Genomic DNA, 119,131 nt, shown 5'->3' with positions numbered 1-119,131 from the left:
GTGGAAAGAACTGAAAACTGCTGTTCACAAATGCTCCCCATCCAACCTCACTGAGCTCGAGCTGTTTTGCAAGGAGGAATGGGAAAAAATTTCAGTCTCTCGATGTGCAAAACTGATAGAGACATACCCCAAGCGACTTACAGCTGTAATCGCAGCAAAAGGTGGCGCTACAAAGTATTAACTTAAGGGGGCTGAATAATTTTGCACGCCCAATTTTTCCGTTTTTGATTTGTTAAAAAAGTTTGAAATATCCAATAAATGTCGTTCCACTTCATGATTGTGTCCCACTTGTTGTTGATTCTTCACAAAAAAATACAGTTTTATATCTTTATGTTTGAAGCATGAAATGTGGCAAAAGGTCGCAAAGTTCAAGGGGGCCGAATACTTTCGCAAGGCACTGTAATTGCCCACCTCTTCAAGGAGCCCCCACTGGTGGTCTATAAGTGTGGTCGCAATATTGGGGATAGCTTAGTGACCTGCCCCCTCAGACACTCTTGACACCCATTCCAAATGGGATCTACAAATGTGGCTCATGCGCACAGTGCAATAGCACTACAAAAACATCCTTCTTCAGACACCTACATACAGGTTTTAAAAAAAATCCCTGTTTTGGGTATCATTTCATGCAAGACCAAGGGAGTAATCTATCTCATCACCTGTTCATGTGGAAAAGCCTTCATCGGACAAACGAAAAGACAATTAAAACAACGCATAGCTGAACACCGCAGCTCAGTCAGGTGCAAGAACACAGACTATCCAATCGCAACTCACTTTCTTGAAGCTAACCATCCCCTCTCCTCCCTCAAATACACAGGCATTGAGCATGTTGCTCTACCAAGGAGAGGAGGTAACATCGAGATCCTACTACTACAAAGGGAGGCGTACTGGATATCCTATTTAAAAACATTGACCCCTAGTGGTCTGAATATTGACTTTGATCTCAGGCCGTTCTTAGGACCAATTCTATTATCTGTGATCAGGTCTTGTAAACGAAGATATTCTTTCTACAGCATATCAGAGTACACCCAATATGTTCCCCCATTATGGTTGAACCAAAAGATGTAACAAAAGTGTTTAATGAAATTGGAAATATTTAAATATATAGGTTCAAATTAAAAGAAAGAATAATGTATGTTGACGCTAACGTTATGCTAATGCTAATGATAACAATGGCATAATATGTTCAGTATGCTGTGGGCTATTGTCTTTTAACAGTTTCGCTCAATTCTTTCTGATCAACCTACGTAGCAATTACGACACACCCTCACTATTGTCATTGGTTGCACTAATTGCACTGTTTGTCTACATAACCTGGTTCAACATTCATGACATTACCCTGAAGAAGGCACAGTGATGCCGAAACATTTTAGTTTTTTTACCAAATAAGTTATTGGGAGGTTATATTATATGTAGTTAGTGACTCCCTTTGTTTTTATAGCTTACACTCAAATATAAACACATTTAGTTGAAATTTTTTCCAAAAATGCATTTTTCCAACAGCGCCATAATAATGGTCATTATGGCCAAACTGTTCTATTTTTTGTTTCATCAGACCAGTGGACATTTCTCCAAAAAGTGCGATCTTTGTCCCCATGTGCAGTTGCAAACCGTAGTCTGGCTTTTTTATGGCAGTTTTGGAGCAGTGGCTCCTTCCTTGCTGAGCGGAATTTCAGGTTATGTTGATTTAGGACTCGTTTTACTGTGGATATAGATATTTTTGTACCTGTTTCCTCCGGCATCTTCACAAGGTCCTTTGCTGTTGTTCTGGGATTGATTTGCACTTTTCGCACCAAAGTACGTTCATCTCTAGGAGACAGAACGCATCTCCTTCCTGAGCGGTATGACAGCTGCATGGTCCCATGGTGTTTATACTTGCGTAATATTGTTTGTACAGATGAACGTGGTACCTTCAGGCGTTTGGAAATTGCTCCCAAGGATGAACCAGGCTTGTGGAGGTCTACAATTATTACAATTATCTTAGCTGATTTCATTTGATTTTCCCATGATGTCAAGCAAAGAAGCACTGAGTTTCAAGGTGGCCTTGAAATATATCCACAGGTACACCTCCAATTCACTCAAATGATGTCAGTTAGCCTATCAGACGCTTCTAAAGCCATGACATCATTTTCTGGAAATTTCCAAACTGTTTAAAGGCACATTCAACTTACTGTATGTAAACTTCTGACCCACTGGAATTGTGATACAGTGAATTAGAAGTGAAATAATCTGTCTGTAAACAATTGTTGTAAAAATTACTTGTGTCATGCACAAAGTAGATGTCCTCACCGACTTGCCAAAACTATAGTTTGCTAATAATAATTTTGTGGAGTGGTTGAAAAACGAGTTTTAATGACTCCAACCTAAGTGTATGTAAACTTCCAACTTCAACTGTATATGCTGGAAGTAGAAGCCTAAGCGTTGTGGTTCACTAGTTTACTCCAATTAGGGAAGGGGTGGTAGGGTTAGAAAGTAATAAAGGGGAGAAAAAAAAATATATATATATATATATATATATATATGTATATGTATGTACACTACCAGTCAAAGGTTTTAGAACATCTACTCAATCAAGGATTTTTCTTTATTTTTACTATTTTCTACATTGTAGAATAATAGTGAAGACATCAAAACTATTAAATAACACATATCATGTAGTAACCAAAACATTTAGATTCTTTAATAGCCACCCTTTGCCTTGATGACGGCTTTGCACACTCTTGGCATTCTCTCAACCAGCTTCATGAGATAGTCACCTGGAATGCATTTCATTAACAGGTGTGCCTTCAAAAGTTAATTTGCGAAATTTCTTTCCTTAATGCGTTCGAGCCAATCACTTGTGATGTGAGGGGGAGGGGGTATACAGAAGGTAGCCATATTTGGTAAAAGACCAAGTCCATATTATGTCAAGAACAGCTCAATGAAGCAAAGGGAAACGACAGTCCATCATTACTTTAAGGCATGAAGGTCAGTCAATACGGAACATTTCAAGAACTTTTCAAATTTCTTAAAGTGCATTCGCTAAAACCATCAAGCGTTATGATGAAACTGGCTCTCGTGAGGACTGCCACAGGAATGGAAGTCCCAGAGTTACCTCTTCTGCAGAGAGTAAGTTCATTAGTTACCAGCCTCAGAAATTGCAGCCCAAATAAATGCTTCACATAGTTCAAGTAACAGACACATTTCATCATCAACCGTTTAGAAGAGAATGTTTGAATCAGGCCTTCATGGTTGAATTGCTGCAAAGAAACCACTACTAAAGGACACCAATAAGAAGAAGAGATTCGCTTGTGCCAAGAAACACGAGCAATGGACACTAGACCAGTGGAAATGTGTCCTTTGGTCTGGAGTCCAAATTGGAGATTTTTGGTTCCAACCTCTGTGTCTTTGTGAGACGCGGTGTGGGTGAACGGATGTTCTCTGCATGTGTATTTCCCACCGTAAGCATGTAGGAGGTGTTATGGTGTAGGGGTGCTTTGCTGGTGACACTGTCTGTGATTTATTTAGAATTCAAGGCACACTTAACCAGCATGGCTACCACAGCATTCTGCAGCGATACGCCATCCCATCTGGTTTGGGCTTAATGGAGCTATCATTTGTTTTTAAACAGGACAATGACCCAACACACCTTCAGGCTGTGAAGGGCTATTTGATGAAGGAGAGTGATGGAGTGCTGCATCAGATGACCAGCCACAATCCCTCGACCTCAATCAAATTGAGATGGTTTGGGATGAGTCGGACCGCAGAGTGAAGGAAAAGAGGCCAATAAGTGCTCCGCATATGTGGGAACTCATTGGAAAAGCATTCCAGGTGAAGCTGGTTGAGAAAATGCCAAGAGTGTGCAAAGCTGTCCTCAAGGCAAAGGGTGGCTATTTGAAGAATACAAAATATAAAATAAATTTGGATTTGTTTAAAACTTTTTTGGTTACTACATGATTCCATATGTGTTATTTAATAGTTTTGATGTCTTATTCTATAATGTAGAAAATAGTAAAAAATAAAGAAAAACCCTTGAAGGAGTAGGTGTTCTAAAACTGTTGACCAGTAGTGTATATATATGCATGCATTTATATGTCTATGTAAATGTGTGTATGAATGTATGTGTATATTTGAAATATAAATAAATATATATATATATATTTGCAAAAAAATATATGGGGGATTGGAAGTTATGCAGACAATTTAATTGATGGAAGCTACAATCTATCTACAATATTAAAGCTGATTTACCCCCTAAAAAATAACAAAATAAAAACATTGCTCAGTATTTGTATTATTCATTTTATACATAATTTTTTACTTATCTTTATCAAGGGCGCCAATAATGTTGGACCCGCTACGCTTCTTAGGTGTTGGACAACACAAGTGATTAAATATAAATGAGCGAATGTATAAACAGTAGAAAGACGATGATCATGTGCACTGAAACAAGCCGTGGATAAATAATTCATATTTCTATTAAACACCTTGTTTGATGAGGATTCCCTCAGTCACACCATTTATTATTGATGCCGCTACTGTTGGCAAAACCCCAAAAGCTTTTCTGTTCAGTCATTGTTCTACTGTGCAACTCTAGATCTGTAAAATGATGGATTTTTATAGAATTATTATGAACGTCATGGAAAATCTGTAGAAGTAGACTATGCGTAAACAGTGCTCCGGTGTTCCCTAAAAACTATAAACACGTTAGTGTTTAGACAGAATAAACACTGCTATGCATTCAATCAACTGGGTGGCCTCGATGTTCAAAAAGGGGTTTCGAAAGTTTAGCTGAAGATCATCAGCAAGCGAAGAGGCTGTAGGTCCTCTCAAACTGCCAGCTGTGCTCAAAGTTATGTCCGGATAAGGAGATACTTTAAAGCTGTGTCCGGAAAAGGAATTACTATGTAGAAGTGTTTATCTCAAAGCAAGAGTAGTAGAATATGGCAATAGTTCATTGTCTGTGATGAGTTTATGATAAAAGTGAAAACTAACTGGCACAGAGTTGGATGATCATCATGAGATCGATACACCCACAAACACTCTTACTCTAGAATTGAAATGGATTTCAAGATCAATATCGCATTGGCATAATAGAACAGACTTTTAAAGCAACATGCACTGATTGATGTGTGTGATATTGTGAGGAATGGGTGGTATACTGCATAGTACGCACTGTAAATGGGGGGGTGCTGAGAATGTTTTTACTTCCCGTGGCTATGCTTAAGGACGGTTTCCCGGGCACAGTTTCAGTCCATCGGGAATTATTTTGAGTCTATGAGGACTAGGCTTGATCTGTGTCTGTGAAACGGACTTGAAAAGGGGTATCTGTATAGCTCAGCAAAAATCTACATGGAGTGCAATCACGTTGTATCTATAAACGTAAGTAGGCTACAGTATTATTATTTTGAATGCTTCCATGGGTGAAATGCATTATTTTCAATATTCTACGCTAGTCAATTTCATTTTTTCTAATTTTGTGACACCTAAGACCAAGAAGTTACACACACTAAATCCCTTTGATATTTTGGTGGGAAACAATCCTCCCATCGCTGGCACCCAGCTGAGATGAGATATAATGGAATTGCCCCAAAGCCAGTCCAAAGGGATTTGTCACCCTCGCTTGAATCCCACAATTACTGATGTTGGTGAATCATTATGGAAGGAGGCAAGGAGACATTACCCAGTGCTTATTTTAAACTTAGGTTAGATTACTCGTTGGATATTACTGCATTGTCGGAACTAGAAGCACAAGCATTTCGCTACACTCGCATTAACATCTGCTAACCATGTGTATGTGACAAATAAAATTTGATTTCATTTGACTCACTACCTTGTCTCCGTGTGACAGGAGTCTCTGTGTGTTTCTTTCTTCGACTCAGACTCAGACTCATGATATGGCCTTTGGAAGTAGTGGGAGAAGGGGATCCAGTGCCAATTAGGTGGAAGGAGTGAACAGGGGAGATGATTGTGTCTGTCTTGCCGCAATTTGGAGCTGTCAGTGGCGATCGAGATCATTGACTACCTCCACCAATCATCAGAGCTCTGCACCAATCAGCAGGTCTATTGCAGGCTCAGACCTGAGGCATTTTTTTTGCCATAATCAACACCCTGGAGATGCCCTGTCCCTCAACACTAGTCATTGGCTGCGTCCCAAATGGCTCCCTATTCCCCTCAAATTTAACTCTGAACCTCGAAACCAGTGCCACTGTTTTTTTTCATTGTTCACCTCTCACCGGGGACTGGTTTAGACGTGGGACCCCAGTTGGGTGCAATTAATTATTGGGTAGAACAGAGATTACAGCTGGCTCCAGATATCGTAGGGTAAGAGTTGAATACCCCTGCCCTATACTGTATACTGTACAGGGCCCAGTATGTACAGTGGGGAATATGGTGCCATTTGGGAGACATACTGTACATCAGCAGCAGCTGCACATTAAGGCCTGGGAGGGGCACTTTGGTGATTTGATGTACAACACCATGGGCTATAAATAGCTCTCTGAAACCAGACTGGGGATTCACTGTTTCTGGGTGTAAAGGCGTCAGTCATTGATTCCTATTGCTGCAATTCTTCATGGCAATGTTTTTTTTGACAGACAGCCAGGCCGTGAAGCATGAATCCTTAATGTGCATGGATTCTACATTTTGCTCTGTGTATACCACCATACCATCAGATCCTCCATAAACCACTGTCTCAAAACAGAAAACTGTCAGAGATTCAGGATGAGATGGGATGCTCTCATGCCACGCTCCAGAGTGTTGCTGTACTCCAGAGTATAGCTGTAACAATTCAACATGTCATTTCATCAAATCATGATCTACAAGACAACCAATAATCAGTATGATTATCTGTAGCTACTATGCTCCTGTTAATGATGATCATCACCACCCTATAATTATGAATTATCACCAAACACATTACAATTATTAGTTGCATTTCTAGCACGAATCAGTCTTTGTGAATGAAACCATCAAACGTGTCGGCAAAAGCATCAGTATCAGTATAAGTCTGCATCACAGTGTGAGATCCCCCCACTAGCTCAGTGACATCATTACAGTGGTGCTTCAGCAGACTGAAAATTGTTCTCTGCTGGATATTAAACTGCTCCACAACATTCTCCTGCGAGCGATTCACAGCAACTCGTTCATGAAACAATCACACTGCGCTGAAGGGGAGGTTCAGTATTATATCCAGAAAAACATACGGCCTACTATTGTGATCTAAATTAGACATCTCAACAAAGTCGCTGCATGATTATGTTTTTTGTTGGAGGAATGAGGCTCCTCTAAAATGGTGTGTGTGTGTGCGCGTGCATGCATGTGTGTGTGTGGATGCATGCGTGTGTGCATGCGTGTGTGTGTGTGTGTGTGTGTGTGTGTGTGTGTGTGTGTGTGTGTGTGTGTGTGTGTGTGGATGTGTTTAACTATACTATTATAGTAAACAAACACATGTGATCAACTGGGGACATTTTGTTAGTCCCCACAAGGTCAAATGCTATTTTCTAGGGGGTTTAAGGTTAAGGTTAGAATTAGGTTTAGGGTTATGAGTTAGGGTTAGTTTTAGGGTTAGGAGCTAGGCTTAGGGTTAAGTTTAGGGTTAGGTTTAGGGTTAAGGGTTAGGGAAAATAGGATTTTGAATAGGACTGAATTGTGTGTCCCCACAAGGTTAGTTCTACAAGACTGTGTGTGTGTGTGTGTGTGTGTGTGTGCGTGTGAGAGAGAGAGAGTGTGCACGCATGTCTGTGTGAGATGCGGTTAATTCAAGGATTGGACTATAAAGCCACACTAAGACTTGTCAATAGGCAGAAATGGAACGTATTATCAAAAGCAATGGACTACCTTAATCAAGTAGGTAAACATCTAGGTGTGCTTTTAGTTTCTTTAGTGGAAAGTCAAGTATAGCAGGGGCACTATTCAATCGAAACCGGCACCCGGTAATTGCTGTTTTCCCATTAATTATATTTTTCTCATGACTCATGATCTACATTTTGAATGTGGCTCCTCACCAATTAGTTATTCAGTGGGAGCTTTACACACACACACACACACACACACACACACACACACACACACACACACACACACACACACACAAAGGCAGTTATAAATAGGTGTGGCGTAGCCAGCTGCCTTTTCTTTAATCAACCCTGTCTGTTGAGCCAGTACCTTACCTATTCTCAGCCCTACAAGTTACAGATACATACGCCCCAATTTATAAAGGAAATTACCAAGTATTGCAATCATTCAAATAAATGAAATAAATGTTTAATAATGCAATAAATGTTTAGAATACAATACAATTAAATACAGGAAGAGAGAAGATGCTTTGATGAAAGTAACAAAAATGATACAATCTTAAATCCGCTTTAATAACTGGATGATGCTAAACATTGTTTAGGTTAGGTCAGTTTTCACAACTCGTAGTCTACCACAAATGTATTCAGGGTAATCTAATCATCCATCTCTATATGACTACTGGCTGACCATTTCAACTAATGGGTAACACTTCATTGGGTTAACTCAACTTCATTGAGTTACTCAGAGTATAGTGTTGAATGTATACTCACGTTCAACCAAATTGACACTTATGTATGAGATACTGTTAACATTTTTGTGCTTAGAGGATTTTATCTAGGGAAAATGGCAATATCATGAATTTCTCTGTAATGGCTGTCCATAAAATGCCTAATGACATATTATTAGTTTTAAAGACCATTTAACAAACAAAATGTCCTATTTGTAATTAATATGTGAGTTAGTGGCTGGGGACTTTGGCCGGAGACGCATCCCGTAGGCTATGCTGCCGTCCATCAATCATAACACATCATAATGGGCCATGTCAAATGCAATTCAGTTAACTCTGATGGGTCGCCAGATTGATTTGTCCTCAACCACCAGGCAGGCAGGAAGCATGATTTTGGAGGAAGTAAAACGACTGTAGTCGCTTTTTAGTTTTAACTCTGTCCATAGAGCACAGGGACACAGGTGGCCTATCAGAATGCAGCAGATTGTGCTGTGGCTTCGTCCTCCTTGGTCTGGGTTGACAAGACAAATCATTTTGTGGAGGTGCTGTTTGGTTCCCCCTGGGGAGCTGGGGGTGGTGCTGATGCCCAGATGAGGTGAGCCAGGAGCAGAACAACAGATGCTTTCACTGAGGGGAGAGAAGCCGCACAATGGTCTATACAGGAACAACTTTATAATGCAGACAGAAAATGAGAAAATGTCAGTCACTGCAGTGCAATAAATAATAGCGTGCGTAAAAATTACATGTATTTTAAACCATCTACACCACACAAAAAAAATGTATGTTTATATAATGAATGTAAATAATGTGCATATATGCCTATGTCTAAGACAGTAAGACTGTAATAAAAAAACATCAGACCATCACTTCAGAGAGAATGAATTGACCAAAGCATGATAAATCCTAGCGGATTAACGCCATACATTTGTCAACTGATCATGTTTAAGGTCCCCAGACAAATGGTGGTCTAAATTCTCATTTTGGTCATAATGCATATCCTACACCCTACGAATAGTTGGGTTGCTTTTTAACCCAGCATTTAGAGTGTATATATTTCCTGAGCATCTGATATGGAACAAACACAGTCAGGCAGGTTTCCATTAAAACCCAGAATGATCAATGGGACCAGGACGTCACACATCAATTGTGGAAAAACCAACCCTTATCATCACATTGGTTTCAGTGGTCTACCATTAGGCTGCAAGACAACAAGGTGCATTCTCTTTCAATGTGCCCTGTCAAATGAATGCCATTTGCACACTTTGAATAGAATATATAAAAATGTTTAGTTTGCGATATGAGAATAATAAATAATATTATTATATAATAATATATATATTGGTGTTGAAGAATTGTTATATTTTGAAAGGCTTTGTAATAAGAATGACCTCAATACAATTTAGCAGATGCTTTTATCCAATTTAGCCATACATGCATACATTTTACGAATAGGTGGTCCCGGGAAACGAACCCACTACCTAAGCATTACAAGCGCCACGCTCTAACAACTAGTCCTACTGTAGCCATGATTTTCACAAATTAACCCTGAGAACAGATTGATGGAAATGCTGAATCAATCAAAAGGAAAAAATCTTTAACATAATTAGGGGATTCATTTATTCTAATAAACAAAGCCAGTGTTGTTGTTGTATTGTTATATCTCCAACGTTCATACATTTAACCACTCATTATCTACAATTGTTCAATAGGAAACGCGTTAGGCACACTGATCAAATCATTATACTGTCTTGCATGTATGCAAAAAAACATACAATATGCATTTTTCAAACATTCATTTATCCCCATTGCTTTAGCAATATGAGACAGTATTTGAAGTAAAAAAAAAAACGATTGTCACTTTGACAAAAGGGCTATAACAATTAGAGAGCGTCTAGATATTAAATTACGTGAGTGTTTGTCAAAAAAGTGAGAGCTAATTTCGGCTAATTATTGGAGATATGCGTGTCTACAGTGTCTAAGTATAGGCCTGTTCTGTCCTACATTTTCGCAAACTGTCGAGAACAGAACAATAGAAACTGGTTCTTATGTGGATACTTGACCATTCATGTATCTCTGTCTCTGTCTCTGCTGTTGGTGAAAAGTGGATTCATCATCTGGGCATCAGTGGTAGGACAAGTCATTTTGACAAAGTCTCCCAAAGTGCCCTTTAGGCTACTAATATGCCCCAATAATGCCTGCTTCTACCTCTTTGGATGGTCTTCTGTCCGTCACCAAAAAGTTGATCATTCCCTCCGACTTGATGAGAAGATTGCAGCCCAAAAAGAATATACCGAAAACCACCGTGAGCGATAACACGCACATAACTGCTATCTGGACAACTCTCATGAGAAAGAGACTTCTCTCATCCGGAGTCGCCGCCACGAAGCCATTATCAGTCACCACTGATGAAAAGTTACAGCAAAATATATCTTCAGTCTTATTGAAAAGTCCTGCACTGTCCGTTTGATTGAAAGCGGTAGAATTCATCTCCACTTTTCAATTTTCAGTTGGCACAACCAAAAAGAGCCAAAAGAGCAATTGATTAAAAAAAATCCAGAGAAATTCCCCACAACTGCAGAAAAAGATGGTTAGTGAGTAAACACCTTTAAATCAGGTAGGACTATATTTGTTCTGGTGTCTATCAGTCTGCTTTGGCGTCGCATTACTAGACGTTTCCAAGTTCCCTCTTCACAGCCTCAGTGCATTTATGATGTTACTTACAGCAACCCGTGGTTATTATACCTGGTTGGGTGAAACCATTTCAGAAAGCACAGGAGACTGCTGTTTTCCAAGAGCATACAGCAATAGCGCCGCCATGAGCATGAACCATGCGTAATTGTATGGCTGAAAAACATTTATATAAAAAAAAATGTAACTAGGCAAGTCAGTTAAGAACAAATTCTTATTTACAATGAGGGCCTATCCCGGACGACGCTGGGCCAATTGTGGGTCGCCCAATCACGGCTGGATGTGATACAGCCTGGATTCGAAAAGGGACTGTAGTGACACCACTGAGATGCAGTGCCTTAGACCGCTGCGGCACTCGGGAGCCCATGCGACTGCCCATTCCATCCATCCCATTAATGGGAAAAATACATGCAATTTGGTGAAAACTTGAAACTTTGGATTACATTTCCAATAGCACTATGATTTTTTATAATGTAGTTGAGCAAATATTTATTGTTGCCTACCATCACAGTCTTTACCACTGTCGAACCCGCATTCTTAAACTCTAATTTCAGATGTGGGTACAATGTGCTTGAACTAGCACGCACGACACGTCGGGTAGTCAGGGTTGTTGCTTTTATTTCGGAATCATTCCATTGGTCCTAATGGACGTGAAGGCCAAACTCTGTCGTCCCTGCACTTCTGGCACGCTAAATCAAGTCCACGTTATGTTCAATACTTTTATTGACATCTAGTGGATGTCATGTAGGATATCTAACATTAATGAATTAATTAAATGTATAAATGTAAATGATTTATAAATCATTTAAGGATTATATGCATGCATTTTCGTTTTCCAATTACATCCAAACGCATCAATTCAAATCAAATCAAATAAATCAAATGTTATTTGTCACATGCCCCGAATACAACAGGTGTAGAGGGGTATAGATAGACCTTACAGTGAAATTCTTACTTACAAGCCCTTAACCAACAATGCAGTTTTTAAGAAAAATAAGTGTTAAGAAAGTATTTACTAAAATAAACTGAGAAAGTTTTTTAAAAAGAAGAATAATAAAAAGAAGCAAATAGAAAAATAACAAATAATTAAAGAGCAACAATAAAATAACAGTAAAGAGGCCATATACAGGGGGAACTGGCATAGAGTCAATGTGTGGGGACCAGTCGAGGCAATTGAGGTAACATGTACATGTAGGTAAAGTTACTATGCATAGAAAATAAAAAGAGAGTAGAAGCAGTGTAAAAAGGGGGAGGGGGGGGGGCAGCCACCTGACCAGAGTCTTACGGGGGGCAGAAGCTGTTAAGAAGCCTTTTGGACCTAGACTTGGCGCTCCGGTACCACTTGCCATGCGGTAGCAGAGAGAACTGTCTATGACTAGGGTGGCTGGAGTCTGGCAATTTTTAGGGCCTTCCTCTGACATCGCCTGGTATAGAGGTCCTGAATGGCAGGAAACTTGGCCCCAGTGATGTACTGGGCTGTACGCACTACCATATGTAGTGCCTTGTGGCCGGAGGCCGAGCAGTTGCCATATCAGGCTGTGATGCAACAGGTCAGGATGTTCACGATGGTCCAGCTGTCAAACTTTTTGAGGATCTGGGGACTCATGCCAAATCTTTTCAGTCTCCTGAGGGGGAATAGGCTTTGTTGTGCCCTCTTCACAACTGTCTTGGTGTGTTTTGACCATGATAGTTTGCTGGTGATGTGGACACCAAGGAACTTGAAGCTCTCAACCTGCTGCACTACAGCTCGCTCTGCCCTCCTTTTCCTGTAGTCCATGATCATCTCATTTGTCTTGATCACATTGAGGGAGAGGTTGTTATCCTGGCACCACACTGCCACGTCTCTGACCTCCTCCCTGTAGGCTGTCTCATTGTTGTTAGTGATCAGGCCAACCACAGTTGTGTCGTCAGCAAACTTAATGATGGTGTTGGAGTCGTGCGTGGCCATGCAGTCATGTGTGAACAGGGAGTACAGGAGGGGACTGAGCATGCACCCCCGAGGGGCCTCCATTTTGAGGATCAGCGTTGCAGATGTGTTGTTACCTACCCTTACCACCTGGGGGGCGGTCTGTCAGGAAGTCCAGGATCCAGTTGCAGAGGGAGGTGTTTAGTCCCAGGGTCCATAGCTTAGTGATGAGCTTTGTGGGCACTATGGTGTTGAACGCTGAGCTGTAGTCAATGAATAGAATTCTAAAGTAGGTGTTCCTTTTGTCCAGGTGGTAAAGTGCAGTGTGGAGTGCAATAGAGATTGCGTCATCTGTGAATCTGTTGGGGCGGTATGCAAATTGGAGTGGGTCTAGGGTTTCTGGGATAATGGTGTTGATCAGCCTTTCAAAGCACTTCATGGCTACAGATGTGAGTGCTACGGGTTGACAGCCATTTAGGCAGGTTACCTTGGTGTTCTTGGGCAAAGGGACCATTCTGGTCTGAACTATTCATATCTTTTAAATTATTATTATGCCCTATGTTTGGACAGAACTATAGCTCAAAGACCTAGCCTACTGTACATTTGTTGTATTGATATGCATGCCTAACTTTTAAAATACTTCTAAATGTAATGCGTTTCGGAAGCTGAAAGATTACTAAATGTTCCATTATTGGGACAATAGACATGAACATTATTAGGCATATTTTAGGCTACACCTCTGGCCATCCCTGGCTCGCAACTACCGGTAAATCATCAGCAGATGGCAGTGTTTTATACTATTTGATGTAGAAAAGTGACACCACTGTTTGTGAACAGAGTTGTGCCAAGAAAGTCTAGGTTGCAAAGCTGGCATACTCAACACATTATCTGTGTATCAGTTCAGTTTTGTTGTGATCATAATCAATGCCAGAATGAGAAATTATTAATTATTCTGGGTAATATTGGTTTGTAATGTACAAAATGTGTTATATTTATCTAGGTTTAACTGGCATATAATAATTAATATTATTATTCATATAGGCTATATTGACCCATTACTCAGGAAGGACAAAACTACAGTCACACAATTTCAACCAACGGGTTATAACTATTTATTCATGATTTACACAGCCTACATTTTTACAAATAATGAACTGTGTAAAAACTACAGTACTTACATTCTCATATAGCCAACATATCATTCATATTAAACTCAAAATTAGGAAGGTGTATGTACAGTATTTGCGTATTGTGCGTAGGCTATTTCCCATGTGATGGACACGGAGAAAAATACATTTACCATACGCCCTTGGTGCCATGAGCATGGCTTTATGATCGACAAGACTTGCAGCCAACCACGGATGAGAAAATGTACATTTGCCTGTACTGCTTTCACGTTAGATTGTACCAGAACGTATCGCTTGTTCGTCTGCGGTTACCCGGCTATATATGATTATTTCGGAGAATAGGTGGATCCAAAGACATCATTTGCGCTGCATATCAAATAGAATGCAAGGGAACTCGTTTACAATGTATCGGTACGGGTCGGGTCGTGACTACTGCAATGCATTCTGAAGAGGGACCGGGAGAAACGTTAATAGGTATCACGCAATAACGGTTGCCAACCAGCAACATCATAGGGACGTGAAATTATGCTCTTCGTTCATATATAGGTTTCCTGTCTGCGGGACCTTTGGATTGATTCTTTGATGTAAATTGAATAATATCGAAGTAGCCTAATAGGCCGATCATTTCAAGCAATCAAACATTATTTGTGAATTAGGCTATTAGTGTTGTTAACCCAATGCAACATGTTGTTGGCAGTAGAGACTTCCATCATTGCATTTATTGATTCACAGAATACGTATTTTCTGTAAGTATTGAAGTTTTGTTATTTTTACTGTAGCCTACAAATTACATTTTATGAATGACGTGTTTTCATCTTTCAGCATTCGTTTGGGACAGTGTTCCATGTGTATATTAAGTCTAGACTGTCTATTAGATATTACAAGACATGTGGGTATTCTTGTTTGATTGAATACTAATACATATTTGCAATATTTGTTGTAATATTGTTACTAGCATTCCAATTAGAATATCTTAGTATTGGCAGAGAAAGCAGGCCAAAGTTGTAGCCTGGATATAGGCTACACCTTTACTTCTGCAGCGTTTTGAAGTCAGTAGCCTACTCATCCATCATAATGACTGGATTATCGTGGAGGTCAGATATCATGGATAAAATGTAGTCATACAATATGGTAGTATTTTACCTCTAGAGATATAGGTGTGACTTAGGGTTGGGGTCCATTCGAAGTCAGGCAATTCAAGAAGTGATTTGAATTTTAAAACCCGAAAATGGAAAAATCTTGAACATACAGCGCTTCTCTTTTTGAGCTTATTGAACAGTAATTGAAAGTAGATGGCCTTCAATTATTTAATTTGAATTTCAGTTTACTTCCTGAATAGATTGCCTTGTATTAACATTGAACCAACCCCTTCAGTGAGGCATTGGTAACAGTAAAGGAGTTGCAGGGCCGGCGCCAGAACGAATCAGTTGGATGGACATTTGATTTCTATGGGCAGGCATGTATTCTTCAAGTGACCTCTTATGTGTGGCACATTTTTTTTATGGGTGTTATAGTAAAGACTCAAAGCGGCTCTTGAGTTTCAAGTTTGGGGAAGCTTACAATTTATCCTACAATTTATACCTATCTGCATGCCAGTTATGATTATATTCATATGCGCATTTTTGTGGAAAAGTTTCATTTCATTAATAACATTTTCCGTTCTCAAAATCATTGTCACGTGGTGAATCATAAAAATCTGAATTAAAATGATATAAATCTGAAGGTTAAAATTCAACTAATGCAAGAGCACCAGCCTCTACCATATTGATATACCCTGATCCATTGGCGACAAAAGAAATGAGCGCCTGGAACTCAGAGATAGCCTATAGCCCAGGCCAATACAACAGTAGGCCTATAACTTAGTCAACTAAGTAAAATACACAGGCCTAAAGCAGACAAATAAAAACAGTAGAAAATATCCTGATGAAAATGAAGGTTCTTTCAATCGCATTAATCTCTCTACTCCGCCTGTCTGCCTCCCTTTCTGTCGGTTTTCTTGAACTAGCGCTATGTGAAGTCCTAAATTGTATCAACCAGCCTATTTTTGTTCCTCAGAGTTTCCCGCCCCAGTGAGCTCGGGACAGACAGCTGTTTTTTTTACGACGTTCCACTGAATATAAAGAGACTTCATTGACTTACTGTGTGAGTTGAAGAAAACAGCCATGAGAAGCAAAGCATATTAGTTATGGACGTGGTGAGTTAATTAAGACAATCAGGAACCAAATAAAAACTCGTAAATTATGGTTATGAATAAACCCTTCAAACAGCATTTCCACTCCGAGAATGAGAATGGTAACATTAAATGACTGTCATTAATACTTGTATTAACATAAATTAGTGGAACTAAATTATGGAGATTAATGGTACATTTAGTAAGCCTACTGGTGACATATGTAATGGGGAAAATAAACAATCAAGGGGCAAACATTCACACAATGAATGCTCAAGAATTGGTGGGAGACAGCTGAGCCAATTCTGGAGAGCTGAGTGCATGCAATCTGGAGAGAGACAGGCCATATCCTCTTCTTCTTGTCTCAACATTTAAAATTAAATTCAAAGACACATTGTCTTCACACATTAGAGATGCTTTTCACTGACAGCAGCAACTCAATAATCAGCTAGCCATATTGCCACGCACACTGCCCAAATTGCATGCTTCCCAAATAGGCATAGACCTATGCACTTGTGATTTGAAACAATACATAGCAAAAAAAAACAATTGTATTTAAAAAAAACGTCTCTCCAATTTTGATCTTGCCTCATCGTTGTAACTCTTGTAAGAGGTGAAGGTCAAGTCAAGCATTCTCTGAAACATAGCCCGGAAGCCAGCCGCACCAATCTGTCGGCGGAAATGATGTTCACCTGACGACTGAGGTCAGCCTGCAGGTGCCCAGCCCACCACAAGGAGTCGCTAGAGCGCAGTTAAGAACACATTTTTATTTTCAATGACGGCCTAGGAACAGTGGGTTAACTGCCTGTTCAGGGGCAGAACAATAGATTTGTACCTTGTTAGCTCAGGGATTTGAACTTTCAACCTTCCGGTTGCTGCTCCAACGCTCTAACCACTAGGCTACCCTGCCGCCCAAGGAGTGTGTTCTTGGCTTTCCACCATATCACACCCTGTGGGTTGTCTCTCACTTTATAATGGTCTTAATCAATAGTGATACTATATTTACGTTACACCAGGGCTGACCAACCCTCTTCCTAGAGATTTACTGTCCTGTAGGTTTTAAGTCCATCTCTAATAAAGCATAGCCTTGTATGATCATGCTGATCTCGCGAGATTACATACATGTCTTTGGCTACAATTTCAACTGTTTTACTGAGTTACAGTTCATATAAGGAAATCAGTAAATTGAAATAATAAATTAGGCCCTAATCTATGGATTTTACATGACTGGGCAGGGGGCGCAGCCAAGGGTGGTTCCCCTGGGGAACCAGGCCCAACAAATCAGAATGAGTTTTTCCCCACAAAAGGGCTTTATTGAAGACATAAATAATCCTCAGTTTCATCATTTGTCCAGGTGGCTGGTCTCAGATGATCCCGCAAGTGATGAAGCCGGATGTGAAGTCCTGGGCTGGCGTGGTTACACGTAACATGGTTACACGTGGCGTGGTTACACATGGGCTAAATGAAAAATTATCTGAAATGACGTTGGAGGCGGCTTATGGTAGAGAAATGATCAATAAATTATCTGGCAACAGCTCTGGTGGACATCCCTGCAGTCAGCATGCCAATTGCATGCTCCCTCAAAACTTGACACTTCTATGGTATTGTGTTATGTAACAAAACTGCATATTTCATTAACCCCAGCACCAGCTTTTATTGCATCTTTGTAATGATCATGATATTTAATTAGCTTCTTGATATGCACACCTGTCATGTGGGTGGATTATCTTGGCAAAGGAGAAATGCTCACTTAACACGGATGTAAACACATTTGTGCACAAAATTTGAGAGAAATAAGCTTTTTGTGAGTATTTAAAATTACTGGGATATTTTATTTCAGCTCATGAAACATGGGACCAACACTTCACATGTTGCATTTATATTTTTGTTCAGTGTATATATACGCTCACCAGATCAGGATGCAATAGAACAGCAAAATATACTGCAATTATTTTTTACCATGCTGCTCACCTCAGTTTAGTCAACAAAACAAAAACAATTACAAATTCACCTGGGGCGACCAGTGGCGCTGTTTCACCTTTCGCCGATCTCAGCTTTAACTAGCTGTTTCGGGTATGTTGGATTAGGGTTTGACTGAACCAACAGGACAGTAAAACTCCAGGATAGGGTTTTGGCAGCCCTGCATACACTAAAGAAGTGTTTCCAATAGATATGGCACTAGTGTTCCCTCATGTACTTTAGTAGCACAGCACACCTCTTCCCTTTGTTATTTAAGCTGTCACAGCAACCCATTGGATTGGAGCGATGGACAGATTTAAGAGTATCAGCCCTATAGTCTATCCTGATAATCATTTCCTGTGTCCTGAAGGCCCAATGCTGGATGATTTGTGCTGATTTCTCATATTCTGAAAATTGAGAAAGATTGGGCTTAAAGTGCTCTCTGTCATAATTGCTGGCATCAGGTCCCTGTACACGAGAGAAGTTCAGTCTGCTTCTGGATTGTACTCAAGTACTTCAGATAACTGTGTTTGTGATCTAAGAATAAACCAGACAGAAATGGTAGAGAGTATTAGACCTTAATTGACCCTTCGCTAAGCCCCACCCCCCTTGGTTACTGTTGCAACCTCAGACAACAACCTCAGAAAACAACAGGAAGCCCAATTCCCCTTTCTAACCACTGGCGAAATCCCCTCACAATGATCTCAAACTGTGTTTTTAATACACAATGAAATTAAACACAGACTACCCCTGGTATGTTGTGGTGGACTGTCATTACAGTTGCTACACAGGAACCTGGTAAAATGAAGGTTGTAGTGTGGCTAGCCACTGGATGGCTCTGAATGCACTGTCAGCATGCAGCCAAAGTTACTAACCACTTTTGGAGCTAAATAGTGCTCTTAAATCGTATCCCGATGTCGACAGCAGATTAATGTTGTTTTCATAACATTCTAACATATATTTAGAAAAAACAAGTTATATTAACTGGCTAGCTAGCGTTAGCAAGATTGGGTGGTTAATAAGACTGAGAACTAGCTAGCTAACTAGCTGAGCTAGCAAACAATTTAACAAAAGTATACTTTTGGATTCTAAAAATACTAAATCAACAGTCTCTGCATTTCAGAAATCACAGTAGCAAGTACCCCTGTTGCACTGTTCAATTATTTAGTCATTTAAACAACTTGTTTTTGGATGAAAACTCTTTGATTTTGTAATGCCTCAGTGGTTTTGATGTGATTCAAACGTAAACTTGCCAGAGGTTTTGGACTTGATGACAGTTGCTATCCATTCAAGATCTGTGATTGGTTGCCCAAACTTCTGGGGCAAAGCGAATTGTCAATTGCCATTGTTTGAGCAGCCTTGCTTGATGAGTAGAAGCCTATGGATACTGTAACTGTCACAGAGCCTGAGCTGTCAACCGATTTAACACTTTTGGCTCTGTGGGTAAAGCACCAAAGCTCTGGTGAAGTCAATAATGTTTGATGTTGTTTAGACAAGTGTTTCAGCTGAATTGTGTGCTGTAATGAAGGGCGAGTCTAGAGGCGAAAGAAACGCACGCCTATTTAGGCGAGGTGCTGGCTAGCGGAGTAGAACAGTTCAAAAAATGAAAGGAGAGCCGCACACTCTAGTAATGAAGGAGAGACCTTGTTGCAGTGCACTGCTCAACAGACAGGAAATATTAATCTGTGCAGATGGTTGGACTAATGACCCAGCCGCTTCAGAGGGGACTGCTATCGTCACCTCCAGCGTAGTTGGTGGCACCAGACCCAAACATAGCACTCGACAGTACCAAGCAGATGGTCGAGCAGGGACGCAGCAGACATGATCAGATTTTTTGTTAGCAGAAATTACCATCAAATTAAATATGGTAGGTAGTGTAAGATTCCATGCCCAGTGTTACTAGGTGTTGGTGTCTTGGATATCAAGCAGAGTCATGGAGTTTTTGAAATACATGATTAGATTTAGATCTGAATACCTTATCACCAAAATCGACACATGGGTATACATTTGTATGGTTTGGGAAAGTCCTTTGCGACTGATGACAACATTGCACACAAGGGAGTTTTTATTTTATTGGACTGTCATTCTCGAAGCCTTTTGGGGGTAGTGTCCAACCTTACATAGCCTACTCATCTGGTTAAGCTTTGTAGGCCTACTTATGACAGTTCAACCAAAAGTACTTTGACATTTTTGGTAACATACTGTACTTTTGTTTTTGTTTACGGTAACTTAAAGGTAACCTGCTGCCAGTAAGTTCCTGTAAAAACAACATTTTTTAAATTTTTATAATGTCGATATGGACACCCTGACTTGTTTTTGGAGGAGGCAACAGTTAGCCCAGGGCAGGCTAGTCATCTACTGTCATGGACATAGACAGAGAGCAGAGATGATGCTGGTAGTACAAAGACAACACTACACTGCCCTATGCTGCAGGAGAATGATACGGACATGAGATCAGTCAGATGTCGTGGGGAGGAGCCTAGAAGGGTGTTACAAGAATCACCCATTGGCACGGGGGCCTTGAGCATATTGGAGAATGCGGGTAAACAAAAACGCAATGACACGCACGCACGCACAAACACACATGCAAAAACACACAAACACGCGCATGCTCACACACACAGGGGGTTTCTGTTAACATGTATTATTTTTGCGTGGTTAGATGATCGAGTTTCTAGAAACTTCATGCACCACAGAACAGTCCAATACTAGATTTTGTGTGTAAGACACAAAATATTTGATAGTCTATTATGTCATTATGGCCTCCTTGCCTCTGGCATCATAGATATTATTTCTTTACAATAATGCAAATGTTTCAGTCGCACAAGCCTTACTGTTCATCATTAAATTGGATTGGGGATTGACATTTTTAGAAGGAAAACATAGCATGCTCTATTTGAGTTGTGATCTAATCAATCACTATCTTGCCGGAGTTGTTGTCAGGTAGCTATGTAATGGTTCATATTACGAGTAATGTCTCCATGTTGTTGTCTTCTGACTGACAGCTGCTTCTTATAGAACTGTCTTTTCCTTTGCCATTTGACATGCACACAGTTTCATACAGGCTGAATTGAATGCAGCTTGTTGCCTCTGACTGTAAGCCTATAATTCCAGTCAGAGAAAGTCATATTCCAGAGGAAATTATGGTGTTTTTCATGTTGAATACTAGTGAGGCATTCAGTTAATTACATTGAGATTTCTGTTCCCCACAAACATTCTCATTGGACTGAAATCTATCTGCCTAGTCCAGGCAAAGCAGCCAATAACACCAGAGAGGATAAGCAGACTCTGAGGGAGGAATTAGCTTGCTGCTTTCCTCTGAACTGGAAAAATACTAAGTCATCGTCAACAGCTATGTTCCATGCAAAATGTACAGGTAACTTCCCAAATAATGTAAACACTTGCGTAAATGAGGGATACAAAGTATATTGAAAGCAGTTGCTTCCCGTCACGGCTGCTCCTTCTCCCTCCTCTAAGGCACCCAGGCTGCTCGTTAAGGCGCAAACCTGTCACCATCGTTACGCGCACCTGCGCCTGATCAGACTCACCTGGACTCCATCACCTCCCTGATTACCTTCCCGATATATGTCACTCCCTTTGGTACCTTCCCCAGGCATTATTGTTTCTGTTTCCTGTCTGCGTTTCTTGTTTTGTTCATTAAATTATGCACTCCCTGAACTTGCTACCCAGCGCACTCCTTACACTTCCACACAGGTGTGGCTCCTGAGATAATTAAGCAATTAACATCCCATCAGGCTTAGGGTCATGTATAAAAATGCTGGTCAGGCCATTATTTTGGCTACCATGGCTATGGTAACAATAGGATAACAATGCCCCCATCCACAGGGCACGAGTAGTCACTAAATGGTTTGATGAGCAAACGATGTAAACCATATGCCCTGGCTGTCTCAGTCACCAGATCTCAGTCCAACTGAACATTTATGGGAGATTCTGGAGCGGTGCCTGAGACAGCATTTTCTACAACCGACAAAACACCAAATGATGGAATTTCTCTGGAAGAATGGCGTTACATCCCTCCAATAGAGTTCCAGCCACTTGTAGAATCTATGCCAAGGTGCACTGAAGCTGTTCTGGCTCAACACCCTATTAAAACACGCTGTTGGAGTTTCCTTTATTTTGGCAGTTAACTGTACATCTTCAAAGGAAGTAAGCGGTGGAAGCCGTATGGTGGAATCACTAAATTCAACAAGTCTTGTTCACTTCAGTGTCATTGTCCCAATGTTCAATATTAACATTCCATAAGTGAAGTTAAAGTTCTCGGTTGTTAAAGTTCTCTATCTAACCATGTTGTTTGGTTTTGCTCTCATCTCTATGTAGCGGGATGCTGTCCCTGTGTGCCCCACGCTCAATCTCCCCTCCGCTGGTTTGAGTTCCTGCTCTCTGTCAGGGGCCCGCCTGCTGATTCCTCCCCGACACCACGTCACGTAGAGGGCGATGCGGCGGTTTGTCTACTGTAAGGTGGTGCTGACCACTTCGCTGGTCTGGGTGCTGGTGGATGTCTTCCTGTTGCTCTACTTCAGTGAATGTAACAAATGTGACGACAGGAAGGATCGCTCAATGCTCCCTGCTCTGAGAGGTGAGCCCTTGAATTGAATAAACTTTATTAATACCACAGGGGGAAATTGGATTTGTCACCAGCAAGACACAACAACAACAATGCATACTTCAGACACAAACAGACAGAGCACTGATGTCTGGTGAAACAAGCACAACTCATAACTTCTATAGAAGCCAATGGATTCAATAGAATAGACTTTCTTCTGTAGATATGGGTTGGTGGCCCTGCGAAGCAGTCACCATGACAGATTTGCCAACTCCACACGGTAGTCCAATACAAATGAACACTATTCTTGTGTTATTACATTGCTATTACATTTGGGGAATGTTTGGAGAACAAATACCACAGTAAACTTCTAAGAAAAGCAACAGAGTTACTGGTTTAATCTCAGACTGAGTGCAGAATTAAGATAACCATGGTTTTCACTCTCAAGGAAAAAAAGGTAAGTCTCAAATCCCTGGTTCAGGGCCGTTTCTAGCATTTTTTTAGCTCATTTCTTGCAGTTCTATACATTTTGCCATGGGATGGTTAGAAAATGTTGCAGTTTAATGCTGATTTCCTGCAGTTCTACACATTTTGACATGGGATGGAGTGGAATTTGTTCAGTTCTAAAGTAAATGTTCTGCCATTCTACACATTTTGCCATGACTTATGCCATGTTCCTATGATATTTGAGTGAGAGTAACTAACAAAATCATTGGGGGCCCCCTGGCTGTCAGGGCCCTTGGGCAGGTGCCTTGCATGTAATTCGGGCCATGATTATTACAAGGTTTAGATAGTAGGGTAGACTAACTTATAAAATGTTAGCTGACATGGACTAATTGAGTGACTGTCAATACCTGACATAACAAGAGGGAAACTGATGAAGCGCTACCAAATTTTGAAATTGCTCGTTGTGTATTCCACTATCCTCGCTAACAGTAAGTTGAGGCCCTTACTTCCTGGTTGGGGGTCCCTAGTGGCAGCGGTGCCCTAAGTGTATATTTATGTCACTTGTGCCTAGAAACAGCACTGCCCTAGTTAATCAACCTTATCCACAGGAGTGTCCTTTCCTTCTTTGGCCCAGCATTTCCTTACATGCCCTTTCCAAAAAGCAAGTTTACAAATGGCCCGCTAAGCTGCTTTCAAAGGTTAGAATGGGGAGAGAAACTCCAGAAAGAAGCTAAAAATCTATGTGGCCTTCTGGATTCCAGACTAATTTCCATCACAACAGTTACATACGATTTACTTATGCTCTTAGTTTAATTTAAATGGTGTTAGCCGATTTGATACATGTGCTCGGCAATGAGTTCTTTTCAGACTCTAAATATATCAGTGTAAGCTTTTGGGGGAATGGATGGCTTAGTCCTTTGGCAGTCTGTCACCCATTCTCTGATTTACTGTTGCTTTAAGAGTCTGCTTTAAGAGTCTCCAATGAACATCGTCAAATTGATTTGGTTGGCTAATGGTTTTTGATCCTTGTATCACAATGTTAATTTTATTTAGCTTAGGCCTTTTTTGCCATTCTTAAAGGGAAAGTTCACCAACATGTAATTTTATAATTTGATTGAATCCCTTTAACCCAGTACACTTATGACTAGTAGATTGAAGTACTACAGTTTCTGTGTAGTATTGTATATTTGATATTCCCTCGTTATGTTGAGATCACAACTTATTTATCTCATGATCACGACAAAAACAAAAGTTGCTTTGTCGTTATCACAAGATAATTATTTCATGATCATGACACAACAAAAGTTGTTCCCTTTCAGTCAGTCAACATACAATGGGGAGTCGCACTCTTGCGACTTTGGTTGAAAGATCTACCATCATGCCTGACATGGCCATTGAAATCCGCACCTCGCTGGAAGCCCCGCCTTCCACAGTTGATAAGCTCTGATTAATTCCTTCAATTATTCCGCTCTTCCCCTCAGCGTGAACAGGAGTGATTCACGCTACTAAATCAAACAATTGGAAGACGAGACTGTCTTAGGTTGTGCCATAGTGGTAGAGCGTGCTCACCCTCTGTACATTGTGTGATAAAGGTTGTACTTGTTCTCATACATTTTCTAATCACAAACAATTAGTTATTCTTTAATTTGCTGTTGCAATGAGTAAGATGTCTAAGAAAACGACCAAGACGACAATGACTAAGCCGGGTTCGGGGTCGAAATCATGCCCCCAGTCATCGGTTGTCGTGGCATTTACCACGGACTCCAAGTCAAAGTTAAATGAACAGATGCGGTGGCTGCCTGGGTGTGGGGTATGCGGTAGCTGCCTGGGCGTGTGGTATGCGGTGACTGCCTGGGCGTGGGGTATGCGGTGACTGCCTGGGCGTGGGGTATGCGGTGACTGCCTGGGCGTGGGGTATGCGGTAGCTGCCTGGGCGTGGGGTATGCGGTGACTGCCTGGGCGTGGGGTATGCGGTAGCTGCCTGGGCGTGGGGTATGCGGTGGCTGCCTGGGCGTGGGGTATGCGGTGGCTGCCTGGCTCCTGTGCACTCTGTCGCCAGTTACGGGAGGCTACTCGAGGTGCAGGGTTTGCGTGCACCTTCGATGAAAAAGCAGCCCCCCCGAGCACTTGGCTGGAGTAACCCCCAGAGCGAGGGTCCTTGGCACGGGTCTGAATGACCAGTGCTCCCATCCGCAAAAACAGTACTGTGACAACAGTGCCTCCACGTTTGTTAAACGGGGTACTACATCAGCCATTGCCAGAGCCCCCTGTGCCCGTAAAGGAGGGGGGCTTCATGCAGGCTATATAGTTACCCTCGTTCCAGTGTTCACAGGGTTTAAGGAGTTCAATCTCCCCAGGGTGAGCGTAACAAGTTGGGTCACTGTCCACAAGGGGGTGCACCTCCCGCATTAGTGGCTCATTACTGGGATTCATTGCTGATTCCTGCCTTTACCTCACTAGTCCCTATGTGATACAGGTTATGGACGATTAGTTGTTGGAAGCGGAGTCGAGGGAACGAGCAGGGTTAGAACACATCACGCTATTATCCTACATGTAGTCTCTCTGGTTCATATGAGCACCCAAATGAGCTGTCTGTCTCCAGCTCAACACTTTTCATTCCTAGGAATAAGATACAATTTCAAAGAGATGGGGTCCATTTTTCAGAGCTGTCTGTCCCATTCGCAGCTAGGTTACAAGGTGCTTTATCGCCAGACCTATGTACAGGTCGGCAGGGTAACCCCCATGTTAAAAATAAATTCCCTGGCTCGCAGTTGGCATTCCAATTCATCCCAAAGGTGTTTGATGGGGTTGAGGTCAAGGCTCTGTGCAGGCCAGTCAAGTTCTTTCACACCAATCTTGACAAACCATTTCTGTATGGACCTCACTTTGTGCATGGGGGCATTGTCATGCTGAAACAGGAAAGGGCCTTCCCCAAACGGTTACCACAAAGTTGGAAGCACAGAATCATCTAGAATGTCATTGTATTTACTGGAACTAAGGGGCCTTGCCTTAACCATGAAAAACAGCCCCAGACCATTATTCCTCCTCCATCAAACTTTACAGTTGGCATTATGCATTCGGGCAGGTAGCGTTCCCCTGGCATCCGCCAAACCCAGATTCGTCAGTCGGACTGTCAGATGGTGAAGCATAATTCATCAATCCAGAGTACTCGTATCCACTGCTCCAGAGTCCAATGGCGACGCATGGCATTGCCCATGATGATCTTTGGCTTGTGTGCGGCTGCTCGGCCATGGAAACCCATTTCATGAAGCTCCCGATGAACAGTTATTGTGCTGATGTTGCTTCCAAAGGCACTCAGTGGTGAGTGTTGCAACCGAGGACACTTGGCGGTCCCGTTCTGTGAGCTTGTGTGGCCTACCACTTTGCGGATGAGCTGTTCTTGCTCCCAGATGCTTCCACTTCACAAGTTGACAGTTGACCAGGGCAGCTCTAGCATGGCAGACATTTTTCAAACTGAGTTGTTGGAAAGTTGGCATCCTATGACGGTGCCACAAGAAGCAGTCAATCTGAGTGGTCCCTATGTCAAAGTCTCGTCGTTGTTGATCAAACCTATTACTGTTGTGTCATCTGCAAACTTGATGATTGAGTTGGAGGTGTGCATGGCCACAAAGTCATGGGTGAACAGGAGAGGGCTCAGCACTCACCCTTATGGGGCCCCAGTGTTGAGGATCAGCAAAGTTGAGAGGTTGTTTCCTACCTTCACCACCTGGGGGCGGGCCCATCAGGAAGTCCAGGACCCAATCGCACAGGGCGGGGTTGAGACCCAGGGCCTCAAGCTTAATGATGAGTTTGGAGATTGCATCGTCTGCATCGTCTGTGGACCTATTGGGGCGGTATGCAAATTTCAGTGGGTCTAGGGTGACACGTAAGGTGGTGATATGATCCTTGATTAGTCTCTCAAAGCACTTCATGATGACAGAAGTGAGTGCTACGGGGCGATAGTCATTCACACCAGTTACCTTTGCCTTCTTGGGTACAGGAACAATGGTGGCCATCTTGAAGCATGTGGGGACAACAGACTGGGATAGAGAGAGATTGAATATGTCCGTAAACACACCAGCCAGCTGGTCTGCGCATGCTCTAAGGACGTGGCTAGGATGCTGTCTGGGCTGGCAGCCTTGCGAGGGTTATCACGTTTATATGTCTTACTCACATTGGCGCCACTGAGAAGGGAGACCTTGGTAGCGGGCAGCATCGGTGGCACTGTATTATCCTCAAAGCAGGCAAAGAAGATGTTTAGTTTGTCTGGAAGCAAGATTTCGGTGTCCGTGATGTGGCTGGTTTTCGATTGCCTGTAGACCCTGCCACATACGTCTCGTGTCTGAGCCGTTGAATTGCGACTCCACTTTGTCCCTATACTGACATTTCACTTGTTTGATTGCCTTGCGGAGGGAATAACTACACTGTTTGTATTCGCCCGTATTCCCAGTCATCTTTCCATGGTTAAATGCATTGGTTAGCACTTTCAGTTTTGCGCGAATGCCACCATCTATCCACAGTTTCTGGTTATTTATTTAACCTTTATTTAACTAGGCAAGTCAGTTAAGAACAAATTCTTATTTACAATGACGGCCTACCCCGGTCAAACCCGGACAACGATGAGCCAATTGTGCGCCACCCTATGGGACTCCCAATCACAGCTGGATGTGATGCAGCCTGTATTCGAACCAGGGACTGCAGTGACGCCTCTTGCACTGAGATGCAGTGTCTTAGACTGCTGCTCCACTCGGGAACCCTAGGGTGGTATTAATAGTCACAGTGTGAACAACATCTCCTATGCACTTCCTTATAAACTCACTCACTGAATCAGCGTATAAATCTATATTATTCTCTGAGGTTACCCGGAACATGTCCCAGTCCACGTGATCAAAACAATCTTGAAGCATGGATTCCGATTGGTCAGACCAGCGTTGAACGGTCCTTGTCATGGGTACATCCTGTTTGAGTTTCTGCCTATAGGAGGGGAGAAGCAAAATGGAGTCCTGGTCAGATTTGCCGAACGTAGGGTGAGGGAGGGCCTTGTATGCATCTCGGAAGTTAGAGTAGCAATGATCCAGTGTTTTGTCAGCCCGAGTACTACAATCGATATGCTGATAGAATTTAGGTAGCCTTGTTCTCAAATTTGCTTTGTTAAAATCCCCAGCTACAATAAATGCAGCCCCGGATATATGGTTTCCAGTTTGCATAGAGAAGTGGAGTTCCTTGAGGGCGGTCGTCGTGTCGGCTTGGGGGGGATATACACCACAGTGACAATAACCGACGAGAATTCTCGTGGGAGATAATAAGGACGGCATTTGATTGTGAGGTATTCTAGGTCCACTGAACAGGACTTGAGTTCCTGTATGTTGTTACAATTACACCATGAGTCATTAATCATGAAAAATACACCCCCACCCTTCTTCCCTGAGAGATGTTTATTCCCGTTGGTGTGACACACAAAGAATCTCAGTGGCTGTACCAACTGCGACAGCATTTTCCCAGAGAGCCATGCTTCCGTGAAACAGAGTATGTTACAATCCCGGATGTCTGTCTGTAAAGCAACCCTCGCCCTAATTTCGTCTACCTTGTTATCTAGAGACTGGACATTACGAGTAAAATACTCGGAAGTGGTGGGTGGTGTGCGCGCCTCTGAAGTCTGACCAGAAGGCCGCTCCGTCTACCTCTCCTGTGGCGACATTGTTTTGGTTCAGCCTCTGGAAACAGTTCAAATGCCTTGGGTGGTTCAAACAAAGGATCCACTTTGGGAAAGTCGTATTCCTGGTCGTAGTGCTGGTAAGTTGATGTCTCTCTGATATCCAATAGTTCTTCCTAGCTGTATGTAATAACACTTAAGATTTTCTGGGCTAACAATGTAAAAATTAATATATAAAAAAAAAAAATACTGCATAGTTTTCTAAGGACTAGAAGCGAGGCGACCCTCTCTGTCGGTGCCATCTTGCTCCAGACTTCATAAGAAACAAGAAAAAGAGCTGTCTGACTCCATCTCAGTGCATTCTGTTTCTGGGTCTCGAGCTAGACTCAAATCAACTCACTCGCATAGCACGCTTTTCTATCCCCACGGAGCGTGTTTGGGTTCCGGCTCTGAAGTGTGTTTTTGCCAGTGCCTATGCCTACTGGGGATTATGGCTTCTGTGATGGAAGTTGTTCCTGTGGGGCTATTGTTGATACGGCCTTTCCAGCGCTGAGTGGTAGCCGCTTACCTGAACGCATCTCACAGCCTAAGCCGGTTGCTTCGGGTGTCCCTGTTAAGGCTACGGGCCATGGCCCAGTGTTGGGACCCTCTGCTATTGTTAGGGGGCACCCATGGAATGAGTTGTATCCCGCAAAGTGATCACGACAGCCACATCCCCCCCATGGGTGGGGTGCGCTGTACGAAGGCACCTCGATTCGGGGGTATGAACACTGGTGCGGCGCTCACTGAATGTCAATTACCAGGAGTATCTGGCGCTCAGGCGCTTCCCCCTGTTTTTGTTGGGGCGGCTTGTGCTGTTAATGTTAGTGAAATGTAGTAAATTAATAAATTGGGTACATTTCTTTAAATTGACAATTCTGTGAACTGTCTTGTGCATGTTTTAAATGAACACATGTTAGCAAAGGTGTCAGTTAGGCCAGCAGCATACCACCCTGCATCCCACTGCTGGCTTGCTTCTGAAGCTAAACTGGTCCTGGTTGGTCCCGGGATGGGAGACCAGATGCTGCTGGAAGTAGTGTTGGAGGATCAGTAGGAGGCACTCTTTCCTCCAGGACATTTCCCTGTGTAGGGTGCTGTCTTTTGGATGGGATGTTAAATGGGTGTCCTGACTCTCTGTAGTCACTAAAGAGCCCATGGCACTTATTGTAAGAGTAGGGGTGTTAACCCTGGTGTCCTGGCTAAATTCCCAATCTGGCCCTCATACCATTACGGTCACCTAATCATCCCCAGTTTACAATGGGCTCATTCATCTCCTCTCCCCTTTAATTATTCCCCAGGTTGTTGCTGTAAATGAGAACGTGGTCTCAGTCGACTTACCTGGTAAAATAAGGGTTAAATGAAATAAAAAAAATGGCTTGCAGGGATTAGTAGCCTTGCATTATGTCTACTTTGATGCTAATTAGCATTTTCGAATCAGAGTAAATAGAGCCGAATATATTGATAAAAGTCACCTTTTCCGAGAGAGATTTACATCGTCACGCCAGATTAAGTCTACACAAACCACAGACCTTATTTGAAGTGTTTCTAAAATCCGCTATGTGAAAAATAAATGGTGGGAAAAGGATTGGAACCATTTCCCTGTTTGATCGCTAGGTTTGCCTTGCCTGGTTCACCAACTACTTTGCAGACAGAGTTCAGTGTGTCAAATCGGAGGGCATGTTGTCCGGTCCTCTGGCAGTCTCTATGGGGGTGCCACAGGGTTCAATTCTCGGGCCGACTCTTTTCTCTTTATATATCAATGATGTTGCTCTTGCTGCGGGCGATTCCCTGATCCACCTCTACGCAGACGACACCATTCTGTATACTTCTGGCCCTTCCTTGAACACTGTGCTATCTAACCTCCAAACGAGCTTCAATGCCATACAACACTCCTTCCGTGGCCTCCAACTGCTCTTAAACGCTAGTAAAACCAAATGCATGCTTTTCAACCGTTCGCTGTCTGCACCCGCACGCCCGACTAGCATCATCACCCTGGATGGTTCCGACCTAGAATATGTGGACATCTATAAGTACCTAGGTGTCTGGCTAGACTGTAAACTCTCCTTCCAGACTCGTATCAAACATCTCCAAATTAAAATCAAATCTAGAGTTGGCTTTCTATTTCGCAACAAAGCCTCCTTCACTCACACCGCCAAACTTACCCTAGTAAAACTGACTATCCTACCGATCCTCGACTTCGGCTATGTCATCTACAAAATAGCTTCCAATACTCTACTCAGCAAACTGGATGCAGTTTATCACAGTGCCATCCGTTTTGTTACTAAAGCACCTTATACCACCCACCACTGCGACCTGTATGCTCGAGTCGGCTGGCCCTCGCTACATATTCGTCGACAGACCCACTGGCTCCAGGTCATCTACAAGTCCATGCTAGGTAAAGCTCCGCCTTATCTCAGTTCACTGGTCACGATGCCAACACCCACCCATAGTACGCGCTCCAGCTGGTGTATCTCACCAATCATCCCTAAAGCCAACACCTCATTTGGCCGCCTTTCCTTCCAGTTCTCTGCTGCCTGTGACTGGAACAAATTGCAAAAATAGTTCAAGTTGGAGACTTTTTATCTCCCTCACCAACTTTAAACATCTGCTATCTGAGCAGCTAACCAATCGCTGCATACTGTTTTTATTTACGTTTCTGCTCTTTTGCACACCAGTATCTCTAACCTGCACATGACCATCTGATCATTTATCACTCCAGTGTTAATCTGCTAAATTGTAATTATTCGCCTACCTCCTCATGCCTTTTGCACACAATGTACTGTATATAGATTTGTTTTTCTTCTACTGTGCTATTGTCTTGTTTATTGTTTACTCCATGTGTAACTCTGTTGTTGTCTGTTCACACTGCTATGCTTTATCTTGGCCAGGTCACAGTTGTAAATGAGAACTTGTTCTCAACTAGCCTACCTGGTTAAATAAAGGTGAAAAAAATAAATAAAAAGGTTTATGGGTATTATGACACCTCCACTGTGGGGCTCTATTGCTGGGGACCAGTGCGCACATGCTTTCACTTTGGGTAAGCATGTCCCTGGTTGCCTCAACTCCGTGCATATCTTTTATCCAGATGGGACCCTCTCTCTCTAGAGTGGAGGATCTCCCAGGTTTGGGCCATTTTCGTCAGTGCCGACGTAGATATGTAGATATTTGATTGGTGGTCGAATGTTCGTGGGCAAGGAATAATTAACTACATCATCTCCACCCCTCAGCCAGTATTCTACAAGAGCTCTGACACAAGGGTAAACAGACACACCGGTCTCTACATTGCAGATGAGCTGAAGGCAGTCATCAATGACCTTGGACCACAGAAGGTATATACACTGGTGACAGACAATGCTGTGAACATGAAGGCTGCTTGGTCTAAAGTGGAGGAGTCCTACCCGCACATCACACCTATTGGCTGTGCTGCTCATGCATTGAATCTGCTCCTCAAGGACATCATGGCACTGAAAACAATGGATACACTCTACAAGAGAGCCAAGGAAATGTGAAGGGTTATAGCAGCAATCTACCTCACCAAGCAAAGTAAGAAGAATAAGAGCACCACATTGAAGCTGCCCAGCAACACCCGTTGGGGTGGTGTTGTCATCATGTTTGACAGTCTCCCAGAGGGGAAGGAGTCTATCCAAGAAAGGGCCATATCACAGTCTGTCGAAATGGACAGCCCCATCAAGAGGATCCTCCTGGATGATGTATTTTGGGAGAGAGTGGTAAGCAGCCTGAATTATATAACAGTAGCCATTGCACGGGTTGAGGGAGACAATGCCATCCTGTCTAATGTTCAGACTCTGCTTGCAGATGTAAGAGAATAAATCTGTACTGCCCTTCCCACTTCACCGTTGCTCCAAGCAGAGGAAACTGCAGTTCTGAAATACATCCAAAAAGCGTGAAGACTTCTGAAGACATCAGTCAGGAAGTTAAAGCTTGGTTGCAAATGGGTCTTCCAAATGGACAATGACCCCAAGCATACTTCCAAAGTTGTGGCAAAATGGCTTAAGGACAACAAAGTTAAGGTATTGGAGTGGCCATCACAAAGCCCGGACCTCAATCCTATAGAAAATGTGTGGGCTGAACTGAAAAAGTGTGTGCGAGCAAGGAGGCCTACAAACCTGACTCAGTTACACCAGCTCTGTCAGGAGGAAAGGGCCAAATTCACCCAACTTATTGTGGAAGGCTAACCAAAACATTTGACCCAAGTTAATCTATTTAAAGGCAATGCTAACAAATACTAATTGAATGTATGTAAGCTTCTGACCCACTGGGAATGTGATGAAATAAATCATTCTCTCTACTATTATTCTGACATTTCACATTCTTAAAATAAGGTGGTGATCCTAACTGACCTAAGACAGGGAATTTTTACCATGATTAAATGTCAGGAGTATTGAAAAACGGAGTTTAAATGTATTTGGCTAAGCTACCGACTTCAACTGTAGGATGAGCGATGTTGAGAAAGTGTAAGCAGTGTAAGTACTAGCCAGCCAGCGGTGTCAAACTAAATTCCTGGAGGGCCATGTGTGTACTGGCTTTTGTTTCTTTCATTTCGTGACCAATTAAAACCTAACAACCAAGTAAGGGGAGTTCTTAACTAATCAATGACCTTAATTCATCAATCAGGTACAAGGGAGGATTGCAAACCCACAGACACTTGGCCCTCCAGGAATTGAATTTGACACCAATTGAGAGTGAGTTCACTGTAAGTGCTATCCCTGAAACAAACAGTAGAAGTGCATTGTTGGGCTCTTGTGATCCCCTGCCCAGTAGGATCTGCACGAATACATGACCTGCCAACTGGGTCAAACAGGGAAGCAGGAGGCAAGGGAGAGAGAGGAAGGACAGGAGGAGGGGAGCTGCCCCAAAAACACAGCATCTACATTGAGTGTCCAAAACATTATGAACACCTGCTCTTTCTATGACGTACACTGACCAGATGAATGCTATGATCCCATATTGATGTCACTTGTTAAATCCTCTTCAATCAGTGTAGATGAAAGGGAGGAGACAGGTTAAGGAAGGATTTTTAAGCCTTGAGACATGGATTGTGTATGTCGGCCATTCAGAAAATATTTAAGTGCCTTTGAGTATGCTAGGTGCCAGGTGCACCGGTTTGTGTCAAGAACTGCAACGATGCTGGGTTTTTCACACTCAACAGTTTCCTTTGTGTATCAAAAATGGTCCACCACCCAAAGGACATCAAGCCAATGTGGCACAACTGTGGGAAGCTTTGAAGTCAACATGGGCCTGCATCCCTGTGGAATGATTTCAACACCTTGTAGAGTCCATGGCCTGAAGAAGTGAGGACGTTCTTTGGGGGTTCATGTTTTTATACTCAGTGTATGACCGAAATGGAAGCCTATTCCCTTTATAGTGTGCACTACTTTTGGCCAGAGCCCTATGGTCCTTGCGGAAAAGTAGTGCGCTATATAAGGACTAGGGTGCCATTTGAGATGCTCCCAGTCTCTAACTCACCAAACCTGAACAGGCCAAACTCCCCTTCCACTCTCTTCTGCAAAGTAAATTAAGCATAGAAATGGCTTGAGGATGTGGGGAACTAAACTAAAATAATCAGATAATATAATCAGAGCCGGCTGCAGATCAATGTGATCTCCCACCTGGATTGAGCTTTTGCTCAACGAAGAGTAGCAAACCCTTGCTCGTAAGACTGGATACCTCTGTATCCCGGCAACATCGGTTCCATGAATAGCCTAACTAGGATATTCTATTCGCAACAGACACACTTGCGTCATTAGCGAAGAGAAAGAGCAGGCAGGCCAGCATTAGAGAGGAGAGGCAGGCAGAACCATGCCCATACTGTATGTCTTGGTAGTCTGCAATGCCTTAAATTGTCTTGCATGCCTCGCAAATTCACCAAATTAGCCTAGTTAGCCTCTTTCTCTCTGGTTTTATTTAAATGACACACCAAGTTAGGCTAATTGATCTCCATTATTTATGTCCCCCCCCCCCCAAAAAAAACTGTAAAGATATGGTTCACAGGAAACAGGATTGATAGAGCACTCTTGTTTTAGCTCAACACTATTGACCATGTCTCTACAGACCCATTATATATGAGGGTGAAGACCCTATAATATCATTTCAGACAAAGTCACTGGACAGGACCAGGGCATAAGACCTATGGGCCTTAGAATAGAGTTACTGTTGTCGTGGTCCATGTCAGGGGATCAGTGATGTGTTTGTTGGGCTGAAGAGCCAGAGAAAGGGAAGATACCAAAGTCTTGTTATTTCTAAGCTCGAGGATACTATTGACCAGAGGGGTATGCTGCAAAGCAGAATCAGTAAGTTACAGTAGCCAGCTAATTTGCCTAAATATTCTGAAATAGCTTTACATTGTTTACAAAGAAAAGATGGAAATGGGCTTGGTCTAATTGACTTAACAACCAAAAACACATTACATTTTAGATTTCTTAATGAACCTGAAAATCTGTAGATATTTTTGGTTGTTTATCAATGTAAGCTGCCTAACTCATTAATTCTGCTTTGTAGTATACCCCTCCGTTCACTTGAACTTGTGAGGAAACTGTACATGTTTTCATTTAGAAATCACAAGACATTCACCTGAATATTCTCTCTCTCTCTCAATTGTCCCCCATGGAAATCACTCTGCTTGAGATTATTGGAGAGCGGAGCATAAATCCACAGAGGTTATTTACCTTTGGATCATTGTGAAGCGGTGTAGAGCGGTGTGCAACAGATGCAGCTTGGGATGGTGCCGCTGTTCTCAAAGCTTCAATGGATCCTTAGTGATGCCGAGTGATCAGATTATGAGCTGATATTTCTTAACAGCAGAGGGCAGCTGTGATAATGCTCTCTCACTCCTTCATCAATGACAGAAAGGAGGGCTATCCCCAAGTCCCTGGACAAATATGGGATTTTCCAACAGACCTAGATGATACTTGACATTTGAGTCTTTGAGCAGACCTTATCCTCAGCGATTTACAGTTAGTGCATTCATCATAAGTCAGCTAGGTGAGACAACCACATATCAGAGTCATAGTAAGTACATTTTTCCTACATAAAGGGGTTATCAGAAAAGTCTCTGCTAGTAGGAAATGTTATGTACAAAAAAAATTCAGGGGGATGGAGGGCAGGGGGCATGATTGTATGGCAAGAGTAGTCAGGGTCGGACTACCGCATTTGGGGCCCTGGGGCACCGACGTTTTTGGGGTAAAACGGATAACACATTTTGTGTTGATAAAAAGTGAAGTTTTATAATGCTATTCTACACATTTTGTTATGAGGTTACGACAACATTTTCAGTTTTAAAGCTAATTTCCTGCTATTCTACACATTGTGCCATGAGGCTCAGAGAGAATTGAGCAGTTTTCAAACAAATGTCCTCCAGGGGGCCCATAACCTTAAAAAATGTAATTGCTTGGGTGCCCACTGGAGGTTCGGGGGCCCAGGGGCACATGCCCTGTGTGCCTGTTCGTTAATCCGGCCCTGAGAATAGCATGGTTAATGGATACAGAATACTTGGGGAAGCTGCACCAGTGTCTGACTGATCAGGATTTCATTTGCTGTTTGGGACATTTTAATGGCCTCAGCATTCAAAGCCTGATAATGTGGCCATAATCTCACACTGATCTGAGGCCAGTCTTTCTCTCTTAGACACACTCTATACCATGGTTCATTTGCTCACGGTTCATTTTTAAGTTCATGGACTTCCCACAGTACTGTATCTTTATTAATAGATACAATAAAATAGATCTAGCTGCATTTAACAGATTTCTTTCATCTTATTCGGTAGCTGGAATTGTATGTGTGACCTTCCGCTCCCATTGAAATAACTGTGAAATCACATCGTGAGTATTAAATATGTAACATTTCTCCCCATTGTATTGCAGCGGTCATATCGCGGACCCACGAGGGCCCAGGGGAGATGGGGAAGGCGGTGGTTATCGCAAAGGACGAGCAGGAGAAAATGAAGGAGCTCTTTAAGATTAACCAGTTCAACCTGATGGCCAGTGACATGATTGCGCTCAACAGGAGTCTGCCGGATGTGAGACTGGACGGGTGAGTGAGCTTGACCATTTCCCAGACACACACTCTGAATCGCACTACTGACCTCTTTACTCGGCACGGCACGCACCACCCACTTTAACAACGCTGTAACCTTCCTCCGCTCCCTCTCAGAAGCTTTGATACCGGTGAGACCAAGTCACTATTATTCTAGTCATAGGCAAGTCACAAGGTCTGAGTCTCAAGTCGAGTCCCAAGTAGAACGGGTCGTGTCTCGAGTCGTGTATTCTGAGAGCAAGTCGAGACAAGTTGAGTCACAAGTTTTTTCCAAGTCAAGTCTCAAGATAAGTAAAACAGAAAAATCTATACGTGCAATGACTTGTTCAACTACAAATCTCTGTCTGTTTTTTGAGGCAACCAGGCAGCCCTTTTCATTATTTTGTCTTTAACACATTTTGGTTATGTAATTGTGAAATAGGTACCTGGCAGTCGTAGTAAGGGAATGAAATCAGAAAAAGGCAGGTTGACATGCTCAGCGTAGATTTATTTACAGGTCTTGGCAGTGCAATGGTGAAAGCGAAATACCATATAAAATATGAGTAGATTTACCAATTAGGCACCGGCAATAGCCCAAAGGATATAGCCTCATTATCAGGGTTAACCTGTCCTAGCTGAAGGAACACAGGTAGAGGACCAAACTGAACAGCATCTGCTGGAGAAACCAAATCAAATCTGTCTAGCAGGACCTCAAACAGGTACATACATGTATTAGTACTTGGCCCCTTCCCAGGACCATACAGTTACCCATGACCCAATTGGCAATTACAACCAATAAACTGGTTCTATAATGTAAAAGGCATTTTCCACATCCAATGATACATACATTCGTCTTAATCAGACTTAATGATTATTAATGATATTTCCTCACCATTCATACATGGAACAATCATTTTTCTCTTACTCAATGTACTGACTCAGAAAGCAAGGCGTGCAGGCCACGTAGCCTATTTCTATGTGCACTGAGGCGCACACACTCCTATTACACGCAAACAAAATTATAGAAAGATAGGACACATGCTGCGTTCAAGAATCTCAGACTTCCGATTTCAGTGCGTTCAAGACAACTGGGAACTCGGAACAAAACGAGCTTCGACTGGGAAAAGTAGTTTTGAAGGCTCATGCAAGGCTTTACTTACCAGAGGATAAAAAAAATGTAAATGTATTGTATGAAACAGAAATTTCAAAGTGTTGCAACAAACAGTATGGAAAGGGGGATACCTAGTCAGTACAACTGAATGCCTTCAACGGAAATGTGTCTTCCTCATTTTAACCAACTGAATCAGAGAGGTGCGGGGGGCTACCTTAATCGACATCCACGGCACCCGGGGAACAGTGAATTAACTGCCTTGCTCGGTGGCAGAACGACAGATTTTTACCTTTGTCAGCTCGGGGATTCGATCCAGCAACCTTTCTGTTACTGGCCAAATGCTCTAACCACTTGGCTACCTGCTGCCCCCCATGGGGATGGAATGATGGAACACTACCAATTATTGTAAGATGGAAAATAGATTTACCACATATGCATTTAAACGAGTGAAAGAGTTTGTTCTTAACTGACTTGCCTAGTTAAATTTAAGGTTAAATAAATACATAAAAATCAACAGCAAACATTTCAACAAGATGGCACCTATGGTGTATCTACACCAGAGTAATAGTAGATTTTTGACATAGCAAAGACAATGATAGTAGTTGTTGTTTGATGCCCAACTCTGTCCACTTCACATGGCAACATATTCCTGTTATCAAAGGGCTGCCATTTTGGATCTACTTTCTGCCTCTTTTTTTTTTTTTTACTCGTTGTTGTTTTAGTCTAGAGACTTCAGCAAAATTCAATGAATTCAAGAAAGCACAGCTGACAGCACAATGTTGACAATAACAGCATGGGGTTCCTTTTAATGTTAGGAGCAGCCGCAAGCAGAGGATTAACAGCAATAAGAGACTATCTACCAAATAACTAAGATCCAACAGAACATTTTGATGTAGTCCAGAACCAACCAATTTGTTAACTTTGATGAAAAAACCCTTTTAAGTCCTCGGATTCCTTAGGATTCATTCCATGATGCAACATGCTCTAATTCAATGATGGCTGGTGAGGGGGACAAGGGCCATAGTTTTGCCCGGAATGGAACAGCATCTAACTCAGGGAAACCATGTGTTTGATGTTTTTCCTACCGCGCCATTCGTTCCGTTCCAGCGATTTACTATGAGCTCGTCCTCTGATTTTAAAGTGCCACCAGCCACCACTGCTCTAAGTGAAGAATATTAGACTTACTCTTTAGCCGTGTTGGATCCATCACAATCTTCGTGGGTTTACATCAGCCGTGACAGTCTGAATGGGAGAAGGGCTTTGTTTACTGTCACCCAAGACCTACTGGAGCTGGATAATGAAAACCCAAAGAGCAATTTGTGTGAAACATGACCCACATTCGTCTTGAGCAGCTGATCTAGAGGCAGTCTCTCCTGGCGACATCGCCGTGATTCATGTTTATGTATTTCTACAGAGCATTTCTTATCAACTGTTCTTTACAAAGTGCCCTGCGCTGCAGTCCCAAGGTCTCTCATGTTGTAGGAAAATAGGAACATTTTCAATACAACAATATAAATAACGATGCAGAGAATATAAACATATGCCAATGCTGTCAACATGGTCTGTATGTTTAAAAATTGAATGTGTATTGGTGCCTACTGCCTTGACACTCAATTGTATGACTGTCCACCATGGGTTTTTACATTGGATTCAAACTGAGTTGATAAAGACACATGTAAAACACTGCATGCACTCCATTTCACACATCTACCAGGAATGTGCTAAGCACGATGCTTTTAGTCATATCTAATGACAAATTCCACGTAAATACAAACTAGAGTCCCATATTGAAGAATTTGTACAAAATGGAGAGCAAACAAACAACACTGTAGATCTAAATAGTGATTTTATTTCACCCCAAAAGTGCCATGCTGCGTAATTGTACTAATTGCATCTCTACATTTTCCTCAAACGACTCGCCAGTACCCCTTGGAACGTTATAAAAACTTTTTTTTTTAAAAAGCTTGACGTTGAAAAAAAACGTGAACTTCTGTGAGAGAGTGCCGTGTGGTGTAGTAGCCAGTTGTGGAGAGAAAGAAGAGGTTTGTTCAGTGGCTAGTAGCTAGCTACCCTGGTGCCCCCATTCTGTCAGTCTGTCCTGTCACCCGTAGTGGGGCGAACAGGATACCCCTGCTTTCCGCTCCACCATATAGGGAATGTCATTTATCTCACTGTAGTCAAAGAGGTTGTTGCGGCTCTATATATTTGTTATATTTTTAACTTATTTACGTTGGAGGGATCATACTCAAATGAGCTTTGTGTTATTGTTGATGTCGTTGATGTGAGTTGTTGTTATTGGGAATTTTTATTCTGACACCTGTTATTTTTGTTTTATTCGATTGAATATAAGGTTGTTGTCTGACGTTCCCTATATGATCCCTGGTCAAAAGTAGTGCACTATGGAAGGAATAGGGTGCCATTTGAGATATAGCCTGTGTGTGTGGAGCAGCATGCCGATGACCACACCATATAAATTCTTGTCAATGTTGGTTTTGTTTTTCGAAGCGGTTTGTTTTGTTCCGGTGCTCTAATGTTCAACCACGTATAGTAGGCTATACTGTATGTACAGAAATATCACACAACTATGCTCAGTCTTGATCGAATTCCAATGTAGACAAGTGTCAGGAGTAGCAGCACATTTGATCTCCTAACCAGAGCTCTCGTTGTCTGTCCATCAGTTGCAAGACCAAGGTGTACACGGACGATCTCCCCAACACCAGCATAGTGATTGTGTTCCACAACGAGGCGTGGAGCACCCTGCTCCGCACCGTCCACAGTGTCATCAACCGCTCGCCACGCCACCTACTGCAGGAGATCCTGCTGGTGGACGACGCCAGTGAGAGAGGTACTGTAGCTGGGTCCAGCCTAAACTTAAACCTTTCGGATGGGACGTTGAAACGAGTGTCCTGACTCTCTGTGGTCACTAAAAGATCCCATGGCATTTATCGTAAGAGTAGGGGTTTTAACCCTGGTGTTCTGGCTAAATTCTCAATCTGGCCCTCGTTATGGCCTCCGAATCATCTCCAGCTTCCAATTGGCTCATTCATCCCCCCTCCTCTTCTCTGTAACTATTCCACATGTCATTGCTGTAAATGAGAACGTGTTCTCGGTCAACTTACCTAGTAAAATAAGGGTTAAATAAGTGTCAAATAAACCCATCAACTCACTAGCTTTACTGGGTTTAAAGGTGCAATCTAGGATTAGTTAATGTAGTTCTTAGTATTGGGTTATAATATAACCAAATAAGGAAGTTCTTCAGGAGTTTGAAGCATGTCCTCTCCTCTTCTGTCAGACTTCTTGGGAAAGAAGCTGGAGAACTATGGTCAGACCCTGGAGGTTCCCGTGCGGGTCCTGCGGATGGAGCAGCGGACGGGGCTGATCCGGGCCAGGCTGAGGGGGGCTGCGGCCACACGGGGGCAGGTCATCACCTTCCTGGATGCCCACTGTGAGTGCACCACGGGCTGGCTGGAGCCTCTGCTGGCCAGGATCAAAGAGGACCGGTAAGGAGCTCAGTGTCACTACCACCCCTCAATGTAAATGGAACAGGCAGCAATGGAGAGACATGGCGGTGCTGATGCTTGTCACAAATCATCTCCGCACTGTTCTGCTCTTGCTGCCTCAGTGGGATGCGATTTTCTGTGTCATCTGAAAACTGATCTGATGTTAAAGGGAAAATAATCAAAAGATGTATTTTTGATGTAAGCCGGCATGTTATAGAAGGTTCCAGACATTTCTTTGTGTGATTTGGCTTGGTTTTGAGAACTTTATCTGCAACGTTATGATCCATGCTGGTCGAGTCGTGCTGTTTCCCCCCCAATCAGCTGTGCAGGCCAAGCGTGTCCCTACACGGACACAGCCCGCGCAGCACGGCTGGTGAAAGAAACAATATTTCATGTGTACAACATGTGAAGACCTACATCACTACACTGGCAGCGTTTCTGTTTCTAAAAGGACGTATTTGGGTGTTTTTGGAGATTTTGTGAATGCATTTTGCACGCCCTGATACTGCAACGACGAGCAATGAGAAAGTGACTGGGGTCAATTGGGGTACAGTATGTTTCTCAAAGTAAGCCAAATAGCTGAATGGGAGACGTTACAGCTTGTTTTGTCATGGCGCGGTCTGTCATGTCTTTACACCGCAGTAGATACAGTGGAATGTGATTGCACGGAATAACTTAATGGCGGCTATTTTAAGTGACAGCAGGGTTTAAAATCTATTATCTGGTATCTGTGGTAATTGTTATCCTGTAATGGTGGGGTAATTCTAATCCTGTTTCAGGATTGCACTTGCTTGTTCGGTGGGTGAAGGGTTCCTTCAACGGAAAAGGGAGACGTTGCAGGTGATGACTAAAGATGAATGCACCCCCCCCCCCATTATCTCTGAAAACTGGGGTCAGACATTCACCCATTTTGCCTCAGGTGCCAGGCAGAAATTCATATTGTAATACCAAGGAGATTATATTATAGAGCCATTACACCTTTATGCCCCCTGCACGTTTATTGATGTGTAAAAGGATGTGCAGGAGCATAAAAGTGCACGGAGACTGATTTGATTTAGACCAGGAAGTGAAGTGGATGCTGAGTGAGGGGGATGTGTCGAATGAATCGCCTGCAGCACACAGAGCCTCCCAAATGGCACCCTATTCCCTACATCAGGGGTTATGAAAACATTTGGGACCCCTTCATAATCAGAACACAGCTCGAATGAGATAAAAAAAAATAGCTTACAAGGAGTTTTAGTATGACTTCGGCAGTGCATGGCACGAACAAACCAAGTCTCGGCCCTGAGAAGGAACATTTTAAAGGCCCACGTCTTGGCATTGGAGAGAAAATGTTGCCCTTTTCAAACTTATTTCCTGCAATTCAACACATTTTGTCATGGGGCAGAGAGAATTTTTGTTGTTGCAGCTTTAAAGATAATATCCTGCATTGACAGTGCATTTCTGTAAAAAAAAAAATTGTATTACACCCTCTAAATTTATACCACATATCCCTTTGCCAAAATGTGTTTAATCTGTTGTCAGTAATATTCATTGAAAGAATGTAATGTAAACAAACAAAAAAAAAAGATTAAAACATACTGTATATATATTTTGGGATCTGGCCGCAGACACCCTGCAGTATCTTATATTGGCCTTGTCAAAAGTAGTGCACTAGGAAATAGGGTGCCATTTGGGATGCAGATTATCTATCACGTTTCAGGTAAGACCCAAATTTAGACTGTGTTGAAAGTAACAGTGTTTATTACATCAACAGGGGCAGGCAAACGAAAGGTCAAGACAGGCAGAGGTCGATAATCCAGAGTAGTTGGGCAAGGGTACAGGACGGCAGGCAGGCTCAGGGTCAGGTCAGGCAGAGTGGTCAGGCAGGCGGGCTCAGAGTCAGGACAGGCAACGGTCCAAACGAGGAGGGCGAGAAAAAGAGAGACTGGGGAAAAGCAGGAGCTGAGACAAAAACACTGGTTATCTTTTCAAACAAGACTAACTGGCAACAGACAAACAGAGAACACATGTATAAATACACAGAGGATAATGGGGAAGATGGGCGACACCTGGAGGGGGGTGGAGGCAATCACAAAGACAGGTGAAACAGATCAGGGCGTGACAGTTATCCATACATTGTCAACATAATCTACATGGATATTTTCAATTTCCTTTGACTGTAAGTAGCTTCTCACTAATGCAATATGTTACCTCTGGTCATTGCTATTAACCTAATGGATATGTTTATAATGTGTATGGACCAGCCAATGATGGACTAATATTTTTTCACTGCGCTCACCTGAAGAAACAACGGTTAGGAGACCATTACCTTTGTAAATTATTTATTAATTTATTATTCATTGCTTGGATGTTGTTGGCTCTGCCAGCCAATCAGTTTAATATAATCAGATGTGGAATGTTATTAATGGAAATAACACAAAGTTTCAGCATTTAAGGGAACAAAGGGAATACATTTTGGAGAGTGCATTAGAGTTCTACAAAGGGCTTTCTTCCACTATTTCCTGTAAAACTAACTCTTCTGATTTCTCCATGGTTAGTCTCTCACTGTGTTTCTTGTTAAATGAAAGCCTTATGGTCTCCATGGTTGTTTAGGAGATCTGTGGTGTGTCCTATAATCGATGTGATCAGCGACGAGACGTTTGAATATATGGCAGGCTCAGACATGACCTACGGAGGATTTAACTGGAAGCTGAATTTCCGTTGGTATCCCGTGCCTCAGAGAGAGATGGACAGGCGCAAAGGGGACAGGACACTCCCTCTCAGGTGCACACAAGATACATACCTTCATCTGTGGCCGTGTTGAAATGCATTTCTTTGTACTGAAAGAATTGTTCTACGTCCCAAATGGCACCCTATTGACTTTATAGTGCACTACTTTTGTAAAAGTAGTGCACTACAGTATATAGGGATTCGGGTACCATTTGGGATGCATGCTTTGTTATCACAGTGCAGCCAAGCCAGGGGCTGGTGGATCAGAGTCAGCAAGGAGAGGACAGTAACATTAAAGAACAGTTTATTGAGAATCTCATCAGACAAAACAAATGTTAGCTCTAGCGTTGTCATTTCAGCTGAGAATAGGTTGTTTGAAATGCCTGGGAAGCTGCAGAGTTGACATCATTGATGTGGATTTCTTTAGAAGCCTTTTCTTCTGATAACTGCAGCTTTGATGGCTTTCATTTGCAGATAGAAATGGATTGCATTTCTGTCCATTTGTTTTTTGTTTTATTATTTGATACAGTAGCTATATTTGTAGTTTCATGTTGCAACTAGTTCCATTGTCAAACACGAAAATACTAAAGCAGGACTTAAATGGAGCCGGTGCTGCAAAATATTGACTAAGTTCTCCATCGATCATATTACATTGGGTCAGAGCAACAACATGGTGTTACGATGGTGTCACTCAATGCTTCATAAATCTGATTTCTATTATCGTTAAATGATAGGATTATCTCCAAGGCCTAGCTGTGTCTGTTTGCTTTTCTTTAGCAGAATGAAAATGGCAGAGAGTGGTTCAAACAATGAGAGTGGTTTTGCACTGAGATTGTCTGTTCCACGGCATCCATGTCTTTTAACTGGGTCAGTCGAGGTCAGGCTTGTTCGTGTGAAAGAGTAGTTTCCAAAGTGCCCATTCGTTTGATGAAAACATTTAAACAATTGTGCAGCAAGGTGATTTAATCATGCCTTGCTAATCAAAACCATAGTTCCTCCCCCCCAGAAAGTATTATATTAATGTAATATTACTGTATGCCATAGATATTGATTATTTGCGAGCTGACATGTTTCTCAATGTAAGATACGTGTCTCTTGCAAGATGTATTTCTTTATCCACACTCATCATTTTTCTCCTACAGAACCCCTACTATGGCTGGAGGGTTATTCTCTATTGACCGGACATATTTTGAAGAAATAGGCACATACGATCCAGGGATGGACATTTGGGGCGGAGAGAACTTGGAGATGTCTTTCAGGGTGAGTGATTGATAATAGAGGGCTGAGCTCTGCTGGGTTATTATGACAATGAAAGTGGCCTGTGTGTGTGTGCGTACTTGCATGCATGTTTGTTTGTGTGTGTGTATTGTGTATGTGTGTGTGACCTCTTGCTGTTGTGTGTGCAGATCTGGCAGTGTGGCGGCTCTCTGGAGATTATCACTTGTTCCCATGTGGGTCACGTGTTCCGAAAGGCCACCCCTTACAGCTTCCCTGGGGGCACGGGTCAAGTCATCAACAAGAACAACAGGCGATTGGCCGAGGTGTGGATGGACGGCTTCAAAGACTTCTTCTATATCATATCACCAGGTACGCTACCACGCCTCCATTTTAATCTGTTGTTGTCTCTCAGCGGGTGGGAATGCATATGGACTGGACTGGGAATGTAGACCTGGGTTCAAATAGTATTTGAAATAATTTAAAAAACTTAAGCTGGGTTAAAGCTGGAGTTTCTTGGCGCAATGGAACCAATAGAATTGTTGGAAAATGGTACACCCCACCCACCTGGGACTCCATGCAGACTAAAGCAAACGGTAAAGGGATTTAAAAGATTTAAAATAGTAGTTCAACACAGATCTGATGGAGTGGCAATGCCTATGGCCTCAGTGTAAATCGCTGAGTTCAAAGGATGTACTTTAAGTGTGGAATTAGTCCCTGCCTATCATGTTGGGTATAAGTGGCATGTGGGTAGTTGACGTGAGGCCCCTGTTTTTTGTCCATGATGGCAAACACAAATATAACTTCACTTAAATTGGCTAAAATTGTGATATAATAGTAAAATCTTTGAGTAAATTCATGCACTTTATAATTTGTTTTCTTACGATTTTGAACCAAACGTGGCAATTGTCCAGTGGTGTGACTGTCCCAGGTATGGTTGTGGAACTTTGAACTTAAGTAATTTAATGAAAAAATTAACCAAATTCAATTTGCCTACTCTTTTAGTTATAACACAGAAGTTTATTTTAAGAAACAATAGTCTATTCATGATATATTCCAAATGTTGACCCTAAAAGCAATGTCCACTTGGTGTGACCTAATTATGTGATTAAACAACGAGCCAGCATTTGGGCACCATGGCACTGAGGAGGGTTCTCTTGAAATGAGCACATGGCCTGAACAGATTGTAAGTGTTATCAGAATTTTTTATCAATATATTGCACCTCTGCCATTGCCATAAAGGTGGTCAGTTTCTTAGTCCTTTGGTGTGATGCCTTTTGAATGTATACGGTATACAGTGTCTTCGGAAATCATTCCGATCCCTTAAAATGTTCAACATTTTGTTACATTACAGCCTTATTCTAAAATTGATTCATTTGTTTTTTCCCGCCTCAATCTACACACAAAACCCCATAATGACAAAGAAAAAACAGGTTTGTAGAAATGTTTGCAAATGTATTAAAAATGCAAAACTGAAATGTCATATTCACATACAGTGTGGCAAAAAAATATTTAGTCAGCCACCAATTGTGCAAGTTCTCCCACTTAAAAAGATGAGAGGCCTGTAATGTTCATCATAGGTACTCTTCAACTATGACAGACAAAAATGAGAAAGAAAAATCCAGAAAATCACATTGTAGGATTTTTTATGAATTTATTTGCTAATTATGGTGGAAAATAAGTATTTGGTCACCTACAAACAAGCAAGATTTCTGGCTCTCACAGACCTGTAACTTCTTTAAGAGGCGCCTCTGTCCTCCACTCATTACCTGTATTAATGCCACCTGTTTGAACTTGTTATCAGTATAAAAGACACCTGTCCACAACCTCAAACAGTCACACTCCAAACTCTACTATGGCCAAGACCAGAGAGCTGTCAAAGGACACCAGAAACAAAATTGTAGACCTGCACCAGGCTGGGAAGACTGAATATGCAATAGGTAAGCAGCTTGGTTTGAAGAAATCAACTGTGGGAGCAATTATTAGGAAATGGAAGACATACAAAACCACTGATAATCTCCTTCGATCTGGGGCTCCACGCAAGATCTCACCCCGTGGGGTCAAAATGATCACAAGAACGGTGAGCAAAAATCCCAGAACCACACGGGAGGACCTAGTGAATGACCTGCAGAGAGCTTGGACCAAAGTAACAAAGCCTACCATCAGTAACACACTACGCCGCCAGGGACTCGAATCCTGCAGTGCCAGACGTGTCCCCCTGCTTAAGCCAGTACATGTCCAGGCCCGTCTGAAGTTTGCTAGAGAGCATTTGGATGATCCAGAAGAAGATTGGGAGAATGTCATATGGTCAGATGAAACCAAAATATAACTTTTTGGTAAAAACTCAACTCGTCGTGTTTGGAGGACAAAGAATGCTGAGTTGCATCCAAATAACACCATACCTACTGTGAAGCATGGGGGTGGAAACATCCTGCTTTGAGGCTGTTTTTCTGCAAAGGGACTAGGACGACTGATCCGTGTAAAGGAAAGAATGGGGCTATGTATTGTGAGATTTTGAGTGAAAACCTCCTTCCATCAGCAAGGGCATTTGAAGATGAAACGTTTCTGGGTCTTTCAGCATGACAATGATCCCAAGCACACCGCCCGGGCAACGAAGGAGTGGCTTCGTAAGAAGCATTTCATGGTCCTGGAGTGCCCTAGCCAGTCTCCAGATCTCAACCCCATAGAAAATCTTTGGAGGGAGTTGAAAGTTCGTGTTGCCCAGCAACAGCCCCAAAACAGATCTGCATGGAGGAATGGGCCAAAATACCAGCAACAGTATGTGAAAACCTTGTGAAGACTTTTGACCTCTGTCATTGCCAACAAAGGTTATATAACAAAGTATTGAGATAAACTTTTGTTATTGACCAAATACTTATTTTCCACCATAATTTGCAAATAAATTCATTAATCTTTTTCTCACTTTGTCTGTCATAGTTGAAGTGTACATTTGATGAAAATTACAGGCCTCTCTCATCTTTTTAAGTGGGAGAACTTGCATAATTAGTGGCTGACTAAATACTTTTTTGCCCCACTGTAAGTATTCAGACCCTTTACTCAGTACTTTGTTGAAGCAGAGATTACAGCCTGGAGTCTTGGATCTTACGCTACAAGCTTGGCAAACCTGTATTTGTGGAGTTTCTCCCATTCCTTTCTGCATATCCTCTCAAGCTCTGTCATGTTGGATGGGGAGCATTTCTGCACAGCTATTTTCAGGTCTCTCCAGAGATGTTAGATCGGGTTAAAGTCCGGGCTCTGGCTGGGCTACTCAAGGACATTCAGAGACTTGTCCCGAAGCCACTCCTTTGTTGCCTTTGCTGTGTGCTTAGGGTCATTGTCCTGTTGGAAGGTGAACCTTCGCCCCAGTCTGAAGTCCTGAGCACTCTGGAGCAGGTTTTCATCAAGGATCTCTCTGTACTTTGCTCCGTTCATCTTTGCCTCAATCCTGACTGGTCTCCCAGTCCCTCCCGCTGAAAAGCATCCCCACAGCATGATGCTGCCACCACCATGCTTCTCCATAGGTATGATGCCAGGTTTCCTCCAGACGTGACGGCTGGCATTCAGGTCAAAGAGTTCAATCTTGGTTACATCAGACCAGAGAATATTGTTTTTCATGGTCTGAGATTCTTTAGGTGCCTTTTGGCAAACTCCAAGCGGGCTGTCATGTGCCTTTTACTGAGGAGTGGCTTCTGTCTAGCCATTCTACCATAAAGGCCTGATTTGGTGGAGTGCTGAAGAGTTTGTTGTCCTTCTGGGATGTTCTCCCATGTCCACAGAGAAACTCTAGAGCTCTGTCAGAGTGACCATCAGGTTCTTGGTCACCTCCCTGACCAAGGCCCTTCTCCCCCGATTGATCAGTTTGGCCGGGCGGCCAGCTCTAGGAAGAGTCTTTACAAATTTGTGTGTCTGTTACTTGAACTCTGTGAAGCATTTATTTTGGCTTCAATTTCTGAGGCTGATAACTCTAATGAACCTATCCTCTGCAGCAGAGGTAACTCTGGGTCGTCCTTTCCTGTGGTGGTCCTCATGAGAGCCGTTTCATAAGAGTGCTTGATGGTTTTTGCGACTGCACTTGAAGAAATGTTCAAAGTTATTGTAATAATTCGCATTGACTGACCTTTGTGTCTTAAAGTAATGATGGACTGTCGTTTCTCTTTGCTTATTTGAGCTGTTCGTGCCATAATATGGACTTGGTCTTTTACCAAATAGGGCTGTCTTCTGTATACCACCCCTAGCTTGTCACAACCCAACTGATCGGCTCAAACACATTAAGAAGGAAAGAAATTCCACAAATGAACTTTTAACAAGGCACACCTGTTAATTGAAATGCATTCCAGGTGACTACCTCATGAAGCTGGTTCAGAGAACGCCAAGAGTGTGCAAAGCTGTCATAAAGGGTGGCTACTATGAAGAATCTCAAATATAAAATATTTGTTTAACACTTTTTTGGTTACTACATGATTCCATATGTGTTATTTCATAGTGTTGATGTTTTCACTATTATTCTACAATGTAGAAAATCGTAAAAATAAAGAAAAACCCTTGAATGAGTAGGTGTGTCCAAACTTTTTTCTGGTACTGTATATAATGACCTTTTTAGACCTATTTTTCATGAAGTAACACTGAATTAGACTATTTGTATCCTCTTGCAATTTTGATACTTTTAAGTGATTCTGATTGCAATATTTATGTATTCATTCTCCCACGCCTGGTTTCTCACTCTCGGCATGTGAACATTGTTCTGGAGACCTCTGGGTCTGTCTCTGCCCTCTAGAGAGGGTCTAGTTATTTTACCTGGCCTAGTGACGATGCAGACACATATTGGGGGCTGGCTGTGGTGCTCCCATTCCTTGTTCTCACTCCCTGCATTAGACCATCCATCCCCTTAGTCCCTCTATGTCTGTCCTAACATTTTCACTCCTCCTGACTGATGGGCATACGTGATCCATCCTGGGAGGGCCCCCATTAGCCGTGCCTCTTTTGGAGACTGTCCTCCCCCCCCTGCTCTACCTGGTTGATCCTGCCATATTCTTGTCCCAAATATTAAGCCATACTAGTCTTAGTACACATGGTCGATGCAGTGAAACTGTGAATGGCTCATTAAATCCAGTTATGGTTTCATGAATCGCTCCAATGTTACTTGGATAACTGTGGCAATTCTAGTGCTAAAATATGCCAACAAGTCCCGACTTTTGGGCACACGTGCATTTATCAGACTCAAAACCCATTACAGGTACTCCGGACCGTGGCACTGGTGTCTCATTCGAATGTCTGCCCTATCATCTTTGGATTGTAGTTTCTGTGCCTACCATGGGTAACGGAGAATCAGAATTTGATTTCCGGAGAGTCTGAGTTTGAGAAACGGCTACCACATACAAGGAAGGCAGCAGGCACACAAATGATCAACTCCCGATTCGCGGAGGTAGTGATGAAAAATTCTGTATTGAACTTTTATTTAACTAGGCAAGTGAGTTAAGAACAAATTCTTATTTACAATGACGGCCTACCAAAAGGCAAAGGGCCTCCTGCGGGGACGGGGGCTGGGATAAAAAAAATGATAATACAGGACACTTGAAGTCTGTGTAATTAAAACTAGTACACTTAAAATCCTTTAATGAGGATCCATTACTGATGTATAGAACTAATGTTAAGAAGCATTTTTTAGTCAGAAACTTCTGAAAGTGTCCCATTGATTATGTTTTAACAGTAAAATGTGACTGCCTGTTGTGTATTATCCATCGGCGTGACATAATGTCCTATGGGGTGACGCCAACAAATGCAAGGGAAAAAAAGTGTATTTTTATCTAGATTTAGTGAAGTTGCTGTGAATCATACCCAAAATGTAATAGCGAGACACTTAGTTATCATCATTATACAAGGAAATTGTATTTCATTTGAAATGCAAGAATGTGATCAATGATTTTTACAGACATATGTCTCTAAATAATGAGTCAAAATATTTTTCTTGTTTATTTTGGAATCATTAAACCTTTATAATATTAACATGAATTGTAATGTCACACCAGCAGGCAAATTCAAGGCACCAATACATGAAATGGTTCATTAAATTGGATATGAACTCAAAATTGAAAGTGGCCATTTAACATTTTGAGTTGTTTAGACATAGTGACAATAAACCATGTTTTTTAAAACCTTAATTTTAAGGGAAATTATTATTATTATATTATATTATCTGAAAATAGACTGCTCATGCCGTTTTGCATTCACCACATGACTTATTCCCCTGCTTACACACACAGAATATAAAATATTTGCCTATATTGGCTAGTGTAGCCTCCTATGCCAATACTATGCGTGTTAGGCACCATAAGACCTATCATTATGTCTTATCCTCCAGAATCTTAATTCCACAGTCATTTCCTCATTACTGTATGTTCTTCAGGATAGGGTCATTTCTCCTCTGGACTGTACTGTATGCAGTGAGCTCTGTAACTAGATTATATGTAACAAATTGGTTTGAAAGGGAAGCAACCGGTACTGTATCTTGCTCTAATCTACCTCTACTCTGGCTCACGTTTCTTCTCCTCATTGTCTCACTGAGTCTCATGTCTTCACTCTACTGTTCTTTGCGTTCGTCTTCCATTGAGTTTTGATGTTGCTCTTGATGTGCAGGACAAGGCATTTGATCTTTTATTCATACGAAAGCGCTGTACTACTGTGAGTATCTTTCAAGACGGGTGCTTTTCTGAACTTGCGTTCACATATTCATGCGAGATGTTGTTTATGACATGGGTTGGAGATCTCACGGGAGACTCGGAACAATGCTGTCACCACAGCTCAGTATTCATTTGGCTGCCTGAACCAAGTAATGTTCTAGGATCCTCAAAAAGTTATACAGCGGCACCATCGAGAGCATCTTGACTGGCTGTATCACCTCTATAGTACCTCTATATTAGGCGGTGTCAGAGGAAGGCCTGAGAAATTGCAAAATTCTCCAGCCAACCAAGCCGTAGATTGTTCACTCTGCTGCCGTCCAGCAAACGGTACCGGAGCATCGGCTCTTGGACCAAAAGGCTACGAGACAGCTTCTACCCACAAGCCATAAGAGTGCTAAATTGTCCGGGTAACCATTTAATTCAATATCTTCACTGACCCTATATTGCACTGACTCTATGCACAGTCACAAGACTATACTGTACACTGAGTGTACAAAACATTAGGAACACCTGCTCTTTCAATGACAAACAAACCAGGTGAATCCAGGTGAAAGCTATGATCCCTTATTGACATATACAATTCGTTGAGTGTATAAGGCCATAAGAAAACAAGAAAATGTTCATCCAGAAGCCACGCTCCTAGTGGCCTGGGACTTTAATGCAGGGAAAATTAAATATTTTTTACCTAATTTCTACCAGCATGTCACATGTGCAACCAGAGGAGAAAAAAAACTCTAGACCACCTTTACTCCACACACAGAGACTCATGCAAAGCTTTCCCTCGTCCTCCATTTGGCAAATCTGACCATAATTCCATCCTCCTGATTCCCGCTTACAAGCAAAAACTAAAGCAGGAAGTAGCAGTAAATCGCTCAATGCTACACTACAGGACTGTTTTGCTAGCACAGACTGGAATAAGTTCCAGGGTTCATACAATGGCATTGAGGAGTATACCACCTGTCACCGGCTTTATCAACATGTGCGTCGACGACGTCATCCCCACAGTGACTACGTACATATCCCAACCAGAAGTCATGGATGACAGGCAACATCCGCACCGACCTAAAGGCTAGAGCACTAATCCGGACGGTCAAAAGAAATCCCGCTATGCCCTCAGACGAACCATCAAACAGGCAAAGCGTCAATTCAGGACTAAGATTGAATCCTACTACACCGGCTCTGACGCTCGTTGGATGTGACAGGGCTTGCAAATTATTACGGATTACAAAGGGAAACCCAGCCGCAAGCTGCCCAGAGACGTGAGCCTACCAGATGAGCTAACTTTGTGGTGTTCTGGACGACTGTGTGATCACGCTCTCCGTGGCTGATGTAAGCAAGACCTTTTAAACAGGTCAACATTCACAAAGCCACAAGGTTGTGTCTCAAAGCATGCGTGGGCCAACTGGCAATAGGTCAGAGACCTGGCAGTGTGGTGCCAGGACAACAACCTCTCCCTCAATGTGAGCAAGACAAAGGAGCTGGTTGTAGACTACAGGAAAAGGAGGGCCGAACAGGCCCCCATTAACATCGACAGGGCTGTAGAGGAGCGTGTCGAGAGTTTCAAGTTCCTTGGTGTCAACATCACCAACAAACTATCATGGTCCAAACACACCAAGAGAGGTGTGAAGAGTGCACTACAACACCTTTTCCCCCTCAGGAGATTTGGCATGGGTCCCCACACATACATAACTTGTACCCCCACACATTGACTTGGTACCGGTACCCCCTGTATATAGCCTTCTTATTGTTATATATTTTTCTTGTGTTACTTTTTATTACATTTTTTACTTTAGTTTATTTAGTAAATATTTTCTTTACTCTTTTTCTTGAACTGCATTGTTGGTTAAGGGCTTGTAAGAAGGCATTTCACAGTAAGATCTACATCTGTTGTATTCGGCGCATGTGACAAATACAATTTGATTTGATATCACTTGTTAAATCCACTTCAATCACAGAAGGATTTTTAAGCCTTGAGACAATTGAGATATGGATTGTGTATGTGTGCCATTCAGAGGGTAAATGGGCAAGACAAAATATTTAAGTGCCTTTGAATGGGGTATGATACTAGATGCCAGGCGCACCGGTTTGAGTGTGTCAAGAACTGCAATGCTCCTTGGGTTTCACAGTCAACAGTTTCCTGTGTGTACCATGAATTATCCACCACCCAAAGGACATCCAGCGAACTTGACACAACTGTGGGGAAGCATTGGAGTCAACATGGGCCAGCATCACTGTGGAACGCTTTCGACACCTTGTAATCAATGTCTTGACAAATTGAGGCTGTTTTGAGGGCAAAAGGGGGTGCAACTCAATATTAGGAAGGTGTTCCTAATGTTTTGTACACTCAGTGTATATACACACTACTGTGTATATACACACACTCACTCACACACACTACAATGACACTCTTACACAAAATCCACACACATTCATATACACTACATACACACACAACGTATTCACTTGTCTTTATTTTACTCTTATTATCTATCCTGATGGCTAGGCACTTTACCCTGCCTTCATTTACATACTCTATCTACTTCAAATACCTCATACCCCTGCACATTGATCAAGTCTACACCTGTTGTATTCGGCACATTTGATAAATAAAATTGTATTTTAAGTGTTTTGCATGGAAGGCAAGGCACCCTTTCTAGGTTTCCAGAATGCTCTTCAGTCTGTCTTCTGAGGGTTAGAGGCAGGCCCAGTACCTAAGTCATTTTTGGAGAAGCATGCTTGCAGTATCCTCTGAAGGCTGCAGGCAGCAGAGAGAGAGAGACAGTGCTGAGGCTGTGATAGATGAGCCACCCTGTCTAGTGTAGCCTGGTCGACATTCAGTCTGCCTCTCCAGGATATTAGAGGGGATGATAAGGTCAGAGCAGCTCTACTGTTAGTGTGCATTCCAAATTGCACCCTATTCCCTATATCAGGGGTGGGCAAACCTTTTGGTTCTAGGGCCGGGATTTCTAAATTCAACCAAGGGTAGCTCAGATTTGTTTGTCAAAATCAATTTGCGGGCTAGAAAAAGTTATTTGAAAATATGTAGGTCAATTATACATTTCTACAGACTTTCTCTCTAGTTTTAGGCATTCAAGTGTGGCCTGGTGTATTTTTTTAACCAAAAATAATAATTTGCCCAATCATTATTATCATTTTTTTTTTTTACTCAAACCTCCCACAGGCCGGATTAAATGGGTTTGCGGGCCGGATCAAGCCTGCGGACCGTAGTTTGCCCATCTCTGCCCTATATATAGGTCTACAATACTTTTGTCCAGAGCTCTGGTTAAAAGTACTGCACTATTGGCCTGATTCCAATTGAGGACATGTAAGCCTTTCCTATGCACACCTTTCCTATGCACACCTTTCCTATGCACACCTTTCCTATGCACACCTTTCCTATGCACTTCTCCGTAGTTGGTATTCAGATTTACCTTATGCTGGTGCGTAACAGGCTTTGCAGGCGTGATTCCCTTGCGCACGCTGAAGACATTTAATTAAATCGCTGAAAACCCTCCCACTTGCTGGCCAACATATTTTGTTGTGTATTTCTCATTCAATAGGGTTTTCGGTAAATTTATCTTAAACCATCCCTTTAAATACGGTGTACCTTTTAATTAGAATTTAGTCAACAGACTAGAATACATCAAGAGAACACAACAAAAATATTGATGAATCAAAAATTTATGTTGTAAAATTCAATCCATTAAATATTAGAAGGTGGAAAAAAAAAAATAGTACAATAAGATTTGAACAATAGTCTTATAAATCTACCCTAATCCTCACTAATCATGGAACTGCATGACAATGGTCCAGTCATCGTGAACCAAGCTCCAGGTTTAATCTGCTAAGCGTGGTCTGAGTTCCATATTGATTCAAATAGACTACATGTTCCAAATTCTTGCACAACATTAACCTAATATGATCCTAATGCTAGCGACCCTCAGGAACAACTATACAAACTCACTAAAGTGACAGTTATAAATGTACTGTATGTGGGTATAACTGATGGTGGCTCCCGATGGTGGCTAATATTTAACATGAAGTTAAACTCAGACATCTCAGAATTCTGACAACTACAAGCAGACTGGCAGCACCATAGGTCCCAGAGTGGTGGGGCAATTGTTTCCCCCTGGGGCCCAGAGTTTTTCCTTATCTGTTAGCCTAACCAGAAAAACTCTGGACCCTATAAGGTATGACAGTGATTAATCAGTTGTAAAATGGTTTTATATGGGCTATGATGGGGACCAGTTTTTCCAAATCAGGTCACATGTTTGTTTTTTTTAATCCTGAAAAAAAATCCTGGCCCTGGGTGGGATGAAAACTCTCTCAAACTGCAGCAACCTTATACTTGTTCATATTAATTTTATTTAGACTAGATTAAGAGGTGGATTTCCTCTACCCAGACACAGAGGCAACAACGGATAGACAATAGAACTCACAGGGCTGAGCTTGCTTTATGCATGTTTGCATCATGCAGGCCTATGCAACTGTAGTTCTAATTAAACATTTACTCACAGTCTATGTCGTCACTATTATGTTGATTGATTCATTCCAGTTAATAATTTTGGATTGAAAAGGTATGGGCAGCCTAGCCAGCCCAACTTTGAATATAAACCACATTTCATCACATTCACATTTTCTCCTGACACACAAATGGATTATAAATACATAACGTTTCCAATTTGTTTACCCTGACCAGATGGACTGGGTGCATAGGCTGTTTGCAGCTGCCATTATTAGTAGCCTACAGTTGATCAGACTGAAAAATCGTCTTGTTTTTATCCCATCTTTAATGGTTAGGTGTAGCCTAAGCTGCTGCAACATTTACAGTTGAAGTCGGAAGTTTACATAAACAAGTTTTAATGACTCCAACCTAAGTGTTTCAACCACTCCATGAATGTCTTGATAACAAACTCTAATTTTTGCAAGTCGGTTAGGACATCTACTTTGTGCATGGCACAAGTAATTTTTCCAAAAATTGTTTACAGACAGATTATTTCACTGTATCACATTTCCACTGGGTCAGAAGTTTACATACACTAAGTTGACTGTGCCTTTAAACAGCTTGGAAAATTCCAGAAAATTATGTATTGGCTTTAGAAGCTTCTGATAGGCTGATTGACATAATTTGAGTCAATTGGAGGTGTACCTGTGGATGTATTTCAAGGCCTACCTTCAAGCTCAGTGCCTCTTTGCTTGACATCATGGGAAAATCAAAAGAAATCAGCCAAGACCTCAGAAAAATAATTGTAGACCTCCACAAGTCTGGTTCATCCTTGGGATCAATTTCCAAACGCCTGAAGGTACCACGTTCATCTGTATAAACACCTTGGGACCACGCAGCCGTCATACCGCTCAGGAAGGAGGCGCATTCTGTCTCCTAGAGATTAATGTACATTGGTGCGAAAAGTGCAAATCAATCTCAGAACAACAGCAAAGGACCTTGTGAAGATGCTGGAGGAAACAGGTACAAAAGTATCTATATCTACAGTAAAAAGAGTCCTATATTGACATAACCTGAAAGGCCGCTCAGCAAGGAAGAAGCCACTGCTCCAAAACCGCCGTAAAAAAGACAGACTATGGTTTGCAACTGCACATGGGGACAAAGATCGTACTTTTTGTAGAAATGTCCACTGGTCTGATTAAACAAAAATAGAACTGTTTGGCCATAATGACCATTGTTATGTTTGGAGGAAAAAGGGGGATGCTTGCAAGCCAAAGAACACCATCCCAACCGCGAAGCACGGGGGTGGCAGCATCATGTTGTGGTGGTGCTTTGCTGCAGGAGGGACTGGTGCACTTCACAAAATAGATGGCAACATGAGGCAGGAAAATTATGTGGTTATTTTGAAGCAACATCTCGAGACATCAGTTAAAGCTTTGTTGCAAATGGGTCTTCCAAATGGACAATGACCCCAAGCATACTTCCAAAGTTGTGGCAAAATGGCTTAAGGACAACAAAGTCAAGGTATTGGAGTGGCCATCACAAAGCCCTGACCTCAATCCTATAGACAATTTGTGGGCAGAACTGAAAAAGTGTGTGCGAGCAAGGAGGCCTACAAACCTGACTCAGTTACACCAGCTCTGTCAGGAGGAATGGGCCAAAATTCACCCAACTTATTGTGGGAAGCTTGTGGAAGGCTACCCGTAACGTTTGACCCAAGTTAAACAATTTAAAGGCAATGCTACCAAGTACTAATTGAGTGCATGTAAACTTCTGACCCACTGGGAATGTGATGAAAGAAATAAAAGTTGAAATAAATCATTCTCTCTACTATTATTCTGACATTTCACATTCTTAAAATAAAGTGGTGATCCTAACTGACATAAGACAGGGAACTTTTACTAGGATAAGATGTCAGGAATTGTGAAACTGAGTTTAAATGTATTTGGCTAAGGTGTATGTAAACTTCCGACTTCAATTGTATGCAATGAGTTGTTGCTTGTGTCTGTCCGGATTGATTGTGTTATCATCTTTGCTAAATAAATACAGAAGGAACGTGGAAAGCCTACTTGAGCGCGTGTGAAAAGATGTGTTGCATCAACCTCTCTGTAATCTCACTTTTAATGGATGATGCGATGGAAGCTATTAAATCATTCTGAATTGATTTCAACATCCCAGAAAAGACAGTCGAAGGTTCCATATGTTCAGAAAGTAAAGCATCGTGATGTGCAATTACCTCTGCAAGCTCCTTGTAGTTTCCCTTGTTAGCAGAATGTTCCCTCTTGTCGTGTCCTCTAAAAGCCAATACTTGCATGCCCAAAAATGCAGTGGTGTCGATAAACCACTTGAGAACATCCCTGTTTTTCTTACTTTCTCAATCGAAGACGCAGATCCTCGTATGTTACATTATCGAATAAGCTTTATCCCAGAAGCTTGAATCTGATGTGGGCATTTACCGTGCATTCGGGAAAGTATTCAGATCCCTTGTTTTGTTAAATTGATTAAATTGTCCCTACCCCTCCTTATTCTAAAATGGATTAAATTGTCAAAAACAAGAAACAACAAAATGACTGTGAAGCTGACTAGGGCTATACAGGCCACTAACAAAGTCAACTACCCACAACTAAGGTGGCAAAACAGGCTGCCTAAGTATGATTCCCAATCAGAGACAACGATAGACAACTGTCCCTGCCAAAACATAGAAACAGAAAACATAGAAATAAAGAAACTAGAATTCCCACCCTAGTCACACCGTGACAATACCCCATAATGACAAAGCAAAAACAGGTTTTTAGAACATTTTGTCAAAAAACAAACTGAAATTTCACATTTACATAAGTATTCAGACCCTTTACTTTGTACTTTGCTGGCAGCAATTACAGCCTTGAGTCTTCTTGGGTATGACGCTACAAACTTGGCACACCTGTATTTGGGGAGTTTCTCCCATTCTTCTTTGCTCTCTCAAGCTCTGTCAGGTTGGATGGGGAGAATCACTGCACAGCTATTTTCAGGTTTCTCCAGAGATGTTAGTACGGGCTCTGGCTGGGCCACTCAAGGACATTCAGAGACTTGTCCCGAAGCCACTCCTGCGTTGTCTTGGCTGTGTACTTAGGGTCGTTGTCCTGTTGGAAGGTGAACTTTCGCCCTCAGTCTGAGGTTCTGAGCGCTCTGGAGCAGGTTTTTATCAAGGATCTCTCTGTACTTTGCTCCGTTCATCTTTGCCTCAATCCTGACTATTCCCTGCCTCCGAAAAATAATCCCCACAGCATGATGCTGCCCCCACCATGCTTCACCATAGTGAATGTTTCCTCCAGATGTGATGCTTGGCATTCAGTCCAAAGAGTTCAATCTTGGTTTCATCAGACCAGAGAATATTGTTTCTCATGGTCTGAGAGTCCTTTTAGGTGCCTTTTGGCAAACTCCAAGCGGGCTGTCATGTGCCTTTTACTGAGGAGTGGCTTCCATCTGGCCATTCTACCATAAGGCCGGATTGATGGAGTGCTGCAGAGATGGTTGTCCTTCTGGAAGGTTCTCCCATCTCCATTGAGGAACTCTGGAACTCTGTCAAAGTGATTGTAGGTTTCTTGGTCACCTCCCTGACCAAGGCCCTTCTCCCCCGATTGCTCAGTTTGGCTGGGCGGAAAGCACTAGGAAGAGTCTTGGTGGTTCCATACTTCTTCCATTTAAGAATGATGGAGGCCACTGTGTTCTTGGGGACCTTCAATGCTGCAGACATTTTTTGGTACCCTTCCCCAGATCTATGCCTTGACACAATCCTGTCTCGGAGGTCTACGGACAATTCCTTTGACCTTGGTTTTTGCTCTGACATGTATTATCAACTGTGGGACCTTATATAGGCAGGTGTGGGGCTTTCCAAATCATATCCAATCAATTGAATTTACCACAGATGGACTCCAATCATGTTTGAGATACATCTCAAGGATGATCAATAGAAACAGGATGCACCTGAGCTCAATTTCGAGTCTCATAGCAAAGGGTCTGAATACTTATATAAATAAAGTCTTTCTGTTGATTTTATTTTTAATACATTTGCAAAAAATTCTAAAACCATTTTTTTTACTTTGTCATTATGATGAGGAAAACATTTAATTTAATCAATTTTAGAATAAGGCTGGAACGTAACAAAAGGTGGAATATTCAATGTGTCTGAATACTTTGCGATTGAACTGTATATGCTCCCATCTTTTGTTTTGCTATTTAGCTAAAAGATCAATGTTCTTCAGGTCACTGTACTCAGACTTTCCTAAAAGCAGGGAAGGCCAGCAATACAGGCGGCTTGATGAAAGGCTCCCTGTTAACCAGCTACCCTTTTGATACCAATTGGTATTGAACGCCCTCACCTTTTCCTCCTCCTTCATGAAACTGATTTCAGGCAGAGGTCGACCCTTAGTTTTAATTCTAACCTTTTCCGTGTACTCCAGAGAATGACAGGGGTTCTTCACAAAAAGTCAACAACATTTTTGGTAGCTTCTACCATTCTACCAGCGAGAACTGCATGCTCACGCTGTTAGCTAGCTAGCTACTGCCACTTGCTACTGAATTTAGCAAGGCAAAATGAAATGAATTGCACTATCTGGACACAAAAATAAACCAAAGAAGAAAACTATTTATAGAAAACTATTTATGAATAATATCCTAAAAATGCTCAACTCTCACTTTTCACTCTCAATCTCTATCCAATAATGTCACCAATAATGCTCTGCTGCACAACCCCAATACAACACACTTGGTTCATTCTATGATCCTAATCCTATGATTGGATGAACAACATGTCAGTTCATATTGCAAAAGCTTTGATTGGTTGGAGGTCGTCCTCCAGAAGTTGTCATAATTACCATGTAGGCCAATGGAAGGGGGTGAGGCCTACGAGCTTCCTAGGTTTTGTATTGAAGTCAATGTACCAAGAGGAGGACAGAAGCTAGAGTGTTGTTGAAGTTGCTATAGACAGATAATTGATTGTTTTAATCAATTATTTGATGACAATATATTTAGTATAGTTTTATCTAAAAAAGTATAATTTTTTAAATGTTTCACTATTTTTATTTTTATGAAATTTCACTGAAAAGGATGGTCCTCTCCTTCCTCTGAGGAGGAGCCTCCAGTGGTGGACTAGAGGCAGCTATTAAATATGTAACGATGGATAGGTCCCTCTAGTGTACAGCTTTGGCAGTGCAGTCAGACAATAGATGCCAGAGTACTAACGTCATTGGTGTTTCAGCCACAGCTGCCACACCCACCAATCAAACGTTGTTGCTTGTCAGCGGTAAGGGCTCTTGTTGTCTTTGGCTGATATTTCAATGCATGTGTCCCCGTACTTGCACCAGGTGCTGTATGTATCAATCATCTTAAAGTAAAGGGCTAATCTAGGATCAGGTCCCCTCTGTCCATTCATCATAATCTCGAATGTAAAATCTGATCCTAGCTCAAAAACTGATCCACTACTAGTCTGACATGCTCGATACACATGGCTCCGTGGTCTTGGTTTGTGTTGCAGGTGTGGCCCGGGTGGGCTATGGAGACGTGTCCTCTCGTAAGGCCCTGCGTGAAGCTCTGCAGTGCAAACCCTTCTCCTGGTACCTGGAGAACATCTACCCCGACTCTCAGATCCCCAGGCGATACTACTCACTTGGTGAAGTATGAAGCATTTCAGATTCTACAGCCCAATGTACCTCTCATGATTGTGTATGCATCCCAAATGGGACTCTATTCCCTATATAGTGTACTACTTCTAACAAGGGCCCATAGTGAATAGGGTGCCATTTACCCTACTTCTCTTTAAAGTAAGTCAGGGACGATAACTGGCGTCATCGGTTTAGTTGTTGACCCAAACCCAAGCACTGGCTAGAGTTAGCTAACAACATTCTAGATAACAGGTTAGCATGAGGCAAAGAAGGGAATGTTCTTGATAACATATGCCAATAAAAGAGGAAGGCCATGATTGATAGAGAGCCTGTTAAATGATTTGACGGGTTGGGAGTTTGGAGAGGAGGTTGTAATCCCCAAGTTTAATTCTGCTGAGGCTCCATGATTTTACAGCCTGCATCCAATGTACTGCAGTAAAAGCTGCCTATGGCAGGGAACTGCAGCAGTGCCCTCAGTCTTCCCTTTCCTGCCCTCCCGTCTGTTCCATGATTAACTCACTCCACAGCACACAGCACACATCCCACTTTTCACAGCTCCAGTCATTAGCTTTTATATCATTTAATTATGAACGGTACCATTCCTGCATAGTAAGCACCTTATCCAACACCTAGCACATATAGCATGCCTCTAGGAGTATATTAGTTAGACATTAGATGGCTCATTGGATTATGGAATCATTAAGTAAGAATTTGGGTTGGGAACATAGATCACAACAGGTCTGATGTATGCAGCCATTTGCGTTGCTAAGCAAGGTCCCACATCATGATTTACATCGCTGGTGAGCTAATGAGTTTAGATTGCTAGTTTTATTGAATAGTAAATATTGAATTAGATTTGACATCTGGGCAACAGATTTTGTCACCTGGAAATGATGTGCCAGTGTTTGATGAGCGGGACTTCATTTCTTCCACCTCTATAAGCAGTAGCTTTTGTCAGCTGTAAATATGCCAAGTTGGATTGAAGGATGGTAATTATGAGTAAGTATGAATCCAATGTTGAATCTCTCATTTTATTCCTTTCTACCCCTAGATCAGAAATGTTGAAACAAACCAGTGTGTGGACAACATGGGCAGAAAGGAAAACGAGAAAGTTGGCTTCTTCAACTGCCATGGCATGGGTGGGAATCAGGTAAGGAGACTGCAGTAGAGAGAGCAGAGAGCTATGGACTTTCCCGTATTTCCTATGTTTTCCCAGAAATCCAGTTTGGAATGGAGAGAATTAGCAGGAAATCCAGAATCCTCCAGCCAGGATTTTGGAAAATTACCAGAATTTTGCAACACAAGGAGAGAGCTATGGACAAGTAGATACAGTAAATGTCTTGTTCTCTCTGCTAGGTGTTTTCCTACACAGCTGATAAGGAGATCCGGACAGATGACTTGTGTCTGGACGTGTCTCGTCCCCATGGACCTGTGGTCATGCTGAAGTGTCATCAAATGAAGGGGAATCAGATGTTTGAGTATGATGCAGAGGTAAAGATCAAACTCAAGACTCCTCCTGTACTGTGTGAGTCATGACAGGAGTGCGATAACTTGTGACTATGATATTTTTTTAGATTATGTTATTTAACCTTCATTTAACCTGGCAAGTCAGTTAAGAACAAATTCTTATTTACAATGACGGCCTACCCTGGGCCAAACCCGGACGACGCTGAGCCAATTGTGCGCCGCCCTATTATGGGACTCCCAATCATGGCCGGATGTGAATCAGGGACTGTAGTGATGCCTTTTGCACTGAGATGCAGTGCCTTTAACTGCTGTGCCACTCGGGAGCCCACACAACTTTGCCACACACTGATTGTCCAGAGTAATTTCTGCACTATTACCTAGGAAGATTTTTCATGTGTATAATGACACACCTGTACAAATACATCTATAATTCTTCAAAAATGGTCGGATTATTTTAAGCCACCAGATGGTGCTACATGTCAGGAGTCGGGCTTCCTGTCAGATCCTGTATAGTAGCCATCGTTCTGTAGCTCAGTGCACGTTGCAGCCCATAATTTCCCCCATTTATTCAAATGTTCTTCTCTCATGTAGTATGTTGGCAAGTGGGAATATGATTTTGAGGTAAGCTTTCTGACCTGGCGCTCGTGAATGTCGTCATCTAGTCGACGTAGACAGTGTATAAGTCCTGTCTTTGGTAGGTAGTAGTATCTTGTTCTTAGTGGTTGTAAGGCCTGCGTGTTTTTTCTCTCTCTCAGTAGTCTACAAAGTCCTCTGTGAAATTGTGTTAGTAGTTAGTAGGTTTTAATGCTCTGGGGAATGTGACTCGTTAGCCAGACCTGTGGACCGAACAGACTCCAATGTCCAGTTATGAGCCTAATGACATGTCGACTCAGACATAGAGTTGCAAAATTCCAATAACTTTCCAAAAATTCCCTGCCTTTCCAGAAGTCCTGGGTGGAAGATTAATGGAATTCTTGGACATTTTGGGAAAGTTGCTGGAATTTTGCAAGCATATTAGACACTACTGAATGGTCCATGATATTTCAATGATGGACCATTCATTTCAATGATCCAGGACTTGATGAATTGAGTACACTCCGAGATATCTCCATAATATTTATATCATGCAAATCATCTATGCCAGTACAAGTGCCATTTTGATGTGCATCAGACTTTGAAACAAGCACAGCATACTAGCACAGCACATAGAATAAAGCATATACATTCCCACAGGGAAACTGTAGCATACAACAATTGTGTATTCTCAAAGCATCCTTAATATTAACAATTCATATCGTTATATTTCTTCCACTGGGACATATTCATATGTTTGAGTCCTTGGGCGGGCCGTCTAAGCGTTTTATCCCAAAAAATGTGTGATGGAAAAACGCTTTCAGAGTAAAATTAAACAACTAAAACCAGATATAAACTTTTTTTTTTTAAATAATATAATCTTTGAGAACTAACAATCACCAAAATAAAAACTAGACAGTTAGAGAATTTAAAATTAACAATTAACTTTGCCAAATAACAAAATATATACTGCTAAATAACACTGCATTAGTGTAACATCTGCTTCCAACTTACACCCTCAAACAAATAGATCCCCTGAACGCAGCTCACTTTCCAGCTCACACTTTCAAACACCTATATCCCCTGAACGCAGCTCACTCTCTAGATCCCAATCACCTGAATTATAATTACCTGTTCACACACCTGTATGCCATTATCATACACTATTTAGTTCAGTTCTGTGCATCCCATCACTGTGAGGTATTGTTTGTATTGTGACACACGTCTTTCAGAGCTCTGTGTTTCCCATGATTTACTCCTCCCGTGTATGATAGTTTTTGCCTGCCTCACTAACGATGCCTTTTGCCTATTCCCTGCCTGTACCTTAGCCTATCGGATTTCCTGTTATCTACCTATTGCCTGATCTCCTGGACTATGTTACTAGCCTTTTCCCTGCCTGTACTGTTGCCCTTTGGACCCCCTGTGTATGACCTTCTGCCTGCATCTGGACCCAGCTACCTGCCTCCTCCTGTGGTCCTTTGCAATAAACACCTGCTGCGCCCTGCACTTAAACCCAGCTCTCTGTCTCCCCTCATGTTCATTACAATTAGCCATGGCAAAATGCGTAGAATTGCAGAACATTTGCTTTAAAACTGCAACATTTTCTCTCAGCTCCATTGCAGAATATGTCGAATCGCATAAAATGTTATTTGAAACTGGAACATTCTCTCTCAGCTTAATGGCAAAATGTGTAGAACTGCAGGGAATTGGCATAAAAAAATATATCTCTAAGGGGGCCTCTAAAATGTCCTCTACAATTCAGCCACGCAAATGGCCGATTGCGCCCCCTGCTACCTGCTCCAGTATGGTGTCACCTGTCATTGATTAAGATCTCTCATGTCACTGTCAACTTTGAAAAGCCCCCAGGCTCATCTATTCCTGTACAAACCCTGTGAGAGTTCCAGGTATTACACTTTGTGCTTTAGTTAAATATGTAATATGAAAACATGAATAATTCATGCGTTAGGAAATGTCCCTGACGTATACGGCAGTGAGGTTTCAATGCCTCTGTCAATGGCCTGATTATTTTTAGGAACAGTGTGACAGACGATACTACTGATCCCAGCCGTACCATTAACATTTCATATGGTCATCATTTTCAGCATCTGAGAGACAGAGAGAAATACCTGACTTTTACATCATCTCCATATTCCAGGTGGTCAGAGCCTGGGCTTGAATTGGACTGAAATAGCTGTCGGTAGTCATTTTGGGTACCCATTTATATTTAGGTGCGGGTACTTTGCAATATTTTTAAGCCAATTTTCTTCAAGAGGTACTGGTACTCAAGCAGTAACAAATTCGAGGTGCCGGTACTCAGTACCAGTATGTAACAGTCCAATTCAAGCACTGGTCAGAGCCATCTCTCTAGTCACCTCCTATTCTCAATCCCTCCCTGCTCTTCCTTTCATAGGACTATAGAATATCAGAGCCACCATCCCACCAACTCCCATCCACTTTTATCAAACTAGGAAATCTGGTTGTAGATTTTCTGATTGTAGGCAAAGGTGGTTCCATTCTGAGCAACACTCCAACATAGTCCATTTACCCTTTAGATGGGTTGTGTGGCATTGTGTTTTTTTGGAATATACAGTGGGGCAAAAAAGTATTTAGTCAGCCACCAATTGTGCAAGGTCTCCCACTTAAAAAGATGAGAGAGGCCTGTAATTTTCATCATAGGTACACTTCAACTATGACAGACAAAATGAGATTTTTTTTCTCCAGAAAATCACATTGTAGGATTTTTTATGAATTTATTTGCAAATTATGGTGGAAAATAAGTATTTGGTCAATAACAAAAGTTTATCTCAATACTTTGTTATATACCCTTTGTTGGCAATGACAGAGGTCAAACATTTTCTGTAAGTCTTCACAAGGTTTTCACACACTGTTGCTGGTATTTTGGCCCATTCCTCCATGCAGATCTCCTCTAGAGCAGTGATGTTTTGGGGCTGTTGCTGGGCAACACGGACTTTCAACTCCCTCCAAAGATTTTCTATGGGGTTGAGATCTGGAGACTGAAATGCTTCTTACGAAGCCACTCCTTCGTTGCCCGGGCGGTGTGTTTGGGATCATTGTCATGCTGAAAGACACGTTTCATCTTCAATGCCCTTGCTGATGGAAGGAGGTTTTCACTCAAAATCTCACGATACATGGCCCCATTCATTCTTTCCTTTACACGGATCAGTCGTCCTGGTCCCTTTGCAGAAAAACAGCCCCAAAGCATGAAGTCTCCACCCCCATGCTTCACAGTAGGTATGGTGTTCTTTGGATGCAACTCAGCATTTTTTGTCCTCCAAACACGACAAGTTGAGGTTTTACCAAAAAGTTATATTTTGGTTTAATCTGACCATATGACATTCTCCCAATCTTCTTCTGGATCATCCAAATGCTCTCTAGCAAACTTCAGACGGGCCTGGACATGTACTGGCTTAAGCAGGGGGACGCGTCTGGCACTGCAGGATTTGAGTCCCTGGCGGCGTAGTGTGTTACTGATGGTAGGCTTTGTTACTTTGGTCCCAGCTCTCTGCAGGTCATTCACTAGGTCCCCCCGTGTGGTTCTGGGATTTTTGCTCATCGTTCTTGTGATCATTTTGACCCCAGGGGGTGAGATCTTGCGTGGAGCCCCAGATCGAGGGAGATTATCAGTGGTCTTGTATGTCTTCCATTTCCTAATAATTGCTCCCACAGTTGATTTCTTAAAACCAAGCTGCTTACCTATTGCAGATTCAGTCTTCCCAGCCTGGTGCAGGTCTACAATTTTGTTTCTGGTGTCCTTTGACAGCTCTTTGGTCTTGGCCATAGTAGAGTTTGGAGTGTGACTGTTTGAGGTTGTGGACAGGTGTCTTTTATACTGATAACAAGTTCAAACAGGTGCCATTAATACAGGTAACGAGTGGAGGACAGAGGAGCCTCTTAAAGAAGAAGTTACAGGTCTGTGAGAGCCAGAAATCTTGCTTGTTTGTAGGTGACCAAATACTTAATTTCCACCATAATTTGCAAATAAATTCATAAAAAATCCTACAATGTGATTTTCTGGATTTTTTTCCCTCATTTTGTCTGTCATAGTTGAAGTGTACCTATGATGAAAATTACAGGCCTCTCTCATCTTTTTAAGTGGGAGAACTTGCACAATTGGTGGCTGACTAAATACTTTTTTGCCCCACTGTAAGTCTACAGTACTGTTGGTGATCTTGTTGTTGGGCCTGTCTGGCCTGAGTCTGGCTCTTTCCTAGCGTTTCTCACTCACCACTCCCATCTCCTCATGTCCATGCATGACATCCTCCATCCGGATGTCCATCCACAGAAGCACACGTTCCTCCACATCATCACACAGTCGTGTCTGACCGTCAGCAGGCTGGAGGACGGCAGCTGGCGCCCCACGGTGGAGTACTGTAATAATAGCCCCCTGCAAGCCTGGGTCCTGAGGAACTTCACCCGGCTGGAGGTGTTTAGGAAGCTGTACTACAGCCCCACCGATTACTTTCTGTAGGGGCTGTCTTCCTGCATGGGCCACCACAGGTCAGTAACTTACTGTACAACCAGACCTTGTGGAGGTCCTAGTGTGCAGTAGTGTAGTGTTCTAGTGTGTAGTGTTCTAATGTGTCGTAATCTAGTGTGTAGTATGTCGTCTAGTGTGTAGTGTTCTAGTGTTCTAGTGTGTGTAGTGTTCTAATGTGTAGTAGTCTAGTGAGTAGTATGTCATCTAGTGTGTAGTATGTCATCTAGTGTGTAGTGTTCTAGTGTGTAGTGTGTGTAGTGTTCTAATGTGTAGTAGTCTAGTGAGTAGTATGTCGTCTAGTGTGTAGTCCAGTGGTGGCTGGTGGTCGGAGATATCGGAGGAAGGGTTTATTGTAATGGAATTCCGGCCTTTGAAATTAGCCCGTCCTGCTTTATCTCTGCTCACCAGCAACCAATGGTGTAGTTGGCTAGTGTGCAATCGTCTTGTGTGTACTGTCTAGCCTGTAGAGCTGGAGTTGTATGACTGTGGCGGAATATGCGTTCAACTTTGCTTTAGTAAGTAGCTCCTTTACCTCACAGTATGTTCGTTTCCTTTACCTCCGCTTTGAGATGTTTTTGGAGCTGCAGCTTGTTGCGATGCTGGACTTTTCCAACGTTAGTAAAAGTCTGCCACGCAAAGAAGTTTCAGTAGCGATTACCACTGGCCTTTTGATGTGAATGCATAACGACAGGAACACAGAGGCACACTGGGCAATAACAAACGTCCCTCGACAGCTTTAGATGGTGCTGTATACACAACGCTATCTGCAAGACAGCCTTCCTCCTTCACCAAATTCGATCTCATTTTACATTTATTTTCCTACATCAATATTTTATTTTAGATGCGAAAATTCACTGGAGGCCCTCATTGGATGAGAGCTGAGGAGGCGAGGTGGTTTTATGTTTAGCTGATTATCTATGCGATGGGCAAATTGAAATGGGCTCGCCTTTGTTTACAAGCTCTTTTGAAGTGATCCCTCATTGTGAGCTGTGCTTTCATGGCTCTGGCCTTGGGAAAGTGAGGGCTGCATTTTGAACACACTCCTATGGCCTCATAACAGCTGTGTTCAGCACACAGCGTGTTCTCAGTGTCTGAGGGTTGAATTTTAATCACCACTCATTTCCATTTTACCTATATACATCTACTGAATCGAGTCTGGATGCTCGCTGCAAGAAGCTACCGGCTTCTGTTTGATATATGAACAGTATTTCTATTTGTCATTCCCTTAACTTTAGCCAGTTACCTTTCTACAGTACCTCTGTAATTCATTGGAGTTTATTTGTCTGTTAAGCAGTTGACGTTTGCCTGGTAAAGAACATATTCATTGCTGTGTGCTCTCCTTTTCGGAATACTGTTGGTTAAATTGGGTGAGTTGCGCTCAGGGTTATTGTTCTTTGTAAACCTGAAGGTGCTAGAGCAGCCTGCTGTCAGATGGCCTCATTCCCTGTTCTGTTCCTACCGTAGTCTCTGTCCTTGAGATTAACACTGCACGACGCTCTCTGAACAGACAATATTGGGACCACAATTAGACAGTGGATGTGTCCCAAATGGCATGCTATTCCCTTTATAGTGCATCACTTTTTTACCAAAGCCCTATGGGCCCCGGTCAACAGTTGAGCACTATAAAGGCAATAGGGTGCCATTTGTGATACACACTTGGTCAATCCGTACTGAACAGCCACACTATCTAACCGCCGTGGATCCCTCCAATGGCAGAATGCCAAGAAACACATTTCTATTGAATCTGTTGGTACTGTGTAGATTTTTTGTTACACGCCAGACTCTGTTTTTAAGAGTTGTTAGTGTCAGCACAAACACACATTTAAAAGGGATCCTGCATCTGTCAGGTTGCCGCCGACTCTTTGAGACATAGAGGATAAATGTTCCTCACCCTGGGCCGGCTCTTGGAGACCATCTTCATTTAATTAGCAGGTCTCAGCTGTGCACACACACGACACAGAGCTCATGAGCCACACTCTGGGACTGCAACAGCTGTAATGGGAGTTTTTACTGCCACTGAGGAGCAATGAAATAATTATGAGCAGAGAGGACACGTCCCTCACATGTCTAATATTTTCATTAAATATGGATTGGTTTTCCTCCTCTCTTATATTTTCTTCATGCTGTCTTTTCTGCACTGAAGTATGGCGGGATCTTTCAGGGATGGCAAAAATAGCATCTCCATTATTGCCCCAGACATGTTCTTATGATTAATAAATAAGCTTTAGTGTAGTGGAGATTCAGAGGCCTATTTACAGGTACCGGACTATAATGGCAGATACTACAATTTTGGCTTGATAGTGTAATACTATTTGGACAGCTATAGTTTTGAGGACATAAATACATGAATTTGTTTTATACATTTTAAAAGCAGAATGTTGTATTTTTAAAACCTTGGCACGAAAACCTGCCTAGGTGGTTGGTTTTACTGTAATGCTCAGGTCATCTCCCCCTCCAGTGAAGTAATGGTTAGAGAGAGAGAGAGAGAGAGAGAGAGAGAGAGAGAGAGAGAGAGAGAGAGAGATGCACTGTGTGATGCCTTTAAAAAGTATTGATTTCACTTTTTTTGTGTTGCAGCTGAATTGATGAAATATTTTTTTTTCTAACCCATCTACACACAATACCCCATAATGACAAAGTGAAAACATAGACATTTTTGAACATTTATTGAAAATGAAATACAGAAGTAACCATTTACATAAGTACTCACACCCCTGAGTCAATACATGTTAGAATCACCTTGGGCAGTGATTACAGCTGTGGGTCTTTCTGGATAAGGGACTGTACGTTATGTATAATGAGGGATACTGTACCTGGAGAATATCGTACCTCTCTGAAATTAAAATGGGTGACCCTCCCTTCAGTAAAATACATTTTTACCAACCTTCCCTGAACATTTGGAAAAAGACAAGTGACCTTCCCCTATACCCAAAATAATAATTAAAACATAAAGTGAATAGCAGAGAAAATTCCTACCCTTTACCCTTACTCCAAGGCAGTGGAAATTTTAGCATGTGAATCTTGGTGGGGCAAAAAAAAAGATAAAAAGTGGGATGAATTCCAGCAAAGCCACTACACAACCCTAAACAATACATTAATTGCACTTTCACGGTGACAAACGGTGCCCATAAACTGTTAGGGCCTACATAAAGCTGTCCCAACAGCAGTTCCAACATCTTACCACTGCTACTCCTGGCTATCAGTGGAGCCTTGTCTGGCAGTGAAACAGTTAATTCAACCTCATTTCCTGCCTTTAAAATAAACATACCTGATATGGCTGACTTGCTTAAACAAATGTTGTTTCTATTGACAATTGAGATGTACAAACGATGGCATAAGGGGACGATAAGAGGCCATCCGAAATTTTGATTAAGACGTTAATGAGGGAGCGACTTTGGACGTAGTCAATGTAACTATTTGTTAAGAACTTTTGAAATGAACAGCGACAGAATTCAGAACATGGACCCTTCTTACAGTGTTCTCCCAGTACACCAAGTCACAACCGTTGGATAAATAAAGGGGGCATATATGCAGACAATGAAAGCTCTTACAAAATTCAATGATTACATTTCTAAAACAGGTTATAGGCTACATGTGCACAACCAAGTCAGAACAGTCAGCACAGTAGTCAGAACAGTAGGCGAAATAGACCAAATTATTAGGGTGAGGCACATGGTTTGCTAACAGCTTACTACACAACATACACTTAGTATTATTTTCTTAGCTACAGTATACATATCTCCCTGGCATATTACATAATTTATGCAGCAGGATACAAGACATTTTTGGACTCATCTTGTTGTGATGTGCTCACTTGAACAGGAAGGTGGCACGGTGGTCCTTCGTGGGCAAATGTTGTCATCAAAGTCTGGCATTCTCGGGATTTATGGTGCTGGGAACTGAAAAAACAAGGTCTAATCATGATGATGTCATTGATCTTCAGGTTGTAGCTCTAGAAAGTGGCCCGAGTTCCTGATATACAATTCCGAGTTGGATGATATTAGATTCATATTTTTCTATATTTATATTTTATATTCTTCAAATAGTCCCTATCTCCTTAGTTAGCATACTCTGCTTCCACTGAGCATTCTACTGATGTCAAAACTCGGTCCTCCAGAAAGTGGAGAGCATTAGCAACACTTATGCAGTTCTTCGTGATATCTTTAAAAACTCTGGCCTTTTGTTTTATCTTATTGTCCTGCTGAAAGGTGAATTTGTCTCCCAGTGTCTGTTGCAAAGCAGACTGAACCAGGTTTTCCTCTAGGATTTTGCCTGTACATAGCTCTATTCCATTTTTTTTAAACTCCCTAGTCCTTACCGTTGACAAGCATACCCATAACATGATGCAGCCACCAACATTTTCCCGAAACATAATGCCTTTTGCTTTCAGGACATATCAAATTAATCCAATCAAATTTAATTTGTCACATGTGCCGAATACAACTGGTGTAAACCTTACCGTGAAATACTTACTTACAGGCTGCAACAATGCAGCGTGAAGAAAATAAGAGTTAAATAAACTAAAGTAAAACAAATAAAATAACAGTAACAAGGCTATATACAGGGGGTACCAGTACAGAGTGCGGAGGTACGGGTTAGTCAAGGTAATAGAGGTGATATGTACATGTAGGTAGTGGTAAATTGACTATGCATAGATAGTAAACAGCGAGTAGCAGCAGTGTTAAAAAAAAATAAAGGGGAGGTCAATGCAAATAGTCCTTGTAGCCATTTGATTAATTGTTCTGCAGTCTTATGGCTTGGGGGTAGAAGCTGTGAAGGACCCTTTTGGAACTAGACTTGGCACTCCGGTACTGCTTGCCGTGCGGTAGCAGAGAAAACAGCCTACGACTAGGGTGGCTGGAGTCTTTAAAAAAATGTGGGCCTTCCTCTGACACCGCCTAGTATAGAGGTCCTGGATGGCTGGATCCTCTGTAGCACCTTATGGTCGGATGCCGAACAGTTGCCATACCAGGCAGTGATGCAACTGGTCATGATGCTCTCGTTGGTGCAGCTGTATAACTTTTTTAGGATCTGGGGACCCATGCCAAATCTTCTCAGTCTCCTGAGGGGGAGTAGACATTGTTGTGCCCTCTTCACGACTGTCTTGGTGTGTTTGAACCAGGATAGTTTGTCGGTGATGTGGACACCAAGGAACTTGAAGCCCTCGACTCGCTCCATTGCATCCCAATCGATGTGAATGGGGGTGTCTTCAGTTATCCTTTTCCTGTAGTCCACGATCAGCTCATTTGTCTTGTTCACATTGAAGTAGAGATTGTTGAATTAGAGGTTCTCCTCCCTATAGGCTGTCTCATCATTGTTGGTGATCAGGCCTACTATGGTCAGATTTGCCAAATGCAGGGCGAAGGAGAGTTTTGTATGTGTGTCTGTGTGTGAAGTAAAGGTGGTCTATAGCTTTTTTCTTCTTCTGGTGGCACATGTGACATGCTGGTAGAAATTAGGTAAAACAGATTAAAGTTTGCCTGTGACGTGACTTTGATTAATGTGATGATTTTTATTTATCGAATCAACCAACTATATTTAATTGTTACTTGATTAAATTAATCATGTAACAATTAACTCATTAGGAATTTGGGGCACCACAAAATAAGTTGTTTAATGAGTTATCATCTCCCGAATTAAACTCAAGAGGATATTTATAAGATATGTCGATAGCAGTCGTTTATTAATCGTTACCTCATATCAGTCTCATTCTGAACTTCGCAGACTTCTTGAATCTGCAAGAACCCCATCCTTTTCTCATTATTCAGTTCTACATAAATGTATTTAAGGATTTATTTACTAACTAACTAAATAATAACACAGAATACACATACACACTTACATGAGGCAAATGTCCCTAGTGGACTGACAAGATATGACGGCTTATTATACAGAGATGGAAAGGGGGATGGGGAAAATAGAGAGATGGGGAAAAAGGGACATTTATCGTACAGTTGGAAACTACGCTCACAGTAACCATAGACCTTACACACAAGCCGCCGCTCATTTGGGTAAGAAATGCAATGTATTTGCGTGTAGATGTCTTTGTTCGTCGTCTCTCTGTTGAAACCAATCAATCCTTCTATGGGGAATGGCTCGATAGGTGTAAGGCTTTGGTTGTCCACCAGAGGTCACAATGTCTTTCTTCTTAGTGGTCCGGTCTCCAATGGTGATGATTGTAGAAGGATAGTCATTTAGATTCCCCTTTCTCGATATCTGACGTAAGACAGCTAATCGGATGTACCATTGATTGTCTGAGGTGAGCTTTTAGCTTATTTTCTTCCTCGGGTAGATAGTCAAGGTTCTAGATCACTTTACATGCACAGCTGTGTGTAAAGTGAATTTCTCTTCTACACCTCGTGTTGAGTTTGAGTTTCCAACCATTTCAACGTGTAGCCACAGCTGCACGCTTTCTGGTCTGGGAGTTTCAAGCATTTGTAACGTTTAGCTCACGCTTCACGTCTGCTGGTCTGATATGTTAATTCTTAGCGAGTCCTTTTAAGCACTCTGGTCGAAAAGGACGGTTTCATCACACTGACATGATCTTCTGACCTCACTCGGGGCGTGGCTTGGTTAATGTGCAAGACACATGAAAACTATGATCTCTTTAGAAAAATAAAATCACATTCCTATCTTAATAAAAAACAGTTTCATTGTTCTTCATATTTCCTACACAGCGTAAAGGATGTAAACCTGACATACAGTGTGAAAGCTCTTCAAGTTACAGTATTTTTGTTATACAGTTTTTAATGACATCACAAAATGAACAACAATATGACATGATTATTCTTTAGATCCCCACTGACCATTCCTAACATTCCTATCTTAGAAATATTGTTCCAATATTCACTTTTTGAGCGGGTAACAGTCTCTCTAGACAAAGGCATTCCTTTGGTTGATACTGAAGAGCAGGCAAGGGTTCTCTGCTGCATAAGATTTACGATTGGCGTGAGGTGTCATAAAACTGGCCCAGCCCCCCTCTCCTCTTGTGGGATAGAGATGGGTATGGCTATCTGTCAGCCATTTGCCAAGCTGATCTGATGCCTTGGATCCTCGACCAGGAGAGTCATGACACCTGCATTGAAGTCCCCGGCCACTAGGAGCACCGCTTCTGGATGAGCATTTTCTTGTTTGCTTATGGCCGTATACAGCTCGTTGAGTGCAGTTTAAGTTCATAAAGTTAACTTCTATGACACATTTTTTGCAGTTTTACTTTAGTGCCTTATTGCCAACAGGATGCATGTTTTGGAATATTTTATTCTGTACAAGCGTCCTTCTTTTCACTCTGTCATTTATGTTACTATTGTGGAGTGACTACAATGTTGTTGTTCCATCCTCAGTTCTCTTATCACAGCCATTAAACTGTGTAACTGTTTTAAAGTCACCATTGGCCTCATGGTTAAATCTCTGAGCATTTTCCTTCCTCTCTGGCAACTGAGTATGGAAGAATGCCTGTATCTTTGAAGTGACTGGGTATATTGATACATCTTCCAAAGTGTAATTAATAACTTCACCGTGCTTAAAGGGGTATTTTATGTCTGCCTTCTCTTTTTTACCCTACTAAATGGTGCCCTACTTTGCTTGGCATTGGAAAAACTCCCTGGTCTTTGTGGTTGAATCTGTGTTTGAAATTCCCTGCTAGACTGAGGGACCTTACAGATAAATGTATGTGTGGGGTACAGAAATTAGGTAGTCATTCAAAACTCATGTTACGCTATTGTTGCACACAGAGTGAGTCCATGCAACTTATTATGTGACTTGTTAAGCACATTTTACACTTGAGCTTATTTAGGCTTGCCATAAAAAAGGGGTTGAATACTTATTGACTCAAGACATTTCAGCATTTTAGCTTTTTTAAAACATTTCCAAAAACATAATTCCACTTTGACATTATGGGGTATTGTGTGTAAACCAGTGACATTTAATCCATTTTAAATTCAGTCTGTAACACAACAAAATGTTGGCAAAGTCAAGGGGTGTGAATACTTTCCAAAGGCACTGTAGGTAGAGTAAATGTGAGACCCTTCTGTGTATTGTTGCATTGAAGGAAGCACAAGCTCAAATATGCACAATCACATACAAACCATCTTGGTTTGTGCTACCCATTCAAAATATAAAGGCTGTATATGGATCTGGTCAGAAAGTGTATGGCATTGTTGCCGCCCGTAGCATTGAATGCAAGGGAAGCCAGCAAGCATTTGGCCTCACTTGATAAAAATATATTAAATAATAGCCAATCAGCATTGAGCTAAACTACGTGAGCTCAGCTGTGTGTGGTCCTGGCGCACCAAAAAAAAAGTGTCAAGGGAAGCCAGTTTGGATTCACATCACAAGCCAAACATCCTTATTGACAGAAAAAAATTGAATTGTTGCATCTTGTTGTGTTGTTGTCCTCATCCCTTTCCTAAATTAACCACCGTTGGAGATAGGAACTTGTGGTTTTACATAAGCCTTCGTACTGCCAATGATTATGATGGCAATTCTGATCCAACCATAATTTCATACATAGTGCCCCTGGCCTGAGAAGATGGAAGTTCAACATGTAGCTAGATGTAGTAGGCTAATGTTAACTAGCTGGCCTGGAGCATCATGGACCATGAAAAGAAGTTAGGCTAGAGAGCAAGTATTTTAGCCTGGTAGCTTAGGACAACAAAAACTAAAAGTGTGTACTGTATGACAGAGTCATAGACCATTTAGGCAACATAAAAGAGGAGGATGGCATTGCCGTTTCTCTGTAAGTAGGGTGAGTCAACATGTTTTTTCTACTTGCATGCACTCACACTCACAACACACACTCACACTCACACAAAAATCAGTACCATGGACAGCCACATCATATTTAGCTTACGTTGATTGGACTGAATAGTTTTTGGTATCTTTTAGTTGTCACTGTCCTAGACTAAGCATAGGTGATTAGATGTTGAACAGTTGAAGTTGAAATGGTGCTGGAGTAGTGGAGGCAGCTCCTGTTTTCTTTACGACTTGCTGTAACTCTAACTCAATAGCTGTTTAGTTGTCTGAAAATGTCAGAAACATTAACTTGCTTGACCATGCTGTAGGTCATGTAATTGTTTGTTACATGCAATATGTTTTGTGGACTTCCCCGGATAAATGTTGCTCTCCGGTTTTGTGATGAAACAAATGTGTATTAATAGAATTTATTCTGCCACTGCGTCGTCTTATTGTCTCGGCCTTAGGCCTACATATCACGGTGTTAAGGTATAGGAACTAACAGATTATAGAGCAAACAACACAGTTAACACAACACAGGTTTTAATATGGCTTTTTTTTCTGGATTGACTTCCCTGGTGATTTGACCCACGCACCGCTACTGCCTCAAAGTCAAAGACAATCATTGCTGCAAAAGTCTACGTATGAACCATTTTATATCGTTGAATCAGTGTGTTCTTAGTCATGTGCTGTATTCATTTATTGATTATTACTAAAACCTCATATTACTAATGATTTTTCATTTAACTTGACGGTAACAATGCTTATGCCTCTCAGTTACACTGCAGGAAAGTGTATTAATTAAATAGATTTTATAAAGCCCTTTTTACATCAGAAGTTGTCGCGCAGTGCTTTACAGTAACCCAGCCTAGACCCCAAAGAGCAAAGCAGAGGTGAGAGCACAATGGCCAGGAAAAACTGCCTGGAAGGAAACTCATTGCATTTAATCAAACCCTTAAGCAATAGGAATGGGGAATAAGGATTCTAGCATTCTGTCAACCTATAATACAAAATCAACCCTCATTGGTCTCAAGGTGTCACTTTGATTTAGTGTGTACCAGTCACACATTGTTTTGGAAAACACCTCCTGGGATGTGTGAATGATGTGCCAAAGAACATAAAATAGTCTGTCTTCCTATTAAAAGTTTAGCTATTAATGTCAAACACTCTATTACCTTAAAGTTGCGAGCTCATCTGATTGCTATTCTACTGTACGGTACACAAGGAGGGACAGATTGCAGATTGAGCATTCTCTACTGTACTTCTACAATGGCTCTGCACGACGACTGGTGTCCCAACGCACACAGAGCTGTATCACATGAACACACACACACACCTGCAGCACCTGACACCGTTCAAGTCGGTCTGATTCCCAACCATTTCCTCCCATCTCCTTTCAGTAGCCTACCTATTGATTTTCAAATCAATGGCCCCTCTCACAGAATCTGTCCGTGTGAAATTGAGTATGTGAGAAGAACAAGAGAATCAGCCTCATATGCCACGGGCTTACAGGCCAGAACACAAGGTGTAAATGGGGGGAATCCCTCTCTGTTACCAATAGGTCATCTCATGAGAGAAATTGGCCTGAATTTAATTGAAATGGTGATAACAAGAAGAAAACACAACACACAATGAGCTGGAGATTCATAATGGGGTAATCTGTTCTGACGGGTTACACTACTGGTTGGGCTGTTGCCCCCCCCCCCTCCCTCACAGACCTACATACTTTTTTGATGTCGTTTTACAATGTATGTCATGGCTCTTGGAAAGAGAATTGCATTTTCCGTCCTTAAAAAGTAAAACCATAACGGTAAGAATTGGATTCTGCCGTCTGCACTCTGTATGGTCATTATGACAAGAGTAACGACCGCCAACGGAGGTATAAACTGGCTAAGTACATTACCCTTGAGAGAGAGAGTGGCCATAAGTGGTTAATTAAGAGCTTTTATGTCTCCTCTCCTTGCCATTCGTTTTGGGGCTTAGGTATCGACGTGGGGAATACAGGCATCGTTGTGACGGCACTCAAAAGATTGATTTCTACCAAACTAATCCTCCTGAGGTGAAAGTCCTTGGGTACATTCAGGAGCATCTGTTTTTTTTTATCACAACATTTATTTTGAAAGGTTTGACATTTATTTGGCCGAACACAAGTCTGCATCATTTCGATACCCAGTGATGACGTTTCTGTAAATGAAGTGTAATCCACATACAAGCTGCTGGGGAAGATACTGCAAAATCTGTATGAGTGGGTGGAAAACATCAATTTTAAAATATGTTGAAGTGGTGCTCATCTGTAATCTAATCTACCCAGAAACCATCTCTCTGGCTGCAGGTGGAGCAGAGGCCAGAATCGCGGCTCACTTTTTGCAGTGCCCATGTGTTTAGTGCGTAATGCTCATTCATCCGTGTGTTTATGTGTGTGTGTGTGTGTGTGTGTGCCTGTTTCTGCCTGTCTGCCTGCGCCTCTCTCCCCAGCGGCTGACCTTGCTGCATGTCAACAGTAACCAATGTCTGGACATGCCTACTGAGGAGGACAAGATGGTGCCCACCCTGAGAGACTGCACAGGCAGCCGCTCCCAGCAGTGGCTCCTCCGCAACATGACACTGACGCTCTGATCTGACCCAGGAGTAGGACCTCCACATTCACTCACCACCACACCGGCCAGACTCGCCCCCACCTAAACTGGCCACGACCTCACCTCGCTCCACCAGGTGTCTTTTGTCATGCACGTGTTCCTGCCTCCTTCAGCACTCGCGGGTGGGGAAGAAGCAGGCAGGCAGCAGCCTGTAGTATTTTATTATGGGGCTTCTGAGGCTCTGCAAGGGCTTTATCTGAGATGCTGCTCCTCCCATTCAGTCAATATTACACAAAGTGGTTGCCTAGAGGTTGACCGGCACACTCTCAGCCAGAGCTCTCTGCATGGTTGAATCATCTGGGCGCGTCTGTAGTGATGGTGACTAACACTTTTACACGTGGAGGAAGCTGGAATCAGTGATACTGTATATGTCTGATGGCTCTCAGGGCTGGTCATGTGTGAGGTCAGAGTTCAGACTTTAGTACAGCAGAAGCATCAATAGCAGGATAGCATTTCCTAGACAGAGCGTTGTAGTATGCGTCTGTGGGGCCTCATAGACAATCTACTCTGGCTCTGTACATAAGTGTTTTGTATAAAGTGCAACCCTGCAAGGTCGATTATTCTGTTCTGTGATATTGGACACCCCCAATTCATATTTATGTCAGAACCACCTGTAAATCTGAGGATGAAGGGTCTAAGGGTAAGGGTTGTTGTCAGTGCCATGCACAGACCTTTCAGGGAGCAGGTGCTCAAAATGAACAAAGCCCCCCACCCAACCCCCCCTCACCCCAAATATAAGACTTTCATAATTCAGATCTCAAAATTAATAACAAACATTTTTGAGCATAGGCCTATTTATTTCAGCAACACACTCACCCATCACAAATTGTAAGCGAGCTAGTTAGCTGCAGTGCCTCCGAAAGACATGATTGACATCGGGAAAAGAGGGATGTTGATGATTGATGTAAATCTGCTAGTTAGCTACCTCAATTATTTTTTTTTACAAATTGTGATTTATCTTCAATGCTCTTAAATAATAACTACATAATATAATATATATAATCTAACTCGTGATGTACACTGAGTGTACAAAATATTAGGAACACCTTACTTATATTGAGTTGCACACATTTTGACTCAATTCGCCAGGGCATGGACTCTACAAGGTGCCGAAAGCGTTCCACATGGATGCTGGCCCATTTTGACTCCAATGCTTCCCACAGTTGTGTCAAGTTGACTGGATATCCTTTGGGTGGTGGACCATTCCTGATACTCACAGGAAACTGTTGAGCGTGAAAAATCCAGCGACGTTGCAGTTCTTGACACACTCAAACCGGTGCGCCTGGTACCTACTATCATATCACGTTCAAAGGCACTTAAATATTTTGTCTTGCCCATTCACCCTCTGAATGGCACACATACACCATCCATGTCTCAACTGTCTCAAGGCTTAAAAATCCTTCTTTAACTTGTCTCTTCCCCTTCGTCTACACTCATTGAAGTGGATGTAACAAGTGACCTCGATAAGGGATCATAGCTTTCATCTGGATTCACCTAGTCAGTCTGTCGTGGAAAGAGCAGGTGTTCCTAATATTTGATACACTCAGTGTATGGCTGGCTGGCTGGTGGTTTGTGTGTATATTTTAGTATATGGTGGTTAGCCACATTCTATACTACCTGTGTTCAGTACTTAATTTGTCAATCTTGAGGTGCCGGAGCAAAAAGTGAGTGCGAGAGAGAGGGGTGAACAGTGGAGCTCTGACGTACCAGAACTCATGAGAAAGAAAAAATCCTCTTTATAATAAAGCATGGCATTACGGAAGTCAAGAGGGGACATATTAATCAAAATAAAGAATTCCCTCGTTATGTCGCGATCACTACTTACTTATCTCACGATCACTATATAACAAAAGTTGATTTGTCGAGATCACAAGATAATCGGAAGTACCACGCATCACCCATTCATTTGTTCAGACGCACAATCAGTGGCGCCCCCAGAAATTGTTCATAGGGGTGGGTGGCCGGGTGGGGCCACTGAAAATCTTGGGGTGGCACACCAAAACCAAAAGCCGTCACTGAATTTCAGGAATTCTATTATGCTGTTGTAGTATATAGGCTAGTTGGAAACTGTCAATATTAGAGTTAAGGAATCGCATACTGATATACTTTGGTTTCTTATTTCACAGTTAAATGTGACTATTTATCTGGTGTGCATAGACTAATACCAGTACAGTTAACATTTTAAGTTCCACAACAATCCTGTTTTAATGTGCTATGTATCTGTTAATACATGTGCTAGGCGATTGTTCTTCAAATGGGCTAGTTGCCCTTTTCCTTAGAAAGACAAATATACAGCTTTAATTTGAAATCAGTACATTGATTGCAAGGAGCAAAACATTTACTGGGAACAAGCCTACTCAGGTTTAAAAACGCCACACAGACGCCTACAATTATTTTCAATACAGCTTTATTTGGCTGTTGCTGTGTCTTGTTATAAACAAAAATATGAAATATGTCCAAAAATGAAAAACAAAACAAAAAACATCATTATGGACAACAATATACATTTTACTATAGCCTACTCACAACCTATTCATATCCCTGCTTTATTAGGCTACATTATTTTCAATACAGATTTATTTGCCTGTTGCTGTGTCTTTTGGCAAACACATCCACAAAATCCTCAAGATGTATGGCCCTCGCCCTTCTTGACTCTACACCCCCAAATTGCTCAATCGCTCGTCACTCGTTGTATTTCTCAAGACGGTCTTGGAAAACTGTGCTCACATGCTACAGTGCTCACAGGTAATGCAAGTGTCATTTTGCAGTTTAAACATCTTGTGGAACACCTCCCTATATGGCTCAAGGAAGACTGTGAGCTCTTTTAAACGAGTTGGTGTTTCCAAGCCATTAGTTTGGTTCCTATCAAGAATTCGCTTAAGCTGAGGGATCTCATATTCCAGATCCTCAGTGCTGCAGTTGTATTATGAGGCAAATGGAAACACTACATTTTTCTCACAAAATGTGTGACTGCAGAGATTCAAGGCTTGCAACCCTTGCATGATGACACAATTTTCTTTAGGAAATATTCTCTTCAGCCTTTGTAACTCTTTCGGGGCCCCCTGAAACATCTCCCTCTGTACCTCTTGCCACCTTTGTGGCACATATGACCCTGACCCAAAGACATACATTTTCTGCAAAAGAGAAAAGAAACTGAAGCAATATGAAGCAGGGATGCATTTCACACTGATACTACAGTTAAGCAATGTGCATTGTAGTGAACATACAAAGCTAATGGGGCCTCTGATTTAATGGGTGCTGGCACACCTGTGTTGTTTCCGCTCATGACAGAGGCACCATCATATAGTTGCCCTACTAGGTGGTTTCTGTAGTCAAGGCCATACTTCTGCAGTATTTGTACAAATTTCGGTGAAAGTGCTGCAGCATCCAGGCGCTCTGCTGCTTCAAAGGTGAGAAAACGTTCACATATTGACCCATTGTAATTGCAATTCGATACTAAGGACATCTGTTCCTTCTTGCTAATGTCTTTGATCTCGTCAACCATAATGCTGAAAGCCTCACTTTGTGGAACTTCACTAATTATTGAGGTGCGGACCATTTCGGACCAGGCAATCAATTATTTTGTTTTGTGTACTATGCCCAAAGTATGTTGCATTTCTTTGACATTTCTTTGATTTTTTTGACTGTGTGATCATGCTTGGCTAGCAGTTCCATAATGGAGAGGGAATGTCCTTTATTCTGACCTTCCGTTTCTTTATGTGCTCTCTGTGTAAAGTTTTGCATAGCTGTGAGGAGCAGGGTTTCTCCAACAGTTTTAATGTACTCTCTATTTTCCCTCACTAATTTATTATACTCTGCATTTAAGGCGGCTGAGAGAGAGCATTTGATTGCAGTCGACTTTTCATATTCTGCCCATGTTAACATAGCATGTTATTCTGATTTGGCATGGCCTACAAATCCCTCATCTTTGTAAGTTGCTTTTTTCCAATTTCTTAACCCCTCTTCAGATGTAAACACCGAATCACCTGAGGAGGGGAGACTGAAGTGCCGGCAGGCATAGAAGTAGACAGTCTTTAGTCTGAGAGTATCCCAGCCATTTACAGTGCCTTTTAAAAGTATTCATCCCCCTTGACGTTTTACCTATTTTGTTGCATTACAACCTGTAATGTAAATGCATTTTTATTTTTATTTCATGTAATGGACATACATAAAATAGTCCAAATTGGTGAAGTGAAATGACAAAAATTACTTGTTTAAAAACAATTCAAAAATATAAAATGGAAAAGTGGTGCGTGCATATGTATTCAACCCCTTTGCTATGAAGCCCCTAAATAAGGTCTGGTGAAACCAATTACCTCCAGAAGTCACATAGTTAAATAAAGTACACCTGTGTGCAATCTAAGTGTTACATGATCTCAGTATATATATACACCTGTTCTGAAAGGCCCCACTAAGCAAGGGGCACCATGAAGACCAACGAACTCTCTAAACAGGTCAGGGACAAAGTTGTGGAGAGGTACAGATCAGGGTGGGGTTATAAAAAAGAGTGCCACCCACCCAAACTCATGGACCAGGCAAGGAGGGCATTAATCAGAGAGGCAACAAAGAGACCAAAGATAACCCTGAAGGAGCTGCAAAGCTCCACAGCGGAGATTGGAGTATCTGTCCATAGGACCACTTTAAGCCGTACACTCCACAGAGCTGGGCTTTATGGAAGAGTGGCCAGAAAAAAAACATTGCTTAAAGAAAAAGATAAGCAAACATGTTCGGTGTTCACCAAAAGGCATGTGGGAGACTCCCCAAATATATGGAAGAAGGTACTCTGGTCAGATGAGAGTAAAGGGAAACGCTATGTCTGGTGCAAACCCAACACCTCTCATCACCCCGAGAATACCATCCCCACCATCCCCATGGTGGAGCATGGTGGTGGCAGCATTATGCTGTGGGGATGTTTTTCATCTGCAAGGACTGGGAAACTGATCAGAATTGAAGGAATGATGGATGGCGCTAACTACAGGGAAATTCTTGAGGGTAACCTGTTTCAGTCTTCCAGAGATTTGAGAGGTGTTGGGAGGTTCACCTTCCAGCAGGACAATGACCCTAATCATACTGTTAAAGCAACACTTGAGTGGTTTAAGGGGAAACATTGAAATGTCTTGGATTGGCCTAGTTAAAGCCCAGACCTCAATCCAATTTGAGAATCTGTGGTATGACTTAAAGATTGCTGTACACCAGTGGAACCCATCCTACTTGAAGGAGCTGGCGCAGTTTTGCCTTGAAGAATGGGCAAAAATCCCAGCGGCTAGATGTGCCAAGCTTATAGAGACATACCCCAAGAGACTTGCAGCTGTAATTGCTGCAAAAGGTGGCTCTACAAAGTATTGACTTGGGTAGTTATGCACGCTCAAGTTCAAGTTTTTTTTGTCTTATTTCTTGTTTGTTCCACAATAAAAAACGATTTTGCATCTTCAAAGTGGTAGACATGTTGTGTAAATTAAATGATACAAAAAATCTATCAAAAATCAATTTTAATTCCAGGTTGTAAGGCAACAAAATAGCAAAAATGCCAAGGGTGGTGAATACTTTCTCAAGGCACTCTATGCTTACTGTACCACTCTTTCATGAAGCCCCATCTTCTATCCCCCTGAAGGGTCAGAGCGAAAAACTTCAGATATGGCTGTTTGGGCCTCTCTGCTCTTGACTGGGATATATCTCGGATGAAACGAGGCAAAATCAGTTATTCTGATTTTATAACAATAATAATTATAACCTGAGAAACTGTTGTTGCTGCCTGTTCTGCACTTTTGTGCCATGCTGCTGTCTGTTGTTCTTCACTGTGCTCTGTCACTGATGCTGCCTGTGCCTGTTCGTCGCTGTCATGCTCTCTCGCTGCCTCCGCCTGTTCATTGGCTTGCTCAATGATGTTATCATCATCTTCGACTGCATCCTCACTAAAGTTAACCCTCTGCTGCTGCTCCCCTATCGGCTGAGTCTCCCCTGTACTACTCTTCTTCTTAAAGAAAGAAGAGATATCTGTGGACTTTTTCATTGTTTGCAAGTTTATATAGCTTACTAGCTACGATTAGTCACTGTAACTAACACTATACCAGCCCATAACGTCAGCTAGCTAGATGCTCTGGCAGTCCTAGGTTCATCAAGTGGTTTGACAATCATTCTAGAAAGCTACGATAACTATAGAGTTAATACTCTCTCTCTATGCTGCAGAGTAACCTTATTAATGTATAAACTAGCTAGCTATGCCCCCCAATACTTAATTTAACTAGCTAATTTAGCTAGCTAACTAACGTAAGCTAGCTAGCTAGGTAATTCGACGCTGTCAAAAAACAAACAGTTTACTGAATACATTTTTTTTTTTTACTATAAGTAGTATTGTATGACTTACTTACCCGTTAGCAGTCTGGTGGTCTCAACTCAATTCTGCAGGCAGCTGCCAGCTAGGCTAGCTTCTGATGATGCCACCAGAGACACGAGGCTGAGCTCCGATGCTGCGGTCCATGAGGCAGACTGTCATCTGGCAGTGCACTGTGCAGCAGCAGGCCATGGGTGTCATGGTCGTCGTAAGAAGCGGACCAAAGCGCAGCGTGGTGTAAATCCATTATTTTATTGAATGACGATGAACACTTTAAACAAAAGCAACAAAACGAACGTGACGCTATGAAAACGAGTGCTGACACAGGCAACTACACATAGACAATAACCCACGAAATACCCAAAGAAGATGGCTGCCTAAATATGGTTTCCAATCAGAGACAACGATAAACACCTGCCTCTAATTGAGAACCAATCTAGGCCACCATAGACCAACATAAACACCTAGATGAAAACAACCCCATAAATCTACAAAAAGCCCTAAACAGTACAAACACCCTAGAATAAGACAAAAACACGTGGACCCCACTCCACCATAGTCTTAGTCCGCTTTTGTGGCTTCCTAGGAACGGCGACCCTCGCCGCCAACCTAGGACTGGCAACCCTACTAAAGGGCCCCACTGGACTGAGGGGCAGCTCCGGACTGAGGGGCAGCTCCGGACTGAGGGGCAGCTCAGGACTGAGGGGCAGCTCAGGACTGAGAGGCAGCTCAGGACTGAGGGGTAGCTCAGGACTGAGGGGTAGCTCAGGACTGAAGGGTAGCTCAGGACTGAGGGGTAGCTCAGGACTGAAGGGTAGCTCCTGGCTGGCTGACGGCTCAGGACAGACTGGCGGCTCTGACGGCTCAGGACAGACTGGCGGCTCTAGCAGCTCAGGACAGACGGGAGACTCTAGCAGCTCAGGACAGACGGGAGACTCTAGCAGCTCAGGACAGACGGGAGACTCTAGCAGCTCAGGACAGACGGGAGACTCTAGCAGCTCAGGACAGACGGGAGACTCTGGCGGCTCAGGACAGATGAGGCGCACTGTAGGCCTGGTGCGTGGTGCCGGCACTTGTGGTACTGGGCCGAGGACACGCACCTCAGGGCGAGTGCGGGGAGGAGGAACAGGGAGAACCGGGCTCTGGCGACGCACAGGGAGCCCGGTGTGGGGGGCTGCCACCAGAGAGCTGGTGCGTGGAGATGGCACAGGATAGACCGGACCGAGAAGGCGCACTGGAGATCTGGAGCACCGAGCCTGCCCAACCCTACCTGGTTGAATGCTCCCCGTAGCCAGGCCAGTGTGGCGAGGTGGAATAGCCCGCACTGGGCTGTGCAGGCGAACCGGGGACACCATGCGTAAGGCTGGTGCCATGTATGCCGGCCCGAGGAGACCACACTGGAGACCAGATGCGTAGAGCCGGCTTCATGGCACCTGGCTCGATGCCCACTCTAGCCCGGCCGATACGAGGAGCTGGAATGTACCGCACCGGGCTATGCACACACACCGGGGACACCGTGCGCTCCACCGCATAACACGGTGCCTGCCCGGTACAACGCCCTCTCCACGTTAAGCACGGGGAGCTGGCGCAGGTCTCCTACCTGACCTCGCCACACTCCTGCTGTGCCCTCCTCCAATAAATTTTGGGGGCTGCCACTCGGGCTTCCAGCCGCGCCACCGTGCTGTCTCCTCATACCAGCGCCTCTCTGCTTTCGCTGCCTCCAGCTCTGCTTTGGGACAGCGATATTCCCCTGGCTGTGCCCAGGGTCCTTTGCCGTCCAGAATCTCCTCCCAAGTCCAGAAGTCCTTTGATTGCTGCTGCTGTCCGTTACCACGCTGCTTGGTCCATTGTTGGTGGGTTATTCTGTCACGATCGTCGTAAGAAGCGGACCAAAGCGCAGCGTGGTGTGAATCCATTATTTTATTGAATGACGAAAAACACAAAGAACACTTAAACAAAAACAACAAAACGAACGTGACGCTATGAAAACGAGTGCTGACACAGGCAACTACACATACAGTGCCTTGCGAAAGTATTCGGCCCCCTTGAACTTTGCGACCTTTTGCCACATTTCAGGCTTCAAACATAAAGATATAAAACTGTATTTTTTTGTGAAGAATCAACAACAAGTGGGACACAATCATGAAGTGGAACGACATTTATTGGATATTTCAAACTTTTTTAACAAATCAAAAACTGAAAAATTGGGCGTGCAAAATTATTCAGCCCCCTTAAGTTAATACTTTGTAGCGCCACCTTTTGCTGCGATTACAGCTGTAAGTCGCTTGGGGTATGTCTATCAGTTTTGCACATCGAGAGACTGAAATTTTTTCCCATTCCTCCTTGCAAAACAGCTCGAGCTCAGTGAGGTTGGATGGAGAGCATTTGTGAACAGCAGTTTTCAGTTCTTTCCACAGATTCTCGATTGTATTCAGGTCTGGACTTTAACTTGGCCATTCTAACACCTGGATATGTTTATTTTTGAACCATTCTATTGTAGATTTTGCTTTATGTTTTGGATCATTGTCTTGTTGGAAGACAAATCTCCGTCCCAGTCTCAGGTCTTTTGCAGACTCCATCAGGTTTTCTTCCAGAATGGTCCTGTATTTGGCTCCATCTATCTTCCCATCAATTTTAACCATCTTCCCTGTCCCTGCTGAAGAAAAGCAGGCCCAAACCATGATGCTGCCACCACCATGTTTGACAGTGGGGATGGTGTGTTCAGCTGTGTTGCTTTTACGCCAAACATAACGTTTTGCATTGTTGCCAAAAAGTTCAATTTTGGTTTCATCTGACCAGAGCACCTTCTTCCACATGTTTGGTGTGTCTCCCAGGTGGCTTGTGGCAAACTTTAAACGACACTTTTTATGGATATCTTTAAGAAATGGCTTTCTTCTTGCCACTCTTCCATAAAGGCCAGATTTGTGCAATATACGACTGATTGTTGTCCTATGGACAGAGTCTCCCACCTCAGCTGTAGATCTCTGCAGGGGTCGAAGTGTGACGCATTGACAGATGGTCAAAAGCGGCTGGCTGGCCATTTATTTGTTATTTTCTTTCACATGAACTATTATGAAAAATAAACATGATTGATTTATATGATTTGTACCTCATGTAAAATATCAGAAGCATATTATGCATACTCAGAAGCATATGCGACTTGCGAGGGGGGCCAAGTTGGGGGGCCAGCAATTTTATTAGGGTGGCCGTGGTCCCCCCCTTGGCAGTGCCGCTGTAAACAATAACCAACTCACCAAGGAGCCCTATGGCTGCATTGATCGCATTTAAGCCCTGGACGATGCCTGACAGGCAGCACTGTCTCCTAGGCTGTGTGCCACATCCAATCGCATGCAAGAAACAACGCAGCTAACTTGGCTAGTAATTGTGAGCTAGCTAGGTAGTCTTGTTGGCTAGACAGCTAGCTTGTTATCTATGCTGGTTGTTAGCTTGCACAACTGATATCTATATAATTATATGGGTCACTTCATGTTTTGTGGATCATTTTACAATTGACAGTGGGTGAGCTCTATTCCTGACAGGCTGACCAGATAATTCAGCTTCAGAGGCTGGTAAAATCAGGATGCTGCCTTGTAGGCTGTTTTATAGTTAAGCCTCTGTGCAGGCAGATTAGCTGTCAAAGCTCTTGATCATATATATAATGGACTGACTGTTAATCTGCCTGCAAGGAGCTTCACCAATGAAACTGCCTACAAGACAGCATGCTGATTTATCATCCTCTGAGGCTGCTATTGAATCTGATTGCCTGTCAGGAATGGAGCTCATCCACTCTGTACATTTCTATATTATCCATAAGTGTCCCTTACAAATATACACATATCAATTATGCAAACTCACAACCAGCATAGTTAACAACACTACCTAGCTAGCTAGCTCGCTCACAAGATTAGCGTTGTTGCTAGCATGCGATTTGCAGTGGTCTGGGCTGCCTGTCAGGCATCATTCAGGGCTTAAATGCCCCACGAGGGCTTAGCTCAAGGTAAGGGACATTGAACTTACTAGCATTCCAATTTATAAACTGATAATGAGCTCCAAATACAAATGAAAGCATGATGTTAACATGAAATGTACCATCCCTTAGTGTAGCAATCAATAAAAACATATGCGCTGATCCACCGTGGGCTCTGACGCCTCAGCCATACTGTCAATCTATCATCAATACGTCCACTCCTATTTGTAAAGTTTCTCGTGATCTCGACAAAACTTTTGTTATGACGTGATCATGAGAGAAATAAGTTGTGATTCTCGACATAACGAGGGAATTGCTTTTTATTCATATGTCCTGTCTGGACATTTCCCTAGGAGCAGTAGAGTAGAGGTGCTTACAGAAGTTGCACACATGGGGAACATTTTTTAGTAACGTAGTGTCCGAAAACAATTGGGCCTTTTTAGAAATGCATGTCATGCAACTCTATGTAAATTTACATGAATGGAGACTTTTGGCAGAATCTTTAATGCCGCACAAATTACCAAAAGACAGGCTACTTTTGACAAACAGAATCTGAGCTCAATAAAAACAACTTTGTCTTGAACCCATCAATAGCCTGGGCCTAGGTGTGTGGAGACACACATATTTACTATATGGGGAGGACATTATAGTCCTAAAAAAGCTTTCCAGTGTCATTGACTCACCCAATGATGGCTGATGCACTCGTGCCAAAAGCTGATCCCTCTCTTGTAAATAATGTTTGCTCAAATGGCCTATTTGCAAGTTAATAAAATGTTGTGGTAGCCTACAGCAGACAGATTTGAGTATTCTCTTTTCAGCAGGAGCCATTTGCTTTCCAGCCTGTGTTTCCCGCAATTGTATATGCTGTTCACAGACAGATTTGCAGCGCGTTCCTGACTGTAGACTATGACTGGGCTACACACAATCAACAGCTAAGCAATTTTTTTAAATGTCCTATTGATCCTTTGTGGCTAAATTATAGGCCTACTCTTGGTGCAGTAGGCTATTCTGAATTATTTCATTTATTTCTGAACAGACAGCAGTAATTCTAGAACATTGCCAAATGTATTTAAATTTATCAGGTGTCCTGCAGCACCTCCAGCACCCTTCCCGTGGCTATGATTCTATGAGGAAATAAATGATGAACTGCTGCTGCATATCAGCCAACCAGACCGAATATTGATGATGATGTAAATCAAGCGATATCAAGTGTTAATCAAATGTTATGCTGCTATGGTGTGGCAGTACTGTTGATATTTAAACTAGATAGCTTGCTACACACACTCGACTGGTGAGCCGTATCACAAGCCATGCATGTTTGGATACCGGGCGCGCGCAATATCCGTACAGGGTAGACTGGGTAAAATGCACAACCAGGTGCACATGAGCTCCATACAGGGCAGACCAACGGATGGGTGGGGGGTGGCCAACTTGACGACTTGGGGGGCAGTGGGTTCAGAACAACAACCACAAGAACTGTATACAAAAAAAAAAAGAATGAGTGACCACCCAATATTGAGTGGAAGGGCAAAGTCCCAGGGGTCTGACATAGGTATACCCCTAGCTGTGCACATGCCTCGTTGTTGTTGATGGGTACATTAAGAGGATGAAAAAACTAAACATTGGAGGTGATACAGAACTCATGCATGTAGCTGCCAATAAAATCAGTTTGCTTTCCCTCAATAAGTCAAGCAGAGTATTTATCACAGAATGCAGTTATTTGTTTTGACCATTTTTACATAGAAATATATATATATTTTTTTTCTAATGCACTATATCATTGTTAGCTCCCCGAAATGTTGGATTCTTTATGGCAAATCTTTTGCCCGATCGAAACATAAAGCAAAAATGACCCTAAGACATATAAAGGTAGTGAATTCTTTTAGAATGTTGACTGAATATCAAGTTTCTAGTTGATTGAATTAAGCTATTGTGAAATTGAGTCATATTTAGTATAAAGATCTCCGAAACATCGAGCATTAGTGAATAAATCAATATGAACAATGTCAACAGTATAATGGTATATAAACTCATCATATTATTTAACCACTTTACTGTACCATTTTGATCATCAGTCAAACATGTGTATCCTAAATCGTACCCTATATTTCACACTATTGGCCAGGCCTCATACTAGTGCACTATATAGGTAATAGGGTGCCATTTGGGACGCACTCAAAATGGCTTGATATGGGCAACGTGTTAGCTCCTTTAAGAAAGTGGAACAACTATTTGTTCTTCAATGGATTGTCGACCTGGAGCAGCTGACATGTGTACTGTAAATAACTAACGCTGTCAATCATCACAGTAACTGTACATACAGAACCAATTATTTTTCTAACACGCTGTAAAACTTGAAAGCCCCATTGAAATGTAGAACGTGGCATGGTTATGTATTTGAAGGCATTGCTGTGCGCTGTTTAGAAATATCAATGAAACACGTAATGCTTTCTTGGGGTTTATGAGGTTCATCAGCTCTCCCATCAACACAAACCCACAAATGACCTAATGGACATTACTGTACACGAGAGATTATTACTCTGTTTCATTTGTTTTTATGTTGAAACTATATCAATGCTTGAACACTGTCATATCTATGCCTATTGTTTGTTTGGCATTCAGACTCGAATTGAATGAACTTCATATTTATTGTTTATATTTTGACCTACTGTAGGTTATATTTATGTGCATGGTACTACAATAGGAATGTACTACAGATTGTTTCAACTTTGAACTGTTACACTGTACATTTATTGGTCTAAAGTGATGTATGTTACCTGTTCGTACATTTTTGTAAAATAAAAAGCAGCAATAAAAAAATGTTTAAAAAAAGGCTAGATGGAATCACACATCTTGTTACTGGTGATGATGCGCATGAATAAAACTGAACAACAATACATTTGTTGTTGATTAAACCTTTCTGTTGAAACTTTTAAGGCCCTAGTGTGTCTTCCTTCTTATCTCTAATCTACTGGGAATGCATCCTCGATGGCACCCTATTCCCTATATAGTGCACCACATTTGGCCAGGGCCTATAGGAATCTAGGTCCTGGTCAAAAGTAGTGCACTATATAGGGAATAGAATGCCATTTGGGACTCAACCCTAATATCTGCTACTAGGAAGCTGGCAGTGCTTTTAACCATGGCTCAATAATAGGCTCATTATACTGCAGGTGTTAGGTCAGGGCTAGGGGTTATGGGTTAGGGGTTAGGCTATGGATGAAGTCCAGATAAACCTGGGGCCGGGACAACAAATCTCTTGACAACAAACAATTTCACACCAATTTGGTTTATAGAGGCCGTACATGGCTGTATAACTGTCTCAAAGGCCATTTGCATAATTTGTATGTAACATTTCGATGCCACAACTTAATTGCTTTACGGTATATTTATATTTTCCCCGCCCACATCAGAGAAAAAAAAATAAACATTAGTAAACCTCTCCAAGGCAACCACTCCAGTGTAATTAACGACTCCTCATGGGGCCCAATCTGAGTTAGGCTGAGCAACACTTCAGCACCTCTGCACAGCGGTAGGCAGCAAGGCACTCTGAGGCAGGCACACTAAGCCAGCAGCAATCAGCCAGGCTCACACCTTTGGGCAGCTGCAGGGCCTGGACAGACAGATCTGGACACATGGGGATAAGATAGCCACACAGGGACCAGGGCTGCCAGTCCATTACAGGGTGAGATGGTTTAAAATAATGGCCTAATGGAAACGTTATCTGGCTGGGCTTGCTGTGGCTCTAAGAGGTAGAGCATTTTTCATTTAACTAGGCAAGTCAGTTAAGAACAAATTCTTATTTTACAATGATGTCCTACCCCGGCCAAACCCTCCCCTAACCCGGACCAATTGTGCACCGCCCTATGGGATCAAACCAGGGTCTGTAGTGATGCCTCTAGCACTGAGATGCAGTGCCTTAGACTGCTGCGCCACTCGGGAGCCACTGCATGATCAGTGCCCCTCACCATGGAGACAGCCATGGATTTAACACTTTTTTTCCCGTTTGTCTCCTGTACCATCAGGGACAGACTAACACAGAAAGGATTGCAATTCTGACATGCCTGCTTTGGAAAAGCCTTAATACACACAATTCATGGACCATTATACACCAGCTTCCGTGGTTGTGATGATAGAGACATTTCACATCCAGTGTCCTGAATCATATCAAAATCAAATCAAATGTTATTTGTCAAATGCTCCGTAAACAACGGGTGTAGACGAACTATGAAATGCTTACTTAGGGGTCCTTTTCCAACAATGTGTAACGCTCGTCATCGGTGGAAGGAAGAGTGGACCAAAGCGCAGCGTGGAAAGTGTTCATGATCTTTATTGACAAGAAACACTCAAACAAAAATAACAAATCCGAAAGCGAACAGTTCCGTCAGGCACAGACACTAAACAGAAAATAACACCCCACAAAACCCAAACGGAAAATCACAACTTATATATGATCCCCAATCAGAGACAACGATAGACAGCTGCCTCTGATTGGGAACCACACTCGGCAAAACAACAAAGAAATAGAAAACATAGATTTTCCCACCCGAGTCAAACCCTGACCCAACCAAACATAAAGAATAAATAAGGATCTCAGGGCGTGACACAATGCAGAGATAACGAAAAAAGAAAGAAATAGTGACACAAGGAACAATTACACATTGAATAACAAATAAAAATAATGATTAAAAATACCATGGGTATATACAGTACAGGAAGTATGTACCAGTATCGAGTCAATGTGCAGGGGTACGAAGAAAGGGCAGTGTATTAGCTACTACAGCACTCGACTACTAGATTCACCATCCCCTTTCCCACATAGAAATAACTAGATGCTTGCTTCTTTTTATAACAAGTGCCGCAATTCACATGATTCATTTTATTTTCTTCCAAACATCAAGTGGGTGTAATGACTACTGTATGGCAAGACAAAAACACCCTTGCAATTTAATGTATGGAAGGAAGGCCACGGTCCTATACAATGGCTTGCGAAAGTATTCACCCCCCTTGGCAATTTTCTATTTTGTTGCCTTACAACCTGGAATTAAAATATATATTTTTTTTTGGGGGGGGGGGGGGTTTATCATTTGATTTACACAACATGCCTACCACTTTGAAGATGCAAAATAGTTTTTATTGTGGAACAAACAAGAAATAAGACAAAAAAACTGAAAACTTGAGTGTGCATAACTATTCACCCCGGCCCCCCAAAGTCAATACTTTGTAGAGCCACCTTTTGCAGCAATTACAGCTGCTTAGGGTCATTGTCCTGCTGGAAGGTGAATCCCCGTCCCAGTCTTGAATCTCTGGAAGACTGAAACAGGTTTCCATCAAGAATGTCCCTGTATTTAGTGCCATCCATCATTTCTTCAATTCTGACCAGTTTCCCAGTCCCTGCCAATGAAAAACATCCTGGGGATGGTATTCTCGGGGTGGTGAGGGGTGTTAGGTTTGTGCCAGACATAGCGTTTCCCTTGATGACCAAAAAGCTACATTTTTGTCTCATCTGACCAGAGTACCTTCTTCCATATGTTTGGGGAGTCTCTCACATACCTTTTGGCGAACACCAAATGTGTTTGCTTATTTTTTTACTTAAGCAATGGCTTTTTTCTGGCCACTCATCAGTAAAGCCCAGCTCTGTGGAGTGTTCGGCTTAAAGTGGTCCTCTGGACAGATACTCTAGTCTCTGCTGTGGAGCTTTGCAGCTCCTTCAGGGTTATCTTTGGTCTCTTTGTTGCCTCTCCGATTAATGCCCTCCTTGCCTGGTCCATGAGTTTTGGTGGGTGGCCCTCTCTTGGCAGGTTTGTTGTGGTGCCATATTCTTTCCATTTTTAATAATGGATTTAATGGTGCTCCATGGGATGTTCAAAGTTTCTGATATTTTTTTATAACCCAACCCTGATCTGTACTTTTCCACAACTTTGTCCCTGACCTGTTTGGAGAGCTCTTTGCTCTTCATGGTGCCCCTTGCTTAGTGGTGTTGCAGACTCTGGAGCCTTTCAGAACAGGTGTATATATACTGAGATCATGTAACAGATCACGTGACACTTAGATTGCACACAGGTGGACTTTATTTAACTTATTATGTTACTTCTGAAGGTAATTGGTTGCACCAGATCTTATTTAGGGGCTTCATAGCAAAGGAGGGCAATACCGTACATATGCACGCACCACTTTTCCGTTTTACTTTTTTTATTTAAAATTTTAAACAAGTTATTTTTTTCATTTCACTTCACCAATTTGGACTATTTTGTGTATGTCAATTACATGAAATCCAAATAAAAAATGCACTTCAATTACAGGTTGTAATGCAACAAAATAGGTAAAACGCCAAGGGGGATTAATACTTTTGCAAGGCACTGTATATGTTTGTCCTCTCTATCTCCTTGTGTCTGATATATGCTTGATTGTGTGTGGGTCTGCCAGCCTCTCTCTCCCTGCTGGTGCTCAATATATGGGATTCTATTCAGGCAGAGAAGTGAATCCAATAATGGGGAGAGTGGAAGGATAATCAGTGCCCTGGATGGCCCCTTTCTTCTCACAGAGGACCAGAGGAAGAAGCCTGCCCTTAATTGTTATGGGGACCTGCGCTTCCACTGTGCCCGGAATGAAAAGTAGCTTTAATTAGAGATGGTGAGGCTAGACTCTGTGGGAGACTAGGGAGACTGATCCATTGCCACAGGAGAGGTGTCTCTCTGTAGTAGTACATCAATTAAAATGTACAGAACTTGGCTGCGTCCCAATTCAAATGGCCTATAGGGCTAGTGCCATGGACCCTGGTCAAAAGTAGCACGCTATATAGGGGAATAGGGTTGCCATTTGGGACACAGCTGCTAGATAACCTGCAATTTACGTGGTTTTGCAATCCTTGGTGCAATCTGGATATTGACATGTTGAATGGAAGTGATCATAACGAGGAGCCTTGTGATCATAGCCATTTAAACAGTAAAACAGTGATTAGGAATAACCTTGTGATCATAGTCATTTAAACAGTAAAACAGGAGGAGGAGCCTTGTGATCATAGCCATTTAAACAGTAAAACAGGAGGAGGAGCCTTGTGATAATAGCATTTAAACAGTAAAGCAATGATTAGGCAGTGAAGTCATGCTTCTAACTACAGTTATTGTGTGGTATTCAATCGTCAATCAACAGTGCCCAGTTTTTCAAAAGTTATCTGATCAGATTTTGTCATTCAAATAGGATTAAATTCATAGAAATAAAATTAAAAGAACCGGAGTCCCCATTCAAGAGAATGATGCCAAGGTATATTCATTCTATTTCTATGCATTTAATCCTATCTGACTGCTGAAATCCGAACAGATAACTAAAAAACTGGGCCCAGAAACTGCTACATTAGCAACAAGCCCTGTGCTGATATTGTAGAGAATGACAAAATCCATATACGACTAGCTGTTCCATATAAGACTAGCTGTTCCATATAAGACTAGCTGTTCCATATATGACTAGCTGTTCCATATAAGACTAGCTGTTCTGTATATGACTAGCTGTTCCATATAAGACTAGCTGTTCCATATAAGAATAGCTGTTCCATATATGACTAGCTGTTCCATATATGACTAGCTGTTCCATACAAGACTAGCTGTTCCATATAAGACTAGCTGTTCCATATATGACTAGCTGTTCCATATAAGACTAGCTGTTCCATACACGACTAGCTGTTCCATATAAGACTAGCTGTTCCATATAAGACTAGCTGTTCCATATATGGCTAGCTGTTCCATATAAGACTAGCTGTTCCATACACGACTAGCTGTTCCATATAAGACTAGCTGTTCCATATAAGACTAGCTGTTCCATATATGACTAGCTGTTCCATATAAGACTAGCTGTTCCATATATGACTAGCTGTTCCATATAAGACTAGCTGTTCCATATATGACTAGCTGTTCCATATATGACTAGCTGTTCCATATAAGACTAGCTGTTCCATATATGACTAGCTGTTCCATATATGACTAGCTGTTCCATATAAGACTAGCTGTTCCATATATGACTAGCTGTTCCATAGAAGACTAGCTGTTCCATATATGACTAGCTGTTCCATATAAGACTAGCTGTTCCATATATGACTAGCTGTTCCATATATGACTAGCTGTTCCATATATGACTAGCTGTTCCATATGTAACGGATGTGAAACGGCTAGCTTAGTTAGCGGTGCGCGCTAAATAGCGTTTCAATCGGTGACGTCACTTGCTCTGAGACCTTGAAGTAGTAGTTCCCCTTGCTCTGCAAGGGCCGCGGCTTTTGTGGAGCGATGGGTAACGATGCTTCGTGGGTGACTGTTGTTGATGTGTGCAGAGGGTGCCTGGTTCGCGCCCGGGTATGGGCGAGGGGACGGTATAAAGTTATACTGTTACACATATATGACTAGCTGTTCCATATAAGACTAGCTGTTCCATATATGACTAGCTGTTCCATATTAGACTAGCTGTTCCATATATGACTAGCTGTTCCATATAAGACTAGCTGTTCCATATAAGACTAGCTGTTCCATATAAGACTAGCTGTTCCGTATATGACTAGCTGTTCCGTATAAGACTAGCTGTTCCATATAAGACTAGCTGTTCCATATAAGACTAGCTGTTCCATATAAGACTAGCTGTTCCATATAAGACTAGCTGTTCCATATATGACTAGCTGTTCCATATAAGACTAGCTGTTCCATATAAGACTAGCTGTTCCGTATAAGACTAGCTGTTCCGTATATGACTAGCTGTTCCGTATATGACTAGCTGTTCCGTATATGACTAGCTGTTCCATATATGACTAGCTGTTCCATATAAGACTAGCTGTTCCATATAAGACTAGCTGTTCCATATAAGACTAGCTGTTCCATATAAGACTAGCTGTTCCATATAAAACTAGCTGTTCCATATAAGACTAGCTGTTCCATATAAGACTAGCTGTTCCATATAAGACTAGCTGTTCCATATAAGACTAGCTGTTCCGTATAAGACATCCCTGCAAAATGACTGTTTACTATGATTTCCTTTAGTATCATCCAGGGTTTTTTATGTCTTGATACAGTCTTTTTGTATAACTGATATATGAAATCGATATATGAAACGTAAAATGTATCTTATGTCAAGATATTTTTCAAGATATTTTACCTTAGTCGTCACATTAAGATAAAATATATTGAAACAGTTATTGAAATAAAATAAATGACTGGCAAAACAAAATCGTCTGCAAATGATGCTAGATAATTTAGCTTTGGTAAGAAAAAACACACAAGAAACTCAAATGATAAGCTAATTATCCCTCAATATAAGATATGTAGTCTTGCTTAGATATCACTTTTTTTTGCAGTACAGTAATTATTCACTGTATTCAACAATGCATACTATATATAGCATATTATGCATGATGTTATGTTAATGAAGGATGGATGATCTATATAACAAAATCATCCCAACTCTTGGACAGATGTTATTTGATAACCAAAATATGTTGACAGTTTCTTGTCTGTCTCAGTTGCTCTATCCATTTGACCCAGTTGTGATGCTCCATGGAATCACTTAGGGATACTATAGTATCCACCACATGCTCTCATGTTACATGACAGAAGAATGTGCGATGGCCTATTATTGCTTCCATATGGAGTGGCCATGGCTGCATCCTAATTGGCACCCTATCCCTAGGTAGTGAACTACTTTTGACCCGGGTCCACAGGGCTCTGGTAAAAAGTAGTGCGCTATGGAATAGCGTGACACTCGGGATGGAGATTATGTCCTAGATAATGTTAAAACGCTGTCTTCGCTGAGAAAATCACAGCCCATTTCTTTCATGGATAGAGGATTTTTGATCAACCTTGAGCTCCATTAGGAAATCAATATTGTCCCAACGAAAAACAAGGTTGTATAGTATTTCAAATAGAGGTAAACGGCATTGGTGAGAAACAAGGCTCCAAATCCATCAACCAGCAAATATTAAACCAGCAACACGGCCCATGCAGTGTCCCTGATCGGAGAGATTATGGGGTGAGATGGGAAATTAGAGAATGTCTTGTGAAGTGATTGGCTGTTCCTCCCAGCGAATGACCTCAAGTGCCATCTCTGCTGATATAAAGTGCACAATAAGTGCATCCCCCCTACGTCTCTCTGATTAGATTATTAAATCAATCCCAGCCCTCCTATCAGGCCTTGCCCAGGCTATTTTTGTTAAATGGGTTACACAAGAACATCAAACTCCCTTCAATCAAACTCTGATGGGAGACGGTATATTGGCCCCAAAAAAATCGAAGTATCTTCAGTAGCAAGAATAACATACCCTCACAGGATTCCTCAATGATGTGAATCTGAAATACCAACCCTGATATCAATCATCCTTTTACATGTGCGATCACAACAAGCGAATGTTTTTCTCTGTCCTTCTTGCAATGTGCATTACTCTCAACCCATCACCCATCTAGGATCATCTTGAGACGAGAACAAGTCTGCACATCTTCCAGTTAAGTGCACAATGTTGCAGAGCTCAACAGCCTTTCAGTGTGTTCTGTGAAAAGACTCCGATCAACCTCTAACCCACATGTTCTAAGTACTTTTGAGTGACGTGCAATGTGAAACTTGAAATTGAAAACTAATCGTGTGTGTGTTCAAGGGATTGCTCACAATTAAAGGGATTATTCAGACGGCATTTTCAAATTGTTCCTTGTCACTGATCTAGCCGGGGCCAGGCCATAAATAGCCATGCAATAGCAGACTCCCTTGCACCACAAAGCCAATGCTAGCTGTGTAATTGACTTGCGTTGATTCTGATGTCTGTGTGGTTAGAGTAAATCCTCATCCACGAGCAGATGTTTTATCCTAACACAGTCTGAATTGGACAGAAACAATATGACAGAAGAGGGTAACACTTCACAGTCTTCTTATTCCTTCTAATGATCATCTTACTGTGTATCTATTCTTACACAGTGCAACAAATATCATGATCACTGTTGATACACTGTACAACAACAGTTACACAGTAATAAGAACACAATAGGGTAAAATAGTGACTCAATAAACAAGGACACACATTTATCCAGTTAGGCCTATGTAGCATGTTGTCTACTAAAAGTGTAGACATAGTCAAGACAGTGTAAGGATGTCTGGCCTAATTTTAGCTGTGTCTGAAAATATAGCAACTAAAAATCTCTAGCTCACAGCACAGAGCAGACGTTGTCCAGCCAAAGCTAATGCTTTGGTCTTTTCACAGAAAAGTATTTAAGTAGCCTATTCCTCATAATGAGGGGAAGAATATGTCACCCCATAGTCATTATAAAACGACAGAATGCTGCAGTTAGCTTGTCTTCTTCTTCTTCAAATCAAAACAATTCAAATCAAATCAAGCTTTATTTATACAGCATATTTCAGACACGGAATGCAACACAATGTGGTTTACAGGGGGAAAAAACGAATCAAAAGCAATGAAAATAAAAGCTGAAATATTTACTACACAACAAACATAAGATAAATAATCTTCTTCATCTTCTACCTTGGTATAATGAAGACATTGGTGGCTGCTGTCTAGCCTCGAGAGGCTTGAACTATTGCTTCGGACACATGCTGCTATTGTAGGCACATCATAAGTGCACTGACATACAGATCCGGCCCAGTGTTAGCTGTTACAAGTGTTACAGTGGCTTGCGAAAGTATTCACCCCACTTAGCTTTTTTCCTATTTTGTTGCCTTGCAACCTGGAATTAAAATAGAAAATATATGTGTTTTTTTTTGGGGGGGGGGGGGGGGGGGGGGGGGGGTTGTATCATTTGATTTACACAACATGCCTACCACTATGAAGATGCCAAATATTTATTCAGAACAGATACTGAGATCATGTCACAGATTATGTGACACTTAGATTGCACACAGGTGGACTTTATTTAACTAATGATGTTACTTCTGAAGGTAATTGGTTGCACCAGATCTTATTAAGGGGCTTCATAGCAAAGGGGTGGATAGATATTCATGCAACACATAACATGTCCATGACATGCAATCCAAATAAAAATCAAATTAAATGACAGGTTGTAATGCAACAAAATAGGTAAAACACCAAGGGGGATGAATACTTTTGCAAGGCACTGTATGCTGGTGTTAGGCAGCCCCAGGCTCTGTGCTGTTTTTAGAATGTACTCATTTGTACTATAACGAGGTGTATGGAAAGACGTGTTAACATACTGTACATTCATAGAATGTTTTATACCAGTAATAGTATTTTTGATATACAAAGGATTATCGATATCAATAATTCAATGAATATATGTTAAAATGGCATTCAATTCAAATTATACATTTTTCAAAATCAGTGGCGATTTTAGCATGTAAATCTTGGTGGGGCAAAAACAACAATGTCGGATGCATGCCAGCAAAGCCACTACACAACACAACACTAAACAACACATTAATTGCACTATAACGGTGACAAATGGTGCCCACAAACTGTTAGGGCCGGCATAAAGCTGTCCCAATAGCAGTCGCAACACCTTACCACTGCTACACCTGGCTATCAGCGGAGCCTTGTCTGGCATCGAAACAGTGTATTTAGACTTGTTTACTGCCTTTAAAAAAAACATAGCTGATATGGCTGACTTGCTGAAACAAATGTGGTTTCTACTGACAATTGAGATGTACAAACTATGGCATTAATTCACAACGAGTGGATAAGAGGCAATCCGTAATTTTGATTAAGACTTTAAGGAGCGAGTGACGACGGACGTAGTCAATATAACTATTTGTTCGGGACTTTAGAAATGTACAGCGACAGAATTCAGAACATGGGCCGTTCTTAAAGTGTACTCCCTGTACACCAAGTCAGAACCGTAGGATAAATAAAGGGGCTAAATAAGCAGACAATGAAAACTCTTACAATATTCTATGATTACATTTTCTCTAAAATAGGTTATAGGCAACACCAAGTTAGAACAGCACGCAAAATTAATAGGTGAAAATAGACCAAATTATTATGGTGAGGCACATGGGCTACTAACAGCTTACTAACAACATACACTTAGTATTACTTTCTTAGCTACAGTATACATATCTTCTTGGCATATTACATAATTTATGCAGCAGCATAGAATACATTTTTGTGCTGTGCTCACTTGAACAGGAAGGTGGCACGGATGTCCTTCGTCAGAAAATGTTGTCATCATACTTTGTCATCAAAGACTGGCATTCTCTGGATTTATGGTGCTTTGAATCATAATGACGTCAGTGATCTTCAGGTTGTAGCTCAAGAAAGAGGCCCGAGTTCCCGATTTACAATTCCGAGTAGGATGAATGTTCAAAACGTATTTTCCCAGTCGTAGCTTGTTTTTCCCGAGTTCCCAGTTGTCTTGAACTCACTAAAGTCTGATTTTGCAGTTCCGAGTTAACAGTTGTTTTTAGCGCGTCACAAATCATGCTTCATTGACAGCATGGCCATGTTTATAATTTTAAACTTGGAAAAGAGACCCTTAATCTTAGACAGCCACTCCACTGAATAGCAGGCTAATGATTGCTTTGCAATGCTTGCAGTTAGCCACTGATTCCTTCCAAACCTCTCATTGTTGAATTTGCGATTTTCAACTTGTTGTGTAATGTTATTGTCCAATGGCCAATGAGCACCGATACGTTTTATCTGTAATTTCTCTTCATTATTTCTATTCATATGACAATGATTAAAAATGATTCTCCAGTTGATTGTCGACTTGAGTCATGATGATGACTGCTAGCTAAGATTTTAAAATGATGTCCAATCAAAGCTAATGTAGATATACCATGATTTGACGTCATTTTATCTGGGTCCAATGACCTGTAGCTTTGTTGGATGGGCACTTCTAATGTAACTCTGTGGCAGCACTCAAGGGGCTAGAATTTGAAAGCTCTACCCTTAGACTTGGCCGTGACATAGTGTACCCATGAGTGACAGAAAACTGACCCAATTCCGGCGCAACGCTCCGTAATTTCCGCTGGCTTGCCCCACCACCACAGAAAGCACAGAACTAGGCTGAATCACCTGCATTTTGGAGTTGCCTGACTCAAGAAAACAAAAAAGAGATGTTGTATGTTTGTATGCGGCTTTTTTAACTCAAATAATCACGTTTTTCTTTTGGAAACTCTCAGAGAAATCAGTATACTGCTAGGTTTTACACAGTATAATGAAACAAATAACTACAGTATTAATAAAGAAATCTTTAAGATAGCTAGCTGAGACACATATCACAGTCAAATATACAGGATATGAACATTCCATTCCAGCTATGTATGAACATTCCATTCCACTTTAACATGGTGTCTCTTTTTCTGAATGGCTTTTCTTTTCCAAAGGGTTGTACAGTATATATGGCAGTTTGGCTCCGTGTGTGGTGGGGCCAGTTTGCGTGTGTGTGTGCGCCCGTGCGAGTCTGTGTGTGCGTGCACTCGTCCGTGCATGCCTGCATACCTATGTGCGTGTGTGGTGTGTGTAACGGGGGGGGGGGGGGGGGGGGGGGGGGGGGGTATGAGCAGTGCATCAGTTTTGAATAGTGACTTGTGTTCCCTCTATGTTCTCCGTCTCTGGGGAACAACAGTTTGCAATGAGTTTCAGCAGGTGGTGTTGTCTGCATAACCTGTTACTCTTTCCGCAGCTCTTGCGAGGAAGAAAAGCAATCTGGGAATAAAAATGGAAAGGATGGGGTTGAGGGGGGGCGAGGGTTTGTCAGTGCCTGTTAGTGGAGTTGACTGAGAGTAATAGCGAATGGAAGAGATATCAATCATTGTCTCCCAAGACCAAGTACATGTAGAGATCAGGGCCTGTATTTGTCATGCGCCTCCCAGTATAGTGCTGATCTAGGATCAGGTCCTCCCTGTCCATTATGATATAAAAGGTTCTGAGTCGCTGAATACACTCCCAGGTCTGCTTTCCAGTTAGCTAATAGCTACAGTGTGACTGGAGAGAAAGAGACATTCCACAGAGTTTTTTCATATCCTCATTTATCCTTGTTAAATCCCAGACATTACAGAGGGTTTGTGTGAATTTAAAATGTAAATGCATTCAGTGTATCGTATGTATTATATAACACAATTGAGAAATGGATCCATTTTCTTATATCAGATAGCACATAAATTCCGCGTGCACTGATCTGTCTCGTATCTGGCAAAAGGTAATGAGATAGCTCAAAAGTACTCTGGCTACAATGGGCTGCAATTACATTTGAAAATATTACCTAGGTGACCCAAATTTCACCCTCAAATCGTCCAAATTAATATAAGCTAAAACAATTAATCCGTAATTGATTGTGATTTTTTGTTGTTGTTGAGGAAGTCGTAGTCGTTCAATTTTACATCTAGCTAAGAAGTTTGGTGCTTGAATGAGCAGTATTTCTGGAGTTTGATAATGAGCATGGCACCTAGCTTAAATTTGTCCATTAGCTTGCTAATGTAGCTCTAAGCTAGTCACTTTGTATGAAATTAATAGGAAGATAACCTAGTGCACATTGCTAACTATAATATTTTCCACCAAGATAGAACTGCCAAAGGGGGCGGTGTTGCAATCTATTGCAAAGGTAGCCTGCAGAGTTCTGTATTACTTTCTAAGTCTGTACCCAAACAATTTGAGCTTCTACTTCTAAAAATTCACCTTTCCAGAAACAAGTCTCTCACTGTTGCCGCTTGCTATAGACCTCCCTCTGCCCCCAGCTGTGCCCTCGATACTATATGTGAACTGATTGCCCCCCATCTATCTTCTGAGCTTGTGCTACTAGGTGACCTAAACTGGGACATGCTTAACACCCCGGCCATCCTACAAACTAAGCTTGATGCCCTCAATCTCACACAAATGATCAATGAACCTACCAGGTACAACCCCAAATCAGTAAACATGGGCACCCTCATAGATGTCATCCTAACTAATTCGCCCTCCAAATACACCTCTGCTGTTTTCACTGCCTCATTGCCTGCATCCGTAATGGGTCTGCGACCAAACGACCACCCCTCATCACTGTCAAACGCTCCCTGAAACACTTCTGCGAGCAGGCCTTTCTAATCGACCTGGCCGGGGTATCCTGGAATGACATTGACCTCATCCCGTCAGTAGATGATGCCTGGCTATTCTTTAAAAGTGCCTTCCTCACCATCTTAAATAAGCATGCCCCTCTCAAAAAATGTAGAACTAGGAATAAATATAGTCCTTGGTTCACGCCAGACCTGTCTGCCCTTGACCAGCACAAAAACATCCTGTGGCGTTCTGCATTAGCATCGAATAGCCCCCGTGATATGCAACTTTTCAGGGAAGTTAGGAACAAATATACACAGGCAGTTAGAAAAGCTAAGGCAAGCTTTTTCAAACAGAAATTTGCATCCTGTAGTACTAACTCAAAAAAGTTATGGGACACTGTAAAGTCCATGGAGAATAAGAGCACCTCCTCCCAGCTGCCCACTGCTCTGAGGCTAGGAAACACTGTCACCACCGATAAATCCACTATAATTGAGAATTTCAATAAGCATTTCTCTACGGCTGGCCATGCTTTCCACATGGCTACCCCTACCCCGGTCAACTGCCCGGCACCCTCCACAGCAACCCGCCAAAGCCCCCACCATTTCTCCTTTACCCAAATCCAGATACCCGATGTTCTGAAAGAGCTGCAAAATCTGGACCCCTACAAATCAGCCGGGCTAGACAATCTGGAACCTCTCTTTCTAAAATTATCTGCCGAAATTGTTGCAACCCCTATTATTAGATTGTTCAACCTCTCTTTCGTATCGTCTGAGATTCCCAAAGATTGGAAAGCTGCCGCGGACATCCCCCTCTTCAAAGGGGGTGACACTCTAGACCCAAACTGCTACAGACCTATATCTATCCTACCCTGTCTTTCTAAGGTCTTCGAAAGCCAAGTTAACAAACAGATTACTGACCATTTCGAATCCCACCATACCTTCTCCGCTATGCAATCTGGTTTCAGAGCTGGTCATGGGTGCACCTCAGCCACGCTCAAGGTTCTAAACGACATCATAACCGCCATTGATAAGAGACATTACTGTGCAGCCGTATTCATCGACATGGCCAAGGCTTTCGACTCTGTCAATCACAACATTCTTATTGGCAGACTCGACAGCCTTGGTTTCTCAAATGATTGCCTCGCCTGGTTTACCAACTACTTCTCTGATAGAGTTCAGTGTGTCAAATCGGAGGGCCTGTTGTCTGGACCTCTGACAGTATCGATGAGTGTGCCACAGGGTTCAATTCTCGGGCCGACTCTCTTTTCTGTATACATCAATGATGTTGCTCTTGCTGCTGGTGATTCTCTGATCCACCTCTACGCAGACGACACCATTCTGTATTCTTCTGGCCCCTCCTTGGACACTGTGTTAACTAACCTCCAGACGAGCTTCAATGCCATACAACTCTCCTTCCGTGGCCTCCAACTGCTCTTAAATGCAAGTAAAACTAAATACATGCTTTTCATTCGATCGCTGCCCGCACCTGCTCGCCCGTCCAACATCACTACTCTGGACGGCTCTGACTTAAAATACGTGGACAACTACAAATACCTGGGTGTCTGGTTAGACTCTAAACTCTCCTTCCAGACTCACATTAAGCATCTCCAATCCAAAATTAGATCTAGAATCGGCTTCCTATATCACAACAAAGCATCCTTCAGTCATGCTGCCAAACATACCCTCGTAAAACTGACCATCTTACCGATCCTCGACTTCGGTGATGTCATCTATAAAATAGCCTCCAACACTCTACTCAACAAACTGGATGCAGTCTATCACAGTGCCATCCGTTTTGTCACCAAAGCCCCATACACTATCCACCATTGCGACCTGTACGCTCTCGTTGGTTGGCCCTCGCTTCATACTCGTCGCCAAACCCACTGGCTACAGGTTATCTACAAGTCTCTGCTCGGTAAAGCCCCACCTTATCTCAGGTCACTTTTCACCATAGCAGCACCCACTCGTAGCACGCGCTCCAGCAGGTATATCTCACTGGTCACCCCCAAAGCCAATTCTTCCTTTGGTCGTCTTTCCTTCCAGTTCTCTGCTGCCCATGACTGGAACGAATTGCAAAAATCTCTGAAGCTGGAGACTCACATCTCCCTCACTAGCTTTAAGCACCAGCTGTCAGAGCAGCTTACAGATCACTGCACCTGTACATAGCCCATCTGTAAACAGCCCATCTATCTACCTACCTCATCCCCATACTGGTATTTATTTATTTATTTTGCTCCTTTGCGCCCAAGTATCTCTACCTGCACATTCATCTTCTGCCGATCTACCATTCCAGTGTTTAATTGCTATATTGTAATTATTCGCCACCTATTTATTTCCTTAACTTACCTCATTTCCACTCACTGTATATAGACTTTTTGTTTTCTTGACTGTATGTTTAAAAAAAATATATATATCATTGACTGTATGTTTTGTTTATTCCATGTGTAACTCTGTGTTGTTGTACTGTATGTGTCGAATTGCTACGCTTTATCTTGGCCAGGTCGCAGTTGCAAATGAGAACTTGTTCTCAACTAGCCTACCTGGTTAAATAAAGGTGAAATAAAAAAAATAAAAAATAAAAAAGTAGACTTTAGCCTTAATTCTTGCACAGAATCCAGCCTTGCTGACACAATGCAATTTTCCTGATTTAGACCACTTTTTTTAATCTGGTTTACATTGAGTGGATTATGATAGAGACAGAGTTTGAACCAATGTTTTTTTTAGAGGATTATCTACACAGTTAACATTATTTTACCAATTTGTCAAAATATTTTTGATTGGACACCCTATTTCTTAGTAAGCTAGCTAGCTAGAACAAGTTGGCTAAAGGGCTTCACACAGCCTACGCAAGGTTTCCGTAATAAGCCCGACGGCGCTTCGTTTGCATAGCGCTCCACATAGCTCTACGCACTTTTGTGCCAATTCAACATAGTTGAGTCAGAACACTCAATGAACACTTATGAAAATGGTGGACTGCATTTTCTGGACTTTACTACTTTAAATAAGACTTTTAAGATCAATTGGATAAAACAATTCCTAAGAAGACCCACTTCTATCTGGAATTTTATTCCTCATTATGTCTTCTCTACTTTTGGTGGCCTTAACTTCATGTTGTTTTGCAATTATAATATTGACACAGTTCCAGTGAAACTTTCTGATTTTCATCGGCAGGTTTTCTTGTCATGGTCCTTAATTTATAAACACAATTTTTCTTCACACAGATATTATATATGGAATAATCGGGATATATTGTATAAAAATACTTCTTTGGTTTTAGAATATTGGTTCCGAAATAATATCCTATTGGTGAGATAACTGGTAAATGCAGAGGGTCTTTTACTCAGTTATAAATAATTCTTATCACTTTACAAGGTCCCTGTAACATCTAAAGATTTTGCAATTGTTTTAGATGACATTCTCTCAGGTGTTGCTATGTTATTCAGGAACGTGTCAAGACCTGACCCTCAGAGCTTCTATTGACCCTGTTGACTCATCAGTAGGAAAGATTTGTTTCTCTTTTGGTCCATTCAACAACAGAGCGATACAAACCTTGTTTCAGCAGGAATGGATTTATTGATAATATCTGTTGGAAAAAAGTTTGGATGTGGCCACACACATACTACACACTACTTGTTAACAAAATTAAGGAAGTTTCCTTTAAAAATATTCATAAATATTATCCTGCCAACCACTATATGAAGAAGTTACAGGCATTGTATGCATGTAAGAAAACTGTGGCAAGACATCAATAGGTTTATAATTGAACACATTTAAGAAGATTTTGTACTGTTTGGATTCTTTACATACAATAGAAATAAGCTGAAACATTTTTATGTAATTAATTTCATTATTCTTTTGGCCAAATTTCATATACACAAATGTAAATTTACAAACAGAAAACCACATTTTCGTACCCTACAAAAATAAATTGAACTGTATTTTAAGACGGTTAAATGCTCTAATAACAAAAAAGCTGTTAGAATTGTAAGTATATGCATGTCCCTTAAGGTCCTTGTGTATGTAATTGTAATGTGATATTGTACCCCCTAGCTCGATTGTCCATTGTTTGTAATCTATGTATGCTTGTGTTCCTTCATGTGCTTTATGTATTGATTTGTTGTTAATAAAAATACAAATAAAAAATAAAAAGAATCAGAGAGGAAGCAGCGAAATGAGAGGGATAACTGGGCCCAAAATCTGTCTTTTCCAGCAGGTGCCTTAAAAAAACACACACACACACACACACACACACACACACACACACACACACACACATTTCCAGCAGGTGGTGTAAAAATAAAATAACGCTCACCAAGCAGAACGTTTTTTATTGGAAGTCAGCTACAGTTCAATGGCTATAGTGTCGAATTTGGTAAATAAAAATGTAATGGCTTATTTGCTACATGTGGCTTATTTGATTGAACATACGTTTCGTATTGATTAGGTTGTTAACAGTGTCCTGATATAAGTAGGACACGTGACATCCCAGCAGTTTTGAGAAAAATTTAAACTTTATATCGGAGTTGTACCTTCCCAGCTAGCAATGAGGATTCGGCCCTCTTCCAGGGGGGCGGAACTGATTGAATCGGCCCGGAATCGGGTGTCGGACTTGGCCCAGAATCAAAAATGAATAACTGCCCAGAATTGGCCCAAGTACATCGGGACGTTTCCATCTAAACGGAATTCAGCCAACTTTGCTGGAATCTTACCAGAATCGCCTCATGGGTCTCCCGGTCGCGTCCGGCATGGGTCCAGCATCTTTAGTAACGCAGTTTGCACTGCGATGCAGTGTCTTATACCATTGCACCACTCGGGAGACTCCATCCACAAAGTTTTTAATGCTTATCAATTGCCTTGCACAAAGTATCAAAATACTAATATACTACTTAAACAGGAATCATAAAGAATTTAATTTAAATGTTAATTGCAATGTTTGATCACGGAAACAATGAGAAAATATGGAAAAAATAAATAAATAAGGAAATGTTAATTATATAAAGCAGCCCCAAGTAATACATTTGGGCCAGATAACTCTCACTAGAATCGGTCCGAGCACAAAGTAATACATTTGGGCCAGATAACTCACACCGGAATCGGCCTGAGCTCCATCCCCGCATCCTAGCCATTGGTAATACTGCCGAACACGACCCAGACTCGGGCCACATGACGTCCGCCGAGTCTGACTCTCAGCAGAGTGCCCCGACTCCCCGAAAGAATCCGCCCAGATCCACTGCTAGCTGGGTTGTCGTCACTAGTTACCACAGCCACAGAGTCAAAACCCCTGCCTATTTCTACGTCTCTTGTTAAAATGTCTCCACACTGCTAACCTTATGTTTAACCCTAACCTTAAACTAAGATTTAAAGGCACATTTTAGTGTTCATGAATTTTTATGATATACTTGTAACGACCCTGGGTTTATGTACTGTTTTGACTGTGGTAACTAGTGGAAACGGTTATGACTGTCGTTCACACGCGCGTCTGCCCTCTTATTTGCTAGAATGGTCCTCCTCCAGACTGCCTTCAATTTTTGAAGACGTTTATTTTCATTGTTAGAGCGGCCACTAGTAAATATAATGGATCATCTTTTGTTGAGGGATGAGCATTGCGTGGGAGTGAGGTGATCTGACGTAAGACAATTGAATGGATGAGACTGGTGGTGGAGGTATAGAAAATAAAAAAATAAAAAATGGTGCAGTTATAGCTTGTAAATATCTATCACGATCATTACAAAACGTGTAGCAGATGAAAAACGATTTGTGGTCAAACCAGAAAAAAAGATCAGTGATACATTTAGCTTAATGTGTAGAGTGACTTATACCATGGCGTTGTTGACTACTTGTTTCTGATTGGCTTGACGGGAATTCTAGAGCATGCGTTATTTCCTTAATACTCATGGTAGATTTCAATGGCTATAGTTCATTCTTACATGTTCTATGTTTGAGCTGCTTTTGAAAACAAAAGTCGAATTGAAAACATTATTGTCATTGTTGAATTCGATTTTCATAATAGCAAGCTAGGACAGATGGTTTGGTTAGCTAAACTGACAAATATGTTTGTATGGTTACCACGGCAACTAATTACTGTAACTATCTTGTAAACTTGGTAGCTACTTCAGTGGATGTTAATTAAACACATTTCTACCGGAAAATGAACACATTTTACATAGACCCTCATTCATTATCCCTTACTTATGCAAAATATTTTCATAACTAACCCAAGAGAGTTCATCTGTGTCGTTTACAGTGTTAGCAAATGAAGCATAGTGGACAGAACACGAAAGGAGAAAGGCAAAGCCAAGAACGAGATAGTAAGATCCTATTGGCACGTTGTAGCATGTATTTGCATATTTCCATTGGGGAACACGTCCTCTGTGAAGTGCAAGTATGCACAAACTCAATTCGACCTTGCACTCCTTCTGAACAAGGCAAGTCTATAAATGTAGTGCACCAGGGCTGCCAACTTTTGAAGAAAGCTTGGAGTGAGATTTGCTATGTGAATTTCATTGCCCCCTGGCACTACCCCTAGACACATATTTAACTTTTTTTTCCAACTCATTTCCTGCAATTCTACTTATGTTGACATGGCTTAGGCCCATGACCAGGGTGGAACATTTAAAAAATTAAAACTACACCAAGGCTCTGCACAGGACATTTTAATATTAATGGCTAATGGCAGTTGGCAACCAAATCATATATCCTTGTCAATAGACTGCTTTCAAGGTAAGGTCACAAACATTTTGTAATTTGGGTGAACTATGTCTTTAAAAATAGGGACGGAAGAAAATTCTGCTTGTTCTCCTTGAGGGTTGGCCACCCATAATCTATGATTCCCAAGTGCTGAGTGTTTGAAAATGTTCATTTCATTTCTCAAAAATCTAATGATTATCAATATTCAGGTGGTTTATGACTACTAGTTGAAGATCCTTGTCATCATCTTACTCTACATAGACTAAATATGATGCGTTTATGAGTTGTGAGTCCCCCTAAAATATCAGGAAAAAAATATTTGATTCCTGGAGCATTTAATATCCAATGCTTATTTGTAGGATTTATACAAAACTGTCCATGAATGGCTGCAAATACATAGCGTCATCTAATACATTTTCAAAGACACAAGTATCAGATTTCAAATACAGTGCATTCGGAAAGTATTCAGACCCCTTCCCCTTTTCCACATTTTGTTACGTTAGTCTTTTTCTAAAATAGTTAAATAGAAACATTTTCCTCATCAATCTACACGTTACAACTTCCGCCTTAAGTCGGCTCCTCAGAAGCTCCGGCGGAGCGGAACTATGATGTGGGGGACCGGGAGCTGTTGGCTGTGGTTAAGGCTTTGAAGGCATGGAGACATTGACTTGAGGGGGCTAAACACCCTTTCCTCATCTGGACTGACCACCGCAACCTGGAGTACATCCGGGCAGCTAGGAGACTGAATTCTCGTCTGGCAAGGTGGGCCATGTCCTACAGACCAGGTTCCCAGAATGTTAAGGCAGACACACTATCCCGGCTGTATGACACAGAGGAGCGGCCCATGGATCAGACTCCCATTCTCCCGGCCTCCTGCCTGGTAGCGCCGGTCGTGTGCGAGCTGGACGCGGACATGAGCGGGCGTTGCGTACTGAGCCCGCTCCACTCCAGTGTCCCGTCGGACTTCAGTACATTCTGTCTGCTGTCCGTGACCAGTTGATCTATTGGGCCCACACATCACCCTCCTCTGGTCATCCGGGGATCGATCGCACGGTGCGCTGTCTGTCTGGGAGGTACTGGTGGCCCACCTTGGCTCGGGACGTGAGGGTTTATGTTTCCTCCTGCTCGGTGTGCGCCCATGTAAGGCTCCTAGCCACCTGCCCAGAGGTAAGCTACATCCCTTACCCGTTCCACAATGGCCTTGGTCACACCCGTCGGTTGATTTTCTAACGGATCTTCCTCCCTCACAGGGGAACACCACGATCTTGGTCATTGTGGGTCGTTTCTCTAAGTCCTGTCGTCTCCTCCCTCTGCCCGGTCTCTCTACAGCCCTACAAACTGCGGAGGCCCTGTTTACACATGTCTTCCGGCACTACGGGGTGCCTGAGGATATAGTGTCTGATCGGGGTCCCCAGTTCACTTCGAGAGTCTGGAGGGCGTTCATGAAACTTTTGGGGGTCTCAATTAGCCTTACCTCGGGTTTCCACTCCGAGAGTAATGGGCAGGTGGAGAGAGTGAACCAGGATGTGGGCAGGTTTCTGCGATCCTATTGCCAGGACCGGCCTGGGGAGTGGGCGGCGTTCGTGCCCTGGGCAGAGATGGAGCAGAACTCGCTCCGCCACTACTCCACTAACCTCTCCCCCTTTCAGTGTGTATTGGGGTACCAGCCGGTTCTGGCACCGTGGCATCAGAGTCAGACCGAGGCTCCTGCGGTGGTCGAGTGGTTCAGACGCGCGGAGGAGACCTGGGAAGCTGCCCATGGTCACCGCCAGCAGGCCGTGCTGCGCCAAAAGACCAGCGCGGACCGTCACCGCAGTGAGGCCCCAGTGTTCGCACCAGGGGACAGGGTCTGGCTCTCGACCCGAAACCTGCCCCTCTGCTTGCTCTGCCGGAAGCTGGGCCCGCGGTTTGTGGGGCCGTTCAAAGTCCTGTGGAGAGTGAACGAGGTATGTTACAGGTTACAGCTTCCCCCCAATTACCATATTAAACCCTCGTTCCCATGTGTCTCTCAGGCCGGTGGTGGCTGGTCCGCTCCAGGAGTCTTAAGGTACGGGAGGTTCCTCCGCCCCCTCTGGACAACGAGGGGGCCCCGGCGTACTCCGTCCGTTCCGCCCTGGATTCAAGGCGTCGGGCGGGGGCCTTCAGTACCTCGTGGAGTGGGAGGGGTACGGTCCGAAGGAGAGGTGCTGGGTTCTGGTGGCTGATGTAATAGACCCTGAACTACTGCGTGAGTTCCACCGTTGCCGGCCGGATCGCCCTGCACCTCGCCTTCCGAGTCCGTCCCCGAGGCCGGTGTCGACGCACTGCCGGAGCCACGCGTCGGGGGGGAGGGGGGGGGGGGGGGGGGTGATTCAAGTCGGCTCCACTCCTAGTTTGGGCGGCATACGGCGGTCGACGTCACCGGCTTTCTAGCCATCGCTGCTCCATTTTTCATGTATTCACTTGTTTTGTGTCTTGTACCCTGCACACCTGGTTTTCATTCCCCAATCAATCCATACGTATCTATTCCTCTGTTCCCCATCATGTCTTTGTGTAAGATTGTCTGTGTTACGTGTATTTTGGAATTGTGGATATTGTTACGCGCATTACTTTTTGTCTATGTTCCGTGTTTGGGCACATTTTATGTTACTTTGTGCTGTCATTTTGGACTGGAATAAAAAGTGTGACTGTTCACTACACTCTGCTCTCCTGCACCTGACTTCGCCTCCAATACACACTCCTAACATGATACCCCATAATGACAAAGTGAAAACAGTAAAAAAACAAAACATTTTAGCAAATGTATTACAAATAAAAAACAGAAATACCTTAATTACATAAGTATTCAGACCCTTTGTTATGAGACTCTAAATTGAGCTACAGTGCATCCTGTTTCCATTGATCATCCTTGAGAGGTTTCTACAACTTGATTGGAGTCCACCTGCGGAAAATTCAATTGCTTGGACATGATTTGGAAAGGCACACACCTGTCTAAATCAAATCAAATTTATTTGTCAAATACACATGGTTAGCAGATGTTAATGCGAGTGTAGCGAAATGCTTGTGCTTCTAGTTCCGACAATGCAGTAATAACCAACAAGTAATCTAGCTAACAATTCCAAAACTACTACCTTATACACACAAGTGTAAAGGGATACAGAATATGTACAGTGCCTTGCGAAAGTATTCGGCCCCCTTGAACTTTGCAACCTTTTGCCACATTTCAGGCTTCAAACCTAAAGATATAAAACTTAATTTTTTTGTGAAGAATCAACAACAAGTGGGACACAATCATGAAGTGGAACGACATTTATTGGATATTTCAAACTTTTTTAACAAATCAAAAACTGAAAAATTGGGCGTGCAAAATTATTCAGCCCCCTTAAGTTAATACTTTGTAGCGCCACCTTTTGCTGCGATTACAGCTGTAAGTCGCTTGGGGTATGTCTCTATCAGTTTTGCACATCGAGAGACTGACATTTTTTCCCATTCCTCCTTGCAAAACAGCTCGAGCTCAGTGAGGTTGGATGGAGAGCATTTGTGAACAGCAGTTTTCAGTTCTTTCCACAGATTCTCGATTGGATTCAGGTCTGGACTTTGACTTGGCCATTCTAACACCTGGATATGTTTATTTTTGAACCATTCCATTGTAGATTTTGCTTTAAGTTTTGGATCATTGTCCTGTTGGAAGACAAATCTCCGTCCCAGTCTCAGGTCTTTTGCAGACTCCATCAGGTTTTCTTCCAGAATGGTCCTGTATTTGGCTCCATCCATCTTCCCATCAATTCTAACCATCTTCCCTGTCCCTGCTGAAGAAAAGCAGGCCCAAACCATGATGCTGCCACCACCATATTTGACAGTGGGGATGGTGTGTTCAGCTGTGTTGCTTTTACGCCAAACATAACGTTTTGCATTGTTGCCAAAGTTTCAATTTTGGTTTCATCTGACCAGAGCACCTTCTTCCACATGTTTGGTGTGTCTCCCAGGTGGCTTGTGGCAAACTTTAAACAACACTTTTTATGGATATCTTTAAGAAATGGCTTTCTTCTTGCCACTCTTCCACAAAGGCCAGATTTGTGCAATATACGACTGATTGTTGTCCTATGGACAGAGTCTCCCACCTCAGCTGTAGATCTCTGCAGTTCATCCAGAGTGATCATGGGCCTCTTGGCTGCATCTCTGATCAGTCTTCTCCTTGTATGAGCTGAAAGTTTAGAGGGACGGCCAGGTCTTGGTAGATTTGCAGTGGTCTGATACTCCTTCCATTTCAATATTATCGCTTGCACAGTGCTCCTTGGGATGTTTAAAGCTTGGGAAATCTTTTTGTATCCAAATCCGGCTTTAAACTTCTTCACAACAGTATCTCGGACCTGCCTGGTGTGTTCCTTGTTCTTCATGATGCTCTCTGTGCTTTTAACGGACCTCTGAGACTATCACAGTGCAGGTGCATTTATACGGAGACTTGATTACACACAGGTGGATTGTATTTATCATCATTAGTCATTTAGGTCAACATTGGATCATTCAGAGATCCTCACTGAACTTCTGGAGAGAGTTTGCTGCACTAAAAGTAAAGGGGCTGAATAATTTTGCACGCCCAATTTTTCAGTTTTTGATTTGTTAAAAAAGTTTGAAATATCCAATAAATGTCGTTCCACTTCATGATTGTGTCCCACTTGTTGTTGATTCTTCAAAAAAAATACAGTTTTATATCTTTATGTTTGAAGCCTGAAATGTGGCAAAAGGTCGCAAAGTTCAAGGTGGCCGAATACTTTCGCAAGGCACTGTATTTCCATCAATTCCCATTATTAAAGTGGCTGGAGTTGAGTCAGTGTGTTGGCAGCAGCCACTCAGTGTTAGTGGTGGCTGTTTAACAGTCTGATGGCCTTGAGATAGAAGCTGTTTTTCAGTCTCTCGGTCCCTGCTTTGATGCACCTGTACTGACCTCGCCTTCTGGACGATAGCGGGGTGAACAGGCAGTGGCTCGGGTGGTTGTTGTCCTTGATGATCTTTATGGCCTTCCTGTGACATCGGGTGGTGTAGGTGTCCTGGAGGGTAGGTAGTTTGCCCCCGGTGATGCGTTGTGCAGACCTCACTACCCTCTGGAGAGCCTTACGGTTGTGGGCGGAGCAGTTGCCGTACCAGGCGGTGATACAGCCCGACAGGATGCTCTCGATTGTGCATCTGTAGAAGTTTGTGAGTGCTTTTGGTGACAAGCCCAATTTCTTCAGCCTCCTGAGGTTGAAGAGGCGCTGCTGCGCCTTCTTCACGACGCTGTCTGTGTGGGTGGACCAATTCAGTCTGTCCGTGATGTGTACGCCGAGGAACTTAACTTACTACCCTCTCCACTACTGTCCCGTCGTTGTGGATAGGGGGGTGCTCCCTCTGCTGTTTCCTGAAGTCCACAATCATCTCCTTTGTTTTGTTGACGTTGAGTGTGAGGTTATTGTACTGACACCACACTCCGAGGGCCCTCACCTCCTCCCTGTAGGCTGTCTCGTCGTTGTTGGTAATCAAGCCTACCACTGTAGTGTCGTCCGCAAACTTGATGATTGAGTTGGAGGCGTGCATGGCCACGCAGTCGTGGGTGAACAGGGAGTACAGGAGAGGGCTCAGAATGCACCCTTGTGGGGCCCCAGTGTTGAGAATCAGCGGGGTGGAGATGTTGTTACCTACCCTCACCACCTGGGGGCAGTCCGTCAGGAAGTCCAGTACCCAGTTGCACAGGGTGGGGTCGAGACCCAGGGTCTCGAGCTTGATGACGAGTTTGGAGGGTACTATGGTGTTAAATGCTGAGCTGTAGTCGATGAACAGCATTCTCACATAGGTATTCCTCTTGTCCAGATTGGTTAGGGCAGTGTGCAGTGTGGTTGAGATTGCGTCGTCTGTGGACCTATTTGGGCGGTAAGCAAATTGGA

General features: G+C 42.3%; 1 protein-coding gene and 1 long non-coding RNA gene across 3 annotated transcripts; one reads left to right on the top strand and one right to left on the bottom strand.

Annotated features, from left to right (window-relative positions):
* Positions 1–8,210: 8,210 nt before the first annotated feature.
* LOC110501527 lies at positions 8,211–11,195 on the bottom strand. Its single transcript, XR_002470220.2, has 2 exons — positions 10,706–11,195; positions 8,211–9,127 (listed from the first exon to the last, which is right to left on the bottom strand). It is a non-coding gene; the product is annotated as an uncharacterized LOC110501527 (long non-coding RNA).
* Positions 11,196–14,496: 3,301 nt separating this feature from the next.
* On the top strand, positions 14,497–81,324 carry LOC110501526 (polypeptide N-acetylgalactosaminyltransferase 13). 2 transcript variants are annotated; one of them, XM_021579170.2, is made up of 12 exons: positions 14,497–14,967; positions 22,689–22,947; positions 36,934–37,102; positions 40,874–41,040; positions 41,488–41,695; positions 44,291–44,461; positions 45,550–45,667; positions 45,814–45,994; positions 62,259–62,398; positions 63,437–63,535; positions 63,742–63,876; positions 80,129–81,324. In XM_021579170.2, exons 2-12 carry the CDS (start codon positions 22,806–22,808, stop codon positions 80,267–80,269), a joined length of 1,671 nt encoding a protein of 556 aa, XP_021434845.1. In that variant the 5' UTR covers positions 14,497–14,967; positions 22,689–22,805; the 3' UTR covers positions 80,270–81,324. The 2 variants fall into 2 exon arrangements, with proteins under 2 accessions (XP_021434845.1, XP_021434844.1); XM_021579169.2 differs by lacking the exon at positions 80,129–81,324 and adding an exon at positions 68,729–68,937.
* Positions 81,325–119,131: the final 37,807 nt, after the last annotated feature.

Source organism: Oncorhynchus mykiss, chromosome 22, assembly GCF_013265735.2.
Source record: "Oncorhynchus mykiss isolate Arlee chromosome 22, USDA_OmykA_1.1, whole genome shotgun sequence".
Taxonomy (NCBI): Eukaryota; Metazoa; Chordata; class Actinopteri; order Salmoniformes; family Salmonidae; genus Oncorhynchus; species Oncorhynchus mykiss.
This window is presented reverse-complemented; position numbering and strand designations above follow the sequence as displayed.

Coding starts and splice junctions, on each gene's coding strand:
- LOC110501526 (XM_021579169.2), top strand. CDS start 22,806: ATGCGGCGGTTTGTCTACTGTAAGGTGGTGCTGACCACTTCGCTGGTC. Junction 62,399..63,436: donor GATACTACTCACTTGGTGAA/GTATGAAGCATT, acceptor TTCTACCCCTAG/ATCAGAAATGTTGAAACAAA. Junction 63,877..68,728: donor TGTTTGAGTATGATGCAGAG/GTAAAGATCAAA, acceptor GTCCATCCACAG/AAGCACACGTTCCTCCACAT.